The sequence below is a fragment of the Panthera pardus genome, unplaced genomic scaffold, assembly GCF_024362965.1.
Source record: "Panthera pardus isolate Hobbes unplaced genomic scaffold, ASM2436296v1 HiC_scaffold_25, whole genome shotgun sequence".
Classification (NCBI taxonomy): Eukaryota; Metazoa; Chordata; class Mammalia; order Carnivora; family Felidae; genus Panthera; species Panthera pardus.
In genome coordinates this window covers 15,411,019-15,549,938 of record NW_026526821.1, presented here as the reverse complement: position 1 = coordinate 15,549,938, position 138,920 = coordinate 15,411,019, and the positions used below count along the sequence as shown (strand labels likewise).

At 49.0% G+C, this 138,920-nt stretch overlaps 8 protein-coding genes and 1 long non-coding RNA gene across 16 annotated transcripts in view; 5 read left to right on the top strand and 4 right to left on the bottom strand.

Moving 5' to 3' along the window:
* MATN4 (matrilin 4) overlaps positions 1-4,447 on the bottom strand; it is a 14,050-nt gene extending 9,603 nt beyond the window's left edge. For 2 of the 4 annotated variants that reach the window (XM_053890216.1, XM_019458365.2), the window contains exons 1-3: positions 3,893-4,259; positions 1,456-1,569; positions 195-764 (exon numbers count right to left, since the gene is read on the bottom strand). In XM_053890216.1, the coding sequence (XP_053746191.1) occupies positions 195-764; positions 1,456-1,534 (649 nt within the window). In that variant the 5' untranslated portion in view covers positions 1,535-1,569; positions 3,893-4,259. Of the gene's footprint in view, positions 1-194; positions 765-1,455; positions 1,570-3,892 lie in introns of all 4 variants that reach the window. The other 2 variants (XM_053890215.1, XM_053890217.1) reach the window with 2 other exon arrangements.
* RBPJL (recombination signal binding protein for immunoglobulin kappa J region like) lies at positions 1,966-15,260 on the top strand. 3 transcript variants are annotated; one of them, XM_019458366.2, is made up of 12 exons: positions 1,966-2,626; positions 3,861-3,969; positions 5,156-5,305; positions 6,977-7,047; positions 7,217-7,332; positions 7,602-7,776; positions 9,783-9,920; positions 10,320-10,429; positions 10,711-10,863; positions 11,762-11,917; positions 12,068-12,171; positions 12,261-15,260. In XM_019458366.2, the coding sequence occupies exons 1-12, from the start codon at positions 2,605-2,607 to the stop codon at positions 12,532-12,534; spliced, it is 1,578 nt and encodes a 525-aa protein (XP_019313911.2). In that variant the 5' UTR covers positions 1,966-2,604; the 3' UTR covers positions 12,535-15,260. The 3 variants fall into 3 exon arrangements, with proteins under 3 accessions (XP_019313911.2, XP_019313912.2, XP_053746193.1); XM_053890218.1 differs by lacking the exon at positions 1,966-2,626 and adding an exon at positions 3,208-3,781; XM_019458367.2 differs by lacking the exon at positions 9,783-9,920.
* A 4,477-nt stretch (positions 15,261-19,737) lies between these two features.
* On the bottom strand, positions 19,738-38,596 carry SDC4 (syndecan 4). Its single transcript, XM_019458361.2, has 5 exons — positions 38,468-38,596; positions 26,836-26,974; positions 25,741-25,787; positions 24,711-24,909; positions 19,738-21,805 (listed from the first exon to the last, which is right to left on the bottom strand). The coding sequence occupies exons 1-5, from the start codon at positions 38,534-38,536 to the stop codon at positions 21,654-21,656; spliced, it is 606 nt and encodes a 201-aa protein (XP_019313906.1). The 5' UTR covers positions 38,537-38,596; the 3' UTR covers positions 19,738-21,653.
* Positions 38,597-51,971: 13,375 nt separating this feature from the next.
* Positions 51,972-86,989, top strand: SYS1 (SYS1 golgi trafficking protein). Of its 3 annotated transcripts, XR_002082434.2 has the most exons (5): positions 51,972-52,160; positions 52,375-52,614; positions 53,906-53,973; positions 82,251-82,441; positions 82,921-83,243. XR_002082434.2 is itself a non-coding variant. In XM_019458360.2 (4 exons), exons 2-4 carry the CDS (start codon positions 52,453-52,455, stop codon positions 86,920-86,922), a joined length of 237 nt encoding a protein of 78 aa, XP_019313905.1. In that variant the 5' UTR covers positions 51,974-52,160; positions 52,375-52,452; the 3' UTR covers positions 86,923-86,989. The 3 variants fall into 3 exon arrangements, 2 of the variants coding, with proteins under 2 accessions (XP_019313905.1, XP_019313904.1); XM_019458360.2 differs by lacking the exons at positions 82,251-82,441; positions 82,921-83,243 and adding an exon at positions 86,916-86,989 and having other exon boundaries at positions 51,974-52,160; XM_019458359.2 differs by lacking the exons at positions 82,251-82,441; positions 82,921-83,243 and adding an exon at positions 55,181-56,412 and having other exon boundaries at positions 51,975-52,160.
* TP53TG5 (TP53 target 5) lies at positions 61,638-67,711 on the bottom strand. Its single transcript, XM_019458358.2, has 5 exons — positions 65,055-67,711; positions 64,707-64,781; positions 64,417-64,547; positions 62,439-62,955; positions 61,638-61,722 (listed from the first exon to the last, which is right to left on the bottom strand). The coding sequence occupies exons 1-4, from the start codon at positions 65,100-65,102 to the stop codon at positions 62,460-62,462; spliced, it is 750 nt and encodes a 249-aa protein (XP_019313903.2). The 5' UTR covers positions 65,103-67,711; the 3' UTR covers positions 61,638-61,722; positions 62,439-62,459.
* On the top strand, positions 86,924-89,463 carry DBNDD2 (dysbindin domain containing 2). Its single transcript, XM_019458353.2, has 3 exons — positions 86,924-87,062; positions 87,258-87,395; positions 88,799-89,463. The coding sequence occupies exons 1-3, from the start codon at positions 86,924-86,926 to the stop codon at positions 89,002-89,004; spliced, it is 483 nt and encodes a 160-aa protein (XP_019313898.1). The 3' UTR covers positions 89,005-89,463.
* A 5,945-nt stretch (positions 89,464-95,408) lies between these two features.
* Positions 95,409-104,616, top strand: PIGT (phosphatidylinositol glycan anchor biosynthesis class T). The gene is given in 13 exon segments (XM_019458352.2): positions 95,409-95,635; positions 96,183-96,360; positions 98,164-98,291; positions 98,624-98,724; positions 98,887-98,973; positions 99,489-99,576; positions 99,688-99,785; positions 99,876-100,041; positions 100,952-101,152; positions 102,878-102,987; positions 102,989-103,044; positions 103,152-103,235; positions 103,951-104,616. Coding segments are annotated over 13 exon segments (1,737 nt in total). The 5' UTR covers positions 95,409-95,448; the 3' UTR covers positions 104,204-104,616.
* Positions 104,617-108,552: 3,936 nt separating this feature from the next.
* LOC109272372 (early lactation protein-like) lies at positions 108,553-111,224 on the bottom strand. Its single transcript, XM_053890780.1, has 3 exons — positions 111,149-111,224; positions 108,828-109,043; positions 108,553-108,707 (listed from the first exon to the last, which is right to left on the bottom strand). Exons 1-3 carry the CDS (start codon positions 111,222-111,224, stop codon positions 108,553-108,555), a joined length of 447 nt encoding a protein of 148 aa, XP_053746755.1.
* Positions 111,225-125,540: 14,316 nt separating this feature from the next.
* Positions 125,541-128,386, top strand: LOC109272652 (uncharacterized). The gene is made up of 3 exons (XR_002082550.2): positions 125,541-125,657; positions 127,184-127,284; positions 128,029-128,386. It is a non-coding gene; the product is annotated as an uncharacterized LOC109272652 (long non-coding RNA).
* The last annotated feature ends 10,534 nt before the right edge of the window (positions 128,387-138,920 follow it).

Sequence of the window (138,920 nt, the reverse complement as noted above, 5' to 3'; positions counted from 1 at the left end):
AGCAGGCATGCTAAATGTGCTCCTTGTGGGCTAAGCCTAAGCAAAAGTGGGCAGACCTGGAATGTGAGAGCCTGCGGTAGCCCAGCGCCACTTAGCCATCTGGTGGGTGGGGCTGAAGCTAGAGTGGGCGGTGCCTCCCGGGACCAGCCGGTATTTACTCGATGAGAAATCATTCCAGAGCACCCCTAACTCACCACACAGCCGACCCTGGAACTGTAGGCCAAACTCCTGGATAAGATCGAAGGACTCAACGAGGAAGACGTGCTCGTCCAGCGGGGGAGACGCCATGGCGCGCAGGGAGCCCACGTCGGCGCGCTGCACCCCCACGGCGTAGATCTCGATGCCGCGGGCGCGCGCCTGAGCCGCCACCTCAGCCACGCGATCCTGGGGTCGCCCGTCGGTCACAATGACAGCGATGCGCGGCACGCGCGCCTCCGGCGGGCGCGCGCCCTCGGCCACGCTGAAAGCCACGTTCATGGCGTACTGGATCGCCAGCCCGGTCATGGTGCCCTGAGCTAGCGGCACCAGCGCGCGAATGGCGCGCTCCATATCCTCGCGGCGCGAGAAGGCGCCGAGCCGGAAGACGCTCTGCACTTGACTCGAGTACTGGATCACTCCGACGCGCGTAGCGTTGGGCCCCACGTCCAGGCCGCGGAGGAGGCCCACCAGGAACTGCCGCATGGTTTCGAACTCAAAGGGGCGCACGCTGCGCGAGCTGTCAATCACGAACACCAAATCCAGGGGCCCCGTTCGACACCTGGGACCTTCGAGGAGATCGGGAAGGACTTTCCTAGGTCTGCAAAACCTCATCTCGGAGGAGATCCCCAGGGAAACCCAAGGCGAAATGGTGCTTTTCCGGCGTAACAGCGCGTAGCGCAGAATTAACCTAGCAAATGCGAGCTAGATATCTCCACTCATCCAGCATTTGCTGAGGCCAGATTTCACCAATTCTCTATCCTACGGCTCTTAGAGCTATTCTGAGGAGGCATTCCCCATTCGGGAGTGGGCGAAGGGATGGCGCAAACTCAAACGACTACAGAGACCAGGCAGGCAACATGAATGAGTGAACTTGGGTTACGCTGACTGACACCCATATCCCTCCCCCGGCCAAATGTTGCCACGCGGACGCCATGTTAACAGATCCTTGGATTTTTCAAGGGAGGTCCCAAACCAGAATTGTTACGTGAAGTCTCCTGATTTTTCAGTTCACTTTTAAAAATTAAACGCCCAAATGGGCACTTTTGCATGTTACCGCCAACTTTGTTACCTCTAAGCCACATCCTACAGATATGGAAACTGAGTCCCAGAGAGGCGAAGCTGTGAATTAGATAGAACCTAGCCCGTTATGATTTCAGAGCCTTTGTTTTTTCTCTCCCCAGCAGACCTAGCTGGCTGCAGACGGAGAACCAGCTTTTGTTCCCTTCCCTCTGCTGGTGAGGGCTGAGCCTTGCTCACCTGCGAACTGGAGCTGGCTTTCCCAGGGCCGGAGAAGCAGCAGCAACATAGGCAGTGGCGAGCATAGAAGGCCCCTCATGGTGCTTGGGGGACAGAGAACGGAAGTGCCAGAGCCTGGAGGGTGCAAGGAAAATAGCAACGCGGTAATATTTACAGAGCTCGTACTCTGGGTGATGGGCACTTGGAGCGGGGGGAAGGATCATGGATTTACTTTACTAATGTCTCTACCTTTGTGTATGTTTGAAAATTTTCATAATAAAAAAATTGCAGTACAGTGCTGGGAAACACAGGGAATCCTACTTTGCAGAATTGCAGAGTATTTAGATAAACAGAAAGCAGATTTAAAAACCTATCATTTAAAAATAAAATGCCCCTCGAAAAGAAAACATCCACAAAAATAAATGAAAAAGAAAAAGGCCTTTCTAAACGCCAAGCACAGTGTTAAATGTTCTTCATGCATTGGGACATTTAATCTCGGCAATTCTATGAGACTAAAACTGTTACTCTTGCCATCGTACGGATGAGGAAACCGTCTCAGAAAAGAGAAGCGCTGATGCCCAAAGTCACTCGGCAAGAAAGTGGCTCGCCAGGATACAGTCCTACGCCTAAGTGGTTCCAAAGACCAGCGACGCGTTCCGCGGCCTCTCCTGCCGGGAGAACCTCTGCAAGAACAAAGCCGTCATTCCCCACCCTGGCCCCCTCCCTCTCCACACAAGGCGCTTCTGTGTGGCTGTCCTTCCAACACACACGTACGCACGCGCGCACACACCCAGACATGCAGGGCCCAGCCTCTGGCCCCTGGGGAGAGCCGCACCCTTTCACCCGGTGGGGGGTAGGGACCCGCAGCGCGACCGCCAAAACGCGCTACGCAGGCTTGGAGCCTCCACTTCCCGCCTGCTCTCAGGAGACACCGCCAGGGGGCGTCTTCCCGAATCTGGCTGCGTTGGTTAGGTGGCCGTGGGAAGACCACATCTGCCTAGCAGGTGCCCCTGCCCAGAGCAAACAGTGGCCGAGAGCCCCGAGGCCTTGGAGATAAGCCCGGGTCAGGATATATCCGACACCAGGGCCAAGAAGCAGGGGAGCGCAGGGTTCCTGGGACAGCGGCATTGGATGCACCCGGAAGGTGGTGAGTGAGGCCCCAGCGCGCCCATGGACCCTGTACCGGCAGCAGGTGAGCGCTCACTCTTCCACCGCCCTTGACGACGCCCCTTGATAATCCCGAAGGGTTCCCGTTGTACAGATGGGGAAATTGAGGCCCAGGAAGGCTGCCCGCTGAGCTGCAAAGGAACCTGGGACTCCTGGTTCCCGTTCTCCCTTCTGGGCTGCCTGGCTGCCTAGCAACCTGGCGCCGAGGAGTCACTAAACCTCTTTTCCTTCCATTCACTCCCCCTACTCTATACCCTGCCCCCGACGCCCCATGCTGAAGCTGCGTTAGTCATTTTTCTGTTGCTTGTTTCCTGGCAGAGGGGGCCAGCTGCCCCAACCCAACCGCAGCCCCTCTGGCCCCCTCCCCCAATTCCGTGAATGGGCCTATTCTGAGTAAGGTCGGGTGCGTGCAGCTCACTCCAGGCGGCCTTCCCGGCCCGGATCCTCTCTGCCTTCGCTTTCCAGGCCTGCTAGAAGAACAAAAATCCCTCTGGCAGGGCCCGTCGTGGGAGGTTGACTAAGCCAGATGTGCCAGTTGCTAAGCCAGATGTGCCAGTTGCCGCTGCAAACGGGAGGGTGCAGAATGCCTTCTCTAGCTTGGGCCATAGCCAGGGCCACCTCTGCGGAGCATGGGGGGAGGGACGGAAGAAACAAGGGGCCCTTGCCACCTCCCATTCTTTCCCACCTGCAGAAGCCTCTGGGCCCCCTAAGATCCCCCTTATCCTGCTCTTGGCCTGAGCCAACATCTCCCCTGGCACCCCCTTCCCCCTGCCCAGTAATCCTAGAAAGTCAAAACATCGACTGCCTCGAAGTGCATCACCTTCCCAACCCTCTTATTCTACAGAGGGAGAAACTAGGTCCAGAGACTAGTGTCTTGCCCTAAGTCACACAGCAACGTGGTGACAGGTCTGATACTAGAACCCCGAGCTCCTCTGAGGGGTTAATCCTCCCGTTAAAAGATTCGGAAATGCCTTAGGGTGGGGAGACTGGGCTCAAAAGGAAGGAGAGGTCTGCAAATAACTCCTCAAGAATTGGCTGATGAATAAACACCTGGGGACATTCCTGGCGGTTCCTCGAGGGAGGAGATTAGGAGGCAAGCAACCCCCCCCCCCTTTGGTGGCCTTGTTGGTGGAGGCTCAACTTGGAAAGGACCCCACAGAAGTGGAGAAGGGCACTGCAGGTCAGATGGGGGCACCGTAAGCGGTGCGGCGGCGGTTAGACACGGTCGTCTGGCCTGGCTGACGCCTGCTCCCCCGCAGACCCCTCCGCGCCCCCAGGCCCTTTGACTCACCTGAGCCCGCCGGACAGCTCGGAGGCGCGGCCGCGGAGCGGAGCCGACGGGCGGAGCCTCCCGGGCAGCTGGACCAGGTAACGGCGCAGGCAGCGCGCCCGAAGTGGGGACTGCCAGGCGGCTGGAGCGAGCGGCGGGGGCGGCCGCATTTAACCCGGGGCAGGCGGTGGGGAGGGGGAGCGCGGGCTGCGACCCCTCCCACCGGCCGGGAGCGATCCCCTTTCCTCGCAGGGCTGGGGCGGGGCCAGCGCGGCGCCCCTGCCCCTGCCGCCCCGGGAGCCGCCGGCGCGAGCTGCGGGGCCGGAATTCGGCTCCCGGCGGGAGGGTGGGCGGCCCCGCTCTCCGCCGCCGGAATGCGTCGGATGCCTCCGAGGCCCTTCCCCGAGGAGAGCCCCAAGGGGCGGAGCGGGCCCTGGCTCGGCCGGGCTCCTGCCCTCCGCTGCCCCCTCCAGGAGTGAGAGGCCCGGGACTCTGGTCCTGCGCGACGGGCAAAAGGGTTCAGAAGGGTAGCCGCAGGGCTCCCGACTCTCCCCCAGGCCCCACCTGGCGGCCCCTCAAATCTCTGCCATCTCGGACTCCTTCGCCCCGTCTCTGCAATTCCTTAAGTCTTGGGCCCACCCACCACCCTCCCTCGTCAAAACTCCGAGGCCGACAAGCCACCAGGCCCCTAGGCTCTGACTGTCCCACTCCCTTGATTCTGGAGGCCCTGAAATCAAGGGAAGGAAAGCTAGGACAGTAACAGGCCCCTTCGCTTGGGAGAAAGGGGTGAGGAGGGTTGCTTTGACCCTGGAAGACCGCAAATGTTCCTTTAGGATCCCGGGGACACCGTTTTGGGTGTTTACAGGCTTCTGGGGGCAGGCAAGAGAGCGCTCTGGTCCAGGGGTCCAGCAAAGCTCTTCGCCCCGGCATCCAGATTTCGCCGGGGTGGCTCCCCTCAAAGTGTAAGGAAATCATGCACCCTCACATACTCTGTCTCCGTCCCAAGACCGGCACAAGTGTGGCCTTTGTGCCGCTGGGGCCTCTCCCCAGTGCTTCAGGCTGTGATGGGCATGGAGCCAGACCTGCAGAGTGGCGCCTGGGTGGTCCCGGTGGGCTCCCTTCAGGCCTCATTGAGTATGGGCAGCCTAAATATTTAACCCACAACTTAAACCCGGAATCCCCTCTCTTACCCAATGCTTTCCGTCCCTGACCCCCCATGCATTTCATTCAACCTCCTTGCTGGGCTCCAGGCCACCTCTCCCCTTAACGCTCATTCCTGCCCAGCTGCCAGCCTGCACCCACCCCCGGGTCACCCCCAGAGCATGTCGCGGTCCTGAGGGAAGGCGTGCGCCAGTGCCTACAGCAACAGTGTGAGCAGACGGTGTGGATCCTGCATGCCAAGGTGGCTCAAAAATCATATGGAAATGAGAAGCGGTAGGTGCCTCGCTGGCCCCTCGGAGGTCCCTGCAGCCACCTTCTGCTCTATGCTTGCCTTGTCTTTTATTTATTGTATTTTTTATTTTTGTTTTATTTAAGGCAATCTTTTTTTTTTTTTTAAGTTTATTTTGAGAGAGAGAGAGAGAGAGCACGCACAAGCAAGTGGGGACAGGGCAGACAGAGAGAGGGAGAAAGAATTTCAAGCAGGTTCTGTGCTGACAGCCAGGGGCCTCCATCTCAGGAACCGTGAGATCATGACCTGAGCTGAGATCAAGAGTTGGACACTTAACCAACTGAGCCACCCAAGGCGCCCCCAGTTCAGTGTCTTTTAAATTTTTTTTTTATTTTTTAATGTTTATTTATGAGACAGAGAGACACAGAGCACTAGTGGGGGAGGGGCAAAGAGAGAGGGAGACACAGAATCTGAAACAGGCTCCAGGATCTGAGCTGTCAGAACAAAACCCGATGCAGGGCTTGAACCCACGAACCGCGAGATCATGACTTGAGCCGAAGCCAGACACCAAAGTCAGACGCTCAACTGACTGAGCCACCCAGGCACCCCACCAGTTCAGTGTCTTTTAGAACCTGGGGAGGACACAGAGCTCGACTATTGGCCCATCAGGAGCCTTTTCCCTCTGCCCCACTGGCCTCCACTTTGGTGTATAACAGAACCTCCTTGTGAATCTACAGTATCCCCATTCACTCATCATCCACCCATTCATTCCTTCTTTCATTCAACAACTACTTACTGGGTGCTTATCAGGTGTCAGGCTCTCTGGACAGTGCCGGGCCCTGGACATACGACTCCAGAAGACAGATCCAGCCCCTGCTTTCATGGCATCTTCACTGTGGTGTGGAAGAGACAGACAACAAACTCCGCACAAATCAGTGAACAAGAAATTCCAGACTGTGATGACAGCTGTTAGAGCAGAATTATAGGACAGCAAACAGAGGTGGGGGCACTTTAGCTAGAAAGGTCAAGATGGTGGACAGGCCTTTTAAGGAGGTGACATCTGAATTGCGATTTGAATGTTAAAAGGGAGCCAGACAGGAGAAAATCTGGGGGAAGCGTGTGCCAATTAGAAAGAAAAGAAAATGCAGACACCTTGAGGTTGTACAGACTTGGCCTTTTCTGGTACAAAAGAAGTCAGAAGGGCTGGAATTAGAAAAGGAGGGGGGACTTTGTAGGAAATAAAGTCGGAGAAGTAAGCAGGGACCACATCAACCGCTAGAGGGTTTTAGGAAGACAACATGATTGACCCCTGCTTTTAAAGAAACGAAAAGGCAGTGTGCCCACTTTGCTCTAAGCAGGTCGTAGAGGGGAGGTGTGGAGGCAGAGAGAGCAGGGGAGAAGGCTGATGCTGTGGTCCAGGCACAAGTGATGGGAGTTGGGACTGAGGTGGAGGTGATAGGAAACCCATGGATTCTGGATGTGTTTTGAATGCGGAGGGGACAGGACTTTCTAATGGGTTGAGTGAAAGGAGTGATAAAAGCAAGTTCAGATGTATTAACATCTGGGGTCCACGGTCACAGAGAAGCCTGGGGAGGGCACTGGGAAAGGAGGAGGAGCAAAAAAAGATTCTGCCCGATTTATGCTGCCTTTGAGACGTCTAGAGACAGCCGAGTGGAGAATGGATGTGCGAGTCCGGCGTTTCTATGTCTCCGCAGGTTCTTCTGCCCCCCGCCGTGTGTCTACCTCGCAGGTCCCGGCTGGAGGGTGAAGCCAGTGCAAGGCCAAGGTGAGGGTGGACTCCTGGGCTGCCGGGCGCCTCCCTGCGGGGGGACAGCACAGTGCGGCCTGGGAGCCTGGCGGGGTCGCATGCGCTGTCTCGCCGCGCCCTCTGGCGGCGAGAACTCCGCTTGCCTGGCACCCGAGTCCTTCCCGAGCCGCCTCGCGTCCCTTTCCAGCCCACCAGCCAGGGGAAACCGGACCCACGGTCTGCGGTTACATGGGACTGGATGGCGCGTCCGGCAGCGCCGCCGAGACGCAGAAGTTGAATTTCGAAGAGCAGCCAGACTCCAGGGTGAGAGGGCGAGGGACGGGCTCTGATTCCTGTTTCCATCCTTGCCCCTTCCTTGGCGAGGAGGGCTCATCTACCCCCTGCCCACAACCCCCCCGCCCCCCGCAGAAGCCAAAAGATAGGTGAAGAGGCGGGGGGACCGGGGTTCTGCCTCGAGGGTGAGCCTGAGAGCTGGGATCGTGCTGCTTCCTGTCACTTCCGATGGGGCAGACGTCAGAAAACTGGTGGCGGAGGGCTGGGATGAGACGGCCCGGTGCCCACGCACCCCGTAGGAATTCGGTTGCGCCAAGACCCTGTACATCTCGGACGCAGACAAGAGGAAGCACTTCCGGCTGGTGCTGCGGCTGGTGCACCGGGGGGGCCGGGAGCTAGGCACCTTCCACAGCCGCCTCATCAAGGTCATCTCGAAGCCCTCGCAGAAGAAGCAGTCGCTGAAGAACACCGACCGTGAGCCGGGCGGGGCGCGAGGGCTGGGCGGAGCGGTCAGGTGCCACCGGGTCCAGAGCTGCCGAACTGGGGAGGGAGGAGACCTAGACTGGAAGGGTCGGGCCAGAGTGGGAGAGGTGGAGTCTGAGCCGAGAGAGGGGCGGGGTCTGGCTCAGGTCTGGGAATGAGGAACTAGAGCAGCAAGAGCAGAGGGAAGGGGACAGACGCCAGACCCTGGAGAAAGGGACCGGGGGTGGGGTGGGGGGTGGGGAGTCCAGCGCAGACAAAAATGGCCAGCAGGTGCTGAACTAAAGACAAAAGTGACAACAAAAGGGCAGTCAAAAATATCTATTCAGTGCTTGATGTATGCCTGGCTCTGTGCTAGACGCTGGATCCCTGTAAAATAAAGACAAGTGCCTGTTCTGGAGGAACCCACAGCCTAGCACGGGAGATAGACACGCATCGCTCATCAGAGAGACAGTTTGACATAAGGACTGCCCTGGGTGCCAAGTGACAAATCCCAAGGGGCACGGGGCCTGAAGAACAGTGACAACACCGTTGTCGCTACCCACGAAGTGAGGTGGGGGAAGGCATAGGAGAAGGTGGACTTCCCTTGCTAACATTAACAAGAATCGTCCTATTCGATGTTCACTGCATCCCTCTGAAGCAGGTACTATCATTGTTCGAGTGATAGGAGGGCATGAGGGAAACGAGGTCTGGAACATTCATCCACTCATTTAATGAAATAGTTGGGCCTGTCACAATCCAGGTGACTTGCCTAAGATTGCCCGGCTAGGAAGAGACCCAGCCAGGATTTGAACTCGAGTCAGTGTCACTCCAAAGCCCATACTTACTTTCTGTCTGTTAAAAACCCTGTAGAACGTCTCAGACCCAGGCAGTGCTCTGTCTGGCCCTTGGTATCAGGTAAGTGGTATAGTGTGGTGGTTAGGAGTGGAGATTCTGGAGCTAGGTGGCCTAGGTTTGAATCCTGGCTGCTACTGGCTAGCTATGCTATCTGGAGCAAGTTTCTCTCTCTCTCTCTCTCTTTCAATGTTTGTTTTGTTTTGTTTTGTTTGAGAGGGAAAGAGCACGAGCAGGGGAGGGGAAGAGAGAGAGAGAGAGGAGGGCAGCCCTGATGCGGGGCTCAAACTCATGAACCATGAGATCGTGACTTCAGCCGAAGTCAGATGCTCAACCAACTGAGCCACCCAGACACCCCAAGTTGCTCTCTTAAACAGAGATAGTATCTACCCCAGAGCAGGGTTGGGAGAATCAAATGAGCTAATGCATATAGAGCATTTAAAACAGTATCTGACATACAACAAACATTAGCTTTCATTATTATCCAATGGATGGGAACTTAGGCTATGTATAAATTGAGCATTTACAATATGCCTAGCACTGGGAGGGGAGAGAAGATGACCTAGTGCTTTCTCCCCAAGTGGTCAAAGCTCCGTCAGAAAACAAAACCATGGTTGCGAGTGTGATAAGCTGGAAGAGATCGGTGTCAAACCCTAGAAATACCACACTGCTGTTTCACACCACATGGTATTTGCTTATGCAGCCCCCTGAGCAACTCCTACCTACTTCCTGCTCCCCAGCTGAGAGTGTAACCTCCTCCAGGAAGCCCTCTTTCACCCAGCCCTTACCACCTCATTTTGAAACTTTATATGTATGTCCCACCTCTCTGAGACTGTGAACTCCTCCAGAGTGAAACTGGGTCTAAGTCACCCTTTGGTGCCCAGTACCCAGCACAGTGCCTGCCCCAAAGGAGGCACTTAGTGAATACTTGATAATATTGTTTATCGAACTGAAGGGCGTCCAGGCAGCAAAAAGGAACAGGCAAGGATACAAAAAAGCAGGACTCCAGCCGGTACTTGGTAAAGGGGCCGTGAACTAGGAATGCCCAGTGTGTCTAGGCCAGTGAGCATACGAGGGGACTGACCCAGGGGACAGAGGACCAGACACTGCCTGGAAGTACAAGGAACCAAGGCAGGCTTGGACGCTGATTTCACCTCCCCTCACAGTGTGCATATCCTCGGGCTCAAAGGTCTCCCTCTTCAACCGCCTGCGCTCCCAGACGGTCTCCACGCGCTACCTGTCCGTGGAGGACGGCGCCTTCGTGGCCAGCGCGCGCCAGTGGGCTGCCTTCACACTCCACCTGGGTAACCACACCAGCCGGCCCGGGGCTGGGAGCTTCACATGCATCAGCTTATTTCATCTTCAGTACAACTCCTCGAGAAAAGTAAACTTTGCCCAAGGAACTGAGGCTTGCCAAAAGTCCCAGTGAGTCTGTGACTAGTCCAAGCCATTCTGACTCTAATGTCCAGCCCTCTCCGTTCCTCTCAAACCCCACCCTGGGAGCAGACACTTTCAAGGATGGCCACAGATGACCCCTCCAGAATGAGAACCTTCAGCCTTAGCTGTCTCCCTGCATGCCGACCCTCCCCGCAGGATCCAAGTGTGATGTGGGGTGGGGCCAGAGGCAGGGAAGGCAGGGTTCAGGGGAGAAACTTGGGACCCCTGAAAACCTTCCTTCCTTCCCCTCCCTCTTTTCACGCCAGCTGATGAACACTGTTCCCAGGGGGACTTCCCGCCTCGAGAGGGCTACGTCCGCTATGGCTCCCTAGTGCAACTCGTCTGCACTGTCACGGGCATCACACTACCTCCAATGGTATGAGAAGGGAGGGCATACCTGGGGGGTCCCCCCAGATCCATGCAGAAAGTCTGACCCACAAGGGCAGGGCTGGAAGGTGAAGGCCCAAGGCAAAAAGACACCCATTCTCACTCTGGATACTCAGTGCTTTGTGGGGCTGGATGGAGGTAAAGGGCGGGGGGTAGGGGGACCTGCCAGAGCCCATATGGCTACAGCATAGCAGAAAGCTAGCTGGGAGGGCAGCCTTTGTGCACCCAGGCACCTTGCCGCCATACTTCCTACCACCCCTTCTGTTGTAGATCATCCGCAAAGTGGCCAAACAGTACGCACTCCTCGACGTGGACGAGCCCATCTCCCAGCTGCACAAGTGTGCGTTCCAGTTCCCCGGTGAGCCTGCCGGAGAGGGTGGCACTTACTTATGCCTCGCCGCAGACAAGGTGGTGCAATTCCAGGTGAGAGGGAATGAGTAATGGCACCAAGCGTCCTAGAAGGTCAGAACATAGAGAACCGGAGAATGTAAGATGGTCATCATCATAATGACTGCTGCTTACTGAGCGACACTACCTCCCATGGAATGTTAAAATCATAGACTATCAGGACAGAATCCAAGGATGTAGAAAAAATAGTAACAATATTAATTGAGCAATACTCCTTCCCAAGGAATGTTAGAGTCATAGAATGTTGGGAGATAAGATTTTAGAATGAAAATAAAAATAAGTAATAGAATTGAGTATTATTGTGCAAAGAGCATTAGAATCATAGAATGTGCAGGGGCACCTGGGGGGGGCTCAGTTGGCTGAGCATCAGACTCTTGATTTCGGCTTGGGTCAAGATCTCAAGGGCTCATGAGATCGAGCCCTGTGTCAGGCTCTGTGCTAACAGCGTGGAGCCTACTTGGGATTCTCTCTCCCCCTCTCTCACTCTGCGCCCCACCCCCCCCAAATAAATAAACATTTTTTAAAAAAGAATCATAAAATGTTAAGCCACAGAACTGTAGAATGTGGAAAATTATTATTAAGCAGTACAACTCCCAAAAGAATATGATCATGGAATGTTGAGATAAAATCATAATATATAGAAAATAACATTATTATTGAGCTATATTGCCTCCCCAAGCATTTCAAACCTGTAGAATAGAATTGCACAATGTTAAAAAATAGAGTTTCAGAATCCTAAGAAAATAGACCCTTGGAAACCAGCTAGTTCAGGGAACTTAAGGGCCTTGTCCAAGCTCACAGGGCAGGGAAAGCTCAGAGCCTAGGACTGGACCCCAGGGTGCAGGAGCCCAGGCATTATGCTGACCCATGCCACCCATGCTGGTGGCCACCATCCCCTTGGGTCTCCTCCCAGGCCTCCCCCTGCCCCAAAGAGGCGAACAGGGCGCTGCTCAATGACAGCTCTTGTTGGACCATCATCGGTACCGAGTCGGTGGAGTTCTCCTTCAGCACCAGCCTGGCGTGGACCCGGGAACCCGTCACCCCAGTGCCCCTCATCAACACCCTGGAGGTGAATCCGGGGCGCTGGCGGGTGCAGGGGGCGCGGGCGAGCGGGGATCTGGCTCAGGGTGTGTGTGTGGGGGGGGGGGGGGGGGATGGGGTGCTGGCGAGGGAGAGCAGCAGGCTCTCGGCCACCGCCCCCGCTCCCTCCCGCCCCCAGCTGAGTGGTGGGGGAGACGTGGCCACGCTCGAGCTCCACGGCGAGAACTTCCACGCGGGGCTCAAGGTGTGGTTCGGGGACGTGGAGGCCGAAACCATGTACAGGTATAGGGGGAGTCTCCCTTGGGCCGCGGGGAACGGGACGGGTGCGTGCCGTCGGCGGCACTGCAGCCCTAACCTCGGTGCCACCCCAGGAGCCCGCGGTCCCTGGTGTGCGTGGTGCCCGACATCGCCGCCTTCGGCAGCGACTGGCGCTGGCTGCGCACACCCATCACAGTGCCCGTGAGCCTGGTGCGCGCCGACGGCCTCTTCTACCCCAGCGCCTTCTCCTTCACCTACACCCCCGAGTACAGCGCGCGGCCCGGCCCCCCGGGCGCCCCCGAGCCCGCCGCCGACGCCGACGCGCTGCTCGAGAGCATCCACCACGAGTTCACGCGCAGCAACTTCCACCTCTTCATCCAGACTTAGGTCCGCGCCCACGCCCGGCCGGCCGGGGCCTCCCTGGGGCCCGGGCCCCGCCCCCTGCCCCTTTGCTGGGAAGTCAAGGCCAGAGCCTGGGCGGTGGAAGGCCCTCGCTGGAGAAACTGCCACTCACTCGTCCACCTGAGTGATGCTGTCCAGTCACCAGCGTGGCTCTCCCCGTGTTTGTCTGTCTCACTCTCTAAATCAAGCAGTCTCTCTCTCTCTCTCTCTCCCCGCCACAGTACCTTTGCATATCTCCCCATTTGTGTGTCCCCATGCCTCCAACTTTGTCTGTTTCTCCCTGTGTCTCAGTAGGATTTCACACACTCTTAAGAGCCAGGCCTGGGACATTTACCTTCTGTGCAGTTGTGTCTCCTCTTGAAGAGGACCCACACAGTTCCACACACCCAGGCCTGGAGCACCATGTCCTGCATGGACTGCTAGCTCTGACCCCGAATGCCAGCTTCCACCTAGATCCCCAGGTCGGGCCTAAAGTGCTGGCTCTCACCTGCAGCACCCGGCACTGCCCGGAGCACTGGGTTCCACTTGGAGCACCGGGTCACTCCTAGAGCACTGGGTCTCACCTGGAGCACTGGACTCACCTAGGACGCCAGATCCCACCCAGTGCAGGGGATCTTGCTGGAGCACCAGGTCCCATGTGAACACTGGGTTCCACTGGAAACACTGAGTCCCTCCTGGAGCATGAGAGGCCTGCCCTGGAGTACTGGGTTCCGCCCTGGAAGACAAGACCTGCCCCTCCTGGTGCTCCCAATGGCTGCGGCCAGGCGTAGGACCCTTGCCTGTGCTTGCTTTGTGCCCGGGACAGTGGTCAGGTCTTGCCATCTTCACTGTCCACCCAGGCACTTCTCTTGCAGGCCCAACAGATCCTGCAGGTCAGGGATTCCTCTGCCATCCCAAGGCAGAGTCTGATCTGAATGACCCACCTCCCCAAGGAGGGAGGCGCTCAGTGTAGTTCCCCCCACTCGCACACACAAGAAGGGACCATGAGTCCAATGGAACAGAGAGCCTGCCATTTGGACCCTTTCTGGAGAAGGAATGAGGTTCAGAAGCAGCTAGCATTCTTGAACACCTGTCCCTGTCCTGGGGCCCACCTGTTGGCTCTGGGGTTGAGTTCCCTACTAGCTATCCCCCCAGTCTAAGCAAAGATGCACCCCAGGCTCAGGGGCAAACGTAAGATACAAAACACAGGACAGTTCTAGGCTGAACTCCTGGGATCAGCTGGACAGTAACCCAGCTGAGAGAGGAGCTTCTCAGCATGGGAACCAGGAACCAAATGACAGTCTGCCCTGATCAACCTGCCCACCCCCTGTCAAGTCTGTGCTTTACCGGGAAGCAGAAGAACCAGGCAGGGTCCTGGCTCAGGCCGTTGGAGCCATGGATATAGATATATGTGGGTGCCAGCTACCTGGTCCAGTCCCTGTGGTGCCCCATGGGGACAACTGCTCTAAAATGTGGGTTCAAGGCTCTCACTCCTCTGAGCCCTTCCTGGAATTCTGAGAAGGGCTCATTCCCCAGGAAGTTTCTCTCCCGGGGAGGGGGGGGGGTGGGAAGCCCGTGAGGAAGAAGCTGACATTTCCCAAGGGGAGGAAGTGACCTTTGCTCTTTAAACTTCCCCAAATTATAGTGAAGATCTGTCATCTGCTATCAGCAGGCTGAAACTCACTATGATCAGGAAAGAGAAGCTTGTTTAAGGGCCCTTCATGGCCCCTGAGAGTGAATCCTGGCTGAGGAATGCAGGGGACAAGTTGAATGGGAAATGTCCCCTACGTGAGTGCCTGCTTCAGAAGAGTTTGCTCTCACTGCCCCGTGATACTGTTGAAGCACGAAGCCACTTAGAATGAGTTTCACAGCAGGGTGTTGGGGCACAAGGGCCCATTCAGCCCTGTGCTCGAGGACTTCCTCTGCCACTTCACAAGGCAGGAGTCCTGGAAGCCAAGATCCTAGGTTGGCCTGAAAGCCCAGGCCCCTCCATGCAGCCCTGTCTTCTTTTGCACACCCCTCGGGGCACCATAGGACCCTCGGTCCCACGTATGCACCCACGTGGAAGTCTGTGACCTCAAAGCCTTGGCCTGTCTTCTAAGTTCCAGCTGCAGTACTGTGCTCAGAGGTCCTCTTAGCCCTGAACCTGAATCTGACATCCAGTCCCTTCCCACTCCACCCCCTTGCAGCAACCCACTGTCTGTGTCCTTTCCTCACACCATCCAGCCACAGAGGCCTTCACCTTGCCTTCCGCACTAGAATAAACTTCCTTCTTTCCTCTCCCTCCACCTACTGCCCTGATCTCCAAATCCAGCTCAAATGTCACCTCTTTCAAGATTTCCCTAAGGCAGGACCAGCTACATACTTTAGGGGACCCAGTGCAAAACTGAAATGTATGGGAAAAAAAAGAAGAAAATGAAAATGTATGGCCCCCTTGTGCAAAAACTATTTAGAATTTCAAGACCGTGACAACAGAGCATAAAATCAAGAAAGGCCCTTCTAAGCCTTGAGTGCACAATTCATATGCCCTGGACCCACCCCCGTATTCCCCTAGAACTTCCCTGGGACCATGTCACCACCCACCCTGGATGAAAGGGCTTTATGTATATGTCAATTGTCCCCTCTAGACTGTGAGCTCATGGGGAAAGAGGCTCATGGGTGTGTGTCCTAGAGGGTGCATTACCAGACCTTGAACTTTGAGCGGGGCTCAATAAATACCAAATTGCCAAGCATTCATTGCCTTGGCAGTTTGTATATTTGCGAGTGTAAAGTGAGACCAGCAGGTGGCACTGTTTCCCTCCCAAGAATTAAGTTTTCGCGTATCCTTAGAGAACTGTGAGGGTATTAAAAGATAATCTTCACATTTTCACACTGTCAGGATGGGAACCCTAGGGTTGAGAATCATTGCTCTAAGCCCATATTCCCCACTCGTTTTACAGACGGGGAAACTCAGGCTCGGAGAGAAGGCCCATGAAGCTCCAAGAGCACGTTGATAGCAGAGCCTAATTTAAGTCCTATACTCCTAATGCTAAATCTGGGACTCTGAGGTTCTCACAGAGTGAGAATAAAGCCAAAATCTCTGTTCTAAAATCTCCTAGCTTACCAGCTCTCATGTTGCCTGAGTTTCCACCATGAACTACTAGTCTACATGCTTAAGCATTGACTTTTCGGTTTCTCGCTTTCATTTGTTTCTTTTAAGTGGGGCTTCCCCAAAGAGTCTCACATTAACCACAGTGTGGGTAAAATTCTCAGACACCTTCCTCCCTGGGTTAGGATGTAGACTGCTGAGTGCACAGACCCAGAAGACAGAGAGGGAGGGGGGAAGCAGCCTTATTTGATGGGAATAAAACCAATAAGATAATATCCACTAAGTTTTCCAAGAGTCATCCCTGACCATACTTACCAAAAAAAAGGCCCTCCAGGCAGGCTTGGCTCTCTTCCTGACCCCAAGGGACAAAGGCAGGCGGGGCAGTATTGGCATAATAATGTTTTCAGTGGGCAAAGTGGTCAACACCTGCCATAGCTGGCTGATCGCCCCAGAGGCAGGCAGAGTTCTAGGAGAAGGCAGAGCCTTGTGGCCAAGGTCTTTATGGTTTCATTACATGGGTTCTAAATGGGTTCGATTATAGAGTGCTGAGGTAGAGCCCACTCTACCAAGCTCATTCCCAAGCCTTCATCTGGTTCAAAACATCCTCCTCCCCAACGCTGGCTGGTGCCTGGAAGAGTGCATCCCTGCCTCATCCAGGCTAGGGGTGTCCTAGGCTTGGCTGATTTTGTCCTGATTGTGTGTGTGTGTGTGTGTGTGTGTGTGTGCGCGCGCACACTTCTTCTTCCCACACTAATTACTCATATGTATTTTCAGAAGAATCACCTTAAGATCCAGGAATGCAGCTCAAACAGTGGCTTTCCAGACAACAACCCATCTTGGAAACAAAGTTGTGTGTTTAAGCCAGGCACATTTGGCAAGTTCAAGTCACTTAACCTCTCTGTGCTTCAGTTCCTCCTTCTGTAAAAGGGGAAGTATTTGTTTCACGGGATGTCGTGAGGAATAAAATAACCAATATATGTAAAGCAACAGGGCCTGGCCCACTGTAACCACTTTCTGTGGGACAGTTGCTGTCATTGTCGTTACTCCAGAAATATTTTTACAGATGATCCAGACTCTGCACTCCCCTCCATTTGGCAGATGGAGAAATTGATTGTCCAGAGGGAGTAAGTGACCTGCCTGTATCGGTTGTCTATGTTGTGTAACAGACTACCACAAACACAGCAGTTAAAATAACACCCATTTATTGCCCTTACGGTTTCCATGGATCGGGAGCCCAAGCACAGCTTAGCTGGGTTTTCTGCTATGGGTCTCCCAAGGCCATAATCAAGGTGTGAGCCGGGGCTGACAGGGCGGTCTCTCTGAGGCAAAGGGTCCTACTCCAGGCTCACAGAGTTGTTGGCAAAATTCACATCCTTGTAGCTGTAGAACTCATGGAAGCTTGCTTCTTCAAGGCCAACAGGAGAGCATCTCTCTTACCAAGAAGGTTCCGGATCCTCTTATTATCGCTTTCAACTGATTAAGCTTGGCCCACCCAGGGTAATCTCCCCTTTTAATAACTAAAAAAATCAACTAATTTGGGACCTCAATTACATCTGCAAAACCCCTTTGTCTTTCCCGTCTGATGTAACCCAATCATAGGAGTGGCATCCATCATGGTTACAGATCCTGCCCACATTCAAGGGGAAGGAATATACTGGTGTATACAACAGGAGGTAAAAATCTTGGGGGCCATCTTAGAATTCTGACCATCCCATCCCCCAAAACTACATAGCAAATGATTTCCAAGGAGGAATCTATTTGGCCTGTAGGCCTCCCAATGCCCCATGAAGAATGGCCCCATATAGGGGTCAGTGCTTCTCTGGTTTCAGAAAAGATGGCAGGATCATGAGCAAAAAAGGCTCAATATTGTCTAAATCCACTTTGCATCCTGTGCCCAATTCTCAGAAATAATATTATACCAAGTCCCACTCAGAGTCCACTCTCTAGATAAATTAAGTCCTGTGCAGAGTTGACCAGAAACAAGGCTATAGTAACCAGCCTTTGAGATGGCTTCTGAGGAGTCTTGCCTCCTGAAGGTATTCCTGCCCTTCCCTTCTGCAGTCTCCTTTCGCGATGAATATGGCTGACCTGTGTGACCAATAGGATAGTGTGGAAGTAACAGTGAGTGACCAAAGGCTTGGCCATAAAAGGCATTGGAGCTTCCACCTGGCTCTCTAGGATCGCTTTCTGGGAAAAGCCAGCCGCTATGTAATGAGGACATTAGCCCTCTGAGGGTCCACATGCCAAGGAACTGAGGCCTCCTGTCAACAGCCAGCATCAACCTGCCAGACATATAAGTGAGCCATCCTGGACGTGGACCCTCCAGCCCACTCAAGCTTCTCGATGCTCTGGCCCAGGTCAACATTTTGACTACAACTTCATGAGACAACTACCTAGCTCAGTTGCTCCCACCTTCCTGGCCTGCAGACACTATGTGAGCCAGTGGTCAGAAGCCCTGAAATTTGGGGATAATTTTACACAATAGATAACCCAGGGGCCTTGTGGAGCTTCTGTCTCACCCAAAGATGGCGCTGATGAGAATGAAGTGCTTTTAGTGAGCACTTACAGTACTCTAGGCTCCGACCTACCTCCCTGTAGGCTGTTGGAGCACAAGGTAGCAGCTATTAAAAGCTGAAATCCCAAGTCGAAAGGTCATGACCCACAGTCTTCATCACCCAACACAGACCTAACAGAAATTTCTGCGACAATGGAAATGCTCTGTATCTGCACTGACTGAGAGAGTAGTCAGCAGCTGCATGTGGCTACTGACCGCTTGAGATGTGGCTAGCACAACTGAGGAACTGAAATTTCGTTTCTGAAAATGTGTTTAAATGGAAAGAGTCACCTGTGGCCGACAGCTACTATACTGGACGGCCCAGGTCTAACAGATGCAAGGAAGGACCTTCTGCAAGAATCAGGTTATAAAGAACAGGGAGCCCCACTCAAGCTTCACAGAGCTCAGGCAAACAAGGTGTGGCGGGGGCCCCCGGAGACCAGACTTGCTGCTTCGGGGGGTGTTTGTAGGTCCCGAGCAGCCTCTGGAGCCCAAATGCCTGGGTTCAAACCCCACCTCTACTGTTGGTAAGCTGTGTCACTTGGGACAAGTAACCTCTTAGCTGTGGTGTCCCCATCCGTATAACGGGGATACTAACAGACCCTACTCTGTGGAACTGTTGTGCCGATTAAGTGGGTTCAGGTATGAAGCAGAGACGGCATGGGTTCTGGCACATGCATGTGACACGAGGATTTGCTTCTACTAATTCCTCTGTATCCTTCCCCCAACCCCAGCCAAGCACTGGGTGATGTGATACCAAAGGAAGATGACCAAAGCCCAAGGCCTTGGAATTAAGGTTTAACCCTGCAGATGAGCTAAGGGCAGTTTCCCCCCTTGGCAAAAAGGCTCTTACCAGGATTGAGAGAGGCATCAATGGGGTTTGTCCAGACCCGACTACTGTAGTGCTTGTAGAAGCCACGCAGGTGACACGAGTGAAGCAGGTAAAGACTGTGGCAAAGCAGAAAACCCACATCCAGACAGGATCCTCCCTGTCAGCAACTTTCAATTGTTGCCATGCAGCCAGAGAGGAGCCAAATCTTGAGTTTTTCCCAGAAGAAGCAGGGAATCTGGATTTACATGGGGAACATCCTCACTTCTATGGTTAGCATCTAATCCAAGGATTTTTGTGGGTTTCTTTTAAAGTTTATTTATTTTGAGGGAGAGATTGAGTGAGCAGGGGAGGGGCAGAGAGAAAGGGAGAATCCCAAGCCCCAACACGAGGCTCAATCCCACGAACCAGGAGATCATGACTTGAGCCTAAACCAGGAGTCAGACGCTCAACTGACTGAGCCACCCAGGAGCCCCCACCACCCACCTTGTTTGTTTTTTAACCAGGTGCCATCTAAGCGCCACACCAAGTTAGGCATGACATGCCCCACAGGCTGCCAGGGGCACATTCTTTCTTTCCTCCTCTCCAGGCCCTTTCTTGGCTTCTTCTCTGCCTCCAGTGTCTGGCGCCCCAAAGGGCATTTGGTCAGGGCAATGATCTCAGGCTCCGCGAAGATCAAAGGATACAGAACCCAGAAAGGACTTCTTACAAACTTTGAAATGACAGAGACAAGCAATCTAGAAAGTACCAGGTTTTATTATCTTCTTATCAAAAAGAAAAAAATCAGTAACAGACAACAGTGTGAGGTGGCTACAAGAAGAGGTGCTCACTCCCAACATAGCCAGAGGGAAAGGACATGGCAGGGGTGGGGGAGGGGAGCCCAGAGGACCCAGCCAGCTGGGGCCCCTGGCTTGAGGTGGTGAAGGGTGCGGGAGGCAAGGGCGACTCCCCCCTCCCCAGCCAGTGGGGTCAGGAGAAGACGCAGCCTGCACGGGCTAACTAACCCACCGGGCCTCCTCTTTGTGAAGGAAGGATCACAGATGAGCTCCAAAGCCAGGAGCCAGTCAGCCCTCCCCCATGCCCCCTTTGCCCAGGGAGACAAAGATCACCCCAGCAAGGCTGGGGCTGGGACTTGTTATACCAGTTCAGTTTTCTAGCACTGTGGTTCGACAGGTGGACACGGGCTCTACCTGCGTGCTCACCAGAGCAGCCACGAGCCACATGTGGCAAATGAGCACTTGAAATGTGGTTAGTGTAAATGAGGAATGAATTTTTTAACTTTATGTGATTTTAATTGATTTGAATAGCCACGCGTGGCTAGTGCTTACCATAATGGATAGGATGGCTCTCCAATGTTCTCTTAAATTTGGAGAAGACAAACAAAGAACACCAGTTGGGCTCAAAGCAGAAGCTAGAAAGAAGGCAGAATTGTCTACCCTCAACTATTCCGGCCCAATCAGGAGAAGGCACCACGAACAGAGTGAGAGAAAGGCAAAAACCCACTCAGCCACACAAAACTCCACTCACTCAACCATCCAGCCAACGTCAAATGGGACATATCATGCTATTTCCTGAAAAAATATATTTATCTATTTTTCTAGAACCATGAATAATAATATATTACAAGAAAAGAGACACAAATATCCCACCATCCCCTACATTATATTTTGGGATCTGCTAGAAAACTATGTTTCGGCAACAGCCACTTCTTAGAGGAAGCAGCTTCAGAAAGGGCCAAGGTCATGAGTGGGAGAGTGTTAAGTATAAAAAAAAAAATGGGGAGGATATTTAAAAGAGGAAAGAGAGAAAGAGGCCCTGTCTGAAGCTATAAATAGTAAAAAAAAAAAAAACACAAAAAAAAACAATTAATAAAAATCATATCTCCGTCTCTTCTCTCATTTCCGAGAAACAAAAACAAAAAACCATTAAATACAAACTTAGCAGGTACTGTGGAAAGTGCAAGAGAGCGGAGAACATCTTGATATCGGCACACTCTTGCCCAGGCAGAGGCTCTGCACCAAGGAATGAACCATTAGAAAAAAATACCCCGCTAAGAGTAGATTTACAAATACTTTGCAAATCCATTTCAGTATGTAACTTTCAGCTCTTCTCCCCACCCCCTCCCCCTCATAAAAAAGGCTGATTTCCAAAAGTCACTTGAGAGAGCCGAGAATGGCCCAAGGTATACCACAGACTCCTGTAGTGTGGTCACAAGTGCCCTTTGACGGACACATCAAGGTGCAGGTGGTTCTATTTCCTTCTCCCAGCTCCTTTTCACAAGAGGGAAGGAGAAGGCCGCTGGGGGCCGAGCTCCAGCTTCAGAGGGGCTCTGGATGAGGCATGTTTAATATAGGCTCTAACCTGGGCCCACATTCTAAAGTGGAAAATTAAGAAATGATCCAATCCCAGACCTGCCTTCAGCAAGGCCAGGCGTAACCCCATTTTTCGGCCGGGACAGTCGAGGCCCAGAGAATCAAGAAGAGGCAGGCAGGAACAGAAGATGATGCCTCTTCTGACACTTAAAACATAATCACAGCTGGAGATGCTGACAGGTCAGTATTAGTTTGCCCTCCCCCTACCCTAATGTCCACCCTTCAAAATCCTTCTGCTTCCCTCCCTGCTGAGGTCCAAGCCAGTGTGCCCAGGAGGCTGCTTCAAGCATAGAACTCGTTGGTGGGGGCTTTTTTGTAGATAGGTTTCTTGCCCAGGTCGTAGGTGCCTTCGTCCTTCTTCTTCATGCGGTATACCAGCAGCAGGACCAGGAAAACAGCAAACAGGACGCCCACGCCGCCGCCCACGATCAAAGCTGCGGAGGAAGAGACGGGAGAGCTGTGGGTCAGGACCTCGGGCACATTGCCACTTCCCCCTAGTCGGCTCTCCTACAACTAGACATCTTCACCCCTGCTGTCACTTGTGCTAGGCGTGACCTCGTGAACAAGACAGGGGGTCATCGGAGGTCACTGAAGACCACAGCGCTGGAGTGGCAAAGCTACCCTTCCAACCCACGCCTGCTGGAGCCCACAGCACCTTCCAAACACCAGCCTGACACCCTAGCAACAGCTTAGCACTAACTGGGCCAGGAGCAAGCAAACCCGCAGGCCTGAAAACCAGCCTAGACAGTGCAGGCCTCAGAGCATCGCAGTCTAGCTGGCTCTGGGTACGCACACCTACACAGGCCTCCGCTTCCACAGACAGGTGTGCACATCCTCTATACACACCGGTGTGTCCTACCAGACACAGCTCTAACACGGTGACACGGCCAGGCTGCTACATCACTGACAGTTACAGACAGTGGTTTACGTTCCCGTGTTTCCAGCTCGGTGGTTAAGGCCTAGGTCCCACTCCCGTTACTCAGCACTGGCTGTGTCATCAGGCAAGTGCCTTCATCTTGCTCATTGCAAACTGGAAATTAAAGTACCTTTCTCACACATTTGTCCTAGGATTAAATAAATTAATCCACCCAAAGTGCTTAGAACAATGCACAGCGTATGCTCAGTCCTCATGGATTGTAAACCTTTGTGGCTTTATGATCCGTGTCCCTAGCACCCTGAATTGGGCCTGGCACAACAGTGAGTGCTTAATAAATGACACTCACAGTTCAGCTCAGAGAGGAGCACTGCCTACGGGCACCTGCTAGCATCAGGCCGGTGCGCGCTGCTAACCTCAGGTGGGCAGCTGTTCTGCATCATGCCAGGTCGCCTGAAGGGCTCATTCCTGTTTGTTGAGGGGGCAGGGATATCTCACAGAATCCTTGCTGCGGCAGACTGAGTCCCCTAATTCGGTCTTACTAGGGCTAAGAAGATTAATTTTCCATCCCTGCACACACTCTGAATCTATGCACAGAATGAGGGCAGAGTGGCACAGGGGAGTCCAGTAAGGTTCCTTCTTAGCTAAAACTCATGAAACAACGGCCACAAAGTGCCCCCAGGAAATACCAGAAAAAGCACAACGGAATAAGGTATCAACCCCATTCCTGTTTTTATCACCCTTCCCTCTGATGACCCCCAGCTCCTCTACTGGGACCTTGGTCTGTGCTGGAACCTTGACCCCACAGGGTCAGAAGGTTCAAGGGCAGTCTCAAAAGTGACTGCGGCCCTAGGTTTCAATACTAATGCCTAGTTTTGTGACTTTGGAAAGTGATTTGGCTTCTCTGAGCCTCAGTTTCCTTACTTATAAGAGTAAAGACAGCCATACCTGTCTGATAGGGTCGTGGAGATTCAGGGGGGCATACGCAGCAGGTAGCACCTGGCAAGCACTTGAGAAACTCCCAGGTGCCATTCAGATGCCAACTAACACAGCAACGGAACTTCTCACATGAAGATCTTATGCTTGGATAATTCTCAACCGCAAGATTTAAGAGACGACTTAGCTTTGGTTCTGTCTCTTGCTTATGTGACCCAAGCAAGTGGTCTGCTTTCTCTGGGCCTCAGTCTCCCCGAGTTATAAGACATGCTTGGCCTAGATCAGCGGTTTTTAAACTTTTCTTTAAAAGCAGCAGAACCCTTTGTTGGTGAAAGCAAAACCTTATGCTAATCCCACATATGCCAGCTAAAAGTGAAACTCTGTGGTTGAAAAAAGATGGGGGGAGGTTTTACCGAAGATTTTGAAGCTTAGAAGATCACAAGGTCTCTAAGGGCCCCTCTAGTTCTGATAGCACCACCACCCCCTCACATCACACAAAAAGTAGCGAAGGAAAAGCAGAAAGAATAAATACTCGGGTCCCAGGAGGTCAGGGTCAAGGCTGAGCTGGGCCCAAAGTCACCTAGGGTTACATTCCCAGCCAGCCTTATCTGCAAGATGTAGGCAAGACCCTTATCTGTCCTGGATGGAGGCAGGACACAGGGCTCCTCCCTGTACCTCAAGACTCCGCGAAGGTGTTGGCCCAACTGGCTGTGGCTGTCCGGAGACAGGAGTAACCCAGACTGGGCCCAGGGCAGCCACTCGACAGGCTGCTTCATGAAGACCTGCCCTTGGCCTATAACATTTGGCCAGAAAGAGAGTTCTCTCTGACAGCCCACCCCTGCCCGCAGCTTTGGAGACCCCCAAGCTGCCAGGGAAGGAGAGAGCCAGCAGGCACTGCCCCAGCCGAAGGCCCCACAGCGAGGCTTGAAAGAGCCACTCCTAAAGCCCCATGAAGACTCAGCGACAGATTACACCAACAAATCAGAAAAGCCCTTTACGGTTTGCCAAATTATTTCAGATTCTCATTGTCATGGAGTTATTACACCAACCCGAGGAGGTAGCACTGTACCCATTTACAGAGGAAGAAATGGAGGCTCACATCCTCAACTGAGGCTGGAAAGCTTCTCAGCCAAGATCACGAGGCTGTCAAGTGACAGAGCAGGAGGGAGGGAAACCACCCCAATCCAAAGGAGTCTCTGTGCTTTCGAGGGAAGTTAACCTTGAATAAACTCCCTAGATACCAATCCCAGGCTACGAAAATGCTTTGAAAACAAGACAGAAGGACTTACGGCCAGTGACTGACTCCTAGCTGTTCTTTAAAAGACTCTGATATGCAATTCTCCTCCCCCTCCACCGGGCTGCTCACCCAGTCAGAGCCACCCCTTATGACGGTGTAGTCCTTGAGGCTCCAGGGCACCCTGTGGCTAGAAGGAAGGGGTACCAAGAAGCCCAATGTGCCAGAGGCATCCCTGTATGCAACACTGCCTCCCAGTCCTCTCCCCCTTCAAAGTATCTCGTGAGGACCTTACCCGCCAGAACCTCTGTCCTCTCAAAGATGTTGCCGCTCTGTGTGGCACTGGACATTGACACCTTGTTAGACACATCCCCGTCCCCTTCAAAGGGTGAGATCCTCTTGGGGATGACCTCATTCTCCTCCAGGTCCTTGGCTTCGGTGGGGACCCAGCTCCCAGGCCCTGCCCTCTCAGGGATATGGTTATCTAGAGGCACCTGGATGGGGCAGAAGGAGGACAGATGAAGGCTCAGTGTGCTTTGGGGAGGGACCCAGGGCAGGGACAGGAACATTAAGCCAGGGAGGGAATCTGCTTCCGCCATCTTGCCGGATGAACCGTGTGGTCCTGGAGCTGAATTCAGCACCAATCTTCCAACAATTATGCCATCAAAGGCTTACCCTCAACCTTTCTAGTGGATCTGTCCCAAAAGAGGAATGAATGTGGCCGAGGGTACAGGAAAGCAGGTGTTACCACTCACTGCCGGTCAGTGGGGATTCTAGAATCACCACCCTGGAGGGCGGCTGGGCAAAACTGCAGAAAGTGCTTGCCCTTTAAGGCAGCAACTTTGCCTCTGGGACTCTATCCCAAGGAGCTAATCAGAGACTTGAGTGAAAGATGCTTGCTGTGGTGGTATGATTTTAGAGTATCAAAAAATCATAAACAACTTTTCCATCAATAAGGGGAAAATAATGAACGATGATTATGCAGCCTATAAAAATGAAAAAGAACACTTAATTATGTGAGGAAGCAAACTCGTGCCCACTTTAAGTGAAAAGTGCAGCACACAAGACTATATATATTATTTGATATTAATGCTGGGAAATACCTAGAAATGCATAGAAAAGGTGCTGGAAACACATCTAAGTGTTGACAGTGATTATCCCTGCAGGAAGGATGGCCTACCCACAGTCGTGCCTGTCCCTAAGGAGCCAGGGCCACAAATACAAGCTTTCTTGCAGAGTGAGGTCAGACCCTCACTTATGGGCTCCTCTCAACAGGTGTCACAGTGGAGCAAATGAGGAGAGGCAAAAGCATGTTAACTACTCACCAAGGGTTGGATTACTTCCGGGAAGATCTGGGGGTCCTCTGAGTCATCTGTAAAGTCAGAAAAGCTGTGTGAACATTTGTCTTTAAAGTACCTCCCCCTTCTTCAGCCATGGCTGGTGGGAGTCCTACCTTACAAGCAGCCCTCAAATGCTTGGTATACAGTAAGTGACCATTCCCACCCCAGCCTCAGTCACCTCATCTGTAAAATGGGGCTCTCAAGACCTTACTCCCCGGTTCTTTCACAAGGATGCCAGGCAGGTGGCTGAGCAGATGCTCTGTCAGCTCCAAACCCTTGCTCTAAAATGTCTGGATCAGGGACCAAGAGCTGGTTAGAAAGGCAGAATTTCAGGGCTCATAGAATCAGAGTCTACATTTGAACAAGAGCCCCAAGGGATTCCTTTGAGCCGACTCTAGATTGTAACATTAAATGTTAGAAATCGCAACATTAAAGTATTCACTGAGTGCTTAGCATGTGCCAAGAGTCCCATCCCCAACTCACTGATTCACTATTTTACAGATTCGGAAACCAAGTCTCAGGTCACCAAGAGGCAGTTTGAACTCAAGACTATGGGACTCCAAAGCTCAAACTTCAAAGATCACACCATCCTGTACATAGGAGTCACTGAAGACCATGAACCGGCCTGGCCCCTGGTCCAGCCCCCAGAGGCCTGGGCCCCTTGACACACTCCCATCCCCCTCTGAAGCAGGGGCTTGTTCTCCACCCATACTTCTGCCCACACATGCTCCCAGGCTTTGGAGCTGGCCCTTCTCCTTTTCACAAGAAGAAAACACTATCGGTTCTTTCCAGCCCCACCCCCACCAGGCCCCCAGCCACAGGCAGACAGGTCCAGGCTGGTGCTCAGAAAACCTACAGCTACAAATGAACTCAAAGCAACAAATAACCCGCCCAAGGAGGGTTGCCAAGGGGTGGAAAGGCTTGATAGTTACTTTTGTTTCCCCTTTGAGAGGGGAGGAGCTCTGCTGGAAAACCCCCATACAAATCCAAGTCTCAAGACATGCTCACCCCCCTATGGTCTGTGAGGCCACTTTCCCTCCAGCCCCATGACCTCAAGCCTGCCCACCACACCCTCCATACCCAGATCTCCAGAGCCAGACAGCTCAAAGTCATCGGGCTCCTGCCCGGGCCCCCCGACATCCTCATCATCTGGGAGGGCTCCAGAAAAGTATCGGCCTTCTAGGAGGTCTTGGGGGTCGATGACTTCGGTCTCTCGGATCTAGAGTGAAACAAGGAGTTACGTCAGCCACTTCTGAAGACACATCAGTAGCCCCCTGGCGCTTGACAACAGCCCCCGAGCCCCAAAAGGCAATGAAGTGGGCATTCGGTAAGGTAACCTGGGGTGCTGGAAAGTAAGCAGGCCAGGACCTGGAGACCTGGGTCCTGCTCTCCTCCTGGCCCCCTAACTTGCTGTGTGACCTTAGGCAAATCTCTTTCTCATCCTGGGCTAATAAAAATAATAAAGTTGGTAATAATCAGAACGTTAAACATTACTAGGTACTATTTACTATAAGCAATTACTACGTGCCAGCCCCTGTTCTTATTAACTCCAAAGGCATGTCTTTAACCTCATTTTACAACCAAGGAAACTGGGCGTTTCCCTCTGACACAAGTAGCGGGTGGAAGAAGGAGGCTTCCGCATCAGGCTGCCTGACTGCAGGAGCCACACAGGCTGGAGGGTAGGACACTCTAGGGTTCTAGGGCGCAGACATAGTCACCACTGATTCGCCTGTGGCAGGGAGAGGGCTGCTGGCCCTGGTCTTTCCCAGTCCAGGACACCTTTCCCAGCTGAGTCAGACTGGGCTGGGACAGACAGGGCTGGCTCACCCACACCTCAGGGAGGCCTCAGTCCAGGTGCTGGACAGACCTAGTGACTCACAAATACACGAGCACACTCTCATATCCAGCTTTATAAGCATCTCCCACAGGATCTGTTCTGTACCAGCACAGAGTGGGGCACCATCCATTCCATCACCCACAAATGTCCTTGGCCCCTACCCACGGGGACCCAGTCTAGGACATCACAGCAGAATCTTAAGCCTACTTCCACTGAGAAGTTTTCCAAAGGAAAGTATCAAGGTCCAGGGAGGCAAAGACTTTTCCAGGGTCCTACAAGTACGTCAGCTACTCTCTCTGTTCCCATCTCCTAGAGCTCACAAGGGTAGGAAGCCTTCTGAATTCTTACTGCCGTTCTCCTTAGCTCTGGGGCAAAGGTTTCCCACAGAACAGCAGTCCTGGGCAAAGTTTTTTTGTTTTTTGTTTTTTTTGCTAATTAACTCAAATATTAAAGTCCCTACTTTTGCCAAAAGAGATAGGGTTTCATGAAGTTCCATACACACCCCTCCTCAGAACATTCTCTTCTTTCCCAGAGCCCCTGCCTGTAGGAAACTGGGGCTCTGCTCAGAACCACAGAAGCCAGGGAGGTCCTGTCCCTTCCATCTCACAGAATTGGACAGAATTCGAATGCTGAACAGGGCAGTGACTTGCCCAAGGTCACGTGGCTGAGTTAGCTGCACAGCTCAGAATGGAGAGAAGTCAGGTCAGGTCTCTCTTTGACTGCCCCAGGCTGTCCTTCACCTGAGGGAGACTGCCAGTGACTCAGGGGAGCCCAAGAAGGAATATCTGTTCCCAGGACAAGGTAACCATTGCAGGCGAGGCCCGGGCTCCTCCTGTACTTCCTCCGGGGGCTTCTGGGGAGAGTTGGGCAGAACCTGACTGTCATACCCTCTTCCACCCACCGCGAGGGCATGTGCTAGATTCCCGGAAAGGAGCAGGGTCAGACCAGGGGGAAGGCGGCGGGCACGCAGCCCTCTTCCACCGGATGGGAGAATCTTCGCTGAATACTTGGCACACACGGGGGTGGGGAGCCAGAAGGGGTTAAGCCCTGGTAGGGATGACTTCATGACTCGGGAATCAGGAGCTGCTGAGCTACTAGTGCTGGAACTCCAGCCCAGCCCCCGCACACAGCCCCACAGCCCCGTGCCTGTGGCTTTAGTTTGGCAGCTCCTCCGGGAGGGCTCCGAGGTGGTTACGAAACTGTCCCTAGGGCGAGGTCCCTGCCGCAAAGCAAATTCCCCCAGGCCCAGATTCTGAGAGCAGGACCTCCTAAGCACTTAGCCTAAAGTAGGTCCTCCTGATAGATTTTTGCCCAAGGTCACATTGGTAAAAAGTGGCCACAATGGACCAGAACCCAGGCATGGGTCACCTGAGCTTTTAACCACACACACAAGAACACCTGCATGAACATACGCGTCTATAGAGTGCCTGACCACCTGAGCTAGGAGGGAGCCCTGCTGCGTGGAGGTCAAATCCAGCCCAGGAGAGAAAGAAGGTACTTCAGCCAGTGGTCAACCAAGCCTGGAGACCAGACTGGCTGTGGGAGTCTGAGCTCCAAGTCAAGTCAGGGGCTGGGGTCCCAGCACTGGGTGGCTTCAGGCAGAGACCTTCCCCACCACTGGTCCCCAGGAGTCACAGAATGTTGTTTCTACATCTTGCCTTTCTTTGGGTGTGTGAAAGTGCTAAGGGGTGCTTCGAAACAACTCCTGGGATTAGCATGCTGCCTGGCTCAGAGTTACCACTTCAGTTTCACAGTAGCTAAAGGAAGGCTAAGAGAGGAGGCAGGCCCCGTCAGCACTGAAACCCAGATTCACTCCCAGTTCAGCCCTCACCCTTCCTTTTTATACCAGGTTCCTGGAGAGGATACACTTGTCTAAGGTTGCACCAGGGGCACAGGAGGCATCAGACCCTGTTGTCAGATACCTATTCCAGGGCATAAGACTGCATTAGAGGAGCCAACGCTTCCTTCTCCAGCAAGCCACAAGTCACGAGGCCCGGGGGGCAGGGGGCATGCTCAGGGAAGGACACAAGAAAACAAAACCTTCAACTCCAGAAGCATCTTCTCTGCCCCTGACTCCTGACAAGAGAGAAATTCCCCAGTGGGAACCCTTTAAGACGAGGCCAGCAAGAGAGGCCCAAGCTCCATGAGACTGTGGGCAAGCATCCCTTCATGTGCAGAGGGGCAGAGGGGAGGGAATGCCAACAGCCCTTCCCTTGCCTCACCCACTTTGCAGACAAGGCCCATTCAGTCAGGGTGGCTTTGAAGAAGCCACCAGGCCACCCAGTAGCCAAGCCCAGCCCTGACCAGAGAGGGACCCCACCCTGATCCCAGCCAAGCTTACCCCACCTGTTCTCCACTCACCCCATCCCTGCCGGGGGAATGTGTGTTCACGTGTGTGTGCACGCACAGGCACCCTCTCTGGGCCCTCAGGCCTCCCTTCTCCCAGAGCACAACAGAAATCACCAGCAGAATAAGGCAGTGGGCCTGGGTCTCACAGACCCTGTCTACCCCAGGGCTGGTGGACACCTGGGGTGAGTGCCTGGGGGCTGAGATGCTGGACGCCTCCCCAGATTATCCCCAGAAGAGGGGGCAGGTGCTGTTTTGTTCTAAAGGAACTAACACCTGCCAGTAGAAAGTATCTGAGGCCACTGAGCCCAATGGTCTCATTTTATAACCCAGCAAACAAATTAAAAGACAAGGGACTTTGCCAAGGTCACCCAAACTGTTGGCAGCAGGGCTGGACTTAGAAGCTAGGTCTTCTGGCTCCAGGCTGGAGTTGTCCTCCCTCCCTGCTTCAAGGGTTTGGGCTGCAAAAGTAAGGGTCTCAGCAAACCCACAGGCTGCAGCTGTCACTCCAGATGTATTCCGCATCCAGTCCTTATGCTATAAGCATGAAAAGAAGCTAGGAAAAGGTCGCCAACCCCACCCCAAAGTCCTACAGCTTCCGTCACCAGGGAAAAGCACAGGGGCTGGGGTGACTAGCTCAAGTATCCACGACGTGCCAGGCACCACGCGGTGCTCTTCTCTATGAACTCATTTTACTGGCACGAGTCTTGTAACATGTTTGCAGGAAATTGAGGTGCGGGGGAGTCATTTATCCGAAGTCACACAACTAGAAAGCAACAGAGCTGAGATTTGAACCTAGATCTTTCTCAAGACCACGCCTCAGCTACAACCAGACTTCTCACTGCCGCCCCCGAGTCACCTCTCCACCCAAACCCCACAGTGCCCGGCCAGGCTCCACCAAGGAGCAAACAAAGGTGAAAGTGATATTCAACAAAAGAACAAAAACTTGGCTGGGGCACCAGGGAGTTCAGGGTCAAGGCCTGGTTAACCAAGAGCTGGTGGGAGGAAAAGAGGGAGGAGAGCCCCCCACACCCACCTCCTGCCCCCAGGCTCCTCCCCAGCAGAGGCAGGGTCAGGGACACATTTGACCCTTCTTTCAGGAGGTGAGACCAGAAGGACAACTGGGCAAGCCAAATTCAACAGGGAGTGGCAAGGACACTGGACTCCAACTACTGAAGCCACCTGTTATCCGGACAGGAGATCCCCAGAAGGGGCCGTTGGTTAGTCACTGCTTTCCCCCACCCTGCCTTTTTGAAGGGCCAGATATCCCCCAGGGTGAGCAAACCCAGAAGCCACAATCAGAGCTCTACACCTCGCCAGAAACAAAGGATCCCCACCAGAAGAGTGGTTACCCACAAGCAAAGCACAGTCTGGCCATGGCCACTTCCTAACTCCAGGAACCTTGGGGTATACTGAACCCTGAACCCTTAGTTTTCTCTTTTGGTAACCAGGGCTAGGAGCACCCTGCAGGACGATGACGATTAAGTGAAATGCATTAGTGTGTGCAAGGGACCCGGCATATGGCCCAGTACACAGCAGGTGCTCATTGAGTAGTAGCTATTATTAATCCCCACCTGCCTTCCTTCTGGCTAAAGGGATTAGTGGTCAAAGGGTCAGAGAGACCTGGAAAAAGCTATAGAAGCAGTTCCATTGCTAGAAAGGTGGTCAGTGGATGGGGGGGGGGGGGTGGGGGGGTTTGCAAATCATGAAGGGACATAACCCTGCAATGAGTATTCATTTTGCTTCTGAGACCAGAGACTTTTCAACAACCAATCAGGTCCCTGGAGACTGCAAAGGACCCAGAGATGGGCAGAGACCTGCTCAAGGTCACACAACTTGGAGCACCTGTCCTAAGAAGATAGAGGCAGAGGAAACTGGGTTGTATTTTTCCAAAAGGAGTAAATGGCAGTGACCAGAGATGCCTGACATTCTACTTGGGGATCCCAGAGTATTTCCTGACCTGCCCTGAGGATGAAAAAAAATATCTAGAAGGCAATAAGAAACCACACACCAATCCACAGCCTGGCACTCTGGTAACTGAAGGGTTAAGCCAGGTCTAGGAGTAGGGGTGGGGCTAGGGTGGGGGTTCGAATGTCAGCTCTGCCCACTCCAAGGTCAGGTTACTCTGAACACAATCACACAGGAGACAAGCCAGGCCTGGCACAGCCAGCAGCCAACTTTTCACCAACCCCCCCAGGGCAGCCCATTCCACAGCGAGGGCTCCAGGATCCTGGGGTGCAGCTAGGAATGGGGGCAGAGGTGGGAGCTTCTGCAGCTCTGGACATCCCCCTGACGGCAGCTGATGCAGCACCCTTGCCACTAACTCCTTTGTGGATCTTGGGAGATTCCCTCCCTGGGCCTCAGTTTCCCCACCTGTAAAAGACGGTTCTGGAACAGACAAGCCTCCCTCTGTCTCGAGACCCGGTAACCAAGCCGGGCACTGCTCCGATTACCGCTGGAGACAGGCGGGAGGGGGCTGGCTCCCTGAGGGCTGCAGAGACAGAGGTGCATTGAAGCTGGGGCTTGTAATCTAGGCAGCAGATCCGAAGTCCCTGCTGGATCTGCGGGCGGGGACATAAACAAGCCTCCCGTGTTCTCAGGAGCAGAGTCGATAGCCTCTAGTCTAGGCTGATTAGATCAGCACTAGGTGCTGGCTTCCTGCCCCTTCCCAGACTCCCTGCTGTGCACCCCCCCACCCCCCCGCCCCCCACTCGGAGAAGCCACTGCTCCAGACCTAGTGGGTCCGTCCCACAGACGTTTCCCAGCCAGTCCCTACCCCGCCCCCCTACCCCAGGCAAGGAGTGTCCCCACTGCCTGTGACCGGCCATGGGTCATCCCTGCCCCCACGCCCTGAGGTTCCAGTGGTACAGCCAGTCCCACAGGCCTGGCTGCAACCGGCGGCTCCACCAAGTCACTGTTTCCACACATACCAGCCTCTCCCTGCCTCCCCTTTCCATTACCCCAGGTGTCACCTGACTACCAGCCTCCTCTACTGTGCCAGAGAAAACTGGGGCAGCAGAGTTCTGGGCCTGCAGGGTGGGGGAGGAGAGAGGCAGAATAAGGAGGGGGGGGTGCGCTGAGCAGGAGGGACTGGCCAGAGGGTGGGGGTGGTGAGTAACCAGGGGCACAGAGGTGGTGAAAAGTAGCAGGGATAGACTGGGCAGGGGACTGCAGAAGGCCAAAGCTGGGAAGAAGTGTTCAAATCACAGAGTCATCTCCTGGGGACTCCTGGAGCTCTCCGGTAAGGATAAAAAGTTTTGAACCCCGAGAACTGTAACCATCAGTCTACATTTTTCAGTGTGCACGCAGATACCGTCTCCCTGAAGCCAACGTCCAGCCAGGTTAAGAACCCTGGTCTAGCCGCTAATGATAAACCCAAATCAAGCCAGCACTTTACAAGTTTGCCAAACACTTTACAAGTTGAGTGACACAGGTGTTTTGTAGAGGACACATCGGTGAAGTGACTTATTAACTAACTGCATGTCCCGGGGTGAGCAGCAGAGCTGGGATGGTGACTCAGGTTTTTGTGGCTGTGAAATGCACCCACTTCCAGTCACCCTGCCTCCAGCAGACAGGGCCAAAGGGCCTGGCCAGGTGCAGGAACACGCCTGAAGGTCACTAGTGAGTTAATAACAAACCAGCTCAAGAAGCCAGGTTTCTAGTCCTTCTGGAGTTAAATCAGGCCCCAACTGTTGACACGGGCCTTCACCTCCCTCTCTAGGCACTGTGCACTGACAGTGTATGAAAACTGGCTTTTCAGACACTGTACCTTCCTGCCCACTACCACACCCCCTCTCCTAGCCCAGAGCGCAGCTTGCAATTCACTCAGCCTCCGTAGGACTAGAAACTCTGCCCCTCCAGCTCAGGAAGGGTGACCCCCTTCTGGACAGTGTCTAGGTGGTCCCATACCCTTAGCAAACCCTGCCATCACCCAGCAGGCTGCAAACTGCTCAGCAAAGGGTTCCTACAAATCCTGGCGGGAGGGGTGGGGCCGCTGAGAACTGGTTCTTGTTTAAATATGAACCCATCTGATAATTAGCAAACAGCCCACTTCTAAAACAAACAAACAGGAGATTTGAACTCCATCAGCCCCACCCTCGACTCCTCCCTTACCACCCTGCAGCTGTTGGGGAGTGGGAGGGAAGAAAGTGTTCCAGGGGCCATGGGGGGGGGGGCGGGGGCGGGGAGTAGAATCCTCAAAGGCACAGGGCCACCTGGCATGGCTGACATGTCTGTCACACGGAATGCGGCCTCCCTACCAGGCACTCACTGCAGCCTTGTCCCCTCCTACCAGCCCCACCAAAACCCTGATCTTCTTACCCACCAGGAAGCAGAGGCTGGGGAGACTGGGTGACATGTCCAAAGCCATGTAGCTAGGAAGAGGTGGCCTTCACACGTCTGAAGTTAGGTCTGCCTAACCCCAAGCCACTGTTCCAGTGCCCTCCTGCCAGTTCCAGGAAGTAAGGGGAGAGGAGGACATCAGACAAGTCAGAGACTCCTGGGGTCCAACCCCATCTGGACTATATACCAGCTCCGCTCTAGGAGCTCAGAGCAGTGGCAGCTTCAGTTCTGCTTCAAGGGAAACAAACAACTGGCTGAATTCACACCCTGTCAAAGTCCACACGGACGGGGCACTGGGAAGGTCTGAGGCCCTAGTATTAACATTTCCTGGGCATCCCCTCAAAGGCCCTGGACATTGAGACGCTGACTATCTTTAATAGGCTCTCAGGGGACAAGGTAAAACTCTGGAACCCATTCCAACACCCTCATCAGAGCCATCCTACTAGCCAAGAGGCTGAAAGGAAATGGGTAACTCAGGCCAGCCACCGCTCTCCTCCAGTGACTCACAGGCCCAGTCCAGCCCCTTCCCCCAATTTTAAATGGTCATTTGGAAATCACACCCACCAGTCCAGGAGGCTGAGAACAACTAGCAGCCAATTCCTCCCAAGAAGGAACTGGGGCGGGGAGCCCAGCCTGGCTCTCCCAGCTCCTCATTCAGGGCGGCCCTGCACTCCAAGTCCTTGCAAAAGCCTTCTGTTTCCAGGAGCTGGGGATGGCAGGAGCTGAATGTCTCCACCCCCCAGCTCTTCTCCTCTTGAGTTCTTTACCAAGGGGGCCAAGAAAGCTCCCCTCCCCCCATCAGTGTGTTTTCAGGGCAGGGAGGACCCTTGGGAGGGTTTTGGTCCTACCTCCTTACTATAGAGTTGGGGACAATGAGACCCAGAGATAGGGCATACGTGCTTCCAATTCAGGAAGTAGAACCCAAGGTATCTTCCTTCAAAGCCAGCCGGAATTTCTCATCTGGAAAGTTCTCAGAGGACGCTCAAACCAGACACCTTGTATTATCAGAGACCTGGTTCTGACCTTGGCAAGCCACTACCTTCCTCTGAGCATCAGTTTCCTGTATAAATGGAGATAATAAAACCTACCTCACGGTTTCCCTGGAAGGCATTCACGTTAGTGATAAATTACCTCAATGCACCCTTTCGAATGAAGTTACACACATGAATTTATTCATTCATGCAAATATTTCCTGCATACTAAGTAAGGGGTTAAGTATTTCGCTGAAGATGAATAGGGCAGAATTCCCCCCTGGGTGTGTGTGGGTGGAAGTGGTGTGTGTGGTAGGTTTGGGGGGATGGATATGAATAGAATACTTGAGCTGAAAAGGGCAATCAAGGTCATTTGTTTCAAACCCCATTTTACAGATGGGGGACATCAAGCTCACAGAACCCTCTAAACCATGGCCCAAAATAGGCTCTTTAGTAGCTCTCTAGGCTTTTAAGAATTCCACAGGGCTCTCACTGACCACTCAAGGGTCCTAGACCCTCTGGGCTTTTGCCCCACTCCTACCTCAGGGCAATCAAGGAGAGAATTTTCAAGGAGACCGAAAACATCTCTAAGCTAAAGTACATTTCCCCAGAACCCACTGGGCCTGGTGCCACATCAGAAGGCTGTGCCTCTGGGCAGCAACCCCTCTGGAGGGGTCCAGCTCCCCAAACAGGGCTGCCTTTAATTGGCTAGGGAAGGAGTGGCAGGAAGGCAGTTCAGGGGAATGCTCCCAGCTGGACAGGAAGAACTGGTTTGGGATGGCAAGTCCCACAGCCAGGGAAGAGGCTGTCTGCTCAGCCTGGGTTCCCTTCCCAAAACTTGTGGCACCAAGCCCTTAGGGTGGGGGTAGGGTATCACCCAAGGGGAGGGCAGGCCTTTGGCTTAAACCTAAACTTGGAGAGGGGCCTCAACAGCACTATTGGAGACGGACCTCAGTTCCCTCATCTGTAAAGTGGGCATAATATAACCCCGAGATGCTGGGTTTTTTTGTGAGGATAAAATGCCCCAGACCTAGCATGTGGAAAACTCAACAAATCATAACCGCAATTAGCAAATCCCTTCTCCCAGGGCCTGTTTTCTCCACCTGCAAAAAGAAAAAGGCGGGCCTCCATTACATCTATCCAACTATGACTAGGTCTGATTTTTCCGGCCACAATCTTGGAAGGAAGGGGGTGGCGGAGGCAAAAGGGGAAGCCCTGTGACCCAATTAGAGGTGGAAGGTCCCTGACATTCACCAGGAAGGGGAGTGCTGAGGTCAGGATGAGAGCCAGATACCTCTCTCAGGAAGCAGCTGCTCAGGGCCTACTTCTCCCCCAGCTGATGGGTCACCCTCCCCCAAACCATATCCTTCTGACTGCCCCCAGGACACAGCTGTCTGCTCCTCACCCTGAAGCACCTGCAGACTCAGCAGCCTCTGAACTGAGACTGCCATGTGACTGCCCATGCAGTGACCTCACGACCTCCTGGGTCTTTCTTTTCTCCCCACACTGTCCAGGCCAACAGGACCCAACATGGCATTCCTCTGGAGGTCTCCCCAGTTGCTGGACTCAACACATCTTTCAGGGCCTAATTTAGAGCACGGTACCAGGGAGCAGCAGGTGTAGGTTGGAGTCTTGGCTCAGACACTAACCTTTTGGTCTGGCTGCCCTCAGTTTGGGGAAGTCATCACCTCACTCTGGTCTCCTGTTTCCTTCCACCTCAGAATTCGTTGAGGCCGGCCAGCCCCAAATCTCAACAGATTCAGGGCCGCCACTCAGAAAGCATCACACTGCAGCTTATCATAAGAGCAGGAACTTGGACGCCTGGCTGCCTAAATTTGAATGACTCAGCCCCTGATTAGCTGTGTGACCTTGGGTAAGTTAGCTAACCTCCTCAGCCTCAGGACCAATTTAAGAACAGTAAACAGCAGGGTTGTTGTCAGAATTAAGCAAGTTGATAGGACATTGGAACAGCCATTAGAAAGCTATTAGAACATCATAAGGCACACCATAAGCACTAAATGTTTGCTATCACCACTAAATGCCTGCAATCGTGCTGGTGGGTTATTATTAGGATCTCACGGATTCCCCAAAAGAAGCCTGCCAGGCAGAAAAGACTTCCCTTGCCCAAGCCCAGAGAAACAGGAGCCCCATTAAAAAATCTGTAATGATTAAACTCCACAGACTTGCTCCTTCTAAAAAGGGGGGTTTAATTAAGGGAATGAAGGGGGCAAAAAATGGGGTTCTTGGAGGACAGACAGACCCTCCAAGCAATTCCTGCTCCCCCAACTTCCCAGATGAGATTGCCATCCTCCTCCCCCACACTGGTGGCAGGGGATGAATGGAGGTTCTGGTGGCCCAGGACTTTGTAAACTAGGACAGGGACCAGAGCGCAGTGAGAAGGAGGGCTTCTCTGGGCTCACTGAGGCCCTCTGTCCCCCACCCCCCTTCACCCTACTCAAGGTGGGTACTCCAATTTCCCTTCTGCAGTTCAGCAGAAATAAACAGCATTCTCGAAGAAAGCAGAGGCTCAACTCTTGGCGAAGTGCTGACCCCAAACCATCCTTCCCGTCTGCCCTTGGAAGATCAGAGTCCCAACTTTGGAGTGGCCCTACAGAGGCACTGGCCATCTCCTGCCGGGCTCCCTCCTGCCGTTGTACAGATGGGGAAACTGAGACTCAGAAGGGGCAGGGCTTTACCCAAAGTTACAAGCCCAGTGGCGGGGTTGGGGCCAGACCTGAGGTCAGGGTTCAGTCCTTCATTCCCCGGTGTGTGAAACAAGGTTCCGCACAACCCTCCTCCTTCCCCCTTCCGAGTACGCTGCCCCTCGTGCCCAGGCCCTATCAGATTCTAGAGCCGCCGCTCTGGGCGCTTACGGAGGGCGTGCAGGGGGATCCAGGGCCCCAAGATCACCAGGGGAGGGCGAGAGTGTGGGGGAGAGAAGAGGTGACACCGGCTTAGTCACGTCCGAGCCTGGAGCGCGCGGCGGGGCCGAGGCCAGGGGAGGCGGGAAGAGCAACAGGCTGGGGCGCACGTTCGCGCGCGGGAACCACCCCGGCCCGGAGCCTCCCTGTGACCCGGGAGCCAAGTTTTCCAGCAAAGTTTCCCCGGCCTCGGCGTCTGGTTGGGGGCGTTGCAGACCCCTGAGGCCCCCCCTAGCCCGGGCCCCCAGGAACAAAGGAGGCACCAGGCCGCCCTCCAGGGATCCCCAAGCACCTACCGACTCGGTGGCAGCGGCGGGGACGCCCACGAGGAGCAACAGCAGCGCGAGCAGGCGGGCGGAGGCCATGGCACGGCGGTCCGCAGAGGGCGCGCAGGCAAGTGGTCCGGCCGGGCGCGCGGCCCCTCTTATAGGCGGCGGCCGGCCCCGCCCCCGGCCCCGCCCCGTCGCCGCACCCCGCCCGGAATTCCCCTGCGAAAGCTGGGCCTCGGGGCACTGGGCCCGCCCACGCGGCTGGAAACCCCGAGGGACCGGCTCCCGATCTACCCCGAGTTCCTGTCTCCTTTATTTCTTTGCTTTCCCCCCAGACAGGCCCCCAGAGATCACTGTGTCTAACCCCATTTCATACTTGGGGGAAACAGACCTTCGATGGGAAGGACTTGCCCAGGGTCTTCAGTTTAGACCCGCGCTCCTCGAACCGGGTACACTTCCTTCCGAGGATAAGGAAGACATTCCAAATGGGACGTGGACTTGCGTAGCCTTAAGAGGTCAGCACAATTTTTCTGTAAAGAGCTAAATGTTTTAGTCTTTGCGGCCCATTCGGTCTCTTGTCATGCTCAAACTCTAACACAGTAGCTCAAAATCAGCTACAAATACTTGCAAGAAAGAGAGTGGCTGTGTTCTAATAAAACACTATTTATGGAACAGTGAAATTTGTATTTCATATAATTTTCACGTGTCACGAAATATCATTCTTGTTTTGATTTTTTTCCCCAAGGATTCAAAAATGTAAAAACCATTCTTAGCAGCAAGCTGAACAAAAACAACCGATGGGCAAACTTTTTGGCTTGAGGATGGCTGACCTGTTTTAAAGGATTCGTTTTCCTGATTTTGAATTTCAAAAAAGTTTGATCTGAGAACTAGTCTGCAAGTCTGCCTCAGATCTACTTCCACCCTTTTTAAAAGAAAGTTGTGGGGGCGCCTGGGTGGCTCAGTCGGTTAAGCGTCTGACTTCGGCTCAGGTCACGATCTCGCGGTATGTGAGTTCAAGCCCCGCGTAGGGCTCTGTGCTGACTGCTCAGAGCCTGGAGCATGTTTCAGATTCTGTGTCTCCCTCTCTCTCTGACCCTCCCCCGTTCATGCTCTGTCTCACTCTGTCTCAAAAATAAATAAATGTTAAAAAAAAAAAATTTAAAAGAAAGTTGTGGGGCGCCTGGGTGGCTAAATTAGTTAAATGCCCCACTCTTGGTCTCAGCTCAGATCATGCTTTCCCAGTTCGTGAGTTCAGCCCCGTGTCAGGCTCTGCACTGACAGTGCAGAGACAGCTTGGGATTTATTTTCTCTCTCTCTCTCTCTCCCCTTAAAATAAATAAACAAACTTAAAAAAAAAAATAATGAAAGTTGTAAAGTTATGTGTCTGCCTTACCCCGGTATCCTCCCAAGAAGGGAGGGTAGGGTTGGGTGTGCAAATCCTCTCAGGCCCCCAAGTACAGACCCCAAGTACAGATACTGTAGATACTGTTGGAATTATTAGGGGGAAGCATCCTATGATAATCCATCAAATTACCAAAGGTACCTAGATTTATCTCTTGCCCTGGTTGATTTCTCTATGTATCTTTCTAGGGCAGAAGCATGGCTTCATAACCAGGGTGTTTGGCTTCTGTTGGGATACTGTGAATTCATATACTTTGTGGAGTAGAGAGTTGGGAGTGATTTCTCCTCTTTCCTCCCTTAATTATTATCAAAGGATGAAAATCTCATGTAGGGCAGAGATCCTTGGCGGTCAAGCAAGCTTCAAATGCCGATCATATTTTTCCCCACGGATTTAAAGATAAGCAATTTTTTCCAGCTACTCTCATTACCCTTCCTTAGGATTGAGAAATAAACTGAGCAAATGAGTGAATTTTATGTCAGAATAAGAAATCCTTTTGCAAGTCAGATGGGTTTTGCAATCTTTGCTTTCCACACAATTGAAGGAGGGCCTAATCTAATTGTCAGTACATAGATCATTAAAAATAATTTTTGATGATAGATCACTATGCGATTTTGGTTATCTGTCAACACATCACTATAACAAAACTCCTTTCATTCCCAGCAACTTCTTACAGCCGGTAGTGTGCTGGTAAGTGTTCAACAATAAGTTGGGGAAAGCAGGAAGTGCTAATCTGTACCATTTGCCAATTTCTGTGGTATAAATACTCCCACCATAGCGGATTTCAAGCTCCCAATGTGACGTCACTAAACATAGCGCTGGTTAGAGATGAGCAATACTTGTACCACACAGAGTGCAAAATAATAGGTGCAAATAATATCAAGGGCATAGATAACAATAAAAGGTAGTGAAATAATTAGGAAATGATGAGTTTTGAGTACATATTTCCTTTGTTTTTAATATAGTTTATATAATTGTGAGTTTATATAATTTAATTTGTAGTAATGGTCATGTTACCAAAGGTGCCTAGCCTTTGTGGATGCCTAAACCACCCACAAAATTCCTAAACATTGAACCAGTACAAACTAGCTTTGGCACACCACTGCTTAACAGCTATAAAAAAATTAAAGTAGGAATAAAATTATTGCTAAAACCTATCTCACTTTAGCACATGCAATATTCATCTAGGGACACGTGACTATTTGGTAAGGAAACGTTGCCCCTGTTTAATAATTATTTATCATAATTTGTAGAACTGGTTTCACAAGTGTGTACATATGTCAAATTGCACACTTTCTGTGTAATTTATTTTATTTCAGTTATATTTTAATCAAACGGTTAAAAATATTTTTAGGACTTTTTTCTTTTTTGGGTGGGGTATATATCTCCCTTTTTAAGTTGATTTATTTTGAGAGAGAGAGAGAGACAGAGAGAGAGAAAGCAGGGGAGGGGCAGTGAGGGAGAGACAGAATCCCAGGCAGGCCCCGTGCAGAGCTTGATGCTGAGCTCAAACCCACAAACAAAGATTATGACCTGAGCTGATATCAAGAGCCAGATGCTCAACCAACTGAGCCAGCCAGGTGCCCCATTTTTAGGACTTTAAAAAATTGTAATATATTTACATTGTTTTGATCAATTGAATTTTTTTTTAATTTTAAGTAGGCTCCACACCCAGTGCAGAGCCCAAAGCAGGGCTTGAATTTGGGATCCTGAGATCAAGACTGAGCCATCCAGCATCCCAATCAAATGCATCCTTATGATAATTGTAATGATATAAATTTTTAATACCTAGTCTTATGGTCATAGGAGGTAAAATAATGATCCAGGGGCTCCTGGGTGGCTCAGTCGGTTAAGCGTCTGACTTCGGCTCAAGTCATGATCTCGCGGTCTGTGAGTTCAAGCCCCGCGTCGGGCTCTGGGCTGACAGCTCAGAGCCTGGAGCCTGTTTCAGATTCTGTGTCTCCCTCTCTCTCTGACCCTCCCCCGTTCATGCTCTGTCTCTCTCTGTCTCAAAAATAAATAAATGTTAAAAAAAATTTAAAAAAAATAATCCAATTTACATATATATATTTTTAGGCAGGGAAATATGATAGAGCTATTAATAAGCTATTTAAGCATTAAAAAAAAAAAAAGAACATTATGGTGGGGCACCTGGCTGGCTCAGTCTATAGAGCATGTGATTCTTAATCTCAGGGTCATGAGTTCAAGCCCCATGTTGGGCAAGGAGCCTACTTTTAAAAAAAAAAAATTGATGGCAAAATTTTTTTTAAGTTTATTTATTTTGAGAGAGAGAGAGAGAGCAAGGGAGGACAGAGAGAGAGAAGAGAGACAGAGAGAGAGAGAGAGAGAGACAGAGAGACAGAGACAGAGACGGAGGGAGAGAATCCCAAGCAGGCTCTACACATCAGCACAGAGCCTATCTTGGGGCTTGATCTCACAAATGGCGAGATCATGACCTGAACCAAAATCAAGAGTCCAATGCTTAACCTACTGAGCCACCCAGGTGCCCCGTACTGTAAAACTTTTATGTTCTGAAACATGGAATGGAAATGTGAGTTTGAATAGAAAAAAAGTGATGTAAAATTTCCATTAGAGAAGAGCCTATTCATGTTTGTTTGTTTGTTTGTTTGTTTGTTTATATCCAACATGGGGCTCAGACTCACAACTCCGAGATCAAGAATCACATGCTTTACCCACTAAGTCAGCCAGATGCCCCTGTTCATGTATTTTTTTAACAGATAATTATAGGTATCAAATTGCTAGGGTATTTCATTCAACTGGATACACTTAAAAGAATGACATAGACATTTATTTCTGAGTATATGAATTTACAATATGTCAAAAATTAGAACCTTTGCAACTCTTTAAACTTTGGATGAAAAATATTAGCTCTCAACTAAAAAACGTGCCAGGAAGTACATAGTTTTCAACAATCATTTGGAGAGCACGCTAACAAAAAAGATTGAGTAGTGCCAGTTTAGGCAACAGAAGCTCTTCTATAAAGCTATCCTAAAAAAATAAATAAATAAAATAAATAAATAAAAAGCTATCCTGACCTTCTGAAATGAAGGAATTATTTCACTTCCTCCAAGTTCTAAGAATCTCTCTGAAGTCATGAAACACATTTGAATGTAGTTATTTGTAGATTTGTGGGGCTTTAACCTGTGCTTTGTGGATTGGGGACAAGGGGAGCATGGATGGTTACTACTGTCATAGGGTTTGTGTCTCTATGCAAATTTCTGGGGTAAGAAACTTCAGGTTCTCTCTTCCTGACCCACCAAGAGGTTAAAAACAATTTGAACAGATCCTGAGGCCCTTTAAAACATCTCAATGGATTCTTCTCTGGCTCCCACAAAACAAAATGTACTAGTCAAAGGTTTGGTGAATTTAACCGAAGTCCCCAATTCCCTACATGGGACTGAAGTAAAACAAAACAAAACAAAACAAAATGATAACCAAGTAAACACAATCCACAAGGGTTTTAGGGCTGGAAGTTCTTGATTAAAATCCTGTTTCCAACACTTGCCAGTTGGAGGAAAGTTTGAAAGTCATTTTGCTCTTCAGTGACATGGGGACCTGTGTCCCAAGACCAACCTCTTTGGGGCAGTTGGGAGGATGAAATGAGGTGAAGCACTGGGCACCAAGTCCCTGCCTGCCCTACATTATGCCACCTGCTTATTTTCTACCCCTGAGGTGGAAGGAGTCTGGGGGTGGCATGGGCCATATACAGACCCTCCCACCAGCTTCCTTTCAAGCAGAGAGAAGGGATTCGGGAAGTCAACAGGGAGCAGGTGGCTCAAAAAGGAGCTGAGATCTGGCCTATAACTGGGGTGAAGCTGCCCCTCCCCCCTTTTTTAGGCCTCCTAGGCTGGACGTAACCCAGGCTAAGTGCATACCCGGAGCATCCAGAGGTGACCAGCCCAAGAAACTACAACTAATTCTGCCCTTAATGGCCCAGCTCAAATGCCTCCTCTCCTGGAAGGCTTCTCAAAACCTCCTCACCTTCTCCTTCTAGCTCTCCTCTCTCCTTCCTCTGAGACCCCTGTCACTCCATCTGTCTCTCTCCTTGGGCAAACATCCCTTTCCCTCTTATGTTGGAGATTAATGGGCACGGGCTTCAGGGTCAGAGAGATCTGGGCTATCATCCTGGCTGTGTGACGGAGACAAGACACTTAACTATTCTATGCCTCAGTTTCTCTTTAGTAACTTGAGAGCCACACGTGTTGAGAGGAGGGTGCTTAAGCACAACACCCAGTGCATAAATGATATCCATTTTTATGATCACAGACGTCTCCCTCTAAGAGTCCTGAGTTGGGGAGCTTTCTCTCCAAAAGCTCCTCACACAAAGTAAGTAACAGGTAATCATGTCACTATTTTCAGAACAGCTGAGAGAGTGGGCGTGGGGGTGTCTCTCCCAGAATGGTGCCAACCCTCTTTGGTCTTCCTCACTCCATGCAAATCTTTTCTCCAGTTCCCGATAATGACAGCCTGGAGTTTCCAGAGGCCGTGGAATGTCCAGCCACTGCCTTGCATAACCGCAGAAACTGGGAACACTAGGTAAGGAGGGGCCCTCCCGGACCGTTCGCTCCAACAGCACCCCCATTGTAAGGCAAGCAAACCAAGGGCCACACAGTGAGTCAGCACCTACTGGAGGTATGGTGAAGAATTCTAAAAATAGTCCCACCCCCTCCAATCACTTTCTCCTTGCTTTGCTTTATTTTTTGTCATAACACTTTCCCCACCTGATATTATGTATGTATCCTCTTACTTTTTTATCGTCTTTTTCCCCACCAGATGTAAGCTCCATGAGAGTAGGGACATTGTCGTGTTCATGGATGTATCCTTAGCATCTTGCCCGAGATCTTGGCACAAGTCAATGTTCAGTAAATGTTTGCTGTATAGATAAATGAATGAATGCCATTTGGATGTCTGTCCTTACAGACATTCACTCATTTGCTCACCTATCCAGTAAACATTTGATGAACATCTTCTATGTGAGAGGCTTTTTGAAAACTCCCGGTGAATGAGACACTGCCCTTGCTCTTAAGCAGATCCCTGATTAGTGAACAGTAGCCACCAGTGGCTAAGGATCTATTATGTGCCAAGCTCTGGGCTGGCAACTTTACAGGCATCTTCTCTGTGCATGTGCAGCTCCCGCAATTGCAAAGTCTCATCCCAGACTCCTTAAGGGAAAAGGGCTTGACCCTTATTAGAAGGATATAAGAAGGGCTTGATCCTTATTAGAAGGATATAGGAAGGCTAAATACAGAAAGGAAGACATCAAAAACTGAGGTGACTCCAGGGCCTGGTCAGCTTATCTCCAGCTCTTGAAGCCTGTGTGGTCTTTATTTGAGGGTGTCTCTTCTTCCTGGATGGGTGCCTCTCTCTCTCTCTGACTGACTTATTCTCTTTCTGGTTTGAATCTGGGAGACAGTCAGTCTGATTGGCTTAGCCAATGGCCTTCATTGTCTCCCAGAGTGAAAGTTTTTAGGTCAAACCTGCTTCTTAGATTACTAGCTGGCCTCAAGGATGAACATAACCTACCTTATAAGAGCAGAGAGTATCTTTAGTTAGAAGGAAGTGTTGAACATCACCCTCACCTTGACCATGCAAAGTTAGTAGTGTTACTTCTATTTTACAGATGAGAAAACAGCCTCAGAGAGAAATGGTAACAAAACTGTAACAACGCTGCCTCAGCTGACCTTCAAACCCAGGACTGAGAAATACATGTTGTTGCTGTTTGCAGCACTGAGATCGGTGGGGGTGGGGGGTGGGGGGGTGTAGTTGTTATGCAGCAACAGCTGACTAATACAGGCTTTAAATCAGATTTCTCTGATCCAGTCTCACTACGTTGTCTGAGTTTATACCTCTGATTCCTGTTTTCCTCATAAAAACATTTTGAAGTGTCCTGTCCCCAAAGGAGCAGAGAGGAAGATGCTGGAAAAGAGATTAAGAGATTTGTCCCTGAGAACCTCCTGCATACAAGCTTGTGCTTCGCATTCAGTCCCCCTACTCTGACAGCTAGAGAAAAGCACAGATAATACCAATCCCAACCATTCACAGAGTGCTAGGCGGTTCTTCTGAAATTTTATCTAAGTCATTGCATTTATATACTCCAAATGATCCCAGAGGGTAGCTAGGGCTGGTGTTATTACAACCAGTTTACAGTTGAGGAAATAAAGCTCAGCGAGGTGAAGTGAGTTGTCCAGGTTACAAAGCATCTATACCCAGATTCCTTGGTTTCCAGCCCTGGGCTCCTTCCATACACCCTATTTCCTCTGTGTCCTTGACAGAGACCATCATCTGAGCCCTTACCTGTGGGAGGGATAGCACCATGGGATTCACATGCCTCAGCCCTGGGATTGGAGTGCAGCATACAGAGTGGGATGCTTTGAACCACCCCCTCCACCCCCCCCCCCCCCCCCCCCCGCTTTACCAACATTCAGCTGAGTTCTCCTGTTCCTCCCAACTTTCCCTGTCCCTTTGAGGCCCTGTCGCCCAGCCTCCACCCACCATCTGGTCAAGGTGAAGATAGTGCAACTATTTTCTAGATGCCACAGAAATCAGAATCTGCTCTTTGCAAACAGCAAAAGCAAACGTCACGGGCAATTTGACTTATGACATGGGCAGTTCACCCCCATCATCGGTCTGTTTCCTCCCCAATAAAGGAGAATCCTCATGTGATGACAGGGCTGTTACAAACACTGTCTCCTTTGCCGGCACATCCTTGCCCTGGGTAACTCTACTCATCTTTCGAGTCTATACTTTCACACCACTTTCTCCGAGAGACCTTCCCCTGAGGCCAAACTCTTTCTGCCCAACTTCTTTTACATTGCTTCCTTCACGGCATTCACCACAACTTCTATTTCTACGATTCTTTTCTTTCCTTTTTTCTTTCCTTTTCTCTTTTATTTGCTCTTTTCTTTTCTTCTGGCTTTGTTGTGTATCTCCCCTGCTCCATCAGAAGCTCCCCAAGGGGAGGGACTATGTCTGTTTCTTATACCAGAGGCCAGCCCAGTGCCCACAATGTAGTGAGCACTCAGTAAATATTTGTTGGATGAGTGAATGAATGAATCTGCTTTCCTCTTCCCATCCCTCCTACCTTCCCCCACCTGCCAACTCCCCACAGCTCCCAGGGGTGTTGTAAGGTGATAATGAATTGTAAGCCGGAAGTTCTCAGACGAGAGTGGATGGCCATGGCCTCCACTGCTCCCTGTTCTTGCCACACTGGCCTTGCTATTCGGAGAATATGCCAATCTCATTGCTGCCTCAGGGCTTTGTATTTGAGTTCCATCTCTCTGGAATGTTCTTTCCAGATATCCAGTTGGCTCCATCCTTCACTTCCATCACACCTCTGCTTCAATGCCACCTCTTTGGGGAGGTCTTTGCTGACTGCCATTTCTGAAGTAATCCCTCTCACCCTCCCTCCTCCATTGTTCTCTCCCTCCTTACCCCCATTTTCCTTCATAGCACTTCTCACTATTTAATGTTGAGTTTTAGATTGTTGGTTTGTACTTGTTTATTGTCTGTGTCTTCCATGAGACTATAAAGTCTATGAGGTCAGAGTTCTTCTCTTCATTTACTTTTTTCAGTTCCTGCTGACCACATAGTAAGTGGTCAGTGAATATTTATCAAATGACTGATTGAATGCATGAATGATGAAAAGGAAGGTGAAGAAAACAGCTTTTCTTCTTAAAATAAAACCCTGAATTCTTCAAGTCAGAGCAAGGAATAATTTCTAGGGAGGGGCAGAGAGTATCATACATGGTGGGGGTCAGAAACCTTGGGGAGTGCAGCCACTGTTTCAGAAAATCTCACTTCTCTTCTTCTTCCCAGGGTACCTTAGACCTGGCAACCAACCCCTGGAAATGAGTTCTTTGTGCAAGAGAAACAATGCCCTCGGAGGCCCAGCCACCTGCCGGAATCCCTGGCAGCATCCATCCTCCGTAGAGGATTTGCAGAGAAGCACTGACCAGTGGGCTTCTTCCTCTGAGCCTCAGTTTCTTCATCTGTAAAATGGGGAAAATGTATATACCTACCTCCCTAGGGCTGTTGGGACGGTAGGAAGATCATGTAGGTGAAAACCCTGTGTAAACAGTAATGTCCAAGTGCATGTTCTACTATGCATTGGGAAGAGGTAGCATGTAGAGTCAGGTTGGCCTGGGGCGGAGTTCCAGCTTTACTACTCACTGGCAGTGTGGCCTTGAGTAAATGGTGTCCTTCCTCTGAGCCTCTGGTTCCTCATCTGTTAACTGGGACTATTAATTGTAGCTACAATTTATAAGTTTGTTTTAGAAGTTACATAAAAATCAAATGAGATCGTGTAAGTGTCTGGCACATAGTAGGTAACTCAGCAAATGTTCCACAGAGACACACACGGCCCTGAAGACACTCTGGGTAACAAAAGGTTCTTAGTCGGGAGGAGAAAACAGACAATGATGAGTTCTTTCTCTCCAGTTTCTCTCCTGAGAGGGGAAATCACTGGCCAGAGTCCATGCGGAGGACAGGCAGCCAAATGCAACCTCCCACATGGAATTTCCGAAAAGTGTGAGCGCAGAGTTGCATAACCTGTCCCCGAGCCACGTGTCTCTCCTAAAGTGTTTTCATCAAGCATTCCCCAGAAAGGGATCACGTGAGCTGGCAGCCTAGGGAAGGGTGAAAGGAAAAAAGGGAGCGAGTTGGAGAACCTTGCAGGTGGGTGGGATTAGGAAAAGAAGGTACTGCATTTACTGAGCTCCCACTGTGTGCCAGGCACCCGGCTCACTGTATCTGACATCTACTTAGATCTTTGCCATAAATCTGAGAGACCAGGTGTTACCACTCCTGCATTCCAAGGGAAGAAATAATAACAATAATTAATATTGCTGACGTTTACATAACGCTGACTGCAATATCCGGTAGTGGGGTGAGCACATATTTGACCCTCAGGACAGCCCATGACACGGGTACTATTCTCATCGCCATTTTTATAGAGAAGGAAACTAACTGAGACTCAGAGAAATGAAGTCCTTTTCCCAAGGTCATCCAGCAAGATAGTAGTAGAGCCAGGATTTAACTACAAGCAGGGCTCAAAGTCCACAGACCTGTATGAGGACATTTCCTAAGGGATTTATGGGGATAGATCAGGAAAGTGATCCCAATAAGAGTCGACCTTGCAAACCCACAGTGGGAGTTCAGCGGGAAGTGACGTAAGTGACCAAGTAACCAGAGGCACTCCTTTTCTTTCAACCCAGAGGACAGTTTGTCCCAGCTTGTGGCTGTTTGTCATTCAGTCTCTGACCTAAAGTTTAAAATTTCATTCATAAGTTTGGAACCACAAAGCGTGGGAAAGGCCCTTGGAGATCAGCTATTCTAGTCCAAACCCTTCAGATTACAGATGGAAAAAAACCTTGAGGCCTAAAGAGAGTCACGGACACGGCAAAGTCACAGAGCAATTTTCTGTTAGAAGGAGGATTTGGTTTGAGGTCAATTACAGATCATTTTGTTCTGTAATTACCAAATGTTGGCTATCTCTGAATCACTTGGGGAGCTCTTTAAATATCCAGATTTCTGTATTCTGCTTCTAGAGATTCAGATTTTGGCTTCCAACAAGGCCTGGAAATCTGACAATATAATATGTTCCTCAGGTGATTCAGATGGCACAAGGCCATGGACTGCATTTGGAAGTTGGAGTCCAATGCTCCTCTTTCATTTTGTAGTTTGGGATACTAAGACCCAGCATGGGACTCACCCAAGGTCACATGGCAGGTCATTGGGGCCCTAGTTCAGGCTTCGTGGTCTGAATTCAAAGTTCATCCTTCTTCTCCAGGCTTCCTGTGGTCAGATTCTCAAAATGGGCCAAGGAGGTTGGCCAAGGGAGTTACTGTGGTTTTCCCCAGCTCTTGGTTTCCTTGTTGTATCCAAATTAAGACACGGGATGGTGCCCCATTTCCCAAGTTTTGAAAGGTGGGAGATCAAGAGCTGAAATCCTACAGGTGAAAAGGAAAGTGCAATAGGCTGTCCCGCAGGCCCACAGGGGTTTCCCAGAGGCAAGCTCCGGGCTCCAGGAATGACGTCAGACTCCAGCTATTCAGCGCCCTAACACCTCAGGCTACCTGCATTTTCCATTTCAGGAGAGTAGGTAGGGAGGGCCTTCTCTCCGTGGGAGGTGGGAGGAGCCGGGCGGAGAGGGCCCAGCTATGACGTGAGGGGGCCTGACTCAGGAGAAGCCAAACATTCTGGCACTTGGAAGGAAAACCAAGCTGCCTGCGGGAACAAAGTAAAACTTCTTAAGTCGTTTTCCTGACCTCCTCACTCCACCACGTATTTCACTCTTATCTTTTTCTTCGGAAATCGTTATCTGGGTTTTGGAGTGAGGTGTCTTGGGTTTGAATCTCGGCTCAGTTTATGAGCTCTCTTACTTACGTAGAGGCACGCCCCCTCTCTGAGCCTCCATTTCCTCACTTTTATTTTTTATTATTTTTTTTAAACGTTTTATTTATTTTTGAGACAGAGAGAGACAGAGCATGAACGGGGGAGGGTCAGAGAGAGGGAGACACAGAATCTGAAACAGGCTCCAGGCTCTGAGCTGTCAGCACAGAGCCCGACGCGGGGCTCGAACTCACGGACCGCGAGATCATGACCTGAGCGGAAGTCGGCCGCTTAACGGACTGAGCCACCCAGGCGCCCCTATTTTCTCACTTTTAAAAAGAGGGATAATGTCAACTGTCTCAGATTGTGAGGATGAAATAAGATCACGATCATGTAGGTACTTGATAAACAGAAGATGTTTTCTCGGGAACACTAGATCACACGAGTAATCGGTGGACCGGAGGGATTTGAATATATATTTGTTGATCTGAATTGAGGCACCTAAAAGAATGGTTGAGCTGGAAAGCACCTCAGAAGTCTTTGGGCCTTAATGACTTCCAAACTGGAGTCCAAGGGAACTGTTTACAGTATTTCTAAATGATAAGGGAAATCACATACTTACTCTTGATAAGGTCTCACCTTTCTTTACTTTTGTCTGGAATTGTATCAACTCAAGGTGATAATATGATTATCACATGCTGTTCAGAAGTTCTGATTGGCAGTTACATCAGTCTTCTAGAAGTTTTTTTAATGGGAAACTAATTAGTGGAGGGTAGATTGGATGTTGGCAAGCGTTGATCTTGTCTGACTCCTCATTTCATAATCAGGGAAGCTGGGGTTTAAAGAAGGAAGTAGCTGGCTAGTCACACAGCTAATAGAGCTGGCTCTAAAACCCAGATTCTTTTCCTGGAACCGGTTACTTCCTTTCTTTCCATTCTGGAGAAGGGGGATCTAGACTCAATGAGGTTAAGGGGTTTTGATCTGCTGGGGCAGGAAGAACGTGATTCATCAATTTGCTGTTATTCTTCCTCTGTTTTGACTCATTCAGCAAATATTTACCGACCGTCTACACTATGTGGACTCAGAAAAGGCAGAAAGAAAGCAGTCACGGAGGCAAGGCAGGGTCAGAATCTGCTCCTAGGTTATGATTTCAGAATCTGTCCTGTCTTCTAGTTTAAGTTTATATGTACATATAAATACAAACTGATGCCCACATTATAAAACATTCACTACTTTGCCTTTCTAATAATTAGGTTGTGTCAGAGGGCAGGGACTTTCCCATTCGTACGTGTCCAAACCTTGCTGTTACCCAGTAGCACGAAATCAATGCTGCGATGTTGGCACGTGACTTCTAATCCTGACTGCCACTAACTCTGTCTTCTAACTCTTTGAGGCGGTACCTTGCTTTCCTTTTCTGAGCCTTACTCATCTGTCAAACGGGAACCGTGGCAAAATCATGTGTGGAAAAGCTGGCAGGTTCATTTAAAGTTATCCCAGACTTTAACTAGGAGAGGGAAGGTAGAGTCAGCACTTATCTACTGGTTAATTCCTAAACCTCTTTCCCTTGCTCTTGCCCATCCCGCTCCCTACTCTGGTTGCGCCTCTTCTCTTCAAGACTCCCCTGTAGAGGGCACGCAAGCTCTACGGCTTAACGTGCCCCACTTCCGTTCGCCTTCATTCTTCATCTTGCGCATGTGCATACTTCGCTTCCCCGCGGCCCGTACCCAGTTTAGGTGGCTCGGCCGAAGATTGTGTCCATTACGCCTGCGCAACCTCAGCCCCGCCCCTCCACCGCCTTCCCCGGAAACGCTTCTTTCCTACGCGGTCGCGGCTCCGCCGCTGTAGCTGGATCTTTGCCTCTCTAGGCAGGTAGGGCTTCTTCTCCATGGTCCTGTCTGTCAGCGCTGTTTAGGGGGTCAGTCGGTGAGGCTGGGCCGTCTTCGGACACTTCGACCCTCGAGTCCGTCACCGGTAAGTGGACCCCGAAGAAGCCTGAGGACGGGCGGGGCCCGAGCAGCCGGAATGGGCAGGATTTCCCCTTACTCTGGGAATGGGTCTGTCCGCCCCGCCCTCACCCCCGCTCCCGGAATGGGTTCGCCCCCTCCGTCCTAGTCCATCCTCCCGGGCGGGGCGGCGTTGCCATGGTGACGGCTCCCAGGCTGAGGCCCGGCGTGTGTCCTCGCAGGTGCCAGGGCGGCCCGGGGCCCATGGCGCGGCGGCGCTGACCCAGGCCCCGGGTGGCGGCCGGGCCCCGCGGGCCGGCATGGCGGGCCAGTTCCGCAGCTACGTGTGGGACCCGTTGCTGATCCTGTCGCAGATCGTCCTCATGCAGACAGTCTATTACGGCTCGCTGGGCCTGTGGCTGGCGCTGGTGGACGGGCTGGTGCGCAGCAGTCCCTCGCTGGACCAGATGTTCGACGCCGAGGTAGGGTCTCGGGGGCCAGCGCGGGCGGAGTCTCGGCCTCGTCGGGTGTACTTTGTGGTCCGACACTACTGGGCTCCAGACCTGGCTGGACCACCATCTTACTTTGTGGTCCCGGGGAAGGGATCTCATCTTTCTGAGCCTCAGGTGCCCTATCCATAAAATTTAGTGACTGTTAACAGAAGCAGATTATTCAAAGGAAAGGGCCTGGATGTCAAGGAGCAGCGTTGCCTTCCAGGCAACCTGATGCATCTCCTCTCTGACACTCTGAGAAAGTGACTTCACTTCCCTGGGCCCCAAATTCTCAGGTGCCAAACGGAAGAGGGGGGTGGGTAAAAGAACATTCACGGAGGTATAATGGAAACTGCTTAGACTTTGGAATCAGGCCTCCGTTGAAATTCCGCTTACTAGCTGTGTGATGTGGGCCAAGTGTTGTCCCCTCTGAACCTCAGTTTTCCTGTCTGCAAAATCATGAGACCAGTAGTGGAGAGGTTTTGGACTGCAACGCAGAGAGCCTGTACTTTGGATTCAGAGAGGTTTAGCGTCCAATCTAGGTCCAGATACACTAGCTGTGGGACTCTGGGCAAGTTGCTTCCCCTTTCTGAGCCGGTTTTCTCTTCTGGAAACTGGGCTGAATAATTCTCAGCAAAATGTTATGAAGCCCAGAGACCCCAGAGGTGCCTAGGAAGATGAAAGTGCTTTATAGTTTATAGTCAAGGAGGGCTGTGAGATCTTCGCATCTGAGAGGCAGCTGTGGTGTACGGTAATGAGCACAGCTCTCAGAGCCAGGAGATCCGGAATGGAATCTTTGCTCCTGCTGCTGCTTCTCTATGTAGCCCTCGGCAAGGTAACAGGAGATTTCTCACCAACTCACCTCTGTCATTGTGGTGCTAAAGCAGCCAGGGTCAGTACTAAGCAAATAGGTGTGGTAGCATTTCCCTGGGACCTTATTTACAAAACTAGGTGTCTGGCTGGTGGGGCCTCAGTTTACTGAACCCTGTAATTGACCTTACTCTTGCAGTTTACTGACTGTATCACTTTGGGCAAGTTACTTCTCTGAACTTTTGCTTCTCCTTTGTAAGTCTCTTCCCGGCTGCTGTTTGGGGTCCAGTGAGATACTCTAGTGGAGGTCTGTGAAAGCACCTTGTCGGAAATAAGCTGACACACAGATGCAGGGACCTATTTTCTTTTGTGTTCTGGGAAGAATGATTGTTCCTTGGGAGATCCTGGAGCCTGGAGCTCTACCAAGCCAAGTCACTTTTCCAGCATATTTCCATTTGTGATTCCCCCTCAGATCCTGGGCTTTTCCACCCCTCCAGGCCGGCTCTCCATGATGTCCTTCATCCTCAACGCCCTCACCTGGTGAGTATCACCAGTTTTGCTCTCCAGCTTTTGGGGGTCCTAGCACTGGAACTAACTTCCTCAATTTGGACATGAGACAGGCTGGCACTTATTCCTGGGGCATGGTGGACTAAAGTGGGTGGCAAAGGCCGGTTCTGGGACTGACTCCATTATAGGGCTCCTTCCATTGCTGTTTGACTTAGCTGGAAAGCTCTTACATCACTCTGCATGCCGCCTGGGGGTTAGCTTCCATCTCAGATCACTTCCCTGTTGTGGCACGAGGTGAGGAAGGGGTGGGACTGGGGGTCAGGAGAAGTTGGTTCTGTTCTTGGTCTGTGTGCCATTGGCCAAGTTACTTCCCTTCTCTCGGCTTCGGGCACCTCGTTGGTACACTGAGGGGTTTGGCTGGGTAACATTTAAGTCACCCGTGACCATTGCCTGCCCTTTGAGAGGCAGTTTAGCATAATGGTTAAGATCTCAGGCTGCAGAGGCAGACTTACTTGGCTTTGAATCTCAGCTTCCCACTAGTCTCGTGACTTTGGACAGGTTGATCTATCTAAGCCCCAGTCTCCTCCTTGGTAAAATGAGGCGAATAATATTACCCATTTCATAGTTTTAAGGGTGAAACGAATTCATTCGTGGGAAATACTTAAAACAGTACCTTGCACATTACTATTCTTAACCTCACACTGGAGACTGAAAAACGGGTGGGCTGACTGTGACCTGAATTTGGCTCCTAGATTATGCTCTGTTTTACCATCCCCCAAGTGGCATTTAAAACATTTTTCCACTGAGTTGAAAGTCAGGATATTTTATGTTAAAAAAATAAATCCAGATTTCTGGCTTCTCTTGGAAAATGGGAAGATTGACTGATCCCAGGCCAACCATCCAGCATGAGGATTTGCCCAGCTGCAGGTCGCTGTGGTCCCCACTTTGGATGGTCCACGTGTGCCTCAGGGTGCTGCAGTCCCCACCAGTCCCTAGGATTCCCCTGGGTGACAGTCGCCATTTCTCATCAAGCTTGTACTTTGGTTTTTCTTCTGCCCAGCCCGATCCTCCCCCCGCATTACCTGCCAGCTCTCTCTAGGCATCTAATAGTGGAACCCCCGCTTCACGCTTCTCTTGCTTGCTTCCCACCACTATGCTGTTCTCCTAATTGTCCCTACTCCCCAAATGATCTAAGGCCAGGACAACCCAGTGACAACTCACTGCTGTCCTCTCCCCACAGTGCTCTGGGCTTGCTGTACTTCATCCGGCGAGGGAAGCAGTGTCTGGATTTCACTGTCACTGTCCATTTCTTTCACCTCCTGGGCTGCTGGTTCTACAGCTCCCGTTTCCCCTCGGCGCTGACCTGGTGGCTGGTCCAAGCCGTGTGCATTGCGCTCATGGCTGTCATCGGGGAGTACCTGTGCATGCGGACGGAGCTCAAGGAGATCCCCCTCAACTCAGCCCCTAAATCCAATGTCTAGAATTGGGTCCTTTGGACACCCTGCTGGGCACTTGGCGCCCTTCCCTCCCGCCCTGCCCCCCAGCACCTTGGGCTGTTCAGACTCTCCAGACGAGGTCCAGCCCAGGTGTGAGAGGAACCCTGGAAATGTGAAGTCTTGTTGGTGGAGAGATAGTGAGGCCCTGTCAAGAAGGCAGGTAGCAGTCAGAACCACAGCCGCAAGAATGGCCTCTGCCTGCTGAAGCGTTGCTATCTGGGAGGTCAGCAAGGGGACCTCTTTCAGGGTAATAACAGAATTGGAACCATGTCATTCTTGAGCCACTATACCTGTCACCAGCCTGTTATTTTAAAAAAGAACCAAATCAAGGATATCTGATTGGAGCAAACCACTCTTCTAGTCATCTGTCTTACCTCCCCCGAGACAGCTGTTACCTTTGCCATGTTGCTGAACCGCAGCTATTCTGTTTGGAGAAACACTTGGTTTCTGGATCCATAGCCACAGAGAGGCAGAGGTGCAGAGGATTAGGCTGCCGTCACGGAGCGGACGGCAGACGGAGGCATCAAGCACAAGGAAGACGCACAACCCGTGTCCTGCTGCACGCATGTGTGCACACGCCCATGAATCCATGACTAACTTTCTTCCAGTTCTCTCTACTGCCAGCTTTCAACAGAGCAGGCCATAGGACCCGGAGAAGAAGTCCCAGCATTGCTCCTGGTCCACCCCTCACGATAGAGTCACTGCCTCTTCTCTAGGAATGACTAGGCACCCCAGCTCCCACCGGGCCTCACTTCTGGCAATAGTTCCTTTTCCCTGCCTTACTGGGAATTCTACAGTGGGAAGGGTATGATGGGTGCCGAGAGACAGGAGGCCCAGCCTTCCAACTTGAGCTGTGCTGGGAGTGCTGAGGGAGATAGAAATTTGCTGCTAAGATTTTTCTTTGGGGTGGCCTGTCCTCTGTTAGGGGCTTGCAGCTGTCCCTCCTATGTACATAAATACAGTATTTTCCACGGTTCTGCCTGTGCTTACTTTGTAGTGCCGCAGTTGGGCCGGCGAGAGACCCACACGGTCGGACGGGGAGCTGTAAAGAATGACTAGGTCACTTTCTCTCCTAGACCCCAGATTATTTCATTTGGTTAAAATACTAGGTGTGGGGAACTCCTGTGTCCTACCCCCTTCATCTGCAGCCTCCTGTGTTATGTCTTGGGTGAAGTGCCATGACTCAGTGTCCTTTCTCTCTTGCCATTGATTTCTGAATGTGTCCAGTGGAACACACTTGGTCTAGACCCACTTCTGTGTTGAAACCATCAGTATTCCTCTTTGGGTCGCCCAGAGCCTGCCCAAGAGAGCAGTCAGCTTGCAGCTTACAGTGTTAGGTCTTCACAAATGGGTTTTGCTCTCTGCCCGGGAAGCCTTTCTAGCCTCCTGGCCCCCAGCCCTGCAGAAAAGGGAGGTGAGGCTGACAGGATGAAGGTTTAAGACTGAACGTGCCTGAGTGGAGACGGGAAAGTGCGAGGGTGAGGCACCTCAGTCACTTGGTGCTCTGGCCAGGCTGGAAGGAAGCAGCTGGTTAATGGGACTCGGATCCTGGCTACAGGGTCCCGGAGGTAGGACCAGCTGAGAAGACTCCCCTCGGGTGGATGGATTTCCCCCAGACACCGCAAACCATAAAGGCATGTGGCTAATGTTATTTCGGGTAGGGCACCAGAGCACATGTCATATGGCTGCTGTCTCCCCTGGTCAGCTGTGGGCTGGTTGCCCCAACTGTGTTGGCTCACCTCTCTGGGAGTTTCCTTCGGAGAACTGTGCCTGTTCTTCTGCATATCTTCTGTACTGATGAATCTTTGCCCCTTGAGTGGTAATTTGGTTTTGCCAAAGTTGGCCAAACTTTGCCCGGAGTCAGGGGAGCCGATTTCTTTTCTCCAACAATACAGTGACTGAGCTGAATGACAGTTGGGGGTGAAAAATCTGTGACCTTAATGAAATTGTTACTATTTCTAAAGTGACCATAAAAGCAGTGTCTAGAGGCAAGTTCCTGAGACACCTGGGCAGTGGCAGGAACACGTTTGTCATGTTAGTAATAAGTAGCTGTGCAGGTCGCTGTCCATTGGTCGCAGGTCCAATGAGCGAGGCACCATTGTTTCCCCAAGTAGCTGTGCTTAATAGATGTCTGGCAGTGGGCTAAGTACTTTACATGTTGCTCACTTAATCTTCACGGCAACACTTGGAAATAGGAAGGAACCATCCGTATCTTACAGATGAGGAAACTAAGGCATTTGCCCAAGGTTATGTGTTAGGAGCTGGCAGACCCAGGATTTGGGCTCTGGTTCTGACAATAAACTCGTTCTGAAGACATTAATAGTCAAAGGACGTGCAAGTCTGTCACTTCATAATCATACCTCTGCATCCTACTGTATTGTTTTAAATACAAAGGATACGTAGTGCTTTGTAAACATTGCGAGCTTTCTAAGAAAAACTGGTAGACGATATATGAAACATGGCCACATTTCCAAATGAACAGGTAACTGCAGGAAGTTTTTATTTCCAGAGGCTAAGGGAGAGTTACCACCACCCAGCCACGGAGATGGCATTATCTCTTGACTTTCTAGGGGTCTAAAGTCTGAACCTCTCTTCATCCCACCCCCCTTCCCCGCCACTTCCCAACTTCCCTTTGGAGAAGAGAAGTGGAGATGAGTACATAGGTGGTGCTCAAAGTCATTTATGACCCAGAAGGAAGATGGGAAAGGAGAAAGGGATGTCTAACTCAGAGGGTGCCCCTAACCCCTAGTTCTAGGCAGCTCTTTCCAGATCAGAGCTAAATGGGGGTCAGGATGGCAGCCAGCAAGTGGGGGGTGATGGGGTGGGAAGCTCCAGGTCCCCATGAATCCTATGGGGGCACAGCTCCTGTGGACGCAGAGTTTCTTCGACTGCTCAGTGACTCCCAGATCAGAGTAACTTCCTCTGGCAGTCCCCAGGGGCAGTCTGTGCACAGACATGGATCTCCTCCCTGTATCTGTAGCCCAAGGAGCACAGAGCCTTCGGGGCAAGGGAAGTGGGGGTGGATTCAGAGCACAAAAGAGGCCCTCTGTGGAGAGGGAATCAAAGCCTTGCTTGAAGGTTTCTGTAGGAAAGTAGCAAGTGGTGGTGAAAACAGTCTTGAGCCAGGAGTGGGTCCAGATTGCTGAGAGTTTGGATCCCTGTCCTGCCACTCCCAGGGCAAGGCAGAATTGTAGGGGCCAAGGCTAGATGACGAGAGAGCCGCACTGGAGTGCGGGGTGAAGTCTTGGGTAGCATTACTAGCCGTGAGGCCTTGGAAAAGCTGTTTAACTCCCACCCACCACCCACCCCCACCCCAGCGTAGTTTTCCTTGTTTCTAAAATGAGGATAAGATACACCTCTCTGTGTTGTGAGGATTCAATGAGATATGTGCAAAGCATTTAACCGGTGGCCGGCATCCAGAAATCTAAGCAGTTACTGGGCCACTGCCCCATCCCTCCTCCTTTTATGGAGGAGACACCTTTCTTCCAAGCCTCAGTGTTTTCAGCTGTTAGATGGGGAGGTAGGCTTGCCCGTGATCAGGGTATACCTACCAAGTACTGCGCTCCTATGTGCCATGCACTGCAGAGTGACTTATTCTCACTTAATCCAATGAGCGAGGCACCATTATTTCCCCATTTTGCAGACAAACTGAGGATTAGGAGTAAACAACTTTCCCTAGCATCACACAGCTGGTGAGAAGCTAGGTCTGTCTGCCTCAACAGCCTCATCCTCTGCACATTCCAATCATGTTTAGTGGCAGGTGGTTCAGAGTAGGAGAGGGACAGTCTCTGGAATCCAGGTGGCATTATATCAAAATGTCGTGAACGTGAACCTAAGATTGGCTTTTTAACAAGCAGCTAATTCCCTTAAAGGTGAGCAGTTAGGTAAGTGCTCGAGTGGGAAGCAAGGGGCTTTATTATGGCACAGGTCCAGGAAGAAGGCAGGAAAAAAAGGACATTTGTTTAACACCCTACAAACTGGCTTTACCTGCATCAAGCCTGATTTGCACAGAGCCCTCTGGAATGGATATTAGTATCAATCCCTATTTAAAAAAATTTTCTTATTATGTTTCTTTATTTTTGAGAGGCAGAGAGACAGAGCATGAGCAGGGGAGGGGCAGAGAGAGAGAGAGGAAGACACAGAATCCGAAGCAGGCTCCAGGCTCTGAGCTGTCAGCACAGAGCCCTATGCGGGGCTGGAACCCGTGAACCATGAGATCATGACCTGAGCCAAAGTCGGACGCTCAACTGACTGAGCCACCCAGGCGCCCCATATCCGTCCCTATTTTATAAAAAGATGAAATAGGCTCAGAGAGGTCATGTGACTTCTTAAAAGTCACTCTGAATCCAACACTTTAAAGTTAATTTTTCCCACAGTTAACTGGTAGGGAGCCATTTCTGGAGTGGTTTGTGATCTCTGAGATCTGTCGTAGCCTCCTGCCCCCAAAAAGCAGGATCTAACTGAGCCCAGAAGAGAAGCCTCAGATTGGAGTGGTCAAGCACAGGGAAGGTGGTAAGGGGACAACCCAGCTGTGGGATTGTGGGAGGCACGTTGCCTGAGGCCCAAGTGCCTGCATCCTTGCCTCCCTGCCACCACCCCCCCCACCCCCCCCCCCCCCACCCCCAGTGCCTAGAGGTGCCCTGGACATGACAGATCCCAGCCTCAGGACACAGACACAGTCCATCAGCTGACGCTGACCCTGGACCCAACTCTGACTGCCTATGCGGCAAGGCGGTAGCTGCCAGTCTTGCTCAGGCTCACACCTTACCCACTTGGGGTCCCCTGGGCAGGCTCCCATGAGGACGAGAGCAGGGGGTCCCCAACACGGTGTGTTTTGGTTGGGAGCACGCTGCCCTGATTGCTTGCTGACAGCGTGCGCGGACAGATGGGACAAACCCTCAGGCGAAGGTTGATGAAATGGAAGGGGCTTGGGGGGGGAAAGATCGAGTAGGGGTGATTTTTGAAGACTGATGGGATTGAGGATGTCCAGCAAAAGAACCGAAATGGCGACGACGCGGGAAGTGGGCCGGCGTGCAAGCCGGGCGGAGAGACAGCTTGGAGTGGAGGCTGCGGGGTGGAGGCGGCACGGGGAGTGGCGCTGTAGAGGTAGGGGAGGAGGGAGTGGGGATCGTGGCGCCCAGGCGCCGGCTCGCGGAGAGCCGAGCGGGGCGGCACCGAGCAGCCCCACACCCGCAGGCTCAGGCCGGCCGTGGCCGCGCCGCCCAGGGCTACGGGGTCGTTCTGTGCCGGTGCAGGCCCGCTAGGCCCGCTGGACGCAGTCACGGAGTGGAGCGCTGGGGCCTAGGAGGGTGCAGGCGTGTCCCGGGGAGGCCCTCCTACCCTTCCTCCGCATCTAGGCCTCTCCACCACTGACTGGGTCCCTCCCGGGAGGGCTCTGCGCCCCTCGATCGCTGCGCTGCTTTCTTGAGGACGCCACACCGCGCAGCCCGCCTCTAGAGGAAGATCCCCAGAACCCCCGGCTCCCTGGTTTTTCCTCTCCCCAACTGCGTGTTCAGGGCTATAGCTCCTGCAGACAGGGGGCGACCGGGCTTGGGATTGGAGGGTGGGCGTGCCGTGTCACCTGGGAGCTGTAGGGAAGTACTGACTCGGGGCCTGACTGGGTGCTTTCCTTGACCCAGGCTGGGCACATTTTGAGGCTCAGCTGCTGCCGGTTTGTTGACAGCCGATGCTGCAATAACCGGGCCGCAATGCGCGTGAATACGGGCTGGATGCTCCCTTGTGCCTTTTCCTTTCTTCGGAAGGTGGAATGGGGAGCAGCCAGCACTTCTAGATTAGAGTTCTGGCCCCACCACCCCCTAGTCGTGTGAGCCTGGCCAAATCACCTTCTGTTTCGGCGTCACGGTCTCCTCATCTCCTTGGCTTGCAGGGCCATTGTGAGGTACCGGTCACCCAGAAAGCACCCGACAGATGTTCCCTTTTTGTGACTTCATAGAATGCATCCTTCGAGAGGCCAGCTCGCAGAGGTGGGGAGGGGTGTAGCTCGCTGGCTTCTGGGTGCCACGTTCTAGACTGACCATAGGGACCTGGGAATGGAGTGGAAGAAACATAAAATCTTGATGCACACTTTTTCCTCCCCACCTCCGCCGAGGGCCTCTTTTCCACCATCCTTTCCAGCCCCAAACAGGAAGTACTGGCGGTAATATTCTTCAGTCCCTATGGGAGATTTTATTTGTACACTCGTGAATTTTCCCGCCCATCCCTCCCGCTCAGATGATTGCGCCGTCTCCGTTGTCACACCTCTGGCTCCCGTCCAAGGTCACACCACCTGTGAGCAGAGACCTTGGTGTTAGGAGCCAAGACGGCCGCTAGGGGGAGCTGTCGCCCCGGGAGCGGGCTCAGGGACCAGGGCGCCCTAAGTCCAGCAGGTTGGGGATGGGGGTTTTGTGAAGGGGAAGCCTCCCTTTCAGCTGGATCCCCAAGCCCATCACCCCTTCCTCTCTTGGGACCTCAATTGGTGAAGTATTTTTTCTTTTCTGTTCTTTTTCTTTCTTTCTTTCTTTCGCTAAGGAACTTTTTGTTCAGAGTCAATCTTATTTGAGGCATGAATAAATGCAACAAATGTGGGTGATGGTTTGGTCTAAGGGGAAAGGATACAGCAGAGATCTACTTGACTGCCCCCCTTCCCCCCCCCCCCCCCCCCCCCCCGCTTCATTTGGAAATCCCTGAAGTCCCTTACTCAGACTCCTGACTGAGATTCTGAGCCATAGCAGTTGTGGATCCTCCTGAGGCCTCCAGGCAGTGAGATGACCCACCTTAGAACCCACCTTCCAGTGCCCCTCCCCAGAACCCCTGCTTGGATCTTGAGAGGCCCCAGCCTAGTCATCTCCCTGCCGTGTGGCCTTGGTCAGTGGCTTCCCCCCAACTCTCTGGGCATGCAGGAGGAGCCCCCCCAGCATTGCTAGCCACAGTCCCCAAGAGTCTGGATCATGAGCCCCTGACTCCGGGACCCATCTCCAGGCCTCCCTTGGGCCCAGGTCTCACCCCGGCCTGGCAGTGGTGTCGTCACACTCTGTACGGATGGCACATGGGCAGCTCGAGTGACGCAGAGCAGAAGCGCGTGCAGCAGCGCTTGACCCAGCGCAGGGTGGACGATCTGCACATCACCCGAGGCCCGGGGAGGTGGATTCGGGTGGGCAACCCCTCAAACCAGATCCACTGGTCAGCTGCCTCCAGCTGCTGCTTGTCCCCCATGGGAGTTTTGTGCTGGTAGGTCTTCAGGAAGATGATGCGGGGTTCTCCTTTAGGTGATTGCCTTCCCTGGGCTCCAGGGAAAGCGGTCAGGCCATGATCCTTCGATGTCCTTGGGAGCTCAGGCTCCATCTGCTCTTTGCCCTGGAGCACTGCTGCAGGTGACTCCTGTGCCTTGTTCCTCTCCCCCAACCCCTGCTTGAGCTCCCCTGTGGACTGTAATTTCTTGGATTCCAGTGTCTTCTCAGGGCACTCAGCCTCTTGGAGCTCTTCATTATCTTGTTCCACTCTATCGCAGACATTACTGCTCCTGGCAGGGGGAGGGAAGACAGTCAGCAGAGCAGGACTAAGGCCCTGACCCTCCAGCCCTGAGAGAGTTGCTATGCGGCCAGCTCAGGGGGGAAAGCTAGAGAGGACCAGAAGAGAAGCTTCACCACCAGGGGATGTGCCTGGAGGCACGGGATGGGATAAGGATGGGCGAAGGGCCAGGAGAGTTTGCTAGGACCCCTAGGACTGTATGTTGTCTGCAGGGACTGCTGGCCAGGATTCTTCCTTTCTGGATTTCAGGTGAAGGGGTGAACTAGTCCAGTGTTTTCAAATTGTGTTCCAAGAAACCTTAAGGTTCTGGGGAGGTATCTCAAATGCCCTCTCCGCTCTGGGAGGGGCAGGGTGAGGGCAGGATACCTTTCCACCCAACAACACAGCTGGGGCTTGAGGACAGATACTTGAAGAGAGGTTGTGCTGCTTTGAACAGGTTGGGAAACTGTGGGATGAGATAGGCCTGACCTTACCAGCTCAGTGTTTCCTGATTTCCGGCATCTAGGAGGCCAGCTCAGAGTGAGGAGCCCAGAGAGGGGGTGTTAACCAGAGGTATTCAGTGCTGGCAGGAGACCTTCCCCAAGGGTGTCTGTTCTCTGTAGAGAACCATTGGGTTCTCTGCACAGTGGTGGCACTGTCCTAGCTCAGTGTGTGAATCAGTGAGGACTCAGCCTCAAGATAATGACAGTACTGTTAAAAGCCACCATTGTGACTTGAATGCCTGCTACACGCCAGGCCCAGGACTCTCTCACACCAGTTCCCCAAAGTAGGGGGCAGTGAAGTGGCCGAGTGGCTTTGCGAGCAAAGGTTTTCAAGGCTGACAAACTGGCGTTCAAATTCGCTTCTGCCTCTTACCATCTGTGCGTTTGGGGAAAGAAATTCAACCTCTAAGAGCCTTAGTTTTCTCATCTGTAAAACTGGGATAATTCTATCTACCTAATTGTGAAGAATTATGTAACTGGGAAATGCTTGTGAAGTGCTTAGCATATACCTGGCACTTAGCAGGTGCCTAATATCAACTTTCTTAATATTCTGGTGTGATTTATGAGGAAGCCAAGCCTTAGTAAGGTGACTGGTCTGCAGGTGAATCTCTGCATTGTGTGGACTTGAGGGTGAGGAGGATGAGCGGCCCCTCTTGCTCGGGTGGTGCCCTGGCTGGTGGTTAGTCCCATAATTGGATGATTGTGACCATGATTAGGACGACAGCTCTGATATCACACAGGAATGGCTTCAGATCCTAGCTCTGCCACTTACCAGCTCAGGTAGCTGGGACAAGTCGCTTTATCTCTTGAGCCTCAGCATCCCATCAGTAAAATGGGGCTAATAAATACCTTTCTCACAGAGCCTTTGTAAAAATTAGGTTTTCTTAATTTCTTAGCATATATAGATTGTGCCTATTCCTAGTAAAGATAGCTGTAGGGTCTGTGGTGGGGGCATGGTGGGCCAAGCTCACCTGGTGGAGATCCCAAGGATCTTCGGAACTCTGAGCAACGAATTCCAACACCTTCTGGCCAAGTTATGCAGTTCTTGGATCCGGGGGTTTGAGCTCTTGAGCAGCTTCAAGAGCGACAAGTTTTTTAATACCTGCCGGGGTCAAGAAACAAGGAAAAGAGAAGCTTCAGCTTTCTGTAGTCTCCCACAACCCACCTAGACTTTGGCTCAACTCAGGTCAGGGCTGGGCCTGGTGACTTCTGGGTCACTAGAAGCCTGGCAACCAGGAGGGACCAAAATGGGACATCTCACCATCTTAAGTCGGTTCCGCCTAATTGCTTTGCTGACAGGTTGCGGTATCTTGTCCCGTGGTTCTTCATCTTGTAGCTAAGAGAGAGACACAGAGAGACGGAGAGACACACAGAGAGCGCTAATATAGGAGGAATCCCCCTGAACACCTCCATTATGCTGTTCCATTTGGCTGAGCGTGGTTTGACCAAACTTAGACTGGGATTTTTGGCTTGGTTTGGGGCAGAAATGGGGAGACCATTCTAACTCTCCTGATCTCTCTTCACCCTTCACCTCTCCCTTTCCCCCAGGCTGGATGGCCCCTGCTCTGGGTGTGGCTGGACCCCCTCCACGTCCATTCCCAAGTCCAACCTTGGAAACCATTCTATTCTTGGGCCTCTTCCTTACTGATGGACTCATAGTGGGGCCGTGAGGCCTCAAAGACAGGTATCTGGGGCAAGACTGGTATCAGGCACCACCTGCACCCTGCCCCTCTCAGTTCGGCCAGCACTCAGGCTGGCTGTCAGGAGGGCTGTGCTGGAGCTTCCAGGGAGGGGGGCTGTGACATCACTGAAATTTGTGACAGCAGCAGGGCTGGGTCTCCAAGGAGTATGTGTGTGGCAGGGGTGGAGGGTGAGGAGGAAACTCCCATTTGTGGAAAACCCTAGTAGGTGCCAGGTAGAGGCATTCTATTACCTCCCTGTGAGGTAAGAATTGTCTCCTCTTTTTAAATAAAGAAGCCAGGGTTCAAAGGGGTTAAATAATTTACTCAAGGCCACACATGTGGATAATGGTGGAGCTGGAAATTTAAGGTCTGACAGTCAATGCATGAAACCAGGGGTTCCCAACTATGCTCATCTGTTCTCTCCCGTCCTATGTTGACTGTGCACGTGCTACATGTCAGGTGTTGTTCTAAGCGCTGGGATAAAAGAACATTCTTCCTCTCAAGGAGTTTACATTCTGCTGGAGGGGAAACAAAACAGTACGCGTGCTTGTAAAGCAAAAGGTGTTTACCTATGTGTGTGTATTATAAATTTTACTGAAACAAATATAAAATAATAAAATTCTACAATACTCTTTATTGTAAATTCCAAAGAGCCAGTTTATTCTTAACAGTATGCTTTTCCTGGGTCTTGCCTAACTCCTATCCATAGCCAATCTATGGTTGTTATGGATGAACAAATGTAGCTCCAACATAAATGTTGACATTTTCAGGAGGAAGAAAGTAAAAAAGTGAGAGAATAAAATGTTGGAATTTCACTTATTCACCAATGACATATCGACTTATTTGCTATATTGGATCAGTTTTCAAATACCGGCAGTGTGTTTTCTCAATTTTTTTTTGGTGTGTGTGCTGTTTACAATGTACTAGCTAGAGACAGGACATATGTGTTTACATTTAATTGCATTATTAACATCTCCTCCGTTAGATGTTAAGGCTAGACCATGGGTGGGCAAGTTTCTTCTGTAAAGGGCAAGATAGTAAACAGGTCAAGCTTTGCAGGCCATATAATTGTACCTGCTCAGCTCTGCTATTGTAGGGTGAAAGCAGCCACAGATAGTATGCAAATGAGTAGGCATGGCTGTGTTGCAATAAAACTTTATTTACAAAAGTAGTTGGGCTGGATTTGGGCCATGATCAACCCCTGGTGCAGACAATCGACAAAATAATAAACCCGATTTATAACGTACCTATGTTTGGGTGTGAATACTCCTACCAGGGCTGAATTCAAGCTACCAATGAGACGTCACTGAATAGAGAATTGAATGGAAATGCATAGTAGCATATGATTATATATTTCCACAACAGTGAAGACTCTCAAGAACATAGATAATAAATAGCAAAAGGTAGCAAACAATTACGAAGTGATGAGTTTGAGCATTTTTTGCCTTTGTTTTTAATATCATTAATTTAATTAAGTTTGTGTAATTTGATTTTTAATGATGGCTAGGCGTAACAACCAGCCAGCAGAGCTTGTAAGAGTGTAATAGGCTTTTGCAAGCTCTTATGAGTCAGTTCCAGCACACCACTGTCCTGTCAGAGGGAAATAAGTGTGGGAAGAAAAGTAAACAGGGCAGAGGGCAGTGGGAGAGCAAAGGCAGAATGTTTGCCATATTAAAATGGATGGAACGGGAAGCATTCACCAACCAGATGAGATGTGAGCAAGGGCCCGAAGGAGGTGAGAGAAGGGGAGACTAGTGGCGGCAGGAGATGAGGACAGGGAGGGGCTGTGGTGAAGAGCAGGGAGAGATGAGGGCTGCTCTGAAGGATCTGCCTAGCTGGCCACATCAGGAATTGGAAGAGCCTGTGGAACACAGCTTCCCCGAGCACCACCCCATTCAGCCGGCCGGTCTGATACCCAGCCGAGTGTGAGAACCACTCTCCAATACACCGCCTCTAGGGCGGAGACACGTGCGTAGAGGGTGCTTAGCCCTGCCTTTTAGGGGTGATGGACCAAGCCTAGGCTGCAGAACAACTTCGTGCATGTCAACGTCCTTTATTATTAGGGTGAAGGGGGGAGGTTAACATGCTGTGACCCAGGCCAGAAACCTGGAGGTGGCTTGAGAGGGAAGCTGTGAAGGACACTCGCTCTCCCCTCTCCCTTCTGTCCACCGCACTACTCCTGGCTCCTCTGCCTGCTCAGGCTCGAGTTTGGCGGGTTTTTTTTTTCACTCAGAACAATGCCCTCAACATCCACTCAGTTATTGCATGTATCAATAGTTTGGGTTTTTTGTTGTTGAGTTTTATTCCAGAGTATAGAATGTACCACAGTTTATTTAACCATTCCCTTACTGAAGAACATTCGAGTTGTTTCTAATTTCGAGCTATTACAAGTAAAGCTGCTGTGAACATTCATGTATGGGTTTTTGCATGGACGTAGTTTTCATTTCTCCATAAGGAGTGCGATTGCTAGTGTCTGTTTAGTTTTCTAAGAAGACACAAACTATTTTCCAGAGTGACTATATTATTTTACATTCTCACCAGCAATGTATGAATGATCGGTTTTTTCTGCATCCTGATCTGCTTTTGGTATGGTTCCCATTTTTTATTTTTATTTATTAAAACTTTTTAAAGTTTATTTATGTATTTTGAGAGAAGACAGAGGGCACAAGCAGGGGAGGGCAGAGAGAAGGAGAGACAGAATCCCAGGCAGGCTGCACGCCATGAGCACAGAGCCCAATGTGGGGCTGGAACGCACAAACTGTGAGATCACGACCTGAGCCGAGATCAAGAGTTGGATGTTTAACTGACTGTGCCACCCAGGCGCCCCACTATGGTCACTATTTTTTAAAATGATTCTCGTAAGTGTGTAGTGATACCTCATCATGGTTTTAACTTGCATTTCCCTGATGGTTATTGATGCTGAACATATTTTATTGTGTTATTTGCCATTTCTATATTCTCTTTGATAAAACATCTGGTTTTTGTCCATTTTCTAATTGGATTGTTTGTCTACTGCTGAGTTTTTAAAAATTAATTAATTAATTAATTAATTATTACTTAAATCCAAGTTAGTTAACATACAGTGTAATAATGATTTCAGGAATTTAGTGATTCATCACTTACATATAACACCCGGGCTCATCCCAGCAAGCGCCCTCCTTTAATGCCCATTGCTCGTTTAGCCTATCCCCCCACCCAACACCCCACCAGCAACTCTGAGTCTGTTCTGTATACTTTAGAATCTCTTCTCCTTTGTCTCCCTTTCTGTTTTTATCTTATTTTTCCTTCCCTTCCCCTATGTTCATCTGTTTTGTTTCTTAAATTCCACATATGAGTGAAATCACATGATATTTGTCTTTCTCTGACCAACTTATTTCACTTAGCCTAATACACTCGTTCCATCCATGTTGTTGCAAATGGCAAGATTTCATTTTTTTTTTGATCGCTGAGTAAGATTTATAATGTAATATAGTAATATTCTATAATGTATATTGATACATCTTCTTTATCCATTCATCAGTTGATGGACATTTGGGCTCTTTTCATACTTTGGCTATTGTTGATAGTGCGGCTATAAATATTAGGGTGCATGTGCTTCAAATCAGCATTTTTGTATCCTTTGGATAAATACCTAGTAGTGCAATTGCTGGGTCGTAGGGTAGTTCTATTTTTAATTTTTTGAGGAACTTCCATGCTGTTTTCCAGAGTGGCTGCACCAGTTTGCATTCCCACCAGCAGTACAAAAGGGTTCCTGTTTCTCTGCATCCTCATCAACATCTGTTGTTGCCTGAGTTGTTAATTTTAACCATTCTGACAGGTGTGAGGTGGTGTCTCATTGTCGTTTTGATTTTTATTTCCCTGATGATGAGTGATGGGGAGCATATTTTCATGTGTTTGTTAGCCTTTTGGATGTCTTCTTTGGAAAAGTGTCTATTCATGTCTTTTGCCCATTTGGATTATTTGTTTTTTGGGTGTTGCGTTTGATAAGTTCCTTACAGATTTTAGATGCTAACCCTTTATCTGATATGTCACTTGCAAGTATCATTTCCCATTACATTGGTTGCCTTTTAGTTTTGCTGACAGTTGCCTTCACTTTGCAGAAGGCTTATATCTTGATGAGGTCCCAATAGTTCATTTTTGCTTTTGTTTCCATTGCCTCTGGAGATGTGTCAAGTAGGAAGTTACTGAGGTGGAGGTCAAAGAGGTTGTTGCCTGTTTTCTCCTTTAGGATTTTGATGGTTTCCTGTCTTATGTTTAGGGCTTTCATCCATTTTGAGTTTATTTTGTGTATGGTATAAGAAAGTGGTCTAGGGGCACCAGGGTGGCTCAGTTGGTTGAGTATTCAACTCTTGATTTCAACTCAGGACATTATCTCATGGTTCCTGGGATCGAGCCCCATGTCGGGCTCTGCGCTGACAGCACGGAGCCTGCTTGGGATTCTCTCTCTCTCTCTCTCTCTCTCTCTCTGCTCCTCCCCTGCTTGTGTTCTCTCTCAAAATAAATAAATAAAATTAAAAAACAAAAGAAAGAAAGAAAGAAAGAAAGAGGTCTAGATTCATTCTTCTGCAATGTCACTGTCCAGTTTTCCCAACACCATCTGCTGAACAGACTGTCTTTTTTCCATTGGATATTCTTTCCTGCTTTGTTGAAGATTAGTTGGCCATATGTTTGTGGGTCCATTTCTGGGTTCTCTATTCTGTTCCATTGATCTATGTGTCTGTTTTTGTGCCAGTACCATACTGTCTTGAGGATTACAGCTTTGTAATACAGCTTGAAGTCTGGAATTGTGATGCCTTCAGCTTTGGTTTTCTCTTTCAATGTTACTTTGGCTATTTGGGATCCTTTCTGGTTCCATCCAAATTTTAGAATTGTTTGCTCTAACTCTGTGAAGAATGTTGGTGTTACTGTTGAGTTTTGAGAGTTGTTTATATATTCTAGAGTCAAGTCCTTTGTAACATGTATGATTTGAAAATATTTTCTCCCATCTGTAATACCTTAATTTCCTTTTCTTGTCTTATTTTGCTAGCTAGAACTTCCAGCACCACATTGCGTAAAGGTAATGAGAGCAGTTATCCTTGCCTTATTCTTGATCTTATCTTTCACCAGTAAATATGATGTTAGCTGTAGGTTTTCTGTAGATGCTCTATATCAAGTTCAAAGTTACCCTCTATTCCTAGTTTGTTGAGAGTTTTTATAATAATGGCATTGGCTTTTGTCTAATGATTTTTCCGCATGAGTCAATATGGTCGTGTGATTTTTTTCTTCTTTGGTTCATTACTATGGTAGATTATATTAATTGATATTTGAATATTGAAGTAAGCCTGCATGCCTGAATAAACCCCACTGGGTTTTGGTGTTTAACACTTTTTATGTAATTTTGGGTTGAATGTTTGGTAATATTTTGTTGAAGATTTCTGTGTCTATTTTTGTGAGGACTATGGGTCTTTTATATGTTACATGTATTACTCTTGAACTGGCACAGTAGTATTTGAGAGGGGACTTAAAATAGTTGTAAATATATATTTCAGACTCTAGGGAAATGACTAAAATTTTTTTAAAAAGAAGTCTAATTGGTAGGCTAAGAAAGGAGAGAAAATAGAATCATGTAAAATGCTCAAAGCAAAAGAAGGCAGAAAAAGAGGGAAAGAAAGAAAAGAAAGAACAAGTACAACAAATAGAAAATAGTTATAAGCATAGTAGATATTATGCCAATTATATCAATGATGACTTTAAATGTGAATGGCCTAAGTATATTCTTTTTTAAATTTTTTTTTTTCAACGTTTTTTATTTTTATTTTTGGGACAGAGAGAGACAGAGCATGAATGGGGGAGGGTCAGAGAGAGAGGGAGACACAGAATCGGAAACAGGCTCCAGGTTCTGAGCCATCAGCCCAGAGCCTGACGCGGGGCTCGAACTCACGGACCGCGAGATCGTGACCTGGCTGAAGTCGGACGCTTAACCGACTGTGCCACCCAGGCGCCCCTGGCCTAAGTATATTCTAATTAAGAGACTGGAACTGTCAGAGTAGACAAAAAACAAAATAAAACAAACAAACAAAAAAAAACCAAGACCTAATTATATGTTGTCTAAGAGAACCCCACTTTATTTTTTATTAAAATTTTTTTTAATGTTTATTCATTTTTGAGAGAGAACACAAGCAGGGAGGGGCAGAGAAAGAGAGAGAGAATCCGAAGCAGGCTCAGTGCTATCAGCGCAAAGCCCAACGTGGGGCTCATACCTGTGAACTGTGAGATCATGACCTAAGCCAAAGTCAGACGCTCAACCAGCTGAGCCACCCAGGTGCCTCGAGAACCTCACTTTAAATATAAAGCCAAAGATAGTTTAACAATAAAGGGATAGAGAAAGACATACCGTGTTCACACAGTCAAAGGAAAGCTGGACTAGCTATATTAATTTCAGACAAAGCAGACTTCAGAACAAGAAACATTATCAGGGATAAAGAAGATTGTTAAATAATAATAAAGGAGTCCATTATCCAAGAAGACATAATAAGCTTTAATATATATGCCCCTAACAATAGAGTGTCAAAACATGTGAGGCAAAAACCAGTAGAACTCCAAGGAGAAATAAACAAATACACTGTTATAGTTGGAGACTTCAACACCTCTCTTTCAGTTATTATAAGTCAAACAGGCAGAAAAATCAGTAAGGATATAGTTGAACATCACCAGCAATCAGCTTGATCTAACTGGCATTTATAGAATACTTCATCCAACAAATAGCAGAATACGCATTCTTCTCAAGCTTATATGGAACATTCACGATAGACCACATTCCAGGCTATAAAACACACCTGAACAGATTTTTAAAAGAATAGAAATCATACAAAGTATGTTCTCAAAACACAATGGAATTAAATTAGAGGCCAATAACAGATAGTTGGGAAAGTCCTGGATATTATTAAACAATCTGCTACTGAATAACATGGATCAAAGAAGAAATCTCAAGAGAAATTTGAAAATATTTTGAACTACACGAAAGTGAAAATACAAGTTATCAAAAGTGTAGGGTGCAGTGAAGACTGTGCTTAGGAGGAAGTTTATAGCACTAGTGCATATACTGGAAAAGAGGAAAGATCAGAAATCAATCTAAGCTTTCATCTTATAAAATGAGAGAAAGAAGGGCAATTTAAGCCTAAAGCAAGCAAAAGAAAATAATAAAAATTAGAGCAGAAATCAATGAAATTGAAAACAGGAAAACAGTAGAGAAAATCAATGAACCCCACAAATTGTTCTTTGAAAAGGTAAAAATAAACAGATCTCTAGCCAACCTAACCAACAACAAAAAGAAAGAAGATACAAATTACTAATATCAGAAATTTAAGAGGGACCACCACTATTGATCCTAGGGACATCAAGAGGATAATAAAAGAATATCATGAACAACTCCATGCCCTCAAATTTGATAACTTAGATGAAATATGTCTATTGTGTTGTGTTTTGGTACTGTCTTTGTCTGGGTCTGGTAATACCAAGTTCCTAAAATATGTTGAGAAGTGTTCCTTCCTATTCCATTTTCTGAAAGAGATTGTATAGAATTGGTATTAATTCTTATACATAATTCTCCTAATAAACATTGGGTGGATCTCTCCAGTGAAACCATCTGGGCCTAGATATTTCTTTCTTTTTTTTTTTTTTTAAGAGGTGTGTGTGTGTGTGTGTGTGTGTTGCATTGACTACATTCTTTTTTTAAAAAAATTGTTTAATGTTTATTTATTTTTGAGAGAGAGAGAGACAGAGCACGAGCAGGGGAGGAGCAGAGAGAGAGGGAGAAACAGAATCCGAAACAGGCTCCAAGCTGTCAGCACAGAGCCCGACGCGGGGCTTGAACTCAAACCCCTGAGCTGAAGCCGGACGCTCAACCAACTGAGCCACCCAGGTGCCCCAGATTCAATTTCTTTTATAGTTATAGAGCTGTTTTTATGATCTATTTCATGTTGGGTGAGTTTTGGCAGTTTGTACTTTTTGAGGATTTAGTCCTTTTTATCTAAATTGCCAAATTGATGTGTGTAGAATTGTTCTTAGTAGTCCCTTATTATCTCTTTAATGTCTGGGAGTCTGCAGGGATATCCTCCGTTGCACTCATGAAATTGATAGTTTAGGTCTTCTGTTTCTTTTTTTCCTTCGTCAATCTTGTTAGAGGTTTGTCAACTTTACAGATCTTTCCAAAGAAGCAGCTCTTTGTTTCCTTGGTTTTCTGCATTGTTTTTCTATTTTCAGTTCTTTGGGGTTTATTTTGCTCTTCTGATTCTAGTTTGAGGCAGGAGCTTAGATTGTTGGTTGGAGGCCTTTCTTCCTTTGAAAGTAAACATTTAGTGCCGTAAATTTTCCTTTCAGCATCCAGTTAGCTGTGCCCCACAAATTTTGATACTTTGTACTTTCATTCAGCAAAATTTTTAAAAATTTCGTTGAGATTTTCACTTTGACCCATAGATTATTTAGAAGCATGTTGTTTACTTTTCATGTGTTTGGAGATTTTTCCTGTCACCTTTCTGTTGCTAACTTGGACCTATTTGATTCCACTGTGGTCAAGGGAATACTCACTGTATAATTTTAAATCTCTTTCAATCTTTGAAATCTCTTGAGGTTGTGTGTGGTTTGGTGTTTTGATTTTTTACTTAGGGTATTGTCTATTGGGGCGGATATTCCATGGGCACTTGAAAAGAATGTGTATCTTGCTGTTGTTGGATGGAGTAGTCTCTAAATGTCAGTTAGATCCTTTTGGCTGATGGTTTTGTTAAGTTCTTACAGATCCTGTTGTTTTTCTGCCTAGTATTTCTATCAGTTGTTCAGAGATGTGTGGAAGTCTCCAACTCTGATAGTGTATTTGCCTGTTTCTCCTTTGGGTTTTATCAGTTTAGTGCCTATATGTTTAGGATTACTTTGTCTTCCTCCTGGTTTGACCCTGCTATCATTATGTAATGTAACTTCTTTTCCGGGTGATTTTCTTTTATCTGCTATTACCTAATATTAAGATGGCAGGCTCTGCTGTCTTTTGATTAATGTTTGTATGGCATATTTCTTTTACATCCTTTTACTTTCAACCTACCTATGTCATTATATTTGAAGTGAATTTCTTGCTGATGGCTTATAGCTGGGTCACATTTCTGTATTCTGTTTTTCAGATCTCTCACTTTTAAATGACTTATTTAGGCCATTTCCAGTTGATGTAATTATTTATGTCTTAGTGTTTCCATTTGCCATTTTATTTTCTGTTGGTTCCCTCTATTTTTCATTCCTCTGTTCTGTTTTTCCACCCTTCTTGTGTTACTTGAACATCTTTTAGGATTCCATTTTTTATTTATCTATGGTGTTTTCAAGTGTATCTCTTTGTGCAGAGTTTTTAGTGACTGCTCTGGGGTTTCATCATACATTCATAATTTATCACAGTCTACATGAGTCACAGTATCGACATTTTGCCACTTCCAAGTGAGGTACAGAAGCCTTCTGTTTAGATCTTTACTTTCCATTTTATAATGTCTTACATATTTCCTCTACATACACTGAGAACCACATCAGACAATGTTATATGTTATAATTTATACTTTGGCCATTGAGTATAATTTAGAAAACACCAGTGGGGAAGGATGGTCTATTACATTTACCTGTATTTCCATTCTTTTCATTTATCTTTCTTCATTCTTGATGTTTTAAGTTTCCTTCTTTTACCATTTCCTTTATGTTTGAAGAACTTCCTTCAGCCATTTTTTAAAAGTAACCTCTACACCCAGCGTGGGGCTCGAACTCACAACCCCAAGATCCAGTCACACACTCTACCAACTGTGTCGGCCATTCTTTTAGGGCAGGTCTTCAGACAACAGATACTCTTAGTGTTTCTTTTATTTGAGAATGTCTTAATTTCATCTTCAGTCCTAAATGGTCTTCTTTCTGGGTATAGCATGTCAGAGATAAACAAATTAGCTAAAGTAGAAAGGATAGATTTTGATCATGAATATACTCTTGTAATAGGGAAAAGAATCCAGTGTGAACTGAATTCAGCTTTTATTTGTATAGACAACTTGGCATCTTGAATTCAGGAATAGGGAATGGGGGTAAGTGGGGGCTCTGTAGAGCCAAGGAAGTGAAAATTTACAAAAAGCATAAAGGGGGTATTGGTCCATGTGAGACCTATCTAGGTTTGCTAACTGACACTATTGAAGTTAGGCTCCTACACTTCCACGAAAGATGCATATCTTGCTGTTGGGAGACAGGGCCCTATATTGGGAGGGGGGGCGTTGGCTAGAGCAAACAGTAAATTCATTTGGCAGCCTTGAGTTTTCTCAGGTAGGCACTTTAAGGGGTCTGGGGTCATCCTAGGGATTCAGCCTTGAGTTGTTAGAAACTATGTTAGTGTTTGTTCAAGTCTGTATAGACCAAGTTTAAGGCCATGTTGAAAAGAGGGCTCAGAGGAGCCCAGCTAGAGTTTGGTCAAGGAGAGAATCTTTGTCAGGCACTCTGGACTGACCGTATTTTCCTTTGCTCCTTGAATGCTGTCCCACTTCTTTCTGGCAGCTCAAATCTGCTGCAACTGAACTGTTGTTCCCCCACAGGAAAGGTGTCATTTCTCTCTGACTGCCTTCACGATTCTTTCTTTGACTTGAGTTTTCAGAAGTTTGATTATGTTGTGTGTAATCATGGATTTATTTGGGCTTATGCTGGAGATTCAGTCGGCTTCTTGAATCTGTATGTTCAGGTCTTTGTCGAACTTGGGAAACTTTCAGCCATTCTTTTCTGGAATGTTTTTTCAGCTTCACTTCCTTTTCCTCTCCACCTGGGACTCCCGTAACACAAATGTTAAATCTTTTGTTACTGTCTCACAGGTTTCTGAAGCTCTGTTCTTGCTCTTTATCCTTTTTAAATATAATTTTCCCTCTCTTTCAGACTGGATCATTTCTACTGTTCTATCTCCAAATGCACCTGTCCTTTCAAACATTATCTCCATCCTTCTATTGAGCCTACCCAGTGAGGTGGTTTTATTTTACATTTTGGTTTCTGTATTAGTTTCCCAGGCCTGCCTGCTGTAACAAATGACCACAAACTTGATGGCTTAAAACAACAAGTTTATTTTCACACAGTACTGGAGGCCAAGAGTCCAAAACCCAAGGTGGTGGTTCCTTCTGGAGGCTCCAAGGGAGAACCTGTCCCATGCCTCTCTCCTGGCTCCTGGTGATCACCAGGCATCCTGGGTGCTCCTTGGCTTATCGACCCATCATCCCAGTATTTGCGTCCATCTTCACATGGTGGTCTCCTCTGGGTCTCTTTCTGTGTTTTCACATTGTCTTATAATGGACGCCAGTTATTGGATTTAGTGCCCACACTACTCCAGTTTGACCTCATTTTAACTAATTATTTCTGCAGAGACTGTATTTCCAAATAAGGTCACATTCTGTAATATTGGGTATTTTGGAGAACACGATTCAACCCAGCACAGTAATTTTTTTCTTCAGTTCTAACATTTCTGTTTTCTTTGTGTCTTCTATTTCTTTTTCTGAGATTTTTAAAAATAATTTTTAAAAACTTTTTACTTATTTATTTTGAGAGAGAGAGAAAGAGAGAGAGAGGAAGAGGAGAGAGAGAAAATTCCAAGCAGGCTCTGCACTGTCAGCACAGAGCCTGTCTTAGGGCCCGAACTCACAAACTGAGATCATGACCTGAGCCAAAACCAAGAGCTGGAAGTTTAACCAACTGAGCCACTCAGATGCCCCTCCCTGATGTTTGTTTTCTTTATTTGAAGAATGTTTGTAATTGCTTGTTGAAGCTTTTTAAAAAATATTTGTTTTTGAGAGAGAGAGCACAGTGAGTGAGGGGCAGAGAAGGGGACAGAGGATCTAAAGCGGGCTTTGTGCTGACAAGCAGAAAGCCCAAGGCAGAGCTTGAACTCACAAACTGCGAGATCATGACCTGAGCCAAAGTTGGACGCTTAACCGATTGAGCCACCCAAGTGCCCCAACTTGTTGAAGCATTTTTATAGTGACTGTCTTAAAATCATAGATAAATCCAGCAACACTGATCTGTTGGTATCTGTTGATTGTCTTTTCTTATCCAAATTGAGATTTTCCCAGTTCTATGTATGATGAATTATTTACAGTTATAACCTGGACATTTTGGAAAGTATGTTATGAGACTCTGGATTTCATTTAAACCTTCTGTTTTAGTAGGCCTCAGATGACCTGGTCCAGTGATACCAACTCTTTACCACCAGATGAGAGTGAAAACCCGCACTACCCACATGACCCCCCTGACACCACGCAGTAGGGGAAGGGTAGGGTAGGGTTGCCTCATTACTGCTGGGCAGAGGTGGACATCTAGATTCCATACTGAGCCTCCTTTACATTGGGGGAAGGGAGTGGGGCCTCATCATTGCTGGATGGGGATGGTAGTGTAGCTCCCCCCATGGCCTCCTCTGACACCATGGAAATGGGGAAGGGTACTTGGAGAGAGGTACTTGTTACTGTTGGGCAATGATGAAGGCTCCCCCCACCAACACCGCTTGGAGGTGAAGTGGGGGAGGTGCCCTGTAACCTCTGTTACAAGATAAACATTGAAGTCTAGGCTGTCCCCCTCTGTCTGCAGGTGGAGGCTAGGAGTGCCTTTTCCTCTAGTATTTTGCTGGAGTGGGCCATTTAATGTCAGAAGATTTCTGTCTTGCTAGGGTGCCCCTTTCTCAGTCCTTTGACAAGAGAAAACAGGCTTTTCATGGAGGCGACTTTAATCTGTGCCTTGTTGGCATTTCCAGGTTGCAGGCTTCTCCAGACCCTAGCAAAAAGAAAGCCTACTGGGGGGCAGGGGGGGGAGGAGTCCTGGTTGATCTGCCTTCTTATGTTTGTTTGAGATAAAATGTCCAGCATTTTAACCTGTACTTGTGGGAAGGAAAGAGAGGAATGCATCTACTCCATTTTATTCAGAGCCCAAAGTCCTCTTTTTATTTTATGCCCTCTTCATTCTTATAAATCCAAACTGGAGATGTTTCTGGATTTTTTATCCCTCTAAGAACTTGTAGGTCACTCTGAATCTTATCCGGGTCCACTTGGCTAGACAAAAGCCATGCCCACAATTTCTTTGAGATAAGCCCTTCTCTGCATTAGGCTTCTGCTGAAATGGCTAAGGGACAACACCCTTCAGCTTTCTAGAATCTCTATTGTTTGATTTAGAGGATCTGTAAAGCACACCTATAATCTTAGAGGTCTTTTATCTGACTGAATAGTACTCTGAGGCGTTGCCTTTCGTCTTCCTGAGATGTGAACTCAAGATCTTAACAGTCAAAACCTCAGTTTCATTTTTGGACCATGGTGGGGTTTTTTGTTCGTTTGTTTTTGTTTTTGTTTTTTAAGGTTTTCAATGCCCTGGATTATTTGAGCTTTGCGAGGAAAGCACTTCTTACTGTGACTATCATTTGCCGTTTGGAGAGGCTGCGAATTTCCTACCATGAAGTTCTGGCTCTTTTATATTTACCACTGCTTCCCTTTGGCTCAGGGTTTCTCAGCCTCAGCACTACTGATATTCTGGGCAGAATGAATCTTTGTGCGGGGGGAGGTAGGGAGAGGGGTCTGTCTTGCAATTAGACGCTATTTACCAGCATCCCTGGCCTCTACTGACTGGATGCCAAGAGCAACCTCTCTAGTTTCGAGGACCAAAAATGTCTCCAGACATTGCCAAATGCCCCGCGGGAGGCCACCTCGCTGTCACTCGGGAGCTGCTGCCTTAGTTCCGCCCTCTCTGCTGGCATTTTACTGTCAGCAGCGAGAAGAGACCAGGTGGCGCCTTTGACGCCTTCCTGGGAAATGTCCTCAGCTAGACCACCCAGCTCATCAGGGGTACTTTCTGCTGCCCACTGTACTGCAGGCGACGGGGCTGCTAACCTCTGTGCTAGGACATAACCGGCTTCCTCTCCCCCAGTTCCCCAGTTCCCCAGTTCCCAATAGCATTTACCCACTTTGCTGTCGGCCCTGCCTTTTTCTCAAAGGCCCGAGGCTTCTATTAACAGCGTTTCAGTCTCATCAATTTGTGGTGAGTGCTAACGCCACTGCCACATTTCGGAGCTGACACAGCAGCACTCTCCCGCAGTACCAAAGTCTAGGCCCTGTCTCCTGCTGCATGGCAAACTAGTCTTGAGTGTAGCAGTTTAATACAAGAGGGATTTATTATGTCAGGGGATTGGGGCATCAGGAATCCAGGAGTGCTCTAGCTGAGGTGGTGATGTCTCAGCATCTCTCGAGGTGGCCGTCAAGCCCCCGGCCAGGACCGCAGTCCACTCTCTCGACGCTCCACTGGGCCCGGCGGTTCCGTTTCCCTGCGCCCGCATGCGGTTGCCGGCCGGTCTCTGTTCTTCCTGGTCGTCGGCTGGAATCTTCAGTGCCATGCCACGTAGGCCTGTCTGCATGGCTGTTGATGACACAGTAGGGTGCTTCCTCCAGAGCGAGCGAGCCAAGCAACAGAGGACACACACCCGAGACGGGAGCTGTGGTCTTTTGTTTTTTCAATCCTAGTTTTGGACGGGATCCACCACCGTTTGTGACTGTATCGAGAGTCGCCTCGATACAGTGTAGCAGAGGACTACACAAAGGTAAGAATAAAGGAAAGGCAGGGAGCACCGGGGGGCCTTTGGTGGCAGGCAGCTGCGTTTCAGTTTTCATTCAATTCAAGATATTCTTCTCATTTCCTTTTGGAGTTCACCTTTGACTCTCAGTTTTTTTTGAAGTGTCCTGTTTTATTCCCAAGGATTGGGGGTGTCTCCCAGATGCCTTTATTGGTTACATTTTAATTCTTGTATAGTCATAAAACATTTTGTCTGATTTAGATTCTTTTAAATTTGTTGAGGTTCGTTTGGTGGCCCAGGCTATGATGCAGCTTGGTGAATGCTTTATGTGCAGTTGCAAGAATCCTTATCCTGCTGTTGTCGGGTTAAAGTGTTAGCAACGTGGCAGTCGGAACAAGTCAGTTGATAGCGTTCAGGTTTTCTACCTCCTTCCTTTTTTCTCCTACTTGTTTTATTGATTACTGAGAGAGCAGTATTGAATTCTCGAACTGAAATATAGATTTTTCTCTTTCTATTTTAGGTCTATTGGTTTTTACTTCATCTGTTTTTGAAACTCTGTTATTAGATGTATTCGCATTATAATAGTGAAGTCTTTTTGGTGAATTGAACTTTTTATTGTTATCACTATCCCTCTTCCATCACTGCTAATAGTCTTTTTGAAGGTTTATATTTGTCTGCTATGAATACTGCCACTCCAGTTTGATTTGATTACTGTTTTTGTGGTACATCTCATTCCATCCATTTACTTTTTTTTTTTTTAATTTTTAATTAATTAATTAATTTATTTTTGAGAGAGAGGGATAGAGTGTGAGTGGGAGGGGCAGAAAGAGAGGGAGACACAGAATCCGAAGCAGGCTTCGGGCTCTGAGCTGTCAGCACAGAGCCCAATGTGGGGCCCAAACTCATGAACCACGAGATCATGATCTGAGCCAAAGTCGGGTGCTTAACCGAGTGAGCCATCCAGGTGTCCTTCCATCCATTTACTTTTAACGTACATGTTTCTTTATAGTTAAATTCGGTTTCTATAGACAGCACATTATTGCCTTTTGCTTTATTTCCAAATGTACTAGTCTGTCCTTTAATTGGTTCTTTCATTGGCAATTGGATTAAAATCTTACATATTTGTTTTATATTTCCATCCATTTTTTTCTCATTTTTTTTCCTTACTTTGGATTAATTACATTTCTTCAGGGAAAAACATCAACCTATTGGGTACCAAAAATAGACAATAAGACTTATTCCATTTGATTGAAACATTACTCATAGTACACCAAACAACATGAACAGGAGCATAGCTGTCTGTCTGCGGTTCACTTGGCCCCAGGTCCAATAACTGATATGGTGGTCCCAGATGCATAGCACACACATAGTGGCTTTACCCTGTGGCTGGGGAACCAGGCCCAGAACTTCTATAGCAAGCAGTAAGCAAACCTGCCTTGGTCTGAGAAAGACATGATCTGGTCTCTCAAGCTCTATTAACAATTATCAATCCTAAGCAAGGGTGCAGAAGAGAAGTCAAATCCTTGCAATCTTGACATAGTCAACAAGACACGTTGAACACCAAAAGGGTCAGGGAGAATGCCTCCCAATATTTAAAAAAAATTTTTTTTTTAATATTTTATTTATTTTTGAGAGAGAGAGAGAGAGAGACACAGAATGCAAAGCAGACTCCAGGTTCTGAGCTGTCAGCACAGAGCTTGATGTGGGCCCGAACTCAAGAAACACGAGATCATGACCTGAGCCAAAGTCGGACGCTTAACCGAGTGAGCCACCCAGATACCCTGGCTCCCAATATTTTTATTATTTCACTTTATCTTCATAATGGCTTGTTATTTATACCTCTTAAAAAAATTTTTTTAGTGGTTCCCCTTGCATATATGGTGTATGTCTTCAATTAACCAAAGGCAATCTTCAAATAATGTCATACCACTTATACAGCAGAGGGTCCTTAAATAGTATACTTCCAATTACTCATCCCATCATTTTAACTATTGTTATTGTCATAATTTAACTTTTATATATGCTATATACCCACAACGTACTGCTGCTGTTTTAAAAATTGAAGTGTTGTGACATACAGGGGCACCTGTGTAGCTCAGTCGGTTGAGTGTCAGACTCTTGATTTCGGCTCAGGTCATGATCCCAGGGTTGTGGGATCGAGCCCCACAGTCAGCATGGAGCCTGCTTAAGATTTCCTCTCTCTTTCTCTTTCTCTCTCCCTTTCTCTCTCTCTCTCTCTCCCTGCCCCTCTCCCCCACTTGTGCTCTCTCTCTCTCTAAAATACATTTTTTTAAATGTAGTGACATAATTTTATATTAATTTCAGGTGTATAACATAGTCATTCAGCAATTATATACATTACAAAATGCTCACCACAGTAAGTGTACTTATCACCTCTCACCACATAGTTATTGGCTATATTCCCTACTCCAGACTTTACATCCCCATGACTTCGAAAGCAAAAGAGGAGTGTATTGCCACTCTTTTGCTTTAGTCAATTGTCTTTTAAGGTGATTAAACACAGAAAAATGTCTCTTATATTTACCTTCATTCTGTCCATTTCCAGAGATCTTTACTTGTTTATGTAGATCTTTCTGGAGGCAGAAAGAATATGATACCGGCGAGCAACCTGCATCTAGGAAGGAAATGAACTCTTACCTGTCTGAATGGAGTCCCCGTCTTCCTCCTGCTTCACAAGCGTGCCAGCGCCTGTGCCCCATTTCTTCTTGGAGGCTCCCGTCCTTCTTTGGAATTCAGGTTAATTGGTTGCTCTGCAAACTCAGCTCTCTGATGGGTTTGACAAAAGCTGTAATTTTATAGACTACCTAACAATTTTTAAAAATTGTGATTAGTGTGGTCATGTTGCTGTCCCCAGCTCTCTACATCCTGCGTGGAGCCTGAAGTCTTGGCCATCTACTTTCCCACGGCTCCTTTTACCCCCTTTGGCCATCTGCTCCTGGGTCCGCTGCCTGGCTCCTTCTCTGGGCTGGCACCCTTCCGGCTTAGTCCCCTGAATTCTCTCTAGCTTGGACGCTTTCCCCTCTCTACCCCTTTATGAGGCAACTATCTGGCAAAGAGAAGAGACAGAGGTTCCAGATCTGTCACCATCTTGGGGACAGCTCAAAACAATTCATGGAGTCCTGTTCCCAGGAATAAGCCTGGAAAGGGGGGAAGCGGCTTTGGGAGTTGAGCTCTCACCCACCACACTCCAAGTTGGCCTCATTCCTCTGTGCTAGGAAATGGGACCGAGTGTCTACTCCACCCATGAATGAGGAATAAGAATCAAATTGACTGAGACCTTTCTTGGAAGATGAAAACTGCAACAGGACTGAAGGGGAACAGGCTGGGGCAAGCAGTTGTAACCATAGTCTCTGGAGCAGCCTATCTGGATTCAAAATCCATGATTTATTTGCTGTATGGCCTTGGACAAGTTCCTTGACCTCTCTGTACCTCAGTTTTCATCTGGAAAATGGAAATAATAATAATAGTACTTACCTCACAAGATTGTTAAGAGGATTAAAAGAGCTAATAAATATAGGCAAAACACTTAGAACAGCAACAGATATATAAGTTCTGAAGAAGTGTTAACTATTAGGGTGTACTTCCTATAATTACAGAAATTCGTGGAAGAAAGCAGTTTCCTCCCTTTCTCAGAACCCATTACCATCAAAACACCTAATGTTTATTAAGCATCTCCAAAGTGCCCACGTCCGGTACTAAGCATTTTATACGAATTACCTCATAGGTAGTAGGGATTAATTATTCCTACCTAATAAGCAAGGAAATCAAAGAACAGAGAAATTAAGTGTTTATACAACCAGCTAGATGGAGAGCTAGGTTTGCAACCCAGGAGGGTCTGACGACCACGCCTGTGTCCTTAACCACGTGCCTCCCATAAACTAGTTTCCTTGCTTGTAAAATAGTGGGAAAGCCGCCGGCTGTGTTTCTCCCAGGGTTTTGGGATCCCACTAACAAGAGAAGCAACAGCGCTCAGGTACTTGTACAGAGCGCTGGTCCCCGACAGGGAAACCCGAATGTATCACGACTCCATCCCTCTCTTTGCACATGCCCCTCCCCACCCCACCCCCGCCCCTCTTCTCTGCTTGTTGAACTCATTTCTTCAAGATTCGGCTCAGATATCAGCACCTAGATTTTATTCTAACAATGGAGGGATTTAAGCAGGGGGCGGCACACCAGAGTTGGCGGTTTGAAATGATGGCTGACGACTGGGGCGGGGGGCGGGGATGGAGTGTAGCCGGGCCGAGCGAGTACAGGGTACCCAGATAGAAGGCTACTGGAAGAGCCAAGGGAGAGATGGTGGTGGAAATGGAGAGGGTTGGTGGATTGGAAAGTTATTCAGGAAGGAGAATCGACAGGAAATGGAGGTGTATTTAGCGCAGGACAGAGAGGTGCCAAGGATGACTCCTAGTTCCTGGCTTGCTCGCGGATGTTTGTTGAGTGAATGAACGAATGACCCCACGGCAGAAGCATCCCCGACAGACACCCCCGACCCGGTCCCGTCCCGTCCCGTCCCCGAGGCTTCTGGAGCTGCGAGCACGAGCACAAGGGGATGGGGGGAGGGAGGGAGGAGGAAGAGAATGGGCAAGATTCTCAGTCCAGGAGTTAAGCAGATTGGACACCTCTGGCGCTGGTCTGAGCAGGAGGCGCGGCGAGGGGGGCAAGCCCTTCTCCTCTCCTCCCTCAGTGTGCGCGTTGCCCCTCCACCCCCGCCAGCCCGGATGCACAGCGCCCCTGTTCGCGCCCTGGAGGGCTTGGCTTCTCGCCGGCGTCTCGGGGCGCGGCGCTGCGGCCCACCCCTGCAGCCCTGACCCGCCCCGTCCCGGCGCCCACCCCGCCCAGTGCGCTGGAAGGCTGGGCGGCGGCTCGGTCCGGTCCCGGATCCAGAACCGGGGGCTGCCGGGTGAGTCCCAGGTTCAGGAGGCCCTCCGCCGCGGCGCACCTGCCCTGAGTCGCGGCACCGGGTCAGTGCCCTCCCGGCTCCGCCGGGCCCCTTTCCCCGCGTGCGCCTTCTCGCCCGGGGTGCGGGTGCGTTCCGGCGGGGCTGCCCACGAGTCGCCAGCAGCAAGTGCGCGTGGGCCGAGAACCCGCGCGTGTCCCCGCGGCGGGGCTGCGCCGCCGGGGCGCGGCGCAGCAAGTGGAACGGAGCGTGCGGAGCCCAGCGCCCGGGCGGCGGGTTGCGGGCGGGCTGCGGGCGGAGTGCAGACGAGCGTGGCCGGCCGCGGGGCAAGGATGCGCGCGGGGAACTTTTCGCCCGGCCTGGAAGTGCGAGCGGCCGCGCCCGAGGGGGCTCCCCGCGGCGGCCGGGAGGGAGGCGAGCGCGGGTGCCCGTCGCCACCCCTCCCCCACTTCCGCCGCCCGCCGCTTCCTCGTTCCCGGCTCCCAGGGCCCGGCCGTCCCGCGGGAGCCCCGGCAGCGCAGCCCCACCCCGGCCGGCGCGTCTCGCTCCCACGCCCCCGCAGCCGTCTCGCCGGAGCCCAGCCACCGAGGCAGCGGGGGCGCGGGGCGCTGCAGGTAGGGGCTCTGCGGCAGGGGCGCAGGGGCGACGGGCTGGCCGGGGGCCGGGGGCCGGCGGCACGAACTGGACGCCCCGGGGCCCTCGGCCTCCTCTCCACCCCCACCCCTCACCGCCCGCCCACCGGCGGGCGCGCCCCGGCCCTTTTTAGGGAATTCTCTAGCTCCTGCGGACTCAAGGGCGGGTGGAGCGGAGACCCGGAGGGCGCTCTGCCTTTCACGGGCACCCCGGGCTCCCCAGACCTGGACTCCCTTCTCCCAGCACCTTTCGTCTCGTAAACAACTCCTTTTCTCTCCCTGGCCCTAGCTCCGATGCCCCCTGGGGGCAGCTCCTTGGGTCTCGGGAGAAGGATGGGGCTGGGGGAGGGGGAAGGGGGAGCTCCCGCGCCCCCAGCCCGTGGGCGCCCCCACCCTCGTTCTCTCCTTCCCCTGCCCCCCCCCCCTCCACCCGGCCGCTGGAGCAGACGGCCCCAGGGGCCCCGGGTATTTTTAGCGCTGTGACCTGGGCGGCAGCTCGGAAAGCTTTTCCTAGGAATCGGCGTCAGCGCCTCCCTCCCCCCGCTGCCAGCCGGCGGCCACCCGGTCCCGCACACTGCCTTTGGCCCTGGCTGGCCCGCTTGGGTTTGGGCCCCTCGCGGCCCGCAGCAGCGCCTGTGGAGCTGGCCGGGGTCTCGGACACTGATTCCAGATGAGTCGAGGAGGCAGGCTGCAGAGGATGATGAGCTGGTCCTCAAGCTCTTGCCTCCGGTGATGGGCTCAGAGGGACGAGCAAATGGGAGTGAACGTGTACAGCCTGGGCTGGCCCAGAGTTCTGGTATTCTGGAAAGCTCTCAGCATTGGGGGTCCGGGGGCCCTGAATTGGACCCAGGCCCCGCCCTTCCAATTGCTACTCTGACTAGTAGGGATGTAAGACTGAGATGTCAGAGGAGAGGCGCCCAAATAACGAGCTGGGGAATGCGGAGAAGAGATGGGCGGCCTCCGGATAGTGTAGTATGCGGGCTTTACATTTTACGGGGCACCTGCACCCGCAGCCTCTCCCATTTGAGGCATGTAGGACTATTAGGCCATTTTCAGATGGGGAGACCGAGGCTGGAAAGATGATTTCCTTAGGGACAGAGCCAAGTCTGGAAGTCAGATCTGTGACTTCAGAGCAGGGTTTGGAGGGGATGGTGGTGATGGGGAGTATGGTGGGGAGGAGGTGCTTTAGCCTTTGTCTGGGTTTTGAAGGCAGGGCATGAACCAGAGTTGCAGCATTAGAGGAAGATGACCTTCCACCCTGAGATCCCCAGCCCACCCCCTTCCCTGGCCTTCTGAGGGGAGGCCGGGTCCATTAAAAGTGCCTCCCCCATTTGGGCTGGACCAGTCCTCTCACGAGGGCATGATACTGAGTCTTGGCCATCGGCCCCATTCCCTGAATACAGAGAAGCTTCTCTTGCCGTGCCTGGAACCGGCATCCCCTTTGTGGAGCCAGGATCAGCGCTGTCGCTTTAGGAGACTTGTGGTAATGGACTTTGTGGTAACGGACTTTGTTTCAAGGAAGGGAAGGAGGTAGCCAAGACCAGAGGTGTCCAGGCTGCACCTGGAGGCCCCACGGCTGGGATGCCAGCTGCAGCGGAGCTCCCCATGCTCCCCAGGCCCAGCCTCCCCCCCACCCCTTCCCTCTCAACTTCATAGCTGTACTTGCTTTTCCACCTTCCAGGAGCTGACATGGACCCAAATCCCCGGGCAGCCCTGGAGCGCCAGCAGCTCCGCCTTCGGGAGCGGCAGAAATTCTTTGAGGACATTTTACAGCCAGAGACAGAGTTTGTCTTCCCCCTGTCCCACCTGCATCTCGAGTCGCAGAGACGTAAGCTCTGAGTCCTGGGGAGAGGGACTGGGGTGGGGTAGGGGAGGCACGTCTTGTACGTCCTGAAGTATGGGAGCCTCATCCCCCCATTTTGTTGGCCCTCGAAACTTCTGTCTCTAGACCTGACACATATCTCTGACCATCCTACGGGCTCTGGCCCGCATCCTCCTGACCTGCCCCCTTCTTGATCTGCAGCCCCCATAGGTAGTATCTCATCCATGGAAGTGAATGTGGATGCCCTGGAGCAGGTAGAACTTATTGACCTTGGGGACCAAGATGGAGCAGATGTGTTCTTGCCTTGCGAAGACCCTCCACCAACCCCCCAGACATCTGGTATGCCCCTTGGCTTTGGGGACTTGGGCACCAGTTAGCCAGAAACAGGCGTCAGGCTCTGAAATGAGGCTGCAAGCGGGACCGGGGAAATATACACGTAGGGCCTGGAAGTGGGTGTTTCTACCAGTAAAACAGCTGTCTGTTCTGATTTTAGGGACGTTGACTCTGAGGGGAACCGGGTGACAGATCCTCAATCTAAAATTCTGAGGCGGGGACGCCTGGGTGGCTCAGTCAGTTAGGCATCTGACTCTCGATTTTGGCTCAGGTCATGATCTCATAGTTTGTGGGATCAAGCGCTCCATTGGGCCCCTCACTGTCCGCGAGGAGCCTGCTTGGGATTCTCTCTCCTCTCTGCCCCTTCCCCGGCTCTCGCATACATGCTCTTGCACACTCTCTCTCTCCCTCTCAAAATAAATAAAGATTTAAATGTGTTGGGTGCCGCACACTATCTAAAAATAAATAAATAAATCTAAAAAATAAATAAAACTTCTGGGAATGCCCCAACCCCCCCTTAATCTTTGTTAATTTTACATTTGTGAAATTAATATAATTAGTTCATGTAATTAAAATAATGTAAAATATAATTTTTATATTACACAACTTAAGCTGTTTTAGCCATCTTCATATGAACATTTACTGAGCACTTTTTTTTTTTTTTTTTTTTTTTTTTTTTTTAGTTGCTAATACTGTGCCAAATTAGCTCAATTCTTATAATATCCTATTAGGGCAGGTGGTAGTATCCTAATTTTATAAAGGAAGAAATTAGAAGTTGTCACACAGCCAGAAAGTGGAAAAGCTGAGCTCAAACCATGGCTTTCTCATTCCAAAGCCCGTATGTTTAGCTTATAAGATAGATACTCTCTTTTTTTAGAGTAGGCTTCATGCCTAATGCAGGGCCCAACGCGGGGCTTGAACTCATGACTCTGAGATCGAGACCTGAGCTGAGATCAAGATTCAGACACTTAATAGATGAAACCACACAGGCTTCTTCTTTTCTCTAAAACTGCTGCTGTTTACTGATGGCCTGCTACGTGCCAGGCATTTTATAATCATTCTTCGATTTCAGCCTCAAAACCCTTCTAGAATATAGGTGCATATCCCATTTTTACAGAGAAGATTCAGAGTCCTTGAGGGGGAAAATGACTTGCCCAAAGCTACCCAATATCAAGTAGGTGGCGTAGGTGGAGTTTGCACGCTTGAGTCCATGGAGCAGACTGCAGGGCCCATACATGCCGTAGTGAAATGAAGGGACCTGAGAGGACACCTGGCTGTCTGCCAGACTGGCTCAGCTGACTGGTGAGGCCTCTGCGCCTCTCTGGGCTTCAGCCCCTGCTGGCCAGAGCATCTCTCAGAGCCCCCTGAAGCCCTGTTTGTGGCGCTGACCAACTCTTCTTTTTGGGCAGGGATGGACGACCGTCCAGAGGAGCTGGGCCTGCCAACGGCCACGCCAGACAGGACTGCGTCCCGCACCTCCTCCTCGTCTTCTGACGACTCCACCAACCTGCACAGCCCAAATCCCAGTGACGGCGGAGCGGACACGCCCTTGGCACAGTCTGATGAGGAAGAGGATGGGGCCGATGGGGGGGCAGAGCCTGGAGCTTGCAGCTAGCAGTGGGCGTCCATGTATAGACTGAGCGGGCTGGCTCTTCCACACAGGAGACGAGAGGCCCAGCCAGAGCCCTGCGGAGAAGACCGGACTCTTTACTTGCAGCAGGCACTGGGGGGAGGCAAGGATGGTGGGATGGTGAGCCTCTGTGGGAATCAACCCTCCTGCTTTACTGCTAACCTTTCCTGCTGCGACCCCCCCCTCCCCCCCAGTTTTTGGCTTTGCTCCTGAGGCAGGGCTTGCAGGCGTGGAGATGGAAGATGAGGTAGGACAAGATGCCACTGCTTTTCCTAGCGCCCCTGCCTCCCCCAGACTATCCTGCAGTCTTCTGATAGAGTCTCCTACACCAGTGTCTCTAAGTGGACGTGAACTCCTAGCACTCCCCGTGCGGTGGTACCCCTGCTCCCCCACCCCCTGTTTGGGAACAGGGCACGGAATAAGTAATAAACAGATAATAATATACCAACCACCCCCCTTCATTTATCACACTGCAGAGATATCAAACCCGCTGTATTTTTTCAGTTCTCTAGCCAACACCATGTCCCCATCTCTCATGTACTCTATATCTTCAGGAAGTATTTCTTGAATACCTATGCCAGACATTTGGAATGCAGTTTTGAACAAGACAGGCTGTATCCCTGCCTGCATGGAGTTTACTGTCTCTGGAGGAGAAAATCAGGTAAATACCACAATTCACAGTGTAATAAGCAGCGTGATGAGCGAGCGACTCTGGTGTCAGAAAATAGCTTGTATGGTCATTGAAGAGCTGAGTTTTAAGCTGAGATCCAGAGGCTGAGTGGGAGTTTGCCAAATGGGGGCTGTAATCCAGGCAGAAAGAGCAGCTTGAGAAGACTTTAAATGGGGAGAAACAGCTCCGAGGAACTGAAACATTCAGCTTGGCCGAACTGTGGAATTTGAGGATGAGAGGAAGGGAGAGGTAAGACTGACAAAGCTTAGTCATGAAATACTTTGAAGCCTGTATCAAGTTTCAGTTTGGCTGCTAGTAAAAGATCAGAGACTTAAGTTACAGTTTTCTTTCCTTATAGAAAAGAAGCCCAAAGCACAGGGCTGTATGACTGCTCCAGAGTTCTTGGGCGTCTGAGTCCGTTTTGGCTCTTTTTCTCAGCCGTCCCAGCCACACGGCTGGGATTCTCATTGATAGCTTATGTCTGATGGCTGCTGCGGTGCCAGCCATCACGTCCCTGAAGCTGGCAGAAAGACGGAGAGGAAACCGGGGATGGGCACAGCACAGCCTGCAGTGTGTTTCCACTTCAGGAAGCATTCTTGGGAGTTCTGTCCAGCGATGTCCACTTTCAGCTCACCGACCAGAGCTTGCTAACGTGAGAAATGTTTCACTTACAGATATTTTATAGACATAGGGACACAACATTATCTACAAGAAAGAAAATTCTGGTGTTTGGAAAGACAGTAACCTTTTCGAGTCACTGAGTTACCAATGCATCTGATTTCTGTACTACCTTTCAAACCTCTCAGAAGCACCAGGGCTACTGGAGAGGGCAGGATAATCCTTTAGTAGGGGCACACTACTCTCTTGTTAAAATCAGGGGTATGTTACTAAGGAACAAGAAGACAGTCTTTGGAATGGTAACTGGCAGTTTACATGTTAGAGGTCACGTTAACGAATTTGAACTTTATGGGGAGTAATGAAGAATTACAGGTGGTTGAACTTGCTTGTTAAAAAGGTAATTCTGGCCGCAGTGGAAAGAACATACCGGAGGAGGAGAGAGGCTCACGACAGACATCTAACACAATACTCCATGCAGGAGATAATGGTAATAATGATCGGCTTGACTGGGTTGAGGCAGGGTATAAACAAATAAATGACATTCATTCAGTAAATATTTATTAAATGTCAATGTTTAACATGTATAAGACACTGAGGGTCTTATAGACTTGGGAATGTAGAGTGGCAAGAATAAAAAAAAGGGGGGCCACAGTGCTGCTTTTATGGGGGTCTAGTCTAGTGGGGGCCCAAATGTAAAATTGTAATTATGACCAGTGCTAGGAAGGACTTAATAGCCTACTGGGAGCCCTCACGGAACATCTCCCTTGAGGAAGTGGCATCTGAGCTGAGCCGAGCCCTCAAGGGTAAGAAGGAGTCACCTAGGGGGAGCAAGGTGGTGGGGGCGGGGGGAGAGGCTCCTTGTGGAATGCTGACTGGAGGAGTGGATGCCTGGGAATCAGGAGGTGATGGCAGCCAGCTACGTCTCAGGCAATGGACGAGGGTGGAGGTGGACGGGATACAGAAAGGTGGAAGGAATGAAGAGATGTTTGGGAGACAAGTTTCCAAAAGATCTGACAGGTAGGTGAGAGAGGAAGGGGTTAAGGGTGCCACCATTGTTTCTCCCTCATGCAACAGGACCATGTGGTGTGTTATTTCCCCAGATGGGGAGTGTCAGAGAGAACCAGGCTTGGGAAGAAGGTCATAAATTTGTTTTTGGACGTGTTGAGTTTGAGGTGCTCTTGAGACGTACAAGAGGGCATATTGGGTAGGCACTCGGACCCGAGTGTGGGGTTTGGAGAGGATTAGGCTGGGAAAATAAATAGACGGAGCTACCAGGTGTAGGTGCTACGTGAGTGTGTCCAGGGAGGGATGGGGAGTGGAAGAAGAAAGGAGAGTTCTAGGACCCAGCCATAAGGGGCATCAAGGCATTTCTCACATCAAAAAATAAATAAATAAATAAATAAATAAATAAATAAATTAAAGAAAGAAAGAAAGAAAGAAAAGAAAGAAAGCATTCCACCCCACTTCATACATCAAACACCACCCATGGGATCAGTGACCTTCAGCCTAAATCCCAAAGCTCCTGGTGCCACCCAGGCTGAGTGAGTGACAGGCCTGCAGTCTTCCAGCCATCCCAGCCTGCTTCCACCCCTGCAGGAGGCCATTGTAAGTGACAGCTCTTGAGTGCTTTTCCTAGCACTGGTGAGAAACTTGTGGGAGTTTTGTGCTCCTTTTGTCTAAAAGCCTCTGTGTCCAAGTTGAGATCATCCACTAAACTGGGCCGGGACTCAGTCTCATGTTAAATTTTGCAGTTGTTCTGGGTTGTTTAGGACTTTGCTGCACACAAAAGACATGGTCTCTGCCTTTGCCCTCTCCCTTCCCTTGGAGTAGCAAAGTTCAGCCGCCTGACTGTGGCTGAGCCTTCTCCTGGGCTGCAGCCTATGAGCTCCGTGGCTCTGCTATGCAGGGCTTCTCAGCTCCCAAGGGCACCCTACTCTCCTCCGAGGCGAATAATGGGAAGTTAGACTTGCTTGGTTGCTGTCAATAGGTCAACAAATCTCTTAGTACTCCAGGCACAGGGTGTTTAGATCTGTGGGGCTTAGGGCAGGGAGTTTGCCTGGGGAGAGGGACTCCGGCCTTCTGGAGAGATAGAATTGTTTGTGAGCCTTTGGGGAGCCTTCAGTTCAGCTGCTATGAGCCCCAGCCCTGCCTGGAAAAGTCTAGGGTCAGCTGAGACCCCAGGACTACTTCCTCCTTGGACAATGATCTCTTCTTCTGCCAAACCACAGGGTCTTGGCTAGCCTTCAGAGCCAGCATCTCCAGCTGACTGTTTTTTGAGGCCACACAGTGCCCCTGGAGAGGAAAAGGGGATTCGGAGCCAACTCCTAGGCAAGTGGCCCAGCTTTCAGTCTCCAAGCCACAGTGTGGCTTCTTCTGTCTATTGCCTAGACTGGTCACAGACTCTGGGGAGGAGGGGAAGAAGACAAGCTCATCCCGTAGAATCCTATGCTGTGGAGGAAATAGGAGGGGCCACAGCTTTGGGGAAGATTCCCTGGAAGGTGTGTACTGTGGCAGTCCTTAGGAATGCACAGAACTTGACACTGAACAGCATGACAGTGTGGGGACAATATGGGACTGTGCTGTGATTTTTGTTTGTTCAGACATTACTGAGCACCTACTATGTGCTAGCCTCCTTAGGAAACAAATACTAAGGTGACCAAGAGCTCTTCCAGGAGCCGACACAGCCACACACAATGGAAATATGACACAGGCTGTAGCAGAAGTGCACAGGGGACTATAGCACACCAGAGAGGGAGAAGGTAAGTCTCCTTGAGGTGGCTGGGTGTTTATGATGGGGACAGGCAATTCAAATGGAGACAAAGTACAGAAATATAATCGTAACGATGGCAGCTCTTTCTTTCTTTCTTTTTTTTTTCTTTCTTTCTCCCTCCCTCTTTCTTTTCTTTCTTTCTTTCTTTCTTTCTTTCTTTCTTTCTTTCTTTCTTTCTTTCTTTCTTTCTTTCTTCCCCTTCCTTCCTTCCTTCCTTCCTTCCTTCCTTCCTTCCTTTCTTCCTTCTTGAGGTTGATGGTATGGACTCTAGTCCTGGCTTCATGACTCAATGTGATGTTAGGCAATTATCTTAGTTTCTGTACTCCAGTTTTCTCTTCTGTAAAATGGAGATCATAGACCCTATATCAAAGATTGAGTAAATGATAGTAAATATTAAGCACTTACTACATTCTAGACCCTACATATACATAATTTCTAATTCTTACAACAACCCCGAGAGTAGGTTTATCTATTTTTCAGAGGAAGAAAAGTGACACGGGTTGCTTATGCTCATATGGGTTAAAAGCTGCTGTGGGGATTTGAACCCTTCTCAGTCTGACATCTAAACTCAGGGCCTTTCTTCCATTCCATGTCTAGTGGGAGAAGAACACTATATATATAAGTAGAATGAGGGCATAATGACACTTTTTGACACTTCCTCTCTGGTTGGTTGGGGCATATCTTGGTAGACCTGTCCAACACCAAATTTGGCTCTTTGTAGTAGTATGGTTGTGAGTTTCCCCAAGAGACTGTGGGCAAAATCTTTTGTGACTATGTTTCTCATAGGGCAGCTGGAAAAACCAAAGCAGGAATTTTAATGTTGGAACTTTACAACTCAATAATAAAAAGGCAAATAAACCAATAGAAAAAGGGGGAGGGGTGGGCAAAAATATTTTAACAGACTTTTCACAAAAGAAAACAGATGTATGGCCAATAAGCATATGAAAAGATGTTCAACATCATTATACACCAGGGAAACGCAAAATAAAACCACAATAAGATATATGTATACCATATAGCTAAAGCTAAAAAATCCAAAAAATTAAAAACAAACGTTGAGCAGGATGTGGAGTATCCAGAACTCTCACATATTGTTGGTGCAAGTATAAAATGATACATTTTGGGAAAAGCTATGAAATTTTCTTAAACAGTTAAACATTTACCTATTCTTTGACCACTCCTAAGTATTTACCCAAAGGAAATAAACATATGTCTACAGAGTAACTTATACAGCAACCTAGTTCATAATAACTAAAGTCTTGAAAGAGCTCAGGTGTTCATCATCAGGATAAACTAAGGTGTATTCATACAATTTAATACTACATAGCAATAAAAAGAAAAGCTGCTGATACATGCAAGAACATGGATGGTTCTCAGAAGCATTCTTCCTGTGAAAGAAGTCTTACACAAGAAAGTATACGCACTATATGATGGTTTCACTTATATGAGCCAGTAGAACAGATTAAGCTATATTGTGGAGAAAAATCAAAACATTGGTTGCCTCTGGAAGGAAGGAGGACGCAGAGATTGACTGGCAAGCGGACTAACCAACTCTCTAGGGTTTTAGGAATGTTCTAGATCTTGATGGGTGTATGCTCTTGTCAGACTCAGTGAATGTGCACTTGGATTGTGCATTTCATTGTATGTAAATTTTACACCAAAAGAAAAATATCAACAAATATTAACCTTTATTTAATGACATGCATGCTGAAATATTTAGGGGGGAGAAGTGTACTTATGTCTGCAATTTACCTTGAAATGTATCAAAACATAAGAATTGAGGGATTTACAGACCAATATGTGATAAAGCAAGTATAGTAAAATGTCAATGGTGGAGTCTAGGTGATGGGGAAATACACGTTCATTAACAGGAGTTCATTCTTTGAATTATGCTGTATGTTTGACATTTTTCATAATAAAGGGGACAGTTATTCGGGGGTTTTACAGGAAAAGCTCTGCATCAGGTTTAGGACTGAGCAAATGGAGACACCAGAAGCACGAGACCTGTCACGTGACCTAGCAAAAGTAACCTTTTCAGCCTGTTTCCTCAACTATCATCACATAGGCACAGCGGCAGTGGCGACACTCGGTACTATTAAGCAAATTCTAATGGGTAGGAATACCGCAAAGTAGGGAGTCATCCATTCAGCCCCCCATCCCACCCCCGTCAGGCCAAACGTCCACCGCCCTTCGTGCCCTACGGAGCGCCCTTAGACGAACCAGCCACGAAGGACCTAGCTAGCCCGTCTCTCTGGTAATCTCACCCCGGTTTCCGGGACGGCACCGGAAGTCCTTTCTCAGATGCTCTTCCTATTGGAGGCCGGTCTTTCGTGGGGGCGGGCACCGCTTGGAGGCGGAAGCAGCCGCAGGCATGGCGGCGGTCTTGCCGCTCGTCCTGCTCGTGCTGCTGCTCCTGGGTACGGTGGGCAGGGGCCATGCGGAACCCCCACGCGACAGCCTGCGGGAGGAGCTCGTTATCACCCCGCTGCCTTCTGGGGACGTAGCCGCCACGTTCCAGTTCCGCACGCGCTGGGATTCGGAGCTGCAGCGGGAAGAAGGTGAGAGGGTGAGACTGGAAAGGTGTCTGTGGCACTTGCTGGGACGGTGGGTAGAGACGAGCTTTGGGAGGCGGGGCTTGGTTCCCGGGAAGGGTTTCTGGGCCCTGGACTCGGGCCCCGACAAACTAGCTCTTTGGGAAAAGATGGGAGAGTCATTGAAGAACCCCGTTATACCGGTGGTGAAACTGAGGCCCGGAGAGGGGCAGTGACTCCTCCTGACTCCTAGTTCAGGTGCTCTTTCCGCAGGCCCAGGCTGCCACTCTATAACCCTTTAGTTAGAACCCTGCGTCGACAAAACTGACGATGATGCTATTGGCGGTTACTGTTTATCCTGGGTGCTAGGCGCAGTGCTAAGTTCTGTGAGCGATTGTGAGATGCTGGAGATGTAGAGAGGTAAGGGCACTTGGTCAAGATCACATCACTAGTAAATGACAGTTTGGTATGGCATTCGGATGTCTCTGGCCCCAGCGCCTGGGTTCTGTTGCTTCTTTGGGGTGGCTGAGAACCTGTCCTCCAGGATCATCACTCACTTGCTCCCCCTTTCCAGTATCTCATTATAGGCTATTTCCCAAGGCCCTGGGGCAGTTGATCTCCAAATATTCTCTACGAGAGCTGCACTTGTCATTCACGCAAGGCTTTTGGAGGACTCGATACTGGGGGCCACCTTTCCTGCAGGCCCCATCAGGTGCAGAGCTCTGGGTCTGGTTCCAAGACACCGTCACTGAGTGAGTGCCCACCTTGAGGACTGTTGCAGGCCATAGAGGGGACGTAGCAGCCACGGGTGTTGTCATCCTGCCACTGCTCTTGGGGGGCAGCAGTTCCAGTGGACAGCAATTCTGTGGGGGGTGAAACTGGCATCAGAAGTAAGAAATGATATTACCGCTAAGTGGCATTCTTTACTTTGGTGGTTTTTTTACTTCCCTTAATACTTCCACAAGGTAGCACATGCATGTATCTGCAGAGGCAGGTAACAAAGAATTGAAGTTTACTTAGATGTAAGGCAGTAGAAGACTGTGGCAAACTGGATAACCTTTTAAAAGACATTCACTACCCTCATCATCATCACACCAGGAGGGCCAAACAAAACATCTGTGGGCTAGAATTGGCCTATGAGACCCCAGATCTCCATGTTAGAGGAATAGCTTCTGTTTGGGAGAGGGACAGGTTTAGGTACTGCTGTTGTACCACAATTTCCTCTTAATTCCACTGTGAGAAAACAGTAGCACAAGTATGATTTAAAAAGGGGGGAATAATGGAGAGGGGTCGGGACTGTGGCTAGAGAGCTTGAGAGGACAGCTGCCACTCAGCCTCAGTAGATCGTTGCCACGTGGGAACATTGTTGCCTACTGTTGTCAGATACTCTCATTTGCCAGAGATGCCAGAAATCTGGATTTTAGTGTGCAAATTGGCAAATGTAAATATCGGTAATTTCAAAATTTAAGAAATGCTGTGTGGGCCAATATTGTGCACACCAAGTGAAACCGGATTATGGCTTGGGTAGAGCTTTCAGGCTTCCAAGTTTGCAGTCTTTATTTGAGGCTTAAGGATTGGGGCGATTGGAAAACTCTGAGCAGAGGATTATTGAAAAACCCCAGGACAACACTGAGGTGGTATCAGCTAAGGAGCAAGCAGTGATTTCCAGATCTGCCAACCCTTTCTGTCTTGCCTGAACTCTGGCTCCTTTGCCTTCTTGCCATCTGCTTTGCCGTCACTGTCTCCCCTCAGCTCATAATTGCCTGTAATGTGGAGCTGATGTTGAGAATTTTGGTTTTATGCTTTCTGTTATGAATATAGAGACCAAGTCCATTGTGATATTTCTCTTTCTGATTTAATTTGATGTTTTTGTAGGGTCCTAGAATGGTTGTTTCCCCTTGTTCAGTGAGCCTTTACAGATGTAGGGCTTCCCACTCTGAGGGTGGAACCAGGACTTACTTTCATGCCCAGGGCATTCACAGGGAAATATGTAGTTTTGCCCAGCTGGGCACACCTCAGGTGGTTCATTGGGATGATCTCAGCCTCTGAAGATGTGGGGCACTTTACATGGTATTGTGGAACATACGTAGGTGACCCAGACTTGCTCCTTGTCCCCTGGTTGCTCATAGCCTAGTTGAGGAGAAAAGATGCTTAAAACAAGATGCTGCCACCACCTAGCCATGTCCCAGGAGGGACCTTGTGAGAGGCCCATATGGTCAGAACGATCACAGCACAGGAGGAGGCTGTGGTTGAGGAGGGCAGGAGAGCCTTCCTGGAGGAGGGGGCTTCCTTGAAGGTGGGCAGAGAGGGGTGAGTAGGGCATTCCCAGGCAGGAGGAGGAATCACCTGAACAGAGACCTGTGGGGATGCAGGGATGTCCAGAGTGAGGAAGAAGAGGTGGGTAGGGCGAGACCCAGGAGGTGGCTGAGCAGGGCACCTGGGCCCTGGCAGCTCCGGGAGCTAGTCAGTCTAATGATTTGGCAGCCAAGTGCAGGCTTGGACGGAGGGAGCAGAGGCAGCCCCGTGACAGTGAGTGGGTTTGTGTCTCCATCCAGCGTGGATAAATCTTGGAAGGAGCTCAGTAACGTGCTCTCGGGTATCTTCTGCGCCTCTCTGAACTTCATTGACTCCACCAACACGGTCACTCCCACTGCCTCCTTCAAACCCCTGGGACTGGCCAATGGTGAGATAGCCCCGTGGCCCTTTGCTTCTTGCTGGTACCTCTTGCCTGAACCTCTGCCTCCTTTCTCCTCAGCTTCCTCCTTCCTCAGCTGGGCTGGGTCATAAATCCCCTGGGTGTGCAGGCCCGGGAGGAAGGCTTCCCGAGACCGTGCTGTCTCTGCCTTGCCTTCTTCTCCCGAGGAGAGGAGGGATCCCATCCCCAGCAGAGACTGTTAGGGCGGTGGTGCTGGAGAATTGCATGGCGAGCAGGAGGGGGGTCGCCCCAACTTTGGAGTATGGGTCCTGAAGAGTTGGGCCCCAAAGCCCACCCCAGACAGCTTGAGTCTCCCTCAGGCACTGATCACAATTTCCTGCGCTACGCTGTGCTACCGCGAGAGGTTGTCTGCACTGAGAACCTCACCCCATGGAAGAAGCTCTTGCCCTGCAGCTCCAAGGTGAGGCCGGAGCTCCCTGAATGTGCGTGGGAGCCCTGGAGAGCGGTCAGGGCTGGCACGCGTGCCCCTTCTCTGCCTGCCCCCCCCCCCCCAGGCGGCGTTTGGAGCAGGTGTCTCACCATGCAGGGCACTGACCTGTCCCTTCTTCCTGCTTCCCTCCAGGCAGGCCTGTCTGTGCTGCTCAAGGCTGACCGCTTGTTCCACACTAGCTACCACTCCCAGGCAGTGCATATCCGTCCTGTTTGCAGGGTAAGTCATGGGGAATGGGAGTGGGGGTGCCATCCAGGGCCCCTGAGGGAACGTGCAGGTAAAGCACGTAGCCTAGTGTCTGTCGCGGGCTGAGCCAGTAGTAAGTGCTAGCCGTGATGCTGATTATATGGGGCATTTGGCCACACACCAAGGAAACTGAGCGGTTGCCTGGCAGGTGGTTAAGAACAATAGCTGTGTGTGCAGCTGCCAGCCCAGTCACTCTGGGCATGACCTTGGACAGATCATTTCATTTCCCTGAGCCTGGTTTCCTCCTCTGTCCAATGAGAACAATAGTAGGATCAGTTCCTACGGGTGTTGGTGATGGTTCATTCGACTGGTGCATAACGCTGCTGGCACAGGGTCAAGTGCTCAGTAGTGAACAGTAGGAAACCAATGGGTGGGAAGATACATACTAGACAAGGAATTGAGTCCGGGTGGGAGTCCCCGAGGCTGTGTGTGTGGTAGGGGGCGGGGAGTGATGCGTCCTCACGGCCACTGTCTGGCCCTTGTGGTAGAATGCACGCTGTACCAGCGTCTCCTGGGAGCTGAGGCAGACCCTTTCTGTTGTGTTTGATGCCTTCGTCACAGGACAGGGGAAGAAAGGTAGGCTGCCCTGGCAACTCATTATCGCCCCCCACCATCACTGGTCCTGCCCTGTCTGTGCAAACAAGGCCTGTCCCCAGCCCCCGCTGAACCCTGCCCTCTGCCCCTCAGATTGGTCCCTCTTTCGGATGTTCTCCCGAACCCTGACGGAGCCCTGCCCCCTGGCTTCAGAGAGCCGAGTCTATGTGGACATCACCGGCTATAACCAGGTACCGATGTCTCCAGTCACAACCGTCCCCCTTAACCCAAGGCCGGCCTGCGCCTCTGCTCTCTTCTCAGCCCTGCCCTTGTGCCCCCAGGACAATGAGACGTTGGAGGTGACCCCTCCCCCAACCACCACCTACCAGGACGTCATCCTCGGTGCCCGGAAGACCTACGCCGTCTACGACTTGCTGGACACGGCCGTGATCAACAACTCTCGTAACCTCAACCTCCAGCTCAAGTGGAAGAGCCCCCCAGAGAGCGGTGGGTGCGGACGGGCCGCTGGGCACAGTGGGCTGCAGAGGTTTCATCTCTGGGGGAGACTCCTAGTCCTTCCTTTCACCATGGATATGAATGAAGCTTGTATTTAGACCCAGGTCCCAAGTCACTGTTTTTGTTTTTTGTTTTATTTTTTTTTTAATGTTTATTTATTTTTGAGAGACAGAGAGAGGGACAGAGAGAGAGAGACAAAGTGCAAGTGGGGTAGGGGCAGAGAGAGAGAGAGACACAGAATCTGAAGTAAGCTCCAGGCTCTGAGCTGTCAGCACAGAGCCTGATGTGGGGCTCTAACTCAAAAACTGCGAGATCATGACTTGAGCCAAAGTCGGACACTTAACCGACTGAGCCACCTAGATCCCTTGAGTCGCTGTTCTGATCTAACTCCATCTTCTAAGCTCTGTGACCTTGGGCAGGTTCCTAACCTTACTGTCTCATCTGGAAAATGGGGTCATAATTACCCAGCAGAGTAGATGACGTAATTAATGTAAAACACAGAGTTCGTTCATTCAATCAGCAAATATTTTTTGAAGACCTAAGATACCCTGCATTTGAGAAACATTATGTCTGTTGATTGAGGCAGACCTGAGACAATTAATTAGTTGTGATTGCATTCAGTGTTACCAAGGAAAAGTGCGGACTGTCACAAGGGCAACTGGTTTGGGTTGGAGGGGGCACGGAGCTCGGCACATATAAGTGCTTAGGAAGTTATAGTAATTCTGTCATGCTGTGGGCCGGGGAAGACGTGGATAATTCCAGAATGCAAGTTTCCCAGTTCTGATGGAAAAGCTCTTCCCCACTGCCTCCTGGCTCGGAGAGTCTGAATGAGGCCAGGGGAGTGAGCATGAGGAGTGACCCTTGCCTTTAGGGGCTCTTAACCATGAACTTCTCTGTGCAGAGGCCCCTCCGGTGCCCTTCCTGCATGCCCAGCGGTACGTGAGCGGCTACGGGCTGCAGAACGGGAAGCTGAACACGCTGCTGTACAACACGCACCCACACCGGGCCTTCCCCGTGCTGCTTCTAGACACCGTGCCCTGGCACCTGCGGCTGTATGTGCACACCCTCACCATCACTTCCAAGGGCAAGGACAACAAACCGAGTGAGAGCCGAGTCCTGGGCCGGGCCCCCCTCCCCAGCTTGCTGTCCCCCTGGGTCCCCCAAACCCTCATGTCTCCAGGTCATTCCTCAAGTGTCTTGGAGACACTGCACCGACACAAAGTCCAGAAGGGTTTGAAACGTGGACAGGGTAGCCTCACGGTGCCAGATGCGGAAGTAATTTCTACAAGACAAATAATTTTAACACATGGTACTACTGATTCTTAATAGGGCTTTACGAAGGCAGTGGTTTCCTCGTCATTTTCACTTACTTGCTCCTCCTTCCTTGGTGCCCTGGTCACGTCCTTTTGTGCTGATTCATGGGCTTGCAGTAGAGAACAGGTTAGCAGCAGGAGAAACAGTATAGAAACAAAAAACGATAAAGCTGGCGTAGACGGTTTTTGTCTCCTTGGGAGGGTTAAAGAGCTGTAGTTTCAAAAATGTATTTGTATTTTCTGTGTTGAAGAGGAGTCAGTATTTACTGCCTGCTTTCCGCTAGGTGGCAGGCATAGCACTGGGGCGCTTGTCGTTTGGAGTGGAGGGAGACCTAACAGAGGACTTCTCAGGCAGAGGTCCTGGCACATCCCGAACACCCAGACTTAACGTGTCTCAACACTTGCTGTTGCCTCATTTTTCAACCTGGGGTTGTTGTACTTCTCTTTCGCACCACTGTTTGTATCACCTTCAGAATCTCTCCTTCGGACATCCCACCCCTGTATTTTGTGGACTTTTCTGTTTTGTTTTTTAACCTTTCGCTCTGGAAAGTGTCAAACGCACAGCGTTTGACGCTGCCCTGTGCCTGTCACAAGCGCCAGCGGCCTCCAGATCCCCTCGCTTGTGATCTCTGCCCTTATTCTGTTTCTCGATCTTGTTACATTTCTGCTGGAGTATCTTAAAACGGATCCTAGACACCATAGCCACCATGCTTCAGTCTATGTCTCTAACAGGTAAAGGGCTTCTAAAAGAATACCACCCATTCTTGGCACTCTCGTTTCCCCCAGTGGTCTTAAAAATAACACTTTATAATTGTTTTTTTGGGTGAGAATCGAAACAGGGTCCTCACATTGCATTTGCTTGATAAGCTCTCAAGTTTCTCTCTCTCTTTTTAATTCATAGGCTTTATTTTCTTAGAGCAATTTTAGGTTGAGAGAAAAACTGAGCAGAAAGCACAGAGTTCCCATGTACTCCGTCTCCTCCCACCCTCAGTTTCCCCATTATTAACATCTTGCATTGGGGTGTTTGCTCCTAAGTCTCTCTTAATCTATAACAGTTCCCACTTTTTTCCCCCCAAGTCTGTTTTTCGGAGAAACTCGGTCATTTGTTACATGGAATGTTTGTTCTACATTCTGAATCTGTCCTTGTGCCTGTGTTTAACATATTCCTCCCTCCCTTACGTTTCTTGGTTGCTGGTGGTTAGATATAGAAACTTGATTAGATTCGGGTTCCACATTTTGGTCAGGAAACTTCCGGTTCTGTGAACTTCCTGTTGCATCACATCAGGGATCTGATGCCTGGCGCCCCGGTTTTAGCGATGGGAGGATTAACTAGATTGAACGTGTCTTGGGACAGCTGCCCTGGAAACATCTTTCCCCTTTTCTAGGACCCTGCTTCCCTCCCTGAGCCTGCCTGGCTTCTGCGATCCAGAGCCTAAGACCTTGATAGGTAGGGGCGAGGGTGCAGGTAGTCTGACCCCAGGAGAGAGGTGTGGGTGACCCTTGCCTGTCCCCAGGTTACGTCCACTACCAGCCCGCGCAGGACCGGCTGCAGCCGCACCTCCTGGAGATGCTGATTCAGCTGCCGGCCAACTCGGCCACCAAGGTGTCCATTCAGTTTGAGCGGGGCGCTGCTCAAGTGGACCGAGTATACCCCGGACCCCAACCATGGCTTCTACGTCAGGTGGGCTCCCCTCACGTACTGCCCCGTAGCCTCCTGACCCCCCGCTGTGCTGCTTTGCCCCTGGTGGGGGAGACCCACCCACGGAAGGCCTGTCTGCCTCTCCACAGCCCGTCTGTCATCAGTGCCCTCGTGCCCAGCACGGTGGCAGCCAAGCCCGTGGACTGGGAAGAGAGCCCCCTGTTCAAGTCCCTGTAAGTATGACCTCAGCTGCCTGCTTCGGGGCGGGCATCCACACGGACGATCAGGTTTCTGCTGGCCAAAGCAATGTGCAGAGTTAACTCAATCCCAATAAAAATCCTAGTGGTCTATAATATTTGTTCTGACTCTGTGAAATGATTCTGAACTGCTTCCAGAAGAATAAAGAGACGAGGAGAGCTGTAGTTCTAGCCTGCGCTTACTCATTGATTCTCTTAACGAATATTTCATCGAGTGCTTATCAAATGCCAGGTGCTTCAGAGAGCCCCGGGCATACGGCAGGACACAACACAGCCTTGCCCCTGCCCTGCTCATGTCAAGAGGCTGGAGGGGAGATTCTGGTCTAGAGTGATGGGGTCACAGGTGGTGCTGGGGAGTACTCCAGTGGGTTATCCAGGAGGACTTCTCTGAGGAGACAGCCTCGAGGCTGAGACCGGAGGCTAAGGAAGAGGCAGCCCAGAGAAGGCCGGGCCCCTTTCCTCACGTCAGCACAAGGCAGCTCTCCTTTGAACAGGTTTCTGTGCTGTCTTACGTGTTTCTGTGTTGATCCGAGATGTCTTCTGTCAAAAGGTTTTGAGGCTAAGAAAGCTTTGCAAACCCCTCACCCGCTGCGCTTGGACCCAGGGCAGCCAAGAGTGGGGACGGGGTGGGGCAGGGTGGGGCGGGTTGGAGCAGCCTCGTCCCGCCTCACCTTTCCTTCCCGACCCCCAGGTACCCGGTCTCCGATAGCTCTAGCTACTTTGTGCGCCTCTACACGGAGCCGCTGCTGGTGAACCTGCCCACGCCGGACTTCAGCATGCCCTACAACGTCATCTGCCTCACGTGCACGGTGGTGGCCGTGTGCTATGGCTCCTTCTACAATCTCCTCACCCGAACCTTCCACATCGAAGAGCCCAGCACGGGCGGCCTGGCCAAGCGGCTGGCTAACCTTATCCGGCGTGCCCGTGGCGTGCCGCCGCTCTGAGGTTTGCCCTCTTCACGGCGGGGCTGCTGTGAGCCTCTGGGGAGGGGCGGTGGTGACTCCCAGGGCTCTTTCTGCCACGTGTTCTCTACAGAGTTGGCTTTCGAACCAAACTGCCCCTGGACGAGGCCGAGCCCTGGAGTGTGTTGTCTGGTTCAGTAGCCACAAGCCAGATGTGGCATTGGAATTTAATTTAAATTAAAAATTCATTTTCTCTGCTGTACTGGCCACGTTTCAAGTGCTCAGTAACCAGAAGTGGTTAGTGGCTACTGTACTGGAGAGTGCGGACAAACATTTCCATCATTGCAGAAGGTTCTAGGACAGTACCGACCTAGATAACGGGGCACGTTGAAGAACTTGTATCACTGTGTGGTAGCTGGAATTGGCTAGTTGTGGAATAAAAAGTGACTTTCTTAGTTCTTGGCCTCCTGTTCTTGAGGCCCGGGAAGAGGGGTCTAGGGCCTTTGGCTGGGCGCCTGCCTAAGACTTCTACACTTTCCCCCAAACCCTAACAAACAAAGTTCCTTCACCTGCTGAAAATTCCTTCTTCTCTGGCTTCCCTGGTGCCCTCATTGGTGATTCCCAGAACTCCCTGGGTTTGGCCAGGAGTGTTTATATAAGCATATCCATGACCATGAACGTGAATCATCCTCCACCTTCCAGGGGCCCCGAGAACCAGTCCCCGATCACCAGGGGTAGGGCTGGAGAGGCAGAAGAGCTCTGTGTGTTGGTTTTCTAACCATGTTGTACATTAGAATCACTTGAGATGCTTGTGAAAATAATGCAGCTTCCTGGGGTCCAGACCCTGTGAATTCAGTTGGCCTGAGTGTAGCCCACCCCGCCTTTGCATTTCTGTCAGACTCTTCACGGGCACATGTTGTGGGTGGTCCTTAGACCTCCCACAGGCTTTGGAGCCAGGCCCATCGGATGGAGGCCTGCCCCTGCCCACCTCCCCTTCTGGTTCTACAGCCCTGGGTTCCTGTAGCAGATCCTTAGGCAGACCCCCTCCCCCCCCCCCCCCCCCCCCCCCCCCCCCGCCCCCCGGCCCAGTCTTCTGTCTCTGCCTCTGGCACATTTGGCATTAGTTGTATCCGTATTTGCAGTCTGCCTGTCCCTTCCCCAGCTCTCAATCATAGCGTTAGAATGCCCTGTTCCTCCAACCACACACTCTCCTCTACTGCCTGGTTCACGCTTACAAAACCAGAGAGATGTTGCTTCCTCCAGGAAGTCTTCCCTGATACACCAGACTGCTGTAGGTGCCCCTTCCCTCCGCTCCCAGAGCTCCCTGGACTTACTTTCACAGGTTCCTTATCATCCCGGCTATTCTTTTTCTTAAACATCCATTAAACTCCTAAGGTCCCTGGGGGCACAGGGGCTGTCTTCTGTCTGGACCTGATCCAGCTCGGGACATGAAAGTGCTCCATCAGCGTATGTATGAATGGGTATAGGCTGTTCTGGCCTGGGATCTGGGGTTCAAGGGTAGGGAGGGGAAGGGCGAGGGGCACCTAGAAACCCCACAAGTATGAGTGCTGGGTCTTTAGCACAATAGTACTGGTGATGTCTGTACCGCCAACATAGATGGGGCTGTTTAGGTTGCCTCTGAGGGTTTTCCGAGAGCCCCCAGAATGTACGAGTGATGTGTGTGCAGGTGTGTGTGTGTGTGTGTGTGTGTGTGTGTGTGTGTGTGTGTGTAGGAAGAAGGTGATGAGCTAACTGAGACCATGGGCAAAACCACCTCGGTTTTGGTCACTTGAGTTTTTCTTCCAAGCAGTAAATAAGCAGGGCATAAATGGGATGAGAGTGCGGTGGGAGGGTGGCCGAAGTGGGCTGCAAGCCAAGTCAGCAGGGGGTCATGGCCTGGCTGTCTTTACACCCCCAGCTGGGTCAGCACTCAGAACAACCTCCGCTACCATGTCCCACGTGATCCGTGCACTGACCACACCATGCTCCTCCCTGAACTCCAGATCCATTTACCCAACCGCCTCCCTGCCGTCTGCGCTTGGACGTCTAAGGGCATCTCGGATTTAATATCAAACCAAGCTTCCGATCCTCTCCCCTTCTACCCTCAACAGGCGCATCCATGGTCAGCTCATCTCTGTTAACAGCACCCCTCATCTTCCCGGTTGCCCAGGCCAAAAACCTTGGAGCCGTCCTTGATTCTGCCCTCATGAGCCGTGTGTGCCCGTAAACAACCTCCTCTACCTTCAAAGTGAATCCGGGAGCCGACTCCCTTTTCACACCCCCAGTGCGGCGCTGTGGTGAGGGCTAACCTATGGTGAGGGCTAACCGGCAGTGCCTGTTTAAAGCGCTGCCCAGCAACTAGCTCCCCGCTTTGCTGTTGTGGTTTCCCTCTGGCTCTCACCGCCATCAGCATGCAACGTGTCTTACTTATCTTGTTTATTAATAATTAAGCTCCATAAGGACAAGGATTTTTGTCTTGTAGCTGCAGTGTCCAGAACAGAGCCTGGCATGCGGTTTGCATTCCAATGATTGCTGAACGAATGAGTGAATGAAAGGATGAATCTCAGGCGGTAATTTTGCTGCGAAGCAAGCCGGGTCACCCAAACATCTGGGTTCTGCACCTTGAAATTCTTGCTGTGCCAGCACCTGAGCTGAAATCAAGAGTCAGACCCTTCACCAACTGAGCCACCCAGGAGCCCCGGTTCTCAGTTCTTACTGTCCCATCTCATGAGTTGATCTGAGCAACTGATTAAATTCTTTAGTTGTGTGTATGCCGATTTATATTTTTTTACTTTAAAATCGTTTTTAATAGTCGTATTTTTAAAAATGTATAAGCTTCAGAGCAAAGACACTATTTCATACACCAGTGAAAGTCTATCCTCGATTAATCTTCTAGAGCTCAATCTCTCAAGTAGTTAAGAACATGAAAGAGAATGGGGGAAATAGAGGGGAAAACATGTCCTTTCTCTCAAATATGTATTATTTATATGTATTTGGGAATATTTGTATATTATTTATATGTATTTGGGAAGGGCACACCAAAGACATGAATGAAACCACCAAGGACAAGTGTCTACTCTGGGAATCCCAGGTCCTGGATTCTAGTATTGCTGTTTGGTCCCAGGCAGCCTTATTTCAAGGAAGGGGGGGCAGCAGGACAGGGTATGGGGGAGGCAGCAGCGATAGTCAGGGGCAGAGGCCACCCGGCATTCCAAAAATTATGGAGCAACAGAATATTATTTAGTGTTGAAAGAAATCCTGACAGAGGCCGCAGCAGGGATGAACCTTGACAATATGATGCTAACGCTATAAGCCAGTCACAAAAGGACAAATGCTGTAGGATGTCTCTCGCAGGAGGAGGGGTCCATTCGCAGATGCGGAAGGTGGGGTGGAGGTGACGGGACTGGGGAAGGGGGATGAGGCGTCAGTTCTCATGGGCACGAAATTCCCATTGAGGAGATGAAAATGTTCTGGAGGCGGACGGTCGTGACCCTTGCACATCAGTGAGTATGCTTCAGGCCACTACATTGTACCCTTAGAAATGGGTAAAATGGTGAGTTTTATGTTGTATATATTTTACCACAATTAAAAGAATATATAAAATCCTAATTTTTCCAAGATCCCTCTGCATGGGGGGAAATTCCCACCTGACTGACCAAGATCCCCTGAATTTCTAGCTCTTTCCGTGCTCTAGGACGTGGCTCCAGCTGAACAGGTGGAGTAGAAGCTGAGCTGGTAGTCGAGCCCCAGGCAGCAAAGAGCAGGTGCCGGGGCCTGGGGACAGACACGCAGGTCCCCAGTTTTGCATTCAGTCTGGCCTCCATGAGGAGGACCCCCTGGTGATAGGGAGCTTGTGTCCTTTGTCCTCATCCTTCTGAGGGCACAGGACAATGAGGGCCTGAGGGAATAGGGGTGGGGTGGTGCAGGTTTGATCACCCTTGGTTGCTGAGGTGGCTGTGGGCAATTTGTGAGGACAGGCTCTGCGCCCTTGCAAGAAGGCCTCAGGCCACACTGGCTTGGAATGCTTTATTGACCCAGGCCCAGAGGGCTCCGGGATGGGTTCCAAGCAGGGCCTGAGAGCAGGAAGGGAGGCCCAGCCAGCCTTCGGTCAAGGCTAGGAGGATGCAGGCCCGGTCTTCGGCGGATTTTTACCTTGTCCCTGTAATAGAGACAACAGTCAGTTTCCTTCTTGGCCGGTCTTTTGGTGGCCTAGGGCCAGGGCCGTCAGCTGGACCCCTTACCCACCCCCTTCAACAGCCACCCTCCCAGGGACCCCTGCAGCTCTCTCACCTCTCACCCTGATCACTGCCACCCTCGCCTCCGTCGTCTCTGTCAACACCGTCATCCCCCGTGAAGGTTACACTGCTGCCTTCCCTGGGCCAGCAGCACCGCTAACACGACAAGGCCTTACTGCGCTCGCCAATGCCGCCTTCGTCTTCGCCACCCATGCCGCCGCCAACCGCAGCCTTGCTGTCTCCACCCCACTGCCCTCCCTCCACTGCCACCAGCACCTCTTCATGAGGCTGGTCGTTCCTGACGTCATCGCCTCCCGTGGCAACATCACCATGGCATCACCACCACCGTCCTCATCCTACCGTCTCCCTTCCCACGAGCACTGCCACCCGATGGCCACCTTTGCTTCTGCCGTTTCTGTAAGAGGACTCACCGGGGGGTTTGCAGACCCTCCGACACATCTCCGTGGTCTCAAAGTTGTTGGCATTGCCCCGACAGCCACCGTAGGTGAAGTGCTCACATTCATGGGCTGTAGAGTTGTAGAAATAGCGGTAGAAACGGCCTTGGCAGGGGCCCTCGAGGGGGGGGAGCCGGCACAGGGCAGGCAGAGTTTGGAGCAGTTCCTGGGGAGCCTCTCGCTGGAGATGGGCTGCAGGGGTGAGGAGAGACAGGGACTGTCACGTGGGTGTCCTTTTAAAGAAGTGATACGTATTTTTCTTTTAGAAGCATGTCTTCTACACCAAGCCCCCCGCTAGGTGCTTGCCATGGGTTGCACGATTTAAATGACCTCACGGAGCAGATATTACTTTCCCTCTCCCACAAATGAAGAAATGGAGGCGCAGAGATGTTTGGTAATCTTCCAAAAATCATGAAACCCAGCAGTCGAGGCCTGGGGTTTAAAGCCAGTTCCAATTTCAAATCCCGGACTCTGCATGCTACATCTTCTCATAACTTCACTCAAGATATGTGCTGTGGCCTTGTTTATAATTGCCAACAACCATAGTTTGGATAAAATATCAGGGGACTGATGGGTTACACGCAGTCGTGGATGAGAATAGTGCTGGTGTATATATATCAACATGGAGAGAAGTCTATAATCTTGTGAAACAAAAATCAAATGAAAGAAGACAAGATCTAGAATGGTCCCGTGGATGTAAAATATACCGATAAAACCGTGCAATGATGATTAGTAAGTTGTTTCCCACTGTATTTGTAATAGTTTTCCTGGGTGGTGGAATTTCAAGTGATTTTTATATTCTAGTTATTTTTAGTATCATTTAAATGACAATGAACAGTATCATTTTTACAACTAGGGAAAAGGTATTTAAATAATATTCACTATCCATGAGTAACGAAAAAATAAAGACATGGACGTATTTTACTAAATCACCTGTTATTTTGACTCCTTTCACATCTGACTCTGGTTATCACATGAAGTGATTTATCAAACATGTGCATGTATACCTCTTCCCCCCCCCCCCCCACCCAACACACACATCCTCACCCATTATTTGGCGGTGGACACACGGGATCCCAGTGTTCATGGGATGCAATACACATTACTTGGATATGTACACTCCCCAACAAGGATGCACCCCTAAGACAATGAGCTCATGGGTCAACTCTGCTCCATGGTACCATTTTGTGAATCTTCAATTGATATGACACGCTCCAGGCCGAACCCATTCTTCGCTAGAATTGGAAAGAAACCATTCTAGGAAGGGAATTCAAGGTCTTTCATTAGGGCAGCAATCCTCAATGTTGGTGGAACATTAGATTCCTCTTGGGGAACTTTAAAGAAATCCCAATGCCCAGGCTTTACCCAAGACTAATTAAATCAGAATCTGGGAGTATGGGACCCACGTAGCCCCTAGGTGACTCCAGTGTATAGCCAAGTTTCAGAACCTGATCTCCTTTTTATTTAAAAAATTTTTTTGAATGTTTACTTTTGAGAGAGAAAGACAGAGACAGAGACAGAGCACGAATAGGGGAGGGGCAGAGAGAGAGGGGGACACAGAATCTGAAGCAGACTCCAGGCTCTAAGCTGTCAGCTCAGAGCCAAATGTGGGGCTCGAACTTACAAACCGCAAGCTCGTGACCTGAGCCGAAATCAGTCACTCAACCAACTGAGCCACCCAGGTGCCCCTGATTTCCTTTTAAAAGCAATATGAAAATCTATTTCCTCTTGTAAGAATTCTGGGAGTAGGATTCTGGAAGGCAGGATTGCTCAGGCTGGCTAAAATAGGGGACTCACTTTTTAACTTCATATATTTACATATTATTTGTCTTTTTAAGACAAACCCATGCATTGCTTTGTAATAAAAATTAAATTTGGTGAGGATTGAATTAAATCAAACACATCTGTGAGGTCTGGCCCCAGATCTTCCCCAGACTACATGGAGACCATAGATGAACACTTCTTGTTTCCTCCAGAGGTGGAAGTGACCAGGTAGCCCTATGCAGCCAGCCCCCCACCCTATGCCTCCCTCTCCCCCACAGGCTATGGGTCTCAGCGGTCCTCTTTTTTTTTTTTTTTTTTTTTTTTTGAGAGGGAGAGAGAGAGCATGCGTGCAAGTGGGGGGAGGGCCAGGGACAGAGAGGGAGAGAATATTAAACAGTCTCCATGCAGAGCCTGATGCAGGGCTCAATCTCATGACTGTGACATCATGACCCGAGCTGACATCAAAAGTCACTTAACTGGCTGAGCCACCCAGGCACCCCTCAGAGATATTCTTTTTTAACCCCTCAGCTCACCTGAGGTCTTTTCTGAGCTGGCGATGCCCATCAGGCAGAAGGGGAAGCAGAGGGCAAGGAACAGGCTGACCTTCATGGTGTCAGTAGTAGCTGAGTGTTCTAGAGTGGGGCTGGGAGACTAAAATTTATACCTGCAGCTAAAAGCAGCTGTGCCCTCTTCCTCAGAGTTGAGGGAAGTATCTGGGTTTTCATTACTTGGAAGAGGAAGTACCCTCGACAAGGAGCGTGGGCCCAGAAGAATTGGACGTCTCACCCAGAGGCAGTGCCACTTGCCTGGGAGGACTTCTTGAAGCCTGTTGAGCCAGTGCCCTAAGTCAGTGCTTCTTCAGCATCTGGAATGCCAGTCCTCAGCCTCATCTACTGCACACTTGAGTTCCTGTGACCTTGGACTGGTAAGTGACTTCTGGGGGCCTCAGTTTCCCTATTCCCTATCTGTCAAACAAGTGGGCTGGACAACACGGTCCCTAGGAACCCAGCTTAGCTGTTCTCCATTCTGTTATTACTGGTTCCTATCCAGATCCTCCCAGCTAGTTGCCTCAACATCCCAGGAGAGAAAACATAGCTCTTTGTTCATTGCTTTATTTATTTAACTAAGGAATAATGAGTTGATTGTTCTATATAAATTATCACACTTATTTTTAAAAGATCAAGCTATACTGAATAGTACAAACAAGAAGCAAATCCCTCCCCAGATTCTACTACAGTCCTGTGCAACAGAAATATAATGCAATATATTACAGTATAGTTTTCTAGTACCTGCCTTTAAAAAAGTAAAAAGAAAAGTTAGTTTCAATAATAGTTAATTTAACCCAATATATCCAAAATATTACCGTTTCAACATATGATCAACATGTAATAAAAATATTAATGCAATATTTTCCTCTTCTGCAGTATTGTACCCAGCCTTTGAAATCAGGTGTGTATTTCCCATTTATCGCACATCATGATTCATATTAGTCATATGTTGTGTGCTCAGTAGCCACATGTGGCTAGTGGCTACCATACTGAACAGTGAATTTCCACCACATGAAGTAACTATTAGTGACTATTAGAGTTTACAGGCAGTATTTTCCCTGAATTTTTGCATATTGCCTTAATACTTGAAGGACAATTTGATGGGGTAAAAAAAAAAAAAATATCCTGGGTCATACTTTCTTTTCCCAGAACCTGGGACCAGGGTGGACCTAGCTCCACCACATTCTGCCATGGAATGTTGCTAAGTGGCCTGAATGTTTTTGTCCTTTGAATGTTGCTTTTTTCCTACCTGAATGTCTAAGGACTTCTTTGCTTCTCTTTGAGATCCAGTAACTTAACAAGATTATTTTGACAGCATTCTGCATCTTTTTTTTTTTTTTAACTGGGACATGGAGGGCTTTTATAATCTACAGATTTTTTAAGGGAAATTTTCTTGTATTATTCTTGGAATATTTTCTGTTCCAATTGCTGAATTTTCTACTCAAGAGACATCAGTTATGTCAGATTATCATCATTTGTCTTCTTGTACTTGTTAAAAGTATGGCCCCTGGAGAAAGACAAATTTATATTCTTTTTTTTTTTAATGTTTTATTATTCTCGAGAGACAGAGAGTGAGCGGGGGAGGGGCAGTGAGAGGGAGGGAGACACAGAATCCGAAGCAGGCTCTGAGCTGTCAGCACAGAGCCCGACGTGGGCTTGAACTCACAAGCTGTGAGATCATGACCTGAGCCAAAGTCGGATGCTCAACCGACTGAGCCACCCAGGCACCCCGAGAAAGACATATTTAAATGTCAGCTTTTCCATTCACTATCTGTGCTACCTCTGCCAATCTATTTAACCTCCCTGGACTATAGTTTCTATTTGGAGACAACGGAAGCTCCCTGCGTTTGGATTCCCCAAGACCATGCTCAGGTTCAATTCATGAAAAGGACTCAGAGGACTCAGAGTTATACTTAAGGTTACAGCCAATGCATACAGATTAAAATCAAGAAAGGGAAAAAGCATAGGGTGTGAAGAATGGAGGAAACCAGGCACAAACTTCCCTCCCCAGTCCAGTTACACAGGATGTGTTTCATTCCCCCAGCCCAACACGTTTGAAGTGTTGCCCACACACTGAAGCCTGGGTTTCTTGGCTTTTTATTGTGGTCAGTCACATAAGCATACGACCAACTTAGCCTAGCACAGGGGTCTTGGATTTAGGTGGTGAGCACTCTGAAAGCTGTAAGGTGTTTGACCCATGCCTACCAATTTTGCAGCTTTGGCTTTGGAGATCCCCATCTGTCCTAGATCTGTTATTCTTTGCACAAGAAGATTCCTTTATTTATTTATTTATTTATTTATGTATGTATTTATTTACTTACTTATTTACTTATGTTTTTATTTATTTTTATTTTTTAAGTTTATTTATTTATTTTGAGAGACAGAGTGAGCAGGGGAGGGGAAGGGAGAGAGAGAGAGAGAGAGAGAGAGAGAGAGAGAGAGAGAATCCCAAGCAGGCTCCACACTGCCAGCATGGAGCCCGACATGGAGCTCGAACCCACAAACTGTGAGATCATGACCTGAGCAGAAATCAAGACTTGGATGCTTAACCCACTGAGCCACCAGGGCGCTCCAAGAAGATTCCTTTAAAGTGGCAGATGTCCTAATGGGTTTTAATAGTCCAACTTGTGCCTACGGAGAATTTGATGTGCCATTGGTCAAAACAGTCAGCATTCCTTATCTTAATTTATTAACCCAAGTTCCTTTGCAGATTATGTTGCAAACTTACCTCAAGGCTTTGCAATGGCTGCCACCCATTGTGCCCTCTCAATATAACTGTCCTGTAACCTTTCCAGGTTCCCAGAACGTTTCTGAGGACAATATCTACCTGTACATATATGCATATTGTTTGGACCAGAGAGCTGCACACAAGGGAGCAGAGCTCAAATCTGAAAGTGACTCACCCACCATCCTCAGGAACCATGAGAGGATCAGTGAGCCCAGACTGTTCAGTGGGCTCCTGGCCTGGGTGTCTTGTTGTACCACAGGCTGTTAGCAGGCAACTTTGGATCTCTTCCTCATACCGAAAATTGGGAAAAAAAAAAAATGATTAAAGACAATCTGGTGATACCAAATAGCTTTATTTAACACTTCGTGAAGTGGGCAATCTCCATTCCCAAGGATCCAGAGAACTGCCAAGTGGGGCAGAGGGCAGGAAGATTTTATAGGCTAAAAAATAAAGGACAAGGAGAAGAAAGATAGAAAGTGAGGAAGGAACAAGGAGATAAGTATAGAGCCCAGAGCTGGCTTGGCCTTTGGGGATTGCTGACCTGCTATACTGTGTTCCTGGTCAAGTAGAGCATTTGCAGGAACATGAAAGTGTCAGTTTCCAGGGGCATCTGGGTGGCTCAGTTGGTTAAGCGCCTGGCTTCGACTCAGGTCACGATCTTGCAGTCCGTGAGTTCGAGCCCCGCGTCGGGCTCTGGGCTGATGGCTCGGAGCCTGGAGCCTGTTTCCGATTCTGTGTCTCCCTCTCTCTCTGCCCCTCCCCCTTTCATGCTCTGTCTCTCTCTGTCTCAAAAATAAATAAACGTTAAAAAAAAAAAAAAGAAAGTGTCAGTTTCCTGACATGACAGCTTGGGCAGGAGTGGCTCCACCTTGGGCTGAGAAATTTATTTCAACTCAGGCCTGAGCTCAGATCCAAACGTTCTGACTGGGATTTGGGTGTGATAATGATGATCACGATAGGAAGCTTGAATGATTGAGCATTTACTACCCAGGGGCACAAAGCTGAACATTCTACATTCATTAGTCTCAAATACCCTCACAACAACCCTTAGAAATGGGAGTTGATTTTATAAACAACCCCATTTTGCAAATGAGGGCACCAAGGCCCAGAAACTCTAAGAAATTTGCCAAACTCAGGCCCTCTTGCCTATGACACATGCTGTTGAAGGGGTTCAGGACAAGATTCCCCCCAAATGGGTCACTTTGGCATATGGACTATTTTTTTTTTTAATTTTAAAAATGTTTTTATTTGTTTTTGAGAGACAGAGCATGAGTAGGGGAGAGGCAGAGAGGGAGGGGGATACAGACTCTGAAGCAGTCTCCAGGCTCTAAACTGTCAGCACAGAGCCCAATGTGGTTCTCGCACTCACGAACTGTGAGATCATGACCTGAGCTGAGGTCGAACACTTAATTGACTGAGCCACCCAGGCGCCCAGATCCTGCAGGCTGAAGAGAAATTTTTGCACCTCCCTTAACTCCCTGGATGAATCTAAGTTGGGGATCTTTCCCAGAGCAAGAGTTATTACCAGAGATAAATTTTATCTGACCGACTCTCCTGTGTGGCAGGGCAAACACCTAATTACCAAGTGTGGTCCTGGGGACAATTTGAAAGGGGAAAAACTGGAGCTGGGGACACCCGGTAGCAATGAGCCTGTAAGAAATACAGCTTCTCCGGTCTCACCCTAGACCTGCTGAACAGAATGTGCATTTCAGGGGCGCCTGGGTGGCTCAGTTAGTTAAGCGTCCAACTCTTGATTTCAGCTCAGGTCATAATCTCACAGTTTGTGAGTTCGAGCCCTGCATCAGGCTCTGCGCTGGTGTCTCAGAGCCTGCTTGGGATTCTCTCTCTATCCTTCTCTCTCTGCCCCTCCCCCCCCCCCTCTCTCTCTCTCTCTCGCGCGCGCGCGCACACACACACACACACACTCTCTCTCTCTCTCTCTCTCTCTGTCTCAAAATAAATAAATAAACTTTACATATAAAACAGGAATGTGAATTTCAACAAGGTCCCTAGGCAGTTCACAAGCATGATAAAGTTGGAGGAGGCTGTTACCCAGCATTTTGGCCCCTGCAGGCAGAAGCCTGGGGAGGTGGGGAGGTTACAAAATGAACAGGACTGACCCCAGCTCCTCCCCTTCCCCACTCCATTCCCCACTGGCTGTCTCCACTCCTCTGCAGGGATGTGAAAAGCTCTGTCAGACCCCAGGTTTCCACAGAAGCCCTTCTGAAGGCCTTGAAGATGAGCTCCCTCTGCCTCTCTGTAGTCGTTCTCATCCTCTTGAGCACCCTGGTGGCCAGTACCCGGGGGGATGAAACTAGTACCTCATCCCCAAGTAAGTCCCGCTCCCCTGTCTTCTACAGGCTGAGCCCATAAAGGGGAGACATTCTATGAAAGGGGAACCAAACATCCCTTTGCATTTCTCCAGGGACATTAGGAAATTTTAATTGCAGGGATTTTTCATGACTCTAAGAAGTAAATCAGTATGTTTTCAGCTTTTAAAACATTGTCCTGCCTAATGCTCATCAGACAACTCTACCAGAACCTGAGCCCCATCTCTGAGACTCCCTATTCCTGGTTTCTGCCTCTTCCCTGAACCTCACTGTAGTGTAATGAACAAAATGACTATTAGATCTTTGTCTTGCTTCCAGCCACGACTCAGGAAACCCTTGTGATGTACTGTCTTTTGGGTGCTAATGAATGACTACAGGCTGGATAGCATCTGGAGGGGCTGGTGGCCAGAAAAACTGCTCAGGTTATTAAAGGGCTAGAATTTTCAGCCCCTACCACTATCCAACCTCTGGGGAGGAGGAGGGTACTGAGAGAGTTCAATCACCAATGGCCAATGATTGAATCAGCCATATCGATGTAATGAAGACTCCATAAAAACTCCTAACCATGAAGGTTCAGAGAACTTCTGGGCTGATGACACATGGAGGTGCTGTGAGAGTCACCCTCCGGGTCCTTCCACCCCCCACCCTGCCCTACACATCTCTTCCATTTGACAGTTCCTGAGTTTTATCCTTTGTGATCAACTGGTAATGGCAAATCAAGTGCTTTCCTGAGTTCTGTGAATCATTCTAGTGATTACTCAGCCTGGGGGAGTGGTGGTGGTCAAGGAACCCTGTATTTGTAACTGGTTGGCCAGAAGTATGGGTGGCCCCAGGGACTTGTGACTGGCACCTAAAGAGGGGGCAGTCCTCTGGGACTGAGCCCTTAACCTGTAGGCTCTGTTCTAACTCTGAGGATTTCATGTCAGAAGTGAATGGACTTATAGGACACCCAGGTGGTGTTGGAAAATTGGTTGATGTTGGTAGAAACAACACATATTTGGTGTCAGGAAAAAACCCCAAGACTCATTAACCCCTGTGCTTTGGTGGCTGGGGTGAGGCTCAGGGACAGGAGAGTAATGGGTGTCCTATTATCTACATTTCTGAATATCTACTTCTCACCTGCATTTTAACAATTTCCCACAGAAGTCGGGTGTTTCATCATTGGGGTTGTGGTGGACTAGTATCTTGTCCTGACCTTACCACATAATAGGTGTCACTTTGGGAAAGTCACTTATGCTCAGTTTTTTCACCTGTCACCTGCCACCCAGGTTCTTTGAAAGGATTACCAACCACGAATATAAAGATTTAATAACACACCATGGCCCAGGATGTCCACTCTCCACTAAGGTGTCTCAGTCTGAAAGACTTGGTCTACCCATCTCCTTCCCCCAAGGAAAAAATATTCAGGTGTCCAATAATGATTTTATTTCTCCATTACTAAAATTAATCAGAAGGGCCTGGAACAGCTGAATGGAGCTTCTGCTGTGCCTGAGGCAAGCGCAGACAGAGAGCAGGAAATATAACGCTTCTGCGAGTTTGCCCTCCAGGCCAAGGCTGTGCTTCCCCCAGGCTGTTAGAATATTAGTAATAACTCAAGGCCCTTCCACTTGCCCCCATGTCTATTATTTTATTATCCTCTCAGGATACAGAATGGTGGAACCAGCTTCTTAATTAGATATACAGAGGTGCCCCATCATCAAACAGATATTTTACTAACGGGAATTTCATTATTGTCATTCTATCCAATGACTGTGCACCTGGGTGAACATGAGATGGGAGATGAATTCATTTGACAAATATTAACTCATTTGACAAATATTTATCAAGTAGCTACAAGGCACTGTTCTCGGTGTGGGGACACAGCTATGACAAAACACAGCAAAGACCCTGCCCTCTAGGAGGGAAACAGACAATAGAGCCAGAGGGAAATAATACGCCAGGTCACGACAAGTGTTTTGCTGATGGGGAGTGACGGGTATAAAGAAGGCTATGCCCTTTCTACAGACTGGTCAAGGAAATCGTCTTTGAAAAGGAGATGTTTGAGCAGCGCTTGGAGAAACCAAGGGTGTGCCAGCTGACCAGCTGATGGAAGAGCAGTTCAGGAAGAGGGCTCAGCAAAAAGAACTTGCCTGGAGTGTTTGAGCAGCGGTGAGGAGGCCAGCGTGTCTGGACCTGAGCGGGTGGGGTGGGGTAGTGGAAGGTGAGGAGGCCAGGGAGGCCCTGGGGAGCAGGTCGTGCAGAGCCTTGTAGGGCTTTATAAGAACTCCAACTCTGGTTCTAAGAAAGGGGTGGGGAGTTGCTAAGTGTTTGGATGTAGGAGCAATTCAATAGCACTCAAGGATCCCTCTGACTGTGGAGAGTGGTCCCTAGGGGGCTAAGGGTAGAGACAGAGGGACCAATGGGCAGGGTACTGCAATAATCCAGGCAAACAATGATGGAGTGTGAACGTATGCGACTCCCGCGGTCTATCCAGTTCTCTTGAATAAAACAAATGCCTTACTCTGTTAAGAATGATTCTCTTCCTGGGGCGCCTGGGTGGCTCAGTCGGTTAAGCGTCTGACTTCAGCTCAGGCCATGATCTCGTGGTTCGTGAGTTCGAGCCCCGCGTCAGGCTCTGTTCTGTCAGCTCAGAGCCTGGAGCCTGTTTCGGATTCTGTCTCCCTCTCTCTCTGTCCCTCCCTCGCTTGCGCTCTGTCGCTCTCTGTCTCTCAAAAATAAATAAACACTTCAAAAACAAAAAAGTTTAAAGAATGATTCTGTTCCTTTTGTAATTAAACATCTTTTCTTTTTTTATTTAATTTTTTATTTAATTTTTTTTTAACGTTTATTTATTTTTGAGACAGAGAGAGACAGAGCATGAACGGGGGAGGGTCAGAGAGAGGGAGACACAGAATCTGAAACAGGCTCCAGGCTCTGAGCTGTCAGCACAGTGCCCGACGCGGGGCTTGAACTCACGGACCGCGAGATCATGACCCGAGCTGAAGTCGGCCGCTTAACCGACCGAGCCACCCAGGCGCCCCACATCTTTTCTTTTTTTAAAACATCCTTTCTTTGCTGTTTTCTGATAATACATGCAGTAATGTGTTCATTACAGAAGACTTAGAAGATAAAGAAAAGCATTAAAAAATAAAGATTTCCAAATCCTACAACCCAAAGATTACAGATGAACCATTCTACTTTGAGAGCTCTTCATGTATATGAATGAATTGATTCGCTCATCATGGAGCCTGGCCATGCCAGGAAGAGCCACCAAGCAGGCGAAGCTGTTCTCTGAAACCACAACCTTCCCTTTCATTTCTCCTTGTGCCACCCCACCCCTCCCCAACCTTCCCTCCTCAGGGCCCTGGTGCCACCTTCCCTCTAGGTCCCTATCAAGTCCCTCTCAGGAGAATATCCAACTCATGAAGCCCACCCCGAGAGAGGACACACTTCACCTCAGCAGGAGGGCTGGGCAGGGAGGCACCTGCCTCTCACACAGAATATAAGGGAAGCCAAATACAGCCAAACCTTGGTTAGTGAGCATAATTCATTCTGAAACATGCTTGTAACCCAAAGCACTCATATATCAAAGTGAATTTCTCTATAAGAAATCATGGAAACTCAGACGATTCGTTCCACAACCCCAAAATATTCATATAAAAATGATTACAATGCTGTAATATAATACAAAATAATAAAGAAAATACAAAATATAAAGAAAAATAAACAACTTAACCTGCACTTACCTTTGAAAACCTTCATGGCTGGTGTGAGGAGGACAAGAGAGAGGAGGGTTATCGTATAGGACAACTTTCACATATCACTGCTATCTATTGGCTCAGTGGAATCTTTTTCTTTTTGTGAAACTTTAACAAGGAACGTATCCAATGACTTAGAATGAAGCAAAGTATTCTTAAGGTTACACTTGTATGGAAAAGCAAAGGACTGTCCATAGGTGCTTTGAAGTGACAAAAAATACATTAGTGCCACTTGTGGGCACCTTCCCTCACTCCGAAAAATCACTGATTTCTGCCAAACACTATGGCCTCCAAGCATGGGAGACAATCACCTACAATCCCGCAGAGAGAGAGAGAGAGGAGAGAGAGAGAAGAACCATTGGCTCAGGTATGATCTCTGAAAAAAAGAAGCATGGGTTTATCCTACCATTGGAAAAATCTGGCTGTGCTGGTTTCCAGTGGAGGGTCACTGGGAATGAGTCTATTGTGCTTCAATGGGTTGGGGAGAGGTTCAAGGGCTTTTCTTGGGCAATTTTGTCCCAGGTTATTTATAGCTTGAATATCGAGTTTGAGCATTAAATTAGAATTTAATGAGTGCACCTAACAGCTACTCAAATAACTAACACTTCCTGAATATTGTTAATTGCTACTTCCTTTACAGACATCATCTCTAAGCCTCTCAACAAATCTATGAGGTTGAGACTATTGTTTGTGCTTATTTCCCCGAATAGGCTGCTGTGGCTCAGAGTGATTAGTTTTCTTACCTAAAATCACATAGCCAATGAGTGGTGAGCTTAAATAACATGCAGTGCATTTTGCCCAAGATGTTCCTTAGGCCTTGGGGGTACTGGGATATGAAGGGGTGGGGGAACAGTGGGGGGCAGTGAGAGGGCTGAGGATGGGGCTCCAGGCCCCACACCGAAGTACTTACCAGACAGCTTTCTCTTGGTAAGATTTCATTTGAGAGAAGGGATCTGCTGCTAAAAAGGATTGGCATCCACATCCGCATAGCACATATCCTATGCTTCACAAAGCCAGGATGTCACTGGATGCAGGACTTTATTACTCCACGATATCCTGCAACCATTTTCTAATGTCAGTATTCTTATATAATGTTACTTACGTGTTGCAAAAATTGTGGCATATTTATTTTAAATATTTCTTTATTTTTAATTACAAAAGGTGTATATGCTTCTTATAACTAGTGGAAGGGCACAAAGATGTGTAAATAAAGTTTTAAGATTCCTTCTCCAGTGTTGGGGAGGAAATTTTTTCCTTAATCTTTCAAAGGTTCTTCTGGCTGTCCTAAGAATTAAATTGACATGAGACAAATTAATAGGAGAAAACCTAATTTAATTTTGTATTTACAGGAACCCCACATCCATGAGCAGTTCAAAGACAGGTAAATGAGGTCTATAGGCCCTCCTGGGCTAAGGTATGGGATAGGGGCATTGGGCTTTCAAGGGGAGGAGGGCAAGTCATAGGGCAATAAGAAGAAGGGCAGATGTTTGGCAATTAGATGTTTGCCCCACCCCACAGAAGAGTGAGTCAGATAAAGTTTTTGTCTGGCAATAACTCTTACCCTAGGAGAGATCCTCAATTTAGATTCTTCTAGGTAGTTAAGGAAGGTGTAAAAATATCTCTTGAGCCCACAGGGTCTCAGCTGCCTTTAGCTTGAAATAGACCACATATCAAAGTGGCACATTTTGAGAAGACTTGTTCGGAACCCCTTCACTGGTAGGTGTTTGTTGTTTCCAGCACCTCCAAATAATTCTCTGTTTCTCAGCACATACCGACTGGGTGTCCTACCATTTAACTTAACTCTGACTGGAAATAGTGGCAGCTCCCACTGCTCAGTAAAGGCTCCGTCCTATAAAACTGCATACCTACCCCCCTCACTTCAGATGCCAATTGCAGGTCCAGATTGTTACCTGTGCTTCTTACCAACTGGTTATAGATTAGACGTTCCCATGACCCCTCCTCGGATTCTATTAATTTACTAGAGGCTCAGAGAAACATTTTACTTACTAGCTTACTGGTTTATTATAAAAGGATATAACTCAGGAATAGCCGGATGGAGGAGATGCATGGGGGCAAGGTATGGGGAAAGGGTGCAGAGCATCCATGCTCTCTCCAAGGGTGCCACTCTCCCAAATCTTCATGTGTTCACCAACCCTGAAGCTCTCAGAACCCCAAAACCCCTTAGGGGTTTTGAAGAACTCTCAGCAAAGTGGCATGATTGATAAAATCATTGGCCATGGTTGATTAAACCAATCTCCGGCCCCTCTCCCCTCCTGGAAGGCAGGGGACGGGGCTGAAATTTCCAACCCTTAAATCACACGGTTGGTTCCCCTGGCAACAAATCCCTCTCCTTTGGTTACTTAGGAGCTTTCCAAAAGTAACATCATTGAGGTTAGATGGACACCTTTATGGTTAGAAAAGACACCTTTATGGCTCTCATCACTTGGGGAATGCCAAGGGTTTTAGGAGCTTTGTGCCAGGAAAGGGAGGAAGATCAAGTATATATTTCTTATTATAAATTACAACGCCACATCCCCTCAGTATCTCATTATTCCCAGCCCCTTGGGGCAGCCATGGTTAACACACTGCTACATTTGCTTCCGTGTCTTTCTTCATTACAGCAGGATTCTTTAAAACATTTTTTGAAAATAGTATAACCTTTCAAGCATACATAAAAATACAGCGAATAGTGTAATAAATCCCCATGTACCCATCATCCGGCTTCAGCAATTATCAACACATGGAGAATATTATTTATGTCTGTCATTTTTTTTCTGGAGTTGTTTTTTTTTTTTTTTTTGAAGCTAATCTGAGGCATCCTGCCAGTTAACCCATAAATACTTCATTAATTATATACCTTTTTTTTTTTTACATTATCACTATGTCATTGTGACACGTAACAAAATCAAGAGTAACGCCCCAGAAAGCAGGCCACCAAATGGAGGTTGCGCACCTCATGCTCCCCACCCCCTACCACTGTCTGGAGGCATGTGGGCTGTTTCAGTTGTGCACTGTGCAGACTGAGTTGTGCTGACACCTCATAAGTGACCCAGAGCCCCCTTGCACCCCAGTAGGCTGCAGCCGGCCTTCTGCCCGGAGCTCCCTTACCCGGGTTGCTGCAGGGTCCTGAAGATCAGTGGTTCTTCAACGCTGACGCTGGGCACTGCCAGACTTTCTCATATGGTGGCTGCAGAGGGAAAGAGGACTGCTTCTGGGGTGAGCAGGCGTGCATCCACACCTGCATTGGTGGGAAAGAGCCCAAAACAGGTGGGTGAGGTGGGGGGCAAGGCAGGGAGGGGAAGGGGCAGGGAAGAGGTGGGGTCCAGGAGCCCGGTGCCCCTCACCACTTCCTGAGGAGAGAGTGGCCGTAGTGTCTTGTGAAAACACACACTGAGCACACTCTCCAGGGACCGGCTCCACAGAACGTCCCCGCTAGTGGTGGCCCCGAGATAATCCGAGCCAGCCCCCCTGCACCCCCTTTTCAGATGGAAACACTGAGGCAGCCTCCCTGCTGAGTGGTCTGTCGTGCTCCTGAGCAGCCACCACGGAGGCTTGGTAAGCTCCCTTTCTTCTTGCCGGCCATCCCAATAGTGGGGAGGATCCAGGGTGCTCATTCCTGGGACGGTCCAGGACCTGTCAGGGCCTAAGCTATGTGGGTCAGGGACTTCAGTGATGACAGCCAACACATTCTTTTCTCCCGAACTCCCCTGAGATGCTGAAGTTGGAGGAAGCCTCAGCCGGGCTGGGCTGTGGCTGCCTCCTGAAATATCTCAGCCTCCTCAACCCTACCCTCCTTAGCACAGCCCTGCCTCCTTCCTTCTCCGCATGGGCCTACTTGGTTTAGCCCTGTCTCTGCCTTACCCAGTAGACCCCAAAACCACAGGAGCAGGAACTAAGCCCCTTTGTTCTTTCCCACCGCTTTATCCTTAGCACTTAGCGTGGTTCCCAGCACGAAGGAGACGGTCCATACATATCTGTGGAATGAACGAATCAATGCGTGAGCACATCTCCTCGCTAGCAGAGTGAGCCTAGGGGGAGAGGTTGGAAGCCAGGACTCCTCCCCGACCTCATCCTCACTGCATCCTCACCTTCATCCCCCAATATCACTGGGCTTTGAGGGTAGACGGCGGTAGAATTCTGGCACCCAGTTCCGAGCATCGTGGCGGCAGGAGTGCTTTCACCAAAGAAGCCCCTTTCTCCCCTCAGTGATGCTGTACATTTTCCGGTCTAGGACTTCAAACTCTTTGGCCTTGAGTTTGAATAAATTCGTTTTCCCATTAAGCTAACCTGAGTGGATTCTGTTGTGGGCAGCTAAGAACCTTCGCTGATACAGTCTGCCACAGTGGTGGTACGTCACATTCTCCTGCAGACCTGTGGCGTCTCTTCTTTTCCTGCCTTCAGACTGGGCCGAACCAGTAAGGGAAGCGAAGCCATCAGAGGGTCATCTACCTCTTCGCGACTACCCCAAGCCACACAAAGCCCCTGGGTGACTTTAAGGCTCCTTTTCCATTCAGACTTTTGTTCTTTAGCTTTTGGGGCCAGGTCAGTTGTGCGGGCAGGCTGTTGTGGGCTCGGAGGGAGAAAAGAAGGAGTATGGGGCTCAATTGTCCACTTGTCCAAGGAACCCCTTTCCTATAGATGTGTGTGCATGCAGGGGAGGGCTCTTGCAACATGAGCAATTACCCATCTGGGGAGCACTTTCCATGTATGGGCTCTGTGCTTAGCATGTGATTTAATCACCCTAAGGATCCTGTGGGGGAGGAAACGGGGGCTTGGTAATGTCTTGTAGCTGGCAAATTCATTTCCTGGGGCCACTGTAACAAAATACTACAAACTCGGTGGTTTAAGCAACAGCTATTTATTCTGTCACAGTTCTGGAGGCCAGAAACCTGAGACCAGTGTGTCTGCAGGGCCATGATCCCCCTGAAAGCACTGAGAAGGATCTGCTTCGGGCCTCTCTCCTAGTTCGTGGAAGTTCGTTGGCTTGGGGCAGCAAAAATCCAATCTCCTCATGGCATTCCTTCCATATTCTGATTTCCCCTTTTTATAGGACACCAGTCATAGGGAGGGCCCATCCTAATGACCTTATCTTCACTCTGATCTCTGTAAAGACCCTATCTCCAAATAAGGCCCCATTCTGAGGTATTTGGGATAAGGACTTCAACATATTCTTCTTGAGGGGGACACAATTCAACCCATAATAGCAAAGAAATGGCAAAATGTGGACCTGATCGACCTCAGCCTTTGTCCTTTGGATGGAGGAAGACTGCAGAAGGTGAGAGCCCAGCCTCTCCAGCCAGGCTGCAAGGGTCCAAATGCCTGAGTCTGTCTGCATTTGGGGCTCTTAAGAAGCAGAGGCAAGTAGCTTATTACGTAAGATGGAGGCAGGTGAGAAAGGGAAGGAGAGGCAGGCAATAAACATTGAGTTCTCAAGCCCACTACCTCTGTTCGTGACTGGTGTTTAATCACATGGGGATTCAGGGAAGTGGGTAGAACACTGTCCCTGCAGTTACCTCCCCCAAGAGGAGACGGAAAAGTGTTTACACACCAACTCCCTGTTATTCATTGGCTGAGGACTTCTGGCTTGTTCTGTTCACAGGCTTTCCTTGCGTGGCTTCCAAGAAAGCCCTCAGGCAAAGACGTGCAGGTAGTGGCTGTTGGAAGTCAGCCAGCAGCACTGAACGTGGCAGCTCCCAGAGGTAAGGGTAGGGCACATATCTTGTGCCACGCTGTTTATGTGGCTTTGAACAAGTTATTTAACCTCTCTGTTCCTATCTTCTTCCTACGTGGGGTTGTTGTGAGGATAAATGACTTCATCCATGCTGATCCCTTAGACCAGAGAGCCTGGCATATAATTAGTGCAATTGAAACATTTGCTAGGATTATAATTGACTAAATTGTACTGTCCTTTGCTGGAGAAGGAGAGACTCAGACACTACTCTTTAGAATACTCCCTTTTTCTCTTTGAACCAATAAGTCTCTCCCTCGCCCCTGCCCGGGCTTGCCACATTGGTCTTGACTCTACTCCCGAGAAACCCACCCACCGACAATTATACACAGACTGGGAGATGGCCATCAAGAAAGTCCTCCCATCTCCCATCAAGTGTCTTTTAGGTTCTTGTGCAACATTTTGCTAAGTCCCCTCTACCAGCTTTCAGATTCTTGGGACTTCAAGTGGGAGGAATCCCTCTTTTTCAGTTCCCTGCAATTTATGCAGAGGCTGCTAGAATGCCACCTCACCGTGTTGGGGGAGAGAGGTTCATGTAAGAACAGGATGGTCGGTAGGGTAAGAGCTTTCGAACCACCCTCCTGACTTGCTTCCCCTAGTTAGGCAAGAGAGTGGCAATCAGATAATGTGAAAATATGGACAACTGAAAGAAGATCTCGAGGGGGGCAGGGAGGAGGTGGGGTGTAAGCTCATGGAGATATTTCTCAGGATGTACCACTCTTCGGTTCATCATTAAACCTTCCCAGCTGCAAGGCCTTGTGGGACTTCTTCAAAATCCAGGGGGTGCTCAGCCAAAGGGAGGCGTCCTAGCCAGAGTTCCCAGCTCTTGCAAGCAGATGCCCTTGACAGTGCTTTCTGGGAAGACGTGAGCTGAAGCGGCTTCGGGAGAGCAGTCTAACTGTCTCACTACAGATGAGGAAAGTGAGCCATAGAGTGTTCACATAGCAGGGATTGTTAAACAGAAGAGAGACATAGACAGAACTGGTTCTGTCCCACATTACCTTGTAGTCTTGGGCAAATTTCTCAACCTTTCCAAGTTTCACTTTCCTTATTTCTAAAACAAGGGTAATGAGAATATCTTTGGATGTCTCCATCCAAAGATCACTAGGAACATTCCTGTTTCTGCTGGAACGAGTTGGATTTATTACTCGTTGCGGCAAGGGAGAGCGCACACACACATCTCATGAAGAGGATGTTAGAAAGGACTTACGGGATTTGGGCTTATGTCAGGTGATTTGGGGACGGGTTCGAGGAAGCTGGCTCTGCTCTGGATCGGATGTTGTCAGGAAGTGGGGCGGTTCTCTGACCGGGTATCTTAACCCCAACAATAAGAAGGGACTGCTAGGTAGAGGTTACAGCCATGGTTGGTAAAGAAGGAACCGTCCTCCAGATTGGCTAGGATAGGGGATGCTTGCTTATTTTCGTGGCTTGTGCAGCGCTCACTCTTTGCTCAACCAAGATCACAGAGGGCCTTGTTTTTGTCTTGGTCCACCACAGGCACAGAAGGGCCTTGTCTGATGCTGATGTTCTGTGAAATTGTTTGTGTTCAGCAGGAGAACATCAAAGGTCAACTGTGAGTGCCAGGTCAGCTCTCAGAAGTAAGCCAGGGGCTGCTTTGTTCTGTCTTGTATCAATCTCATAGAATTATGGGGAGGATTAAAATGATATGACATTTGTAAAATGCTTTGTACAAGTGGCTGGCAGAGTACGAGAGCTCTGATAACAGCAATAATTAATACTGCTATTAATAAATGCATTCTTTAATTGCTAATTTAAAACTGTGTAATAAAAAACAGATTTGATACTAACGAGGAGTAGCTCTGGATGTTGCTGTGTGATCTTGGTCAAGTTGCTTCACCTCTCTGAGCCACAGTTACTTTCTTTGTCAAACAGGGTGGTGGTGTCTGCTTTCAGACATTCATGAGTTTGGTTATTTTTTTTTTTTTTAATAAAAACAAATTTTAACGTTTATTAATTTTTTCAGAGAGAGAGAGAGCACGAGCAGGGGAGGGGCAGAGAGAGGGAGACACAGAATCTGAAGCAGGTTCTAGGCTCTGAGTTTTCAGCACAGAGCCTGGCTCCAGAGGGCTTGAATTCATGAGCCGTGAGATCATGACCTGAGCCAAAGTGGAACGCTTAACCGACTGAGCCACCCAGACGCCCCGCAAATTTGGTTATTTTTCAGGACTATGATGATTATGGTGCTGAAGTGCTCTGAACAGCACACACCAAAACAACTTACCCAAAAGCACATATATGTTTAGTTTCTTTGGTTCTTGACTGCTTTTTAAATGTGCCATTGGTGGCATTTAAGGAACAAATAAACTTTTTTTTTTTCGTAGTGTCACCTCCCGGAAGTCTGCCCTTGGAAAGTCCCTCCAGTGCCCAAGGAATGTCACAATCTCTCTTCCAAATGGGTCCCAGGCTTCCTCAGGGGTAACTGAAGCCCTCTTGCTTCAGTGATAGGCCTCACCCAGGTCCATTCTCGCGCTCACCCCACCTTGCCTTTAATTTGACTTTCCGGGTCTCTCAAAAGTGTGAGCAGGAGGTGGAAGATACCTCTGATTTTCTTTGGGATCAAGGACACCTCATCTTCAGCGGGTAGGAACCTCTCTTTGAGGAAAGCTCTGCCTGCCCCCTGGTGGCAGCAGGAGGAAGTGCCGCCCCTCCCCTGTGACAGGGAAGATTTAGCTCTTTTGGTATCTGCTTTAAAAAAAAATGTGGTTTTTTTGTAGAGAAAGTTCATAAATCATAAATTAGTAGGAATAATTAATATACAATACTTGTTGTGCATCTGCATGCAGGACAATCTCTACTCTCACGGTCTTCACCTTCCCGTGAGACATTGAACAAATGATTAACAATGAATGTGGTGACCATTTGCGAAGGGGAAGGGCAAGGTGTGACGGAAAAGTTAGCAAGGGACCTGGTCAAGTGTGGAGGCCGTAGTGGTGGATGGGAGAGATGCCCTGGGGACGTGAACTTGCAGCTGAGACCCAAGGGGTGGGCAAGAGTTACTTGGAGGAAGGTGTGTGTGTTGGGGGAGAGTGTTCTAAGCAGATGGGAAAGCAAGAGGCGGCTTGCAGAAGAGAAGACACTGAGAATAAGTGGGAGGCCAGGATGAGGTGGTAATGGGAGTAAAAGTAGGGACCCAACGAGTCTTGCAAAACAAACTAAGAGTTTGGGGCTTTATCCAAAGGCCAGAGAAAGAGCCTGGGCATCTCAGAACCTGTTGGCTGGATGGGAGGAAGGGTGGGACCTGTGGTGTGGGGGCATGACAGTTGTCTAGACGGCAGAGGAGAGTGGCCTGCACTCAGCAGAGAGCAATGGCCTGGGGAGGAGATGGTGAGAAGTACAGTCAACAGGCTTTAGTGATGGATTTCTCACAGGGGAGGTTAGGAAAAGGAAGAATCAAGGACAAGAGTCTGCTTTCTGGGAGAATGGGAAAGCAGGTCTTTGGGGGAAGGATGTGAGTTCAGTCTTGTAAATGTTGAGTCCATGGTGCCTGTAGAGCATTGAGGCGAAGATGTTGAGCTGACGTTGATTCAACCATTCACTCGTTCAGCAAATGTTTATTAGGGAGAGTATATGTGGTGATTGAAAGCAAAGACCAGACTCCATGGCCTCAAACTCTGGCTCTGCCAACTCACTAGCTGTGCGAGCAAATAAACCACTTCACTTCTCTGTCATCGTCTGATTCACCTGCAAAGCAGGACGGGTAGTCAGATTACCTACCTCTTTGGTTCTTAGTGAGGACCCAGGGAGTTAATTCATGTAAAGACGTCAGTGTCTGCACTCAGGAAGGACTCAATAACCGTGTCCTAACTGAGTGCTCACTGTGTGTGCCAGGCACTGTTCTAGGCTCTGGGTCATAGCCATGGAGCTGACCTTCTAGGTGGGGCTGGGGGATGGTACACAAGTAAATGATAATGAGCAAGATATGTTTCAGATAGTGATAGCTGCTAGGAAGAAAGGGACACAGAGTACAGGGCCGAGAGGCTACATTAGTCCAGGTGGTTCTGGATGGAGTGAGGGAGTAACCATGTGAGTATTGGGATGCGGGTGGAAGAAGGAACGCAAAGATCCAAGATGGTCGAAGAACACAAAGGCCTGCATAGAGAAAATACAGAAGTAGGCAGGGGCTCGCCCACAGGCTATGGCACCACGTTAGATTGTGATTCCAGGTGTGGTGGGCAACCACCGAAGGGCTTGGAGCATGGGAGTATTATGGCCTGATTTAATTTTTTCCAAGTCACCCACTGGCCACCAGGAAGAGAATATAATGCACCAAGAATGGAGAGAGGTCCGGGTTAGAGGTGAATATTGGAGATTCTTCTAGATGGAAGACGGTGTAACAGGGGCCGACGATATGGCCTGGGGACTGAGTTGAACAACAGCAACAACAGGGAGAAGGCAGCCCTGTTCTTGCCTTGTCAGGTGACCCTGGAGACGGGTCTATTTACTTTGGAGGGTGGTGCTAGGTGCCCCCATGAAATAACATGAAGAACAACCACCATGAAAATATGCTGTACATGTCTGCTCCTTCCGTAGACGATTCTGTGAAGCCTTCCACACTGATTCCTGGACTAGTGGCTGTGTATGTAGGCTGCCCTCAGGACCTGTGTGGTGCTGCCTGACCTCGAGATGCCAATTCCTTCTTAGTTCTCTCCTCTATGAAGTGGGTGTGATAAAACCTGCCCTGCCCACCGCCCAGGAATACATGGAGGATATGATTAGATAAACCCTGGGGAAAGACGTCGAGGGGAGGAAGGGAGGGTTTCTTTCTTCCTCTCTTTCTACTTCACATCATGGATGTTGCAAAGGCAAACAATTTTTAGGTGTCGTGACCTAGTGCGGAGTGTGTGCACAGAGTATCTTGGTCCAGAACTTGAGGCTGTCTGAGTGTGACGGAAACATTGGAGCCCGAGGGGATGAAGCAGAGCCAGCTATAAAGAGCCCAGGGCACCTACATGGCATTTTGACAAGAGCTATTGCTCACATGTTGACACTATCTTGGTTGCTTTGCAAAAAACTATCCCTTAATCCATGTTGACCTTATGAGGCTAGAACGATTATCTTCACCTTAAAATGAAGGAACTGAGGCCCAGAGAGGTTAAAGAACTTGCCCAAGGTCACAGAGCGAGGAAGTGGTAGATCTGGACTTCAAACCAGATCTTCTTGACTCCAAATGGCCGGCTCTTAACTATTCTCAAGGGATGGGGAGTAGATGGCCATTTGCCGATGATGAGCCTACTTGCTGGGTGTCTCTTCTTCACTTCTGCTGCAGAATGATTTCTGTGGGTTAACTTCAGTAACTGAAAGAGAGCCTATTCTAATTCTACATAGTTCACTGACAAGGCCAATAGGATTATAAAAAACCCTACCAACATTTTTCACCTGCTCAGTTACCTATTGGCATGGTAAACAATCCTAAAGCTAGTGTAAAATAACAATCATTTTACTACGTTCACGGATTCCATGGGTCAGGATTTTGGACAGGGCACAGCGGGAATGGTGTCTCTGTTCCATAATGCTTCGGGCCTCAGCTGGGAAAACTCAAACAGCTGGAGGTGACTCCATACTGGGGCTGGAATCATCTGGTAGAGGCTTCTTCACTCGTGTGTCTGGGCTCAGATTACAGTAAGGCTGGGCTAGCTGGGATGGTGACCCAGAGTGCTTACACGTGGTCTCTCCATGTGCCTTAGGGTTCCTTACAACATGGCAGCCTCAGGATAGTCAGACCTCCTCCACGGCAGCTCAGAGCTCCATGAGCTAGTATTCCGATAGAAACTTCCAGGAGAAAAGGTAGAAACTGCATGACATTTTATGACCTAGCCCCAGAAGTCCATAGTATCACTTCTATTAGACTATTGATTGAAGCAATCACAAGCCTGCCAAGATTCAAGGGAAGGGGACATAGACCCTCACTTCTCAAAACAAGGAGTTACAAGGAGTGTCAAAAATGTTGCAGTCGTGTCTAAACATTGCCACGTTACTCTTAGCCTCGAGGTAGGAATATTTCATGGTTCTCCAACATGCTTCCATTTGGGATGCCCATGACATGCATGACAATTATGTGGATCTCCATCCTTTCTGTCCCAGGAGGGCCCAGAAAGAGCAATAGATTGATTGTTTATGCCTCCCCCAAATTCATATGTTGGCAGTCTGATCCCAGTGTGATGAAATTGGAGGTTGGGCTTTTGGGGGGTAACTTGGTCATGACGGTGGGAGCTTTCATGAACGGGATTAGTGCCCTTCTAAGGAGAGGCCAGAGAGCTAGCTAGCTCTTTCTACCACATGAGGCTAGAATGAGAAGTTGGCGGTCTACGACCTGGAAGAGTGTCCTCACCAGAACCTGGTTGTGCTGGTGTCCTGATCTTGGGCTTCCAGCCTCCAGAACAGTGAGAAATAAATTTTTTTGCTTGTGGTACTTTGTGATAGCAGCTTGGAGGGGCTCAGACAAATAACGGGCATCCCAGCAGATGAATCGGTCACCACACAGCACCTCTCTGTGGCTTTATCTTCCTTTAGGGTGACAAGTCTAATAAATCAGCCCTGTGTTCTGGATGTTCTGGATGGACTGACCACCACCAAGTGATCCAGGATCCTTTGTCTAGTATAAGGAACCATTACCGCTGATACTTGGCTCAGTCGACTGCAAACAAAACAAAACAAAACAAAACGGACAAAAAACCTCACACTGTATCTCCAGTTTCCACAGCTGCCCTCTGACAATCCATTTGTTGAGAGCAGCTGGAGTGATTTTCCTGAATTATAAATCAGATGATCTCATCCCCCTACCTCCTAGCTGAAGCCAGCCCATGACTTCCCATTGTGCTGAGAAGACATCCCGGATCACAGGGCCCTGCACAATTTTGTCTCTGCTCCAGCTACACGGGTTTTCTTACTGCTCTTGGCATTCATCAGGCATGTTCCCGCCTTAGGGCTTTTGGATTTACTTTAGACTTTTTTTTTTTTTTTTTAAACAATGGAATTTTATCTTGTTGAAAAACTCAAGTTTACAATCCCTCAGGAAATGGTGAACAAACACTTCGTTTCTTATCCCATGACTCTTTTAAAAATCGTTGGTAGATAAATATCCATGAACAGATGAAGGGTAAGGCGGACCGATGAACGGCTCTGGTGTTCACACTCCCTGCACGTGACTCACTCCACAAGGGTGAAAACAGCACTGGTGAGAAGTGATATGGCCCAATATGGGCATTGGATCGCATGCGAATCATTCAGATCAAGCCGGTGATAAATACTCACGTTTTGCTCATCCTGGGCAGCCAACTATACGTGTTTTACTGAAGAAGTATTTTGAGAGAGTCCTTATTTCAGTTATATTGTGAAGCACAACTATAAACATGGCTTGAACCGTTCCATTTAACCATCATTTGTAAAGAACAACTATATAACATTCTGCATTAGATCTGAGGTGTGATGAATATCAGTCTAGACCGAAAGTACCCCAGCTGCCGATTTCCACCATTTCTGAAAAGATCTAGATGTGTGAAAAAGGACTGTCCCCCACTCAAAGAGGACTGTGTCAGGAATTTAAGCTTTTTTTCCCTTTCTGTTCATAGTGCCCATTCGAGGGAGGAAAAGAAAATTTCACACTGTCCCTTCTTGCCAAATCCAGACCCATCGGCTATTGATTTTTTGTCTCCAAGAGATAGCTACTGTCTTCTTGCCTCGTTGTCACTGGGCTTGGCTTTCTGCCTGCCTGTCTGGGACGGACAGGTGCCTGGTTCTTTCTTTTGGCTCTCATTGGGACTGACTCTGGATTTCAGAAAGGTAATACTCTCTGCATTCTCCTTGGAGACGCTTCTGACGCTAAAGGAGGGGCTATTCAACATTGCCAGAAATATTTAAAATGACAACTATGTTCTCAAAGGGAAAGAAGCAAGGTGAGGAGATTGGAGCTGGAAGAGGCAGATCAACTTACGACGGCATTTAAGTTACGAACCAGTTCTTTGAGGAGTTGAAAGCAATTTTCCACATTTTACAAATTTTACAAAACTGGAAATACAGGTCTGAAGGCAATTTAGGGTTCCCCTTTTCCTTTCCCAATCCCTGAACTTGCCCCATTTGTCTTGAATTTACAGCTTGTAAGTTACAGGCTTTAGAAAACCAAAGTCCTTAGAAAAACTTGCATTCTTTCTCCGTCCCTTAAAATGATACATCTTATCATGTTTTTTGAAATGTGAACACAGCTCACAATCACTGAAGACTGGAGGAAAAGAAAGGGAGGGGAGGGGAAGAGGCCTTTTTAAAACAGGAACTGCTAAAAGGTGTCTTGTGCCCAAATTCTCCTATATATATCTCTTTAAGAAGAATTTTAGGGACAAGTACAAATTTTAAAAATCTTCTTCACAAATATTAGTAACTACAAGGACTTTAAATCAGTGTGTTCATGTGCATGTTGTACATGTGAGATACTGTTCTACTTTGGGACGGTATTGCTAAAATTAATTTGTAAAAGAGCCCTATTTAGTATGTTCGAAAGTAAGCACTTGTAAGGATTGGACGTTCTAAAACTCTCAGAAAAATAGAAACTAACCCCTATTTTTTTTTTTTTTTTTCAAGTTCACCTGATCTGGGAAAACATTTTGATTGTTTGTTAAGTTAAAGTAGACATGGCTCAGGGCGTCTGGGTGGCTCAGTTGGTTGGGCAACCAACTTCAGCTCAGGTCATGATCTCACGGTTCGCTGGTTCAAGCCCCATGTCGGGCTCTGTGCTGACAGCTCAGAGCCTGGAGCCTGCTTCAGATTCTGTGTCTCCCTCTCTCTGCCCCTCCCCTGCTCATGCTTTACGTCTCTCTGTCTCTCTATAATAAATAAACATTAAAAAATTAAAAAATAAAATAAAATAAAATAGACATGGCTTAAGCCTGGCTGGCTCAGTCAGGGGAGCATATAGACTCTTGATCTTGGGGTTGTGAGTTCGAGCCCCATGTTAGATGTAGAGATTACTAAAAAAGAATAAAGTTAAAAAATAGACATGTCTTCAGAGTTATCAGCATCAAAATTAAAACTTTTATTCTGCCTGGGTTTACTTACATTAAATAAGTTGATATGATCTCTGTTACCAAAAAAAAAATTTTTTTTAATAGCTTGGGAAAATGACGGACTTTGATGTCTTATAAAGTTTCTATGGGTAATCTAAGCACAATTGTTAGTAACAAGTATGTAGGGGTAAATCAAATAAAACAATTTTTAAGTAAACTTTAAATAATCTCCCAAATCTTTTTGGTAACCTAACACCTTCAAGTTTTGCTGAGTTAGGTTAAGTGATAAGTTAAGTTAAATTCACTAAATATCTAGATCATTTCCAAATAAGATGAAATGCTCCAACATTAATTACTGAACCTAAGTTTATCTACTTTTGGCTTCCTTATTACAGGGAAACTAAAGATAAACTTGGGTCTGTTAGTAAACATGTTTTGTGCTTTATTAAAAGACTATATGGGGCACCTGGGTGGCTCAGTAGTTTGAGCATCTGACTCTCGACTTCAGTTCAGGTCATGATCTCACGGTTTGTGAGATTGAGCCCCACATCAGGCTCTGTGCTAACACCATGGAGCCTGCTTGGGATTCTCTCTCTCTCTCTTCTCTCTCTCTCTCTCTCTCTCTGCTTCTCCCCTGTGCACACTTTCTCTCTCTCTTGCAAAATAAATAAATAAACTTAAAAATAAAATAAGACTATACTGTGAAAAAGTACATGTCTAAAAATTATGAAATGTATTCATCAATTTGCCAATCTTGAGAACGCTGGTATACAGGTCACAGCTGCTTACTTATTAGCTTTCACTAGAAATCAAAGTTTCTAAGAGTTAAAAATTCTAATAAGGGAAACAGCTCTCTATGCAAGAAAGTAAGATGTGTGTTTTTGGTAAAAAAGAAAGTATGAGGAATAGAAATTCATTTTTGTTGAGGAAAAAGAAAGTAATTTTGTCCTGAAGTGAGGCTCTTATTTAAAAAGAGAAAGCTGAAGACAACATCTGGATGTGAAAAAAGAAAGTTGTAGAAGTTTCATGAAAAAAAAAAAATCATTGGGAAGGAATTGTATGTGTGGTCAGAACTGAGGAAGATTGGAATGAATAAGGTGGGGGTTTTAAGGGTTTTGTTTGGCTGTTTTTTTTTGTTTTTTGTGTGTTTTTTTACATTACTTACTGGTAAATTGCTTATTTGTATCCTTTGCACAATTTATTTTGGAATGACCTGAGTTTTAATATCAAAAGTAAGCTGGTGCAACATTAGAATTTGGTTTTCTCTCTGTTAAAAGGACAGTGTTTTTTGTTTTTGGTTGTTTTTTCTTAGACTTGTGGTCTGCGTAAGTCTTTTCGACCTCAAACATTCCAAAAGATTTGCTAAACTCATTAGGCTTACTTGTCGTGTTCAATTGCTTGGGGAGCTTTGTCCAATAAGAAGTGACACTAAGTTTTCTTTACGTTGTATTTGTAAGATTGTGGCACCTCCATTCTGCTTCTATAGTGATGGTCCCTCATTGCCAGACCTTTGCCATCCTGATGTCCTGGTAACATGGCAATAGTCAGCAACCCAAGCAGAGAAATTGAGGTGGAGAAACAATGGCTGTAAAATTAAGCAGACAGACAGGGCTATGGGAAAACCCAGACAACTGCTTGGTTCTTCCTAGCTTTCTGACAAACTTCTTTTTTTGGTGTTTGCATTCCTTCACCCATCAGAGGCCCTTTAAGATGACTCAAATTATGGGGCGCCTGGGTGGCTCAGTCGGTTGAGCGGCCGACTTCAGCTCAGGTCACGATCTCGCGGTCCGTGAGTTCGAGCCCCGCGTCGGGCTCTGGGCTGATGGCTCAGAGCCTGGAGCCTGCTTCCCATTCTGTGTCTCCCTCTCTCTCTGCTCCTCCCCCATTCATGCTCTGTCTCTCTCGGTCTCAAAAATAAATAAAAAACGTTAAAAAAAAAAAATTAAAAAAAAAAAAAGATGACTCAAATTATAAATGGACGTTGGTGCAGAGACTTGTATAATATAGCAAAAAATAGTCTACCAGCAATGTCTGACTTGTCGGGTCCATAATCCTGGAAAAACTCTCTTTGTCTCCAGAGACCTCAGACCTCCTTCTTCCAGACACTTTGAATACCTACAGCTGGATTTCTTTTTAACTGCTGCCAAGTATGGGTTACCGATGCGTTTTTGTCATTGTTTGTATGTGTTCTGGATGGGTTGAAACTTTTCCCTCTTGCGAGGCTGATGCCCTCACTGTGTAGGGAGAAAACTGTTAAAAATGTGTTTCCCACTTGGGATATACCTTCTATAATCTCCAGTGATTGGAGCACCTACTTCATTGGACAAATCATACAACCCTTAATGAAAATCTTGCAGACTTCTTGGAATCCCATCAGTGTATAACCTTCTGCCAATCCCTTGTCTCATGCTAGTATGCCCAGCTGCTGTAAGCTTCTAAAGTGTTATGCTCAAGTCTATCATCAACAGGTTAAGGGGGACTTCCCAGATCCCAATGCAAAGGAAATTGCTGGTCACATTCTAAAGCCTGGTAACTGGGTATTTTAGAAATGTCATCAGAGGAAGACAGCCCTCGAGCCCTGTTGGAAAAGACCCTACCAAGTGTTCCTGATGACTAACACTATTGCAAAACTAGAAGGCATTGACCCTTGAGTCCACGTTACACAGCTAAATGAGGCTCCACCTGTCACCTGATCTTGTGCAGACACCGGAGATCTCCAAACCAGGTTGGCAGAGGAAGAGAAGTAACTGACTTCTAGGTAGACTACTTCCTCCCAAGATGACTGATCGACTTCATACTTTAATTAAACGCGACACTCTTTCTCCTTCTTTTCCTTTCCTTTGCTCTGGCATTGGCCTGGAAAGTAATGCCCTCATCTGTATCTCCTAGGTCACTGCTAAGGGGATTAGCATCTAGTTTTTATCTCAGGATAGCAGAAAATCTAACTGTGCTCCTAGTGTTTCATAAGCAAAATAAGACATTCCCTAAATTTACATCATGAGTTACAAGGACCTACCAAGAGGCTTTCATGATTCAGGACTCACTCCTTTTGGCAGGTTCCTACCTCCCTGGTTAAGGATAAATATAAATGAGGCTGTGATCAAGAACGTATTAATTCTTGAAATTGTTGCAAAATCTGCTGCTAAAGCAACAGCTGCCCAATGAAGAGCCCTTAGACTCTCTGGCCAAAGTTGTTCTTGATAATAAAATAGCCCTTGATTATGTTTTATCTGAACCAGGGGATGTCTGCTGTGGCCGACACCACCTGCTATACCTGGATTAACACTACTAGGGAAGTTGAAATTCAATTACATAAGATCACTTAGTAAGCTACTTGGCTTGAAAGAGCGATTCCTTCAGTGGGGTCTTTCTTTCAGTTATTTAATTTTGATTGGCTTGAGTCTTGGGGACCACGGCTTCGAAGGGCAGACCAAATATTGGGAATTATCCCGTTTATAGTAATCATAATCATACTCTCTCAAAAGCTTTTAAATGTGTGTTCATAGCCACTAACCACCAAGCAAATGACCTCTCTGAGACTGAAATGTCAAAAAAGGAACAAAGATGACCAATTGAAAGCATGTGAACCTGAAGTCATAACCTGTGAATATCATAGCGATCGACCAAAAACATCATGACCTGTGAATGCCACCCAAGGGATCAGCAGAAGTTGCAAGAACTATAGAGTAGCCGAGAGTAGAGCTAATGCCTTAAATTTTGAGCCCATCTCTCAGTTAAGCTGAGATTCTGGTCAAAAGGGAGTAATTTTAAAAAGAAAACCACAGGCCCCAAATGGCTTCACCTAGGTTCAGGCCCCAAGTCAGTAAACCAAGACTTAACACCCAACCTGACTGCAGTCTCAACCCCCTAGAAATGTAACTTTTCACTAGTCAACATGGGAATTTCCTGCCTAGCCCTAGGAAACTGACCATTCACCCCTTCTATTTCTCTTAGGAGGGTGACCCTTGCCCAAGACAATAAATAGATACTTTGTTAATGATTTCCTTTTTTCTGCTCCTTCTTTACCTTTAAAAACCTTTCCTTTTCTGTAGCCCCCTTTGGAGCTCCCCTCTACTTGCTGGATGGAATGCTGCCCCATTCATGAATCAATTAGCAAAGCTAATTAGGTCTTTAAAATTTACTCCATTTAACTTGTGTTATTTAACACCAGGAAGTGGCCAATCCCTGACTCAGACCCAAATGTATTGGTTCTAAAGCCT

Coding starts and splice junctions, on each gene's coding strand:
- TP53TG5 (XM_019458358.2), bottom strand. CDS start 65,102: ATGAGTCCATCAGTAAGGAAGAGGCCCAAGAATAGAATGGTTTCCAAG. Junction 64,548..64,706: donor GGCGGAACCGACTTAAGATG/GTGAGATGTCCC, acceptor TGACCCCGGCAG/GTATTAAAAAACTTGTCGCT. Junction 62,956..64,416: donor ATCCTTGGGATCTCCACCAG/GTGAGCTTGGCC, acceptor TCCCCCTGCCAG/GAGCAGTAATGTCTGCGATA.
- LOC109272372 (XM_053890780.1), bottom strand. CDS start 111,224: ATGAAGGTCAGCCTGTTCCTTGCCCTCTGCTTCCCCTTCTGCCTGATG. Junction 109,044..111,148: donor CAGCTCAGAAAAGACCTCAG/GTGAGCTGAGGG, acceptor TCACCCCTGCAG/CCCATCTCCAGCGAGAGGCT. Junction 108,708..108,827: donor GAGGGTCTGCAAACCCCCCG/GTGAGTCCTCTT, acceptor TTGCCACGGGAG/GCGATGACGTCAGGAACGAC.
- DBNDD2 (XM_019458353.2), top strand. CDS start 86,924: ATGGACCCAAATCCCCGGGCAGCCCTGGAGCGCCAGCAGCTCCGCCTT. Junction 87,063..87,257: donor GCATCTCGAGTCGCAGAGAC/GTAAGCTCTGAG, acceptor CTTGATCTGCAG/CCCCCATAGGTAGTATCTCA. Junction 87,396..88,798: donor ACCAACCCCCCAGACATCTG/GTATGCCCCTTG, acceptor CTTTTTGGGCAG/GGATGGACGACCGTCCAGAG.
- RBPJL (XM_053890218.1), top strand. CDS start 3,640: ATGAATAAACACCTGGGGACATTCCTGGCGGTTCCTCGAGGGAGGAGA. Junction 5,306..6,976: donor TCATATGGAAATGAGAAGCG/GTAGGTGCCTCG, acceptor ATGTCTCCGCAG/GTTCTTCTGCCCCCCGCCGT. Junction 7,333..7,601: donor AAGAGCAGCCAGACTCCAGG/GTGAGAGGGCGA, acceptor CGCACCCCGTAG/GAATTCGGTTGCGCCAAGAC.
- SDC4 (XM_019458361.2), bottom strand. CDS start 38,536: ATGGCCTCCGCCCGCCTGCTCGCGCTGCTGTTGCTCCTCGTGGGCGTC. Junction 26,975..38,467: donor CCGCCGCTGCCACCGAGTCG/GTAGGTGCTTGG, acceptor GTTTCACTCTAG/ATCCGAGAGACCGAAGTCAT. Junction 24,910..25,740: donor CGGAAGTAATCCAACCCTTG/GTGAGTAGTTAA, acceptor TGCCCCATCCAG/GTGCCTCTAGATAACCATAT.
- SYS1 (XM_019458359.2), top strand. CDS start 52,453: ATGGCGGGCCAGTTCCGCAGCTACGTGTGGGACCCGTTGCTGATCCTG. Junction 52,615..53,905: donor ACCAGATGTTCGACGCCGAG/GTAGGGTCTCGG, acceptor ATTCCCCCTCAG/ATCCTGGGCTTTTCCACCCC. Junction 53,974..55,180: donor ATCCTCAACGCCCTCACCTG/GTGAGTATCACC, acceptor CTCTCCCCACAG/TGCTCTGGGCTTGCTGTACT.